This window comes from Notamacropus eugenii, chromosome 1, assembly GCF_028372415.1.
Source record: "Notamacropus eugenii isolate mMacEug1 chromosome 1, mMacEug1.pri_v2, whole genome shotgun sequence".
Lineage (NCBI taxonomy): Eukaryota > Metazoa > Chordata > Mammalia > Diprotodontia > Macropodidae > Notamacropus > Notamacropus eugenii.
The window spans coordinates 369,465,894-369,610,072 of record NC_092872.1 but is presented as its reverse complement, the minus strand read 5'-3'; the positions used below and the strand labels follow the sequence as shown (position 1 = coordinate 369,610,072).

The window sequence follows — 144,179 nt, the reverse complement described above, 5'->3', positions numbered from 1 at the left end:
CAATTCACTTCTGTCCAACATCACTGCTGAACCACTGGGGTGCTCTGTATTCCTTTCTACCAAGGACCTGGCAGAAGAAGGTGTGGGGATAAACCTCTCGAGTGTCAGCATTTGTTTGAGTGGCTAAGCCAGGGCAGGACAACATAATGCTGCCACATCAAGCTAAGCCAAAAGGAAAGAGGTAATGAGTAACCTGGATCCCCGCGATACAGGGTGAGTAACCAAGGCAACCAAAGAGGGTTAAACCATAAAGGGGGAGAAGGAGGGTGGGACAACCTCCCTGGAGCCAGCAGGGGACATTCCCAGGATGCCAGGTCACTGAGCTGAGTTTCTAAGGGGCTCAAGTCACTGCTATTCCAGCTTAAAAAAAAAAAAAACCAAAACATTCAAACAAAGGCACCTATCCACTCCTGTCCCCAGGTAGCCTGACAAACATATCCTGGGGAGTTCTGAGTTCAAAGCCTATCTCTGACCTTTACTCCCCAGGTGACCTTGAGCAAAGCCCCTCTGGGCCTCTGTAAAATGTAGGTGCTGGACAAGAGGATCTCTAAGTTCCTTTCTGGATCTAGAGCTGTGATCCCGAGTCTGTGAATTAGTGCCTAACCTTCAAGCAATGGTCACTGTCCAGGAACAACCAAGTTGTTTGGAACCTGCCTTCCACTCACCTTCCAAAGCAGAATGTCTCTGTGGGCAGTGCAGAGTAAAGCCAGTTCCACTGCTGGGGCGGACAGAAAAAGCCCCTCCCTGGTAAAGGGACTCAGCTGGGGCATTCATCCCTCAGCAGCACCCACCATTGCCAAAGACAAGGGGATCTGGGCAGAGGAAAGCATAGGCCCAAGTAGGCCAGAAAGGGCGGAAACCCTTTGAAGAAGCTGTTTAGCTTTGATTGTGCAACTCTGTTCTTATCTGGTCCCCATCCTACTGCAGCCCCTGGGATCGTTCCAAGAACAGGAGTTCACTCTTTGATTTCTCCTTCCCCAGCCTCCAGGGAAAAGCTCCAGGTAGAACGATTAGAATCAGGCCAGCAGGCTGGCCTTGTTGAGGCCTGTCGGGAAGCCCATCTCCTCAGAGCAGCAGCTCCCCATGGCCTCACCCACGTGGCAAGCCGACAGCTGGCAGCTTGTTTTATGAACATCCAAAATCCAAGAGGAACCACAAAACCACGCTGGTGTGTGTATAACCAATCGTGGAGGAGGGCAGACACTGGCAATGTCTGCCACATCTTCCTCTGATGGCCAACTGGGCTCAGCTAGAACCAGCACAGCCCCAATGCCCATCAGCTCTGCCTTAAGCCTACTTGAGGCAGATGGCCCCCTCCTCTACTCCCCAGCCATAATCACCATCTAACACCTGCAATCTTTTCAGGAAAGCTAGCAAAATGGACAAGATTTATGACACATTACTCTCCATGCACTCTACCCTCCAGCCAAACTGGTCTTGTTCCTCACACCTGAAGTCCCATCTCCTCTCTTTGTACCTTGTACAGCCTCGAGTGCTTTCCCTCCTCACCTTCACCTTAGAATCCCTTGTTGCTGTCATTTTCAGTCATGTCTGATTCTCTGTGACCCCATTTGAAATTTTCTTGGCAAAAATACTGAAGTGGTTTGCCATTTCCTTCTCCAGCTCTCTTTACAGATGAGGAAACTGAGGTACACAAGGTTAAGTGACTTGCCCAGGGTCAAAGAGCTATTAAGTGTCTGAGGCCAGATTTAAACTCACATCTTCCTGACTCTGAGCCAGGTACTCTATCCACTACCTGGACCACCTAGCTGCCCTCTTAGAATCTCTAGCTTCCCTCAAAACACAGCTCAAGAGCCATCTCCTACCTGAGGTTTTTCTAGATCTCCCAGCTGCTCCTGCCTCTCCTTATCTCAAAATAACCTTGAATGTACTTTGTACATAATTTGTATACACTCGTAGGTACACTTTGGTTCTCTAATGGAATGTGAGCTCTTTGAGGGCAGGGACTACTTCCTTTTTTTATCTTTCTGTCCTCAGGGCTGAGCACAGCTCCTAGAACATGAGAGGTGCTTAATAAATGCTTGTTTATTGATTTGATCCATAGCCCAGCTCAAGTGAGGGACAAATGAGTAGAACCTTGGAACCCTCCCAACCAGAGCCTCACAGCAGCATCTTTAGACAACTGTCCCAAATGCTCCTGGATCCCCAAAGCCAATTATTAATGAAGGGTTTAAGGGTAGAAGTGTTGGGGGAAATAATGGAGAGAGAAAATGGTGGGTAGTTTGTGAGGGTAAGTATGTATTTCAAAAGAGAAGAGGTGGTTAGAGTTACATAGATGGCTGGAATTAGTGGATACCTAGAGTGAGCAGACTGGATGGGGAGCAGGAAGGGCAAAAGGGGCAGAAGGTCCCTAGAACCTTGTTCCCCATCCAGTCAAGTTCAAAATTACATGCACTGGCCGAGAATCTACTCTGAACCTAACTGAATTACACAAGCACTGGTTTCCCTTCTAACTCTGTGAAAACCAACCAATCAGATAGCATTGAGCAGCCTCTCAAGCTATGATCCTAACTTGCCTCCTCCCTAAGGTGAGAGTCAATAGCCATTAATCATCAGGCACAGAAGGGGATAAGTCCTTACAAGAGAGTCCTTCCACTGATTGATTACCTTTTACTTTACTGTAAATAAGCAAGTGTCAGGCTGTAAGGTATAGAACAATCACTGTGGCACATCAAAGAAGGGGAAGACCTCTCCCCAAACCCACCACCAAACACATAAACACAAATACTCAAACCTGAGTACTCCACAGTTTAGTTAGGGCAACATTGAAAACCTTTTGCTTACTTTGGAGTAGGAAGGGAAAGGGATATAAAGGACAATCTAAACTCATAATAGAATCTTTTATTCTCCAGGCAGCAGGCTGCAACAAGCCCCTGGATTCTTCTTGTGGAAATTTATGATTTGTGCAAACAGAAAGCGCATATACTTTGTGGCATTATTTTTACAGTATTGGTTCTCCAAGAGTTAGTCTCATACCTCAGACATAAAAATCTATTGGAAGGTGGTTGGTGTATAGCCCATGGAGTCTTTCCCAGGCTAGACGAAGCTTTCTTACTGTTTATAGGTTCTTTCAGAGCTCTGAACAGTAAGCCCCCTTCTACCAACCACTTCAGTTGCTACTGTTCACTGGAAAGCTGACCCAATCAATGAATTCTTATAGTATTCATTCATTCAAGAGGCATAGTTTCCAACTCTTCATGACCCCATGGACCAACTGTCCATGTAGTTTTCTTGGCAAAGATACAAGAATGATTTGCCATTTCTTTCTCCAGTTTTAGGTAGGGATTAAGTGACTTGTTCAGGGTCACACAGCTAGTTAAGTGTCTGAGGTCAGATTTGATTAAGCTTTTACTATATAACTAGGTGGCTCTGTGAATAGAGCGCTGGGCCTGGAGTAAGGAAGACCTGAGCTCAGATCTGGACTCAGTTTTGGCCTCAGACTCACTGGCTGTGTGACCCTAGGCAAGTCACTTTACCTCTGTTTGCCTTAATCCATTGGAGAAGGAAACTGCAAACCACGCCAGTATCTTTGATAAGAAAATATCATGGACATCATTGGTGTGCTATGGTCCATAGGGTCACAAAAGAGTTGGACACAGCTGAATAATAATGATATGCCTAGCACCTGTTTTAGGTGCTAAGGATACAACGACAAAAAAAATCCAGCCTCTGTCCTAAAGGAGCTTATACAATAATCTACTCATATACCTCAGGGATGCCTTCTACCCTGCCCTGCCCCACCCAAAAGCTAAGGCCTCCAAATGTACACCAGTCTTAGGGAATACAGAGAGAGGGTCAAACCTAGACAACAGCTAGCTCTCAAGGTGATGATCTATTGCCTATACCAAACGATATTGATTTATTCTCTTTGCTCACATAAATATTAAAAGCTAAAAAGATTTTGCTATTAATATACAAATGTCAGTTCTAAAATGTTAGTGTGAAGAAATGGTATGCAAATTCCCTTCACCAATACAAATAAATGGCCTGTCCATGAATTAATAGATAAAGCCTAGGGAGTTGCTTCAGGCTCACAGAAGTTAACTGTCTTGCCAATATACAAGATAGGATTTGACTTAATAATTAATAGCTGAATTTTTTTAAAATTCTGAACTTAACCACAAAGAAAATGATCATTCATATACATAAATCATATCTATATATCTATATCTATATAAAACAACAGGAAGAGGGAGAAAATATACGAAACTGTGGATGTCTACTATATAGAGTTTGCTTTTCCTTTTATTATACATGATCTCAATCTTGAGAGGCCACTGTCCTGCTTATCTATGATTCTTGCAGATCTTTCTTTTGTTCTCTCCTTTCTCTCTCTCTCTCTCTCTCTCTCTCTCTCTCTCTCTCTCTCTCTCTCTCTCTTTCTCTCCCCCTATATCTGTCTCTTCCTCTAACTACTCTATTAATTTTAAAAAATTCAAACCCTTATGACAAAAATGCACAGTCAAGTAAAACAGATTCCCACATTAGCCATGTTTAAAAATGAACATCTCTTGTTATTTTTAGTCTATCACCTTTGTCAGGAGGTTGGCAACATGCTTCGTATCAGAAATTCAAATTGTAAATGATCATTACAATAAATCAAGCTCTTGAGTTTTTCATAGTTGGGTGATGTTTTTTTTTTAAATATTACTTTTGTTATTGAATAAAATATTTACCTGGTTCTGCTCATTTGACTCTGCATCAGATCAGTAACCCAGCTCATCCTCTCCCTTCTCTCTCCTTCCCTCCTTCCTTTGGGGTTTACTGTCTTGATGTACTTCCTTCCTTCCTTCCTTCCTTCCTTCCTTCCTTCCTTCCTTCCTTCCTTCCTTCCTTCCTTCCTTCCTTCCTTCCTTCCTTCCTTCCTTCTTCCTTCCTTGTCATTCCCCAAACCTTAAATCCAGTGCACTCTGAAGTCTGTAGGTTGGACAACAATAGGGCCCTACCAAGCTCCACTTAAAGGCTTGCTTAGAATGATTAGCAATAGTAACAATTTCTCTTTCCCCCACAGTTTGATTTAGTTTTTTTTTTCTTTGGTTCATTAAAAGGGCCATTCCCTGATTACTTTTTAAACAGGCCTATTCACTCAATGAGCGTTACCTTCCTCTAAGCAAGTAGGTGAAAAGCCCTAGCCTAACCCGCATTGTGCCCTGGGCCATCTCCAGTCATCCTGATGAACATCTGGTCACTGGATTCAGATGGCTCTGGAGGAGAAGTGAGGCTGGTGACCTTGCACAGCCCTCCCTCACTCAAAACCAAGTCAAGTGCAAGTCAGGTCATCATTTCTCTGATGCCATTGTTTTCTTCAAAAACAAAGGCTGAACACAAAAACAATAAATCTTCCTACATTTCCCAGAAATTTTCCCTTTCATTGTTTTTTATGGTGCGGTAATATTCTATTACATTCACATACCATAGTTTTTTAGCCATTCTGCAGCAGTTGGCATTTATGTAGAGGTTTAAAATTTGCCACATGCTTTACAAGATATTATCTCATGACAATCCCATGATATAAATGCTATTATCATCCCCTTTTTACCATGAGAAAACTGAGGCTGAGCAAGATTAAGAAAATTGCTTACATTCCGCAATTAGTACTGCTCTGCCAACACTCTATTCAGTACACCATGCTACCATATTATATGTGCGCTAAAAGCTCTTACTGCAACCAATTTCACTTCACATCAATTCTTTCCTTCAAGTGGAATTTTGTTAAATGCATACATTGCTAGAAATCACATTCCTAGTTTTCAGGAAGTTGAGAGAAACAGAATTAACACATAGCTTGCTAATGGTACATTAGCAAGTGAAAAAGTAGTTCACTGGAGCAAGGGGAAGAGGGATGTAATACACAGGCATGTGAGGGTACTTGAGGGTGCTGAGAGTACACATAGACACACACACACACACACTTCCACATTTCCTAGATCTTTTCGTGTGATGCTTTGCTTTGGTGGGTGATTTAGGGAATTAGATGACCAGAAGGAGGGAAAGAAAAGGGGATTTTGAAAGATAATTGCTTCTTGATATACCTGAATAAAAAGCCCTGGCTAGCTGCTGTGGGATAGCAGCAAGCACACTAGACTGGGAGATGAGTATTTCTTCTGGTTCCTTCTAGATTTTTCAGATCTAGACCAGGAATCTAGTCCTTCCTGTTGTGACAAGGCTACATAACAGTGAGTAAGTCATCTCTTCTCTTTAGGCCTCTCTTTCTTCCTCTTACAGTAGAGGTCATTGATCTCTAAAACTCCATGACCCTACCCCATTTTTCCCATCCTGCCTCCTGACCAAGCAGTACCCATTCAGATCCTGCCACTTATAGAGTAACTGCCCCTTGGCTAATGACTGGAGGAAAGTCCTTGTTGCACTGGCTCCTTTGTTTTACAGAATTTTTCAAAATTATATCAACAAAGTAGTATTTCAGCCATCTTCCAGTTCATAGTAATAGGGCTGTAATCCATACTGTTGTTCAGTTGTTTCAGTTGTGCCCAACTCTCCATAACTCCATTTGGAATTTTCTGGGCAAATACTTGGGAATGGTTTGCCATTTCCTTCTCCAGTTTATTTTATGGATGAGAAAACTGAAGCAAGCAGGATTAAGTGACTTGTGAAGCATCACAAAGCTAGTAAGTGTCTGAGGCCAGATTTGAACTCAAGATGATCTGCCTGACTCCAGGCACAATGCTCTAGCCACTGTACCACCTAGCTGCCCTAAAATCTATAACCCTTCTTCAAAATGGAATTTTATCTTGCTTTGGTTTATTTGATTTGAAGAAATTCCTTTGCCTTCCCCTACAGGCAGCATTCCAGATCAGGGAAGAAGCCTGCTGATTTCTTCTGGTTTACTCTCCCTTCTCCTCCTGGGGAAGGAGCTTGGCTGCTGGTGCAGTTCAGACTATAGGGCCCATGAGACAGTTATCAAGTCAGCTTCCTCTCTGACTTCAGTTTCTTTTCCCCTGTACTTCATTTATTCTCAGTGCTATTTTGATCTACTCAATGACTATGAATGGAGAACCTGCACTGGCTGCTCTTCATTAAATAATCATTGTTTCTTGATGGACTACAATACAAGAAGCTAAACTCAGAGAGCACTTAGTGATCCACCGCACAGTACCACTCCTTCAAGAATCCCTAATTCCTCTTACAAATATTTGTTTGCCTATTATTTCTACATCAGTAGAATATTTTTATTCTAGCACTGCAGAGGGAGGAAAGCAAAAATCAAGTGCTTTCTTTTCCAATCTACACATCAGTCTATTTTCTATACCAAATATGAGGGATGTCTATAAAGTAGCATTACATACTGGAATTTTATATTAATGGGACCTCAAAAATAGTCATGAGGCCCATTAAAAGTCAATAACTGAGAGGTGGGGGAGGAGTTCTAGGCCCTGGGCATTCCCAGATGGAACAGTGCCCCCAAATGCTTTGGTATGGTTACAACTCTGCAATGGGGGAAAGCCATAAATTTAGTAAAGTCCAAGAGTCTCCAGAGATTATCTGATCCAGCTCCCTGACTCCACAAAAAATCTAAATGGACACTGTGATGAAATGCTTGTTTCACCAATCCTTTTGTTTCTTATTAGTATAACTTTCTTGTCTCCATTCAAAGAATATTTATTTTTTCCACTTAACAGTATTTTATTTTTTCCAATTACGTGTAAAGATAGTTTGCAACACTCATTTTGATAAGATTTTGAGTTTGAAATTTTTCTCCTTCCTTCCTCTTCCTCTCCCCTCCTCCCTCCCTAGACAGAAAGCCATAGGTTATACTTGTACAATCATGTTAAACAGATTTCCACATTAGTCATATTGTGAAAGAAGAATCAGAACAGAAGGGGAAAAACCATGAGAAAGAAAAAACAAAAACAAAAAAAGTGAAAATAGTCTGCTTCCATCTGCATTCAGACTCCCTAGTTGTTTCTCTGGATATGGATAGCATTTTCCATCATGAGTATTTTGAAATTGTCTCGGATCATTGTATTGCTAAGAAGAGCTAAGTCTATCAGAGTTGATCATGGAACAATGTTGCCTTTGCTGTGTACCATGTTCTCCTGGTTCTGCGTTTCTGAAGTCTGCTTGCTTTATCATTTCTTATAGCACAATAGTATTCCATTAGATTCATATACCGCAAGTTGTTCAGCCATTCCCCAATTGATAGGCATCCCCTCAATTTTCAGTGAATATTTATTAATCATGAACTTTGGTCAGAGTACTATACCGGACTTTAAGGGAAGATATAAAAAGGAACAAAAGAGGATCCTTGCCCTTAGGGCCTAATGAAGAAGCTTATGAGTCCACCATAGTCAAAACTTTATCTTAAGCATATTGATTTCCTAGGGAATGTAAGGTTTGAGGATCTAATTTTGTCATGGGCAAGAGCAGGCAATAGAACATATCAGGAATGGTAGATGTGAGCAGTCAAGGAAGAACTTACCAAATAATCGAGAGATGGAAACCAGAATGAGATGGACCACTGGGGCTGACCTATGGACATGCTACAGGAGCCTCAGTTAGCAAGGATGGCCTCACTCAAAGATCAGTATTAGCATGGTTTGAAGAATTAAAGGAATACTGTACGGCTCTACGATTTCACTCCATCTCTCTCAACACTACCCCTAACTGTCTTACTTCTTCTACCTCTGAAGCAGCAGTGTTTGTAACCCTGAAGATTTGTCCATTCCTGAGTTTCCTTTATGGATTGGCAAGTTCCTGAGAACCATTATTTCATGAAGAGGCCAGGCCTTCCATGCTCAGTTCTCTCCCTGAACAGCTCCCAACTCCACACTCTTCTACTTTACCCCAACTTCTGCCCTCCTCTGTCCCTCCCATTGCTTTCCAAATTCCTTTTATATGATGTTTTCCTCATTAGAATTTTAGCTTTCCAGGGATTCAATTTTTGATTGAGCACAACTAGGAGTCACAACTTTGAAGAACATATTTAGGTTTAATAGAAGTTCTTCCTCACAGTTGAAGAAATGCAAAAAGTGAATGGGCTGCCTCAAGGTGGGGGGAGGGTCTTCCATACAGGTGTTCAAGTAAAGGCTATATATGCAACCTGTCAAGTATCACCAAGGGTTTTCCTATTCAGTTATTCATGGCCTGTGAGGCCCTTCTAATTCTGAGAGTTTGTGAGTCTAGTCTCATTGCAGATGTGGAAGGGGAAGGGAATATGCATTTATATGGTAGCCACCATGTATATGCCCGGCACTTTACAAATATTATCTCATTTGATTATCACAACCATCTGGGGAGACAAGTGCCATCATTACCCCCATTTTTCAATTGAGGAAACTGAGGCAGACACACAACTAGTGAGTGTCTGGAGCCAGATATGAACCTAGGTCTTGATTCTAAACCCAAGGCTCTATTCACTCTACCACCAAGTCGCTCATTCCCAACACCCATCCAAAGCAGAACAACCAAAAGAAGTTGAGCGGTTTACCCAACATCATACAAGTAGTTATCCTCAAGGCTGATACTGTAACTTAGGTATCCTGCCTCTTAATCCAGTATTTCCTCAACTCTCTTCCACTACAAATTCACTACAGAGGTTATTTCCAAGAAAATATTAATTACTGTTAAAAAACAAAATGTGTTATTATAACTCAAAAATTGGACAGTCTTGTAAATATTCTCCACCAATCTTCTTTTTTAGGGAGAGGGGGAGTATTGACAATAAAGTCTTTTATATTAAAAACAAAACAATTTAAGCTTCTGGAGGGTAGAATTTATATTTTTATAAATTATTTTTTAACTTATATTTTTTGGCTTATATTTCTTGTCCTAGCACTTAGCACAGTGCCCAGCACATAGTAAATGCTTAATAAATGTTCTATCCTCTCTCTATGTTGTTGTTCAGTCATTTCAGACGTGTCTGATTCTTTGTGACCCCATTTGGGGTTTTCTGGGCAGAGATACTGGAGTGGTTTGCCATTTCCTTCTCTAGCTTATTTTAAAGATGAGGAAACCGAGACAAACAGGGTTAAGTTTAAGTGACTTGTCCATGGTCACACAGTGAGTAAGTGTCTGAGGCCAGATTTGAACTCAGAAAGATGAGTCTTCCTGATTCCAAGCCTACCTATCTGTCTGTCTGTCTATCTATCTATCTATTTACCTATCTATCAGTTCTCTATCTCCTGCCATATCCTCTCAAGTTCACAAGGGGGGACCCACCCTCTCCTGAGGGCCTTTCTTGCTCAGCATCTCAGTGAAACCAAAGGCACCCTCAGGCTGTCTATTGATTATCCCTTGTAACCAGCCCATTCCCTTTCCTACTATATTTCTACAATGACATACTTCAGGATTTTTGTTCATAGTAGTGTGTTGCAGCCTGCTCATGCTCACTGTGAGACTCTCCAGTGCCTTTTTGGGTGATTCTCAATTTCAAATCTTCAGAGACTATATTGTTTCATTACTTACAACACCATCAGCAGAATACTGAGATTAAAAAGATAGGCTTGTTTTCAGGGAGGAGATCAGGGTCATTAAAATAATTTTCCTATTTTCCAAAGACCATCCAACCTGCTCTTCTCTTTCTGTTCAATTCTAGGCAAAATTCATTGTCCATTGGTTTGTCTGTCTAAGATATATTACTTTCTCATCTATTTAAATTTTTTTATGAAAATAAACTATATATCTATCAAGGGTATTCTTTTTCTTCCCAATACATACTTTTTCCAATTACATGTAAAAAATTTTAACTTTTAGCATTTGTTTCTTAAAAGTTTAAGTTCCAAATTCTCTCCCTCTCCTCCTCCCTCATTGAGAAGGCAGGCAATTTGATATAGGTTATACATGTGCAGTCATGCAAAATATATTTCCATATTAGTCATGTTGTGAAAGAAAACACAAACCAAAAAAAAGTAAAAAAAGTTTTTAAAAGTATGCTTCAATCTGCATTTAGACCCCATTAGTTCTTTCTCTGACAGTGGATAGCATTTTTTAGCATGAGTCCTTTGGAATTGTCTTGGATCGTTGTATTCCTGAGAATAGCTAAGTCATTCATAGCTGGTCATCATACAAGATTGCTGTTACTGTACACAATGTTAATGGTCTCCTGGTTCTGCTCACTTCACTCTGCATCAGCTCATGTAAGTCTTTTCAGGTTTTTCTAAAAGAATCCTGTGTTTCATTTCTTATAGCACAATAGTATTCGATCACAATGATATACCACAACTTGTTCAGCCATTCCCCAACTAATGGACAGCACTTCTTGAAGGTATTCTTGATAAGTATATTTAAAAAAAAGGCAGATTTTTCAAAAGCAATATTCTACAATATATCACATCTTTACCACCATACAACTGACAGAAAGGTAAAGAAAATACAAGGTTATTGTTTGACTACAGCAACCCTGAAGTCATGATTGATATTCCTCTCCTTCATTTCCACACTTCCTCACCACCCTTTCTTCTTCTCATATCCAATCATGTCTTGATGATTTTATCTTCATAGTATCTCTTACAGTTGTCCCCTTATCTTTACCCACATTGCTACCACCCATTTCATACCCTCATCACTTCTACCTGGACCACTACAATAGCTTCCTAATTTGACTCCTCACCTCAAGTCTTTCCCCTCTTACCTTTCTCATGGCTACAAAATTGAGATTCCTGAAGTGTGACTATGTCACAATTATGTTATTCTCCTGATTGAGAAACTTCAATGACTCTGTAGGATAAGATAAAAGCTTTTCTGTTTGCCATTTAAAGCCCTTTGTAGGCTGGTTCCTCTCTGCCTTTCTAGGTTTATTGCAAACTACTCCCCTTCATGCCTTGGTCTACTTGCTCTTCCCCATATATGATAATCCATCTCCTGAGTCTTTAAACAAGCTGTACCTTGTACCTGGAATGTTCTCCCTTCTCGCCTTCATCTCTTGGAATACCTATTTTCCTTCAAGGCACAACTCAATCCTATTACATAAAGCCCATCTCCTCAGTTACTAGTTCCCCTCTGCCTCAGCCCACCTCTGAAATCATTCTGTATTTACTTATTTGTGTACATGTTACTTCTTCCCAAAAGAATATAGGTTCCTTGAGTGCAGAGATTGTTGTCTTTATATCCCTAGCACCTAACATAGTGTCTAGTACATAGCAGACTTTTAAGGAATTTTTTAAAAGTTTTTGATTCCATTGACAAACTTAAAGGCTCTCTTTAAACAGTGTTTCACATACATATATCAAAATTATGTAAGATTCTGTGAAAGTTGGAACCATAGAGGCAATTGTGGTCAATTATTCTGATCCTTAACATCAATGGAGGCATAAAACAGGCTCTCTGTTGTCCAGAGGTGTTTGCCTCTGACATAGAGGAGATCCAGTGCAAAGTCCAAGTCGAAGAGGGATCTCCTTTAAATAATGACATCATCAAGATGTTCCTGTTTGAGCCTCAAGGGCATCAAGCCCTGGAACATTGAAGGGCTTCCAAATGAGACCCATAATCACTTAAGAGAGTTTGGCCATGAAAACCCTTGTGTATAGAGAACATCTGTTTCCCAGACAATGATACAAACTTGAACAGATAACCTATGCTTTAGATCGTCTAGTCTAAATGACTAGACATGACGGCTGATCGGTTTCTTATGGCAAAGGACTTGGGTACTGGTATAGGAGTTAACATCTAAGTTTCATCACAGTTTCAAGAAAAGAAACATTCCTTTTCCTTTGGGTGGTAGCAGCCTAACTAACTAGTTTAGATGTTTCAGGCAATTAATCAAACTGGTCTTGTGTTTACCTGTCATCCTTACACATACATACACACACACACACACACATACACATACATACACATCACCTTCTTTTCTCTTTATTTAAGCCTCAAAGTAAATTTGAGGGGAATAGGCAAAAATATTTCTCCAAAGTTGGGGAGTAGGTGGACATGAGCAGCATTTCCCCTCCAATGCTATGTAATCTCTCCCTCTCCCTCTGAGTTCTCTCAGTTTTATGTTGTGGCCTCCAACCTAGCCCAGCAGCAGTCTTTAGAGTTTACAACTATTCCACCAATCTCCTGGAATGTAAGACATTTTGTTACTAAGAACCACAGGGAACTTTCAAAACTTCATGCCAAGCTACATAACACCAAAGATAGTACTGGTCAATCATTCGCTTACATAGCTTCCTAATGTTTCCTAAATCAGTCTTTTTCAGAAGTTTCCAATCAGTTCAGAATTTCCAAACTGTGCTCTCCCAATCCAATCTAATCTAATCTAATACAATATAATTCTAATCCAACTCATTCCATCCCCAAACAGTCTAATCCAACAAGAATTAAAGGCACACTGTCCTAGGTGCTAAGAATTCAATGAGAAAAATCATCTCTGCCTTCAAGGAGTTTATATTCTAGCCTAATTTGAGAGATTTTTCATATGGTGTAGCCTACTTTAGTTTAGCTGATAAGCAGACACAAGAATCTGCCCACACATTCACACACACACATAAATATACTTATGGACAGAGTCAACATGCAATATGGTACACAGCGTGGATTTTACAAAATTGGTTAAAGAAATATGAACTTTATAAAGTAACCAGGCCTTCTTCAAATATCTTCATCTTCAGAAAGGGTCAGGGACCAAACCACCATCCAGATCTTGATAGATTATGATGCTGAAGGCTCTGATGAATAAGTTACTTAGTTGTGAGTACTGCTCAGTCTTGGTCTGGAAGAAATTGTTATTGTTATTAATAATATTAATTATAATATTATATATTATAAAATTATATAATATATTATTATATAATATATAATATATATTATATATAATATAAATATTATAAAAATATAAAAATATTAATTATATTATATATTATAATATAATATAATATAATAATATTAATAATAATACTTGACATTTATAAGTGACTAAAGTTTTGAGAAGCTTTGCATTATCACATTTGAGACTTATCAATAGGCCTATGAAATAGGTCTAACAGGTATTATTATTCCCATTGTACAGATGAAGAAACTGAGGATCAGTAGTTCTATAACTTAACCCATGGTCACCTTGCTAGTAAGCATCAGAGCGGGGCCTTGAAATGGAGTCCTAGGTTTAGGACTTCACAAATCCAAGTCTAGCTCTCTAGCTTTTACACTAAGAGGATAAAAAACAAAGGCCGTTCTTTAGCAGTTCATAATCTACTCTACTTGGACAAGGTGGGAAGGGAGGGAGATTTAGCCACATGTGCCAGGCCTAGAGGCCTGAGGGCTACCCGAGTCTTACCTTACCTATCACAGGTCTTCGGCTGGCCAAACCGGATAAATGTATGAGAGAAGAGACTTTCCAGAGTCGAACGAGGGTTAGGCTTTATTCAGGGTCTTGGTTACATGTGCAGGGGGAACTCTTCCTTAGGAGAGAGAGAGAAATCTCCCAAGGAGGCAAAGATCTTACAGTAAGAGAATGGAAGCAGAAGTGGAAGTGGGGAGAGAGGGGAGAGGGAAGAGAGAAGAGAGGAAAGAAGGAAGAGGGGCCTTCTGTCCTGTAAGGGCCCCTCAGCGCTAAGAGCGCCTTCGGGCTTTCCTGACCCTACTTAAGCTCTCCTGCCGCATAGTTTGCACCTGAATACCATGCCTGTTAGATAACAATAGGTATGCTCAGACCTGGGCCAGTCTCGAGGGCGGGGAAGCTCTCTCCCATCACGTTTCTCACGGGAAGAGGCGGAAATGCACGAGATCTCACTCCTCAATTCCCTGCTGTTTCCTGGGGGGCCTCATGAGAACTCTAAGATTTAGAAGCTCTCACCTTTACCCGCCCGAGACTGTCCACATGGAACTGAGCTTACACCCCCAACACACATGAAGTAACTAGAAAATAACAATAGCTCAGCTATATGTAGTTGTACAGAGTTTATAAGTGAATTACTAAGGAAATCACAGACATTAGTAAAAAAATATTTTTTTAATTCACAAAGCACACATACAACCTAAGGTTCAGCCAGCTCTAAACCAATGAGCTTATTCCTAAGGAAGAGATCAAAATGTGCTGGAGAAATCAAGGAAGACTTCATAGAAGAGATGAACTGGAGCTACCAATTCAGACAAGGTAGATCAAGGAGTCATCCAAGGACGTCTTCCTCCTCCTCACCTCCTCCCCTTTCTCTAATACACACACCCCTCTCTCTTCTCTCTCCTACTCTCTCTCTCTCTCTGTCTCTCTCTCTCACTGTCTCTCTCTATCTCTCTCCCTCCCTCCCCCCCCCCCCCCAACACACACCTCTCCCTTCTCTCTCTGGCTCTCTAGCCACAGAACCCAAGACAAACACAAGCCAGGAGGTCTGCCAGCTCCCATGCTAATGTGATTAGGGCCTTATCTCAAGGGGTGGGGAGGAAGAAGGATGAAGGAGCAGGACAGTATACAGCATGTGCTGATAACATATCCTAGGAGAAACTGGGGTTCTGATGGCTTCTGGGAGACTTGTCCAGGCACGGCTGGCTATGGCTGCTGCCACTCAGTGCGGTGGTGCTGAGCCCAGCCGGATGAGAAACCTGGCTTTTGGCTTCTGAACGTGCCTGTTGCTGCAGGGGGGTGGGGTAAGGAGCTATGTGGGACACAGGAAGGCCTGGGGGACTGGCCCCTTGCTATTTGTTATGGGGTGAAGAGGAAGCTATAAGTGGTCCTCTGTCCTCCATTAACAGCAGGATGGAGTCAGGCTGGAGCCAGCAGGCTGCAAAGTCAGCCTTGTTTTTTAAACACACATGGTGGGGCCAGGCCTTTTAACCCCCAAACACCCCATGGTTCCCGGAGGAGAAAAACAGTAGCCTTTGGTCTAAGAAGCTCAACAGCTGGGGTGCAGCTCAGGGCATTTCTGTTCAGTTCAGAAACAAACAGAAGATAAGAGCGTATTGTGATAAAAAAGAAACTGCACTTTTATAATGGATTATTTAAACCAGAGAGAGTCTGGGCTGGCTGTGGTGCTCTGGGCTGAGCCTCCTCTGTAATCATGACTGTAGCACGTATCTGAGAATTTTAATACTAGGAGATTATTCTGGTTTTGCAAATAATTATAAATAATCTATTTGTACTCTTTCTGTCCCATAACACTCTCAGGCTTTACCTCCTCATTCTCAAGAGGTTCCTAGACTGTAAAAAATGCAGTCAAAAGAAAGTAGGGCGAGGGAACCATGCATCACCTTCTCCCTGACATTATGTACCCAGGGCTATTGCCTAGGCTAAGTCACTGATCACCAAGGCCTTGAGCTTCTTTCAAGCACTTTTATGCAGTCAGAGCTAGACTTAGAGAAACCCTTATTAACCTCCCTGGGCCCAACAGAGAAAATGGACTTGAGCTGTGGGATTGTGATGGGATGACAGGAAATACCTAAAGAGGAAGAATAAAGTTTGGCAACAGACTTGCTTCAGGACTGAATTTGAACCCTGATCCTATGGACCCCCAGATGGTTTAGTTTTGCCCTCTTTGAATCTACTGAGATTCTGGCAGCTATGAAGGCACGACTCCTCAAGATCTCTTTCTTATTAGGCCAGGGGGCACTGACTCAGTTTCCTTTAGAATTAGGCATGTAGGAGGCTAAATGATTTGACTTCTGCAGATCCTTAATAGCATAGCACTGTGGTGCTAACCACAGTACTCTCTCTGACTTTGTACAGGCAATGTTCTTTCTCCTCCCTTGGACCTTTTGGAATCCCTAGGCCTTTTCAAGGCTCAGCTCACAGGCCACCTCCTACATGGTACATTCTCAGTCCTAACACTGAATGCATATTTTATTTAGGCCTTTCCTGATTCTCCCCAGTTGTTGAAGCTTTTCCATCTACTTTAGTTACTTTGTCTTTTCTTGATGTGTGCAATGCTGACTATTTGTACCCATCTTGCTCCATCCTCCAGTAGAATGCAAGTTTTTTGTTTTGTTGTTTATTTATACCAGACACCTAGCATAGTGAATGACATATAGTAGGTACTTAATTGCTTGTGGAATTGAATTGAAATACTACTATTTGACAGCTAGGAGCAGTTCCCTAACCAGGCCTACCCATTCCATCTGTTTCACAAACTCATGTTTTCTTCTGTACGGAAGTTGAAGAATCCATTCTGTTGAAAAGGGTACATTCTCAAACCCATAATCAAATCCAGATTTTATTTAGAGATTCCCAACTCTGAGAAAGGAAGAAAGAAAAAATGTTGGAGGAGAAAATTCAAGAGTATCCATCACATCTTAGGGAGGTTCAATTCATTCACAACCCCAAACATGAGGAAATCAGGGTTGGGATCTGATTTTCTCATTTCACAGTTGAGGAACGTCTGCAAAGTCAGCAGCAGCTACTCTCAGAGCTTCCAGTTTACCTCCAATTTCTAGATCTGGAGAGGAAGAATTATGCAAAGTCCAGGAGGGGCTGTCCAATGCTTTAACACAACATCGGGTTGAAGTGAGGCCGCCACTCCCAAGAAAAGGGCCTACAGGAAGTCAAAGAACTTATGGCTTATGTGGTGGCAGAAAGATTAGAATCCTTAGGCCTCTGGTCACAACAGACCCAAAATGAAAAAAATGATTACTAACAGACTGTGGGCCTAACCCTACACATGTTCTACATCCAAAGATTGGAAAAAATGTTGAATTAAATATGAAACAGGAAATGAAAATAAAGGGCTATTCTCACACACTCATACAAACACACGCAGATACACATTCTTCTAGTTAGCAGAGGGATGAAAGCCAGTGGTGGCAATTTTCAATTAGAAATAAGGGGCTCATGTTCATAGGTATAAAGCTAGGAGTTTTATCTTCCTACCATTTCATCAGAACAATCCCTTCCAGCATTATCATGAGGTAGCCCACTGAGTAGAGAATCATTTAAAGGGACTTGGGGGAAGGGAGTAGGGAGGAGTTTGTATTTGGCCTGGAAAAGAAAGAATTATATGGGAAGATATAATTCATTTCAAGTATTTGAAGAACAGTCATATAAAAGAAGGATTAGACTCATTTGGTTTGGCCCCAGAGAGCCAGACTAGGGAATGACAGTGTAAATCATAGGAAGATAGATTTAAGTTCAATATTAGGGAAAACTTTCTAATCATTAAAGTTATTCAAAAGTGGAGTGGGTTGCCTCAGGAGGTAAAGAGTTTCCCCTCCCTGGTGACCTTGACATGGAGGCTGGATGATTTGCCACTCGTTGGGCAGACTGTAGCCAAAAGTTCTGCTCAGGGAGGTGTACCAATTGCCCTCTGAGATCCTGTGATTTTAAATATAGGGCTACAGCAAAAAAAAAAGTCCCATTTAAAGAAACACCAATTAGAGTTACAACAGACTTTTCAAAGACAACAAAGGAAAAGCCTCAGAGGTCATTAAAAGTATAGAAAGACTTCTTTAAAATGTCCTTTTATAAAAGGGATTTTGAAGTCAGAAACTTGATCAATGAGGGAGTAGAAGGTAGTACCAGATCTCCTTCCTTAAGATATTTTTCATGGGGGAAGGGCCAGAAATGGTGACCCATCCTTTCCTCTTAACTAAAAGTTTTCAGGCTAGGGATATAATTTCTACCAGGTGATTTCAAGGCTTTGAGTAGAATAAGGTGTTATCTACTTCAGATCACGGATTTTGTACTGGAAGGGACTTCAGAAGTCACCAAGTCTAGCCCTGTCACTTTAAAAATGAAGAAACTGAGACCCCAAAAAGTTATAACATCCCCCAAATAATAAGAAACAGAGCCAAAATTTGAATCCAGGGGGCCTTACTCCAAATACAATTGTCTTTTCACTGTGCTATACTGCCATCCTCCCCATTAGGAGGATAGGGACCCATAAAATACGGAGAGGGAAGTGAGCTTGTCCCAGATTCAAGATACTTTGGAGCTATCATCATAAAGGGCAAAGATCCACGTGATACCTAATGCTGTAGAAATTGGGTTGAAACTCTTTCTCCTTCCACCTGGGCTTACTGAGAAAGACCAACAGGAAGGTCTTTATCAATGTTGTCAATTTCCTAAGGTGGTGAATGTTAGAGCTGAAAAGGTCCAGAGAAATCTAATCCAGTCTCCTCATTTTACAGATTAAGAAACTTGTACTAGTCACTTAAACTTCATAGTCTTCAAGATCATAGAGCTTTAGTGAAAAGTAGCCAAGAACAGTAGAAGGAACTACTAAGAAGGCTTAGAGTCTAGAGAAATGGGTTCAAATCCTGCCTCCTACACTTCCTAGTTATATGAGTATGACCATGATGGGCAAAGCCATTTAGTCTCTCCGAAACTTTGTTGGATTATCTGTAAAAATTGAGATAGTAATACCTATAGTTCTTGCCTCACAGTATTCTTGTGAGGATCAAATGAGTTAAAATTTGTAAGGTGCTTTATTAACATTAAAATGCTATATAAATGACAACTCTCATGATAATGGTGGTAAAAGAGTAGGAACTGTAAACCAGATATGTTGCCTCCAAGGCCAAGACTCCTTCCAGTGTACTATTCTGTAGGGCACAGTGATTGCATCTCTTTTCTGCCCCTCTCCTCCCCACAAATTAATGCATGCTAGAGAGAAGAAACACAGTAAACTGTTGTAGGTCAGGCTTGCCTCAGGTCAGTGAAATGGTTCAGGTTTGGGATTGGAATGTAATGACATGCTCAAAGATTATCTAACAGTTTAAAAGAAGAGAGAGAGAGAGAGAGAGATTTACTTAAGCAGAACATGGAAAGGGTACATCACTGATTCAGTTGAGGACAGTTTCCTTGCTTCTGTGCTGGCCATTCATGTAAGCCAGGTGAGCTTAAGGGGGAAAGGAGCTCCTAACCCTTCATGCAATGACTTCTGTATGTAGACCACTAGTAAACTATGTCAATAGCCTGTGCCTTAATCCCATAGACCAATTAAGTCTCAGGAACAATTCTAATCCTTTTTAATAAAAAAATAAGCCTAGCCAATGTGGCAGAATCTTTACCATCACCATATTCCACCCCTTAATGTCAAAGTCCTTAAAGTCTTCTAAGGCAATACTTCTTAAACTGTGGGTCTCAACCCTGAACATCCTGGTTGCAAAAAATTTGGCAACAGTAAAGGTTTTCTGAACACATAACAACCAAAAATTAATTCAGAATCAAATGAGTAATAAATCCTAGGTGATTCTGGCAGCACTTGCCTGTGTTACATCACTTGACTTCATGGCAGCTTTGGTTCTGAACACAGGACTGGTGTTTACAAAATCAAAATATCGATCAACTCTAAAAAATGTTGAAGATGCTCTACATCCTGTAGTATCAAATATTCTGCTAATACTTAATTTTTTATGTAAAAATAAACAAGCACATCCATCTCATTAGTATGCAAATTTGCTTTCATTTTTAATAAGTGGTAAAATTATATGTGTCAAAGAATGTTTTGAAATGAATTTCTTTATGATTTATTATCAGTAAATGTTTGAATTGTAAACTTATTTTATATACCTGGGGTCATGTAAAAATTTTCCAAGCAAAAAGGGGTCACAAGTGGAAAAAGTTTAAGAAGCCTTCTTCTAAAGGACCACTTATATGAGCTCAAGTTCAATGCTGAACAACCCAGACTTTAGAAATGGAGAAGCCTAGCATTGGTGACATCGGAGAAGAAAAGATAAAAAGCAGAAAGATAGTTAAAAAAAAAAGTAATGGGGCTCCCTGAAGTGACAAAATAAAGAGTAGAATGAAGACCAAAAATCCCAGATTTTGTCTCATTGCTTTGGAAGAATCAAGTTTTGTATTTTAATAATCTGGTCCAAAGGCGGACAGGGACAAATCTTTGCAGTTCACAGCTGGTCTCCTGATTTAATAACGACAATGAGCAATGATACCCCAGGAACATCATGGCCATAGTGTAGGTGATAACATTTCTGTCTGTTCCTAATCATCATAGGTCAAGATCCTCTGTTGTAGGAAGGAAGCTAAGAAGTTATTATTCCCTTGTTTCTAGGTCAATACCAAAACCTACCCAATATCACCAACCACTTAGTAATCCCAAGATTCCTCTTCCCTAGGAGCCCCATGACAGTGGGGAGTTGGGGGAAAATGAAATCTTTCTCCTTTTAGACACACCTTTGCTGAGGGATGTCATTGGTATAGGGAATTCACTTATAAAGAAAATCCATATAAGCACTTTTGGAAAACCTAAGGAAAATCTAGATTTAATGATTCAAAATGTTCTCATGGAGAGGTGGCACTTGAGTTAAGCCTCTCTTTTTTTTTAAAAAAAAAGGCACTTTATTTTTTTTTCCTAATTGCATGTAAAAACAATTTTTAACATTCAGTTTTAAAAATTTTGAGTTCTAGATTCTCTTCCTCTCTCTCTCTCTCTCCCCTCCCCCCTCCCTGATATAGTAAACAATTAGATATAGGTTATACATGTGCAATCATGCAAAACACATTTTCATATTAGTCATGTTGTAAAAGAAAACACAGATTTCTCCCCTTCAAAAACAAAACATGAAAAAAACCAAGTGAAAAATGGTATTCTTTGACCTGCATTCAGACTCCAGCAGTTTTTTTTCTGAAGCTGGATGAGCTAAGATTTTTAGAGGGCTGGAGATTCCAAAAGTTGGTAGGGAAAAGGGAGAATTCCCTTCTTCCAAAGGGCAGGGGTAGCCAGTTTTGCCTCCCCACAGTAGACAGAGAGCAAAACATCAACCAACAATTCCATCCTTTGGTCTTCCTAGCACTTCCTGGAAGAGTTTGTTGATCTATATATCTGTATCTATCAATACCACTAAGTATCGATCTGGAAACAATGTGAAGGGGCCCTATTAATCTTAGATTAAAGTAAGTCAAGGGCTATAATGGGTCTATCTATGCTGTACATGTCAGTTTCAATTCTGTAGGGGTTCCTTACTTATTCCCCACTAGAAATCCTGTTAAGAAAGTTTGAGTTTGAGTTCACAGGAACAAGAGTAGAAACTGTCTCTCCTTTTACCCTGACACAACCTTGCATCCTTACCCCACTCCACCAACCTTCATCAAATCAACTGAGGTCCATTTGGCAAATATGTCCATTTGTCCATATTCCCAATTCTGGAGAATTCTGGGCTCTTGGGGAAGATCAGATATTGTCCTTCCAAGTGCCTCTCCCAGTAGCTTGAACCAAAGAACCCCAACAAAGTCATGTGGCACAGTTTGTCAACAATTATTTATCAAGAGGTACATGCTGTGCTAAGCAACCAAGATACAAATATAAGCAGAAAGACAACCCCTGCACTCAAGGAACTTACATTTTATTTGTTTGTTTGTTTACTTTTTGCCCCAGGCAATTGGGGTTAAGGGACTTGCCCAGGGTCACACAGTTTAGGAGGAGTTTACCTTTTAATAGGGATGACAATACATAAAAGGAAAGCTAAAAAGAGTGGGGGAGGAAGTGTGGCTGGTCAAATAGTGGCAAGTTCAGAGAATTCCCTACTCAAAGGAATTAGAGGCTTTGCCAGTAAGAACAGAGGTAAAACAGGGCAACCCAAGCTCATTATTACTATTCCATATGCTTTTACACCTAGTAGCTAAAGCAATAATAAAGAATGGGAGACTTGTGCTGCCATATTACAAATTATATCATAAAGCAATATTTACAAAAATTATCAGGTAATAGATAAATCTGGAAAAATAGATCAGTGGAACAGAATAGATAAAACAGCACTGATTTAGTCTCTGCTGTCAAGGGGCTTACATTTTACTGGGAGGGAGAACCCATATATAAATACATACACACACATATATGCATACATATATGTATTTATATGCATACACATACATATATGTGTGTAGACAGGTAAATCAAAACAAAATATACACCAAATAAAAACAAAGGAATTTGAGGGTGAGGTAAAGAAAGATCTAGCAAGGTTCCTTCTGAAAGACCTCTTGAGTTGATCTGAGGAAGAAGCTAGGGATTCTAAGTGTTAGTGAAGAAGAAATCCATTACACATAGGGATAACACAGGCAAAGGAATAAAAGGGGACAGGAGATGGATTGGAATATGGAGGTCCCTCTCACTCTAAGAGTCTGTGGTTTGGATCGTTGAGAAAGAGTATGGGATTATTCTCTCTAACCTTCCTTGGTAGAAAACATGGAAGACCACTGGGTTGGCAAAATAGGATTTTCTTTTCCTATCCTGTGCCAAGGCAAAAATTGGAAGAGGTAGTATCAGTCAGTGTCAAAGGAGCCCACCTTGAGTGAAGTTAAGAAGACCTAATACACACTGGCTGAATAAAGCTAGGCAATCACTTAAATTCTCTGTGCCCCAGGTAACTTTCTAAAACTATAATTTATAGAATAGGTGCCAGTCTGTACTGGTAGAGGGAATTTCTTTCCTTGGAATTCCCTACATGAATGAAAACATAGGTTTTATTCCCCACCCCACCCCCCAAAAAAGAAAAAGACAGAAGCAGATTCTTTTTTCTGGATTAAATTTATAGACCAGGTAAACAGGGATTAAAGAACATTTCTTTCCCTGAACAGCCCCACTAAATCTCTATGCTTTAAAGAAGAATTTAATGATAATCATCAGAAAGGATTGAAATTCATCAGAATAAGCCCCCACCCAGGGCACACTCATGCTGGCCCTGGTTTCTCCCAGCCAAGTGACAACCTATATAGAGACAGAACAGATCACTAGGGATTATGCAGAAAGCAAGATTTTAAGGATGTTAGACAAAGAAGGGGTCAGAGAGAGCCGAAGTGTGCCTCCCTCCCTAAATGACAGAACTGTTTTCTGTAGTCCCAAAACAATGCCGGGAAGAAGACAGGGTTATTCATCTTGAAAGCTCAAGTTGCTAACTGCCACTTGGCCCCTAGAGGTCAAGGCCTTTCCAAACCACAATAGACCAAGCAGACCACTCACCAGTCTCTTCCTCCACCACTTCAAACAGGCTTTGCCTCACTTGATCTCCTGTTTCTTTCTCTCCTCCTTGTTGTTCTTTGTAAAATTCCCATCAAGAAACATCTCTTTATATACTCTTTATCCAAAGAGTCGCCCTTCTCAATATGAGGCATTTCATAAAGGCAGAAAAGTCATGGGTTTTTTGTCATACAGAATTAGGAGCTACCATTTCCTTTTTCTTACTCTTTACAGAGCTCTCTGGTGTACTAAAGGCAGATGACAACGACAGCAAGCAGGGAGCTGGGGTGGCTGAAGAGACTAAAAGGTAATACTCACATACACTATCCAGGGAACATTACTAAAGAGGTTTCTGGGATAGATTGAGAACCATCTTGACCAAAACAAGAAGACGAACTACTCAAACCTTTGGAGGTCCCTTCCAGGCTCTATTACTCAGTGATGCTTTCTTAGATGTGGTCTATGGGGCTTGAACAGATTGAACATTTCCTTCAAATCAGGCTTTCATCTCTTTCTTTCTGACTCTCTCCCTCCTTTTTCCCCTTTACCTCTCTCTCTCTCTCTCTCTCTCTCTCTCTCTCTCTCTCTCTCTCTCTCTCTCTCTCTCTCTCTCACACACACACACACACACACACACACACACACACACACACACACACAGAGTGTTCTGAGAATATCTTAGAATATTCTGTCTCCCTAAGAGACTTTGGTTTCTCCATGCAAGCTTTTCCCACACACAGAGGAGCTCTTCAGACCCTATCTGGGTCTTTCAGAAACTCCCAAGGGAAAGAAAATAAGACTAAAACAATCTATTTCAGGGAATGTTTTTGAGAAATAAGTTTCCTCCACCAAGAGCCTTCAACTGATTCTACCCAAGTAAGGATAGGGAAAAAACAACCCACTAGCAAAAATGTCTCCTCCCAGTCAGTTACTCTAGGGAGTTCTTACTCTAGGCAATATGCTTTGAAAATCCAAGCACTTCAGTGACAGCAGACATCACAGATAGGTAGTCAAGAAGGTTATCTCCCTTCCTTCTTTAGTGAACTAGTCTTCTGACACCAAGCCATTAGTAGGTCATATTTATATAGTGTTTTAAGGTTTAAAATGTGCTTTACATAATATAATATCTACTCCCCAACTTGGTGAAATTAGGGAGGAATAGCTCTATACTGTATGACTCCTATTGGGTGATAAAATCCATGCCTACATATGAGACATATCAGTTGGTTGTAAAGAAACTTTGAAAGAGGAGATTGAGGAAGATAGAGAACAGTGGAGGGAGGAGAGTCAGAGACAGAGACAGACAGAGACAGAGACAGAGACCGACAGAAACAGAGACAGAAAGGGGGCAGAGGGAGAGAGAGGAGAGAGACAAAGAAAGAGAAGAGGAGACAGAGAGAAAGAAAAAGACAGAGAGAAAAGGGAGAGAGAGGAAAGAGTATAAAATTTTTAATGGTGGACTGGAACCCTTTGAGTCACAGATATGTGTGGAAGCCAGTCCTTTGATCTTCAGGAATCTAAGATGAGACTGTTTTCAATTTCCTGGTCTGAGCCAAGAAATTATTTCACTTCAAGAGGAAGAATTAATTTACTCTTCTGTATTCATTGGTATGTTCTAATCTGAAGAACTTCTCTAATTTCTGTTTGCTATTTTGCTAGAATAAATAGGTGTATTCACGATTTGCTATCTGTGATATTCTTTTGTATAACTAATGTTTGGTGAGAAGAGGCTAAGCTGGCAAGTATAAACTCAAGGTTACTCTTCCATTTGAGTGATCAAGGCTTTTCTCCTTTTGGGGGAGTCGTAGAAGGGCCATGCTGACAAAGCTAGTAGTCTAGCTTAGGAAGGGACAGGCAGCCTTGAAGACCACTAGGGATCAGCAATCTCTTCTCTAGTCTCCAAAAAAGGTATCAGACTAGAATTATATCTATTTGCTCTACTTCAAATATCTATAGTCTAGGGATAACAATCTAGATTCAGAGAGGAAGCTGTTTCCATGCACATTCTCAAGGGGGAGGGTAATCTTTAGCTCATACTCCTAGGTTTAACTGCTTCCTAGTAAATGCTGGTTATACAAGAAACCATCACTATCACATTGCTTGCCCCTCAGAGGGTAGGGACATGGCAGGAAGAAGGGAGAGAAAAAAATTTAGAACTCAAAAAATTTTTTAAAATGTTAAAAGTAAATACTACATTTTTATTTAAAAAGGACAAAAAAACTATCACAAATAGCAAGTAAATCCATTTGTCCAAGCAAAACAGCAAACATAAATTGAAAAATTTCTGCAGATTAGAATATACCAAGAATACACAAGAGTAAATGAGTTTTTCCTCTGAAAGCAAGATAAAATCTCAGCTCAAACCAGGACACTGAAATCAATCTCACCCAGGGGAGGTCCATTCTCAGTGATCTCTAGAGTTGCAAATCTTGGAAGTCAAAGGACATGATCAGACTGACTGGCTTCCCATACATGTCTGCAGCTCCAAGGACTCAGCTCACCATTCAAAAGTTTGTCTCTTTATCTCAACCACCTCCTTCAAGATTGTCCCTGGAAGTATCTCTATAAATCCCTTAGAAAGATATAGTGTTGAACTCAGCATTGCCTCAGCCAATCTACAGTCACATCTCCCATAGCATAGATAACATGAGTACAGGACTGTTCTACGTTTACCTCCCTTAGTTGGGGGTGAGCATTACAGCATATTATTGTATTTGCTCCTCATATCAACCCTGTGAGGCAGATAGTATTATTATGCCCAGGTTTATAGTGGTAAGTGACTTACTAAGTCATGCTGTAGCGAGTGTCTGAGTTGGGTTTCAAACCCAGGTCTTTCCAATTCTAGGTCCAGTGCTCTAATTAATATGCCAGGCAGTCACTCATTCAAAATTCACAAATGAGTTTCAATATCAGAATAGGAACTTAAAATAATTTATCTTCTTTCCATCGTCTCCTTTTTTCATCCTCAACGTCTGCTCTTCTTTATTTGGGGGCCACAGTTTCACAAAGAGGATAAGTGATGAAGCATGATCTTCATGCCTAAGAGTATTAAAATGGGTTCTCGTGCAATTATTATTTCACTTTTACTGAATGAGGGCCAAATGTGTGCCCAAAGGCATACATACCTTGCTATAAGTTATCCTCTGTCACTTCTGTGTGTATGTGTGTGTGTAATAATTCTCTGGCCTACAATGAGCACACTTGTACAAGCATAGAATGAGGTCTTTTTAGAGCTGGCAAGGACCTACGATATCATTGACTCTAACATCCTCATTTCTTTTTACATTCTCAGGGACTGATTTAGGTTGCCTTTCAGTCTTTACTTCTGGAAAGAGTATAGCTAGTCAGGTCTAATTTTAAGGGAGGAGGAGTTCTCAGGTTGTGTTGGATCCCAAATGAAAGTCAGTAAACCCCACACCAAGGATATTTCTTGTACTTTATTTATTCTATTCTCATTCCAATTTATTAAGTGCTTACTATGTGCACTTGTTCATTTTCAGTTCTGTCTGACTCTTTGTGATATGATTTTGGGTTTTCTTGGCAAATACACTAGAGTAGTTTGCCATTTCTTTTTCCAGCTCATTTTACAAATGAGGAAACTGAGGCAAAAGGGGTTATGTGACTTGCCCAGGGTCAATTAGCTAATAAGTGTCTGAGGCTGGATTTGAACTTAGGAAGATGAGTCTTCCTGACTCCAGAACCAGTATGCTAGCCACTGTGTCATCTAGCTGCCTGTGGTAGAGACTATGCCCGAAACAAAACAAACAAAAACCACTCCCTACCCTCAATGAATGTATATTCTACTGGAAACATTGTTTTTTAGGAAAGTTGCTTCCCCTAAGAAAGCAATTGTGAGGGGGAGGCAGTCAAGATGGCAGAGTAAAAGCAGGGACTTGCCTGAGCTCTCCCCCAAACTCCTCCAACCTTTAAAAAATGACTGTAAACAAATTCTAGAGCAGTAGAACCCACAAAAAGAGTAAAACAAATTTACAGCCCAAGACAACTTGGAAGGCTAACAGGAAAGATCTGTCACACCTGAATAAGAGTGCAGCACAACACAACGCAAGCTGCACCAGCACAGCCCCAGCCCCACCCAGAACAGGCCTTTGGAGTGACTGAATCAGCAGCAGCATGCATTCAGTGGCTACTTCTAGAACCCTCAGTCCACAGGCAGTAAGGGGGTAGAACAATTGGTCTGAAGGAGATAACAGGGGTTTTTTGCTAGTAAGGGAAGGAAGGGGGCAGGACTCTTGCTTTGCCCATACACAGATCTGGATTTCAGTCCTGGGTAGCAGTCCCAGGGTAAGAACAAGCACTAGCATAGCAGAGCTTTGGGCCATGGTAAAGGGGGGACCCTCCTCACAGTTCTAGGGCAAAAAAGAGTACTTGTGGTCACTCACAGACAAAAGCACAGGCCAGAAGAGTCATAAACACCTCTCCTTGGATCATATAGACTTGGAAGAACTGAAAATTTATAGGTCCCAAGAAGTATCTCTGAAAACAGCTGCACAAAAGCCCTGAAGCTTGGAACAGTGCACCCTCCACCCTGGAAGCAGAGCATTATTTTAACAAAGAGTTAAAAGTCAAGTAATAGGCCAGGAAAATGAGCAAACAACAGAAAAAAACCTCTAACTATAGAAAATTACCATGGTGACAAGGAAGAACAAAACACACATGCAGAAGAAGACAACAAAGTCAAAGTTCCTAACTCCAAAGACTCTAAGAAAAATATGAATTGGTCTCAGGCCATAGAAGAGCTCAAAAAGGATTTTGAAAATCAAGTAAGAGAGGTAGAGGAAAAATTGAAAAGAGAAATGAGAGTAATGCAAGAAAATGATGAAAAACAAGTCAATAGCTTGGTAGAGGAGACACAAAAAAAAAATACAAAAAAAGAACACCTTAAAAAACAGATTAGGTCAAAAGGTAAAAGGTCCAAATAGCCAATGAGGAGAAGAATGCCTTAAAAAGCAGAACTGGCCAAATGGCAAAGGAGGTCCAAAAGCTCACTGAAGAAAACAATTCCTTAAAGATTAGAATAGAACAAATGGAAGCTAATGACTTTATGAAACATCAAGAAACAATAACCAAAACCAGAAGAATTAAAAAGTGGAACACAATGTGAAATACCTCATTGGAAAAACAACTGACCTGGAAAACAGATCCAGGAGAGATCATTTTAAAATTACTGGACTACCTGAAAGCCATGATCCAAAAAAAAAAAAAAAAAAAAGAGCTTAGACATCATCTTTCAAGAAGTGATCAAAGAAAACTGCCCTGATATTCTAGAACTAGAGGATAAAACAGAGATCGAAAGAATCCACTGATCATCTCCTGAAAGAGATTCCAAAATGAAAACTGCCAGGAGTATTACAGCCAAATTCCAGAGTCTCCAGGTCAAGAAGAAAATACTGCAAGCAGCCAGAAAGAAGTAATTCAAGTATCGTAGAGCCACAGTCAGGATTACACAAGATTTAGCAACTTCTACATTAAAGGATCAGATGACTTGGAATATGATATTCTGCAGGGAAAAGGAACTAGTACTATAATCAAGAATCACCTACCTAGTAAAACTGAGCATAATCTTCCAGGGGGAAAAAAAAAAATATTCAATGAGCTAGAGAACTTTCAAGCATTCTTGATGAAAAGACCAGGGCTGCATAGAAAATCTGACTTTCAAATACAAGACTCAAGAGAAGCATAAAAAGGTAAATAGGAAAGGGAAATCATAAGAGACTTAATCAAATTAAATTATTCATATTCCTACATGGGAAGATATTATTTGTAGCTCATGAGACCTTTCTTATTATTAGGGTAGTTAGAAAGAGTGTATCTACATAGAGGGCACAGGTGTGAGTTGAATAGAAAGGAATGATACCCAAAAAATAAAATTAAGAGATGAGAGAAGAATGTACTGGGAGAAAGAGAAAGGGAGAGGTAGAATTGGATAAATTATATATTATCTCATATAAAAGAGGCAAGAAAAAGGGAAAAGAATGGGAAGGTAATGGGGAGTGAGTGAACCTTCCTCTCATCAGGAATGGCTCAAAGAGGGAATAACATACACACTCAATTGATACAGAAAGTTATCTTAACCTATAGGAAAATAGGTGGGGAAGGGAATAATGGAAGGGGGGGATAGTAGAAGGGAGGGCATATTAGGGAAGAGGATAGTCAGAAGAAAAACATTTTTGAGGAGGGACAGGGTGAAAAGAGAAAGAGAGACTAGAATAAAGAGGGGAGGAGGAATAGGATGGAGGGAAATACAGTTAGCAATAGTAATTGTGAAAAAATTTTGAAGCAAGTTTCTTTGATAAAGGTCTCATTTCTTAAACATATAGAGAACTAAGTCAAATTTATAATATTAAGAACCATTCCCTAATTGATAAATGATTAAAAGATACGATCAGTTTTCAGCTGAAGTAATCAAAGCTATCTACAATCTTATAAAAAAATGCTCTAACTCACTATCGAATGGAGAAATGCAAATTAAAACAATTCTACCTCATACCTATTAGATCGGCTATTAGGACAGAAAATGTAAATAACAAATGTTGGAGGGGATGTGGAGAAAATGAAATATTAATTCACTGTTGGTGGTATTGTGAACTGACTGTAAAACAATTTGGAACTATGCCCAAAGGGCTATAAAACTATGCATACCCTTTAACATAGCAATACCATCACTAGCTTGGTATCCCAAAAGAGATAAAAAAACAAAAAGAAAAAGGGCCTACAAATACAAAAATATTTATAGCAGCTCTTTCCTGAAGGCAAAGAATTAGAAAATGAGGGGATACCCATCAATTGGGGAATGACTGAACAAGTTGTGGTATATGACTTTAAGAAATGATGAGCAGGATGCTCTCAGAAAAACCTGTAAACACTTGGACAGGCTGGTGCAAAGTGAAATCTACTGTGTATAAAGTAACAGCAATATTATAGAATAATCATCTGTGAATAACTTAGCTATTCTCAGCAATACAATGATCCAAGGCACTCTGAAGAACTTACGATGAAAAACACCATCAATCTCCAAAGAAAGAACTGATGGTATCTGAATACAGATAGAAGCATACTTTTTTTCGCTTTCTTGATTTTTCTTGAGGTTTTATTGTCTATGTTTTCTTTCAAAACATGACTATTATTGAAATTTTTTCATGACTACACTTGTATAACTTATATCGAATTGCTTCCTTCTCAATGAGGGAAAGAAGGCAGGGAGGAAGTTTTAAAAATGAATATTTAAAATTGTTTTAAATTAATATTTAAAATTGTTTTTACATGTAACTGATAGAAAGCAATTATGACACAACTGCATTTCATACCTGTACCCCTTTCTCCAACCCTGAGCTGCTGGGTCATTAGATTGGCTCTCTGGATGGGGGGTATGTTATGGAATGACTGGGTCCAGTTTCCATCTGCATCGGCCCAACAGAAAGCTGACTCTTTGGCTACCTCTTCAGAACCAGGCACTGGGCAGAGATAAAAAAGGAACTCTAAAAAAGGAATTAAGCCTCTTTGGTATTCAAAATGTGTGCTATTAATTTTATTTCCTGAATTCCCACTCTCAGCAAGAAGAGAATATCACCCTGACCTCTTGTCTTCTTCTCCTTCAAAGCTCCATAGGAAAAGAACCTTAAAGAACAGTGGTGTCTTACACAGGCATCATGGCTCATGGGTTTCTGGAGTCCATAGCCCAAAACCAGGAAGTTCTCAGAACCTTCTAGTAGCTCCAGTACCACTATGCAATTGTTTATGTTGAGGTGGCAATGGAACATGAGAGGGCAGAAATCCTAAACTTTCATTTCTGCCAGTAGGACAATGTTCCTAGCTCCTTAAGGAGCACTAAGATTTCTTTTTCCCATTCTTTTTATCTTGTACTCATAGAAATTTTGAATTTTCCTTAAGATACCTAACTCCTTGGACACATTTTTGAGAGCCTTGCTCCTCCCCTCTCACCCCTTAACACACAAGATTAGGCAGAGGAGTTAGCATATTCCTTTTTGCCACTGCCACTTCCAGATTCTCCTTCTGCTGACATCAACATCTTTCCTTCTCTGAGGTTCATTCTCTTCAACCAAGAGGCACAGTTTGAAGGAAGTTTGGATTCAGTCAAAAGGCCGCCCCTGAGAACCTAGAGGGCCACATATGGCCTCCAGACCACAGGTTCCCCACCCCTGCTCTAATCTAATCTCTCTCTAGTCTCTCTTTCCTCCCTAAATTGCCTTGACCCCATAGCTAATCAGTTCAATTGCTTGCTGGTCTTTACTCTCAACTTCATAACCCCCTTGTAATTCTGGCCATTTCGGACCTGCCAATCATGAATCACCTCCATCACTTAATTTCTTCACTCCTACTCCAATGCTACTGAAAGAAGTCAAACAATCAGGTCTACAACAACCATATATTATCTAATCAGCAGGAATTTCACTGTTGCACAATAACGGTATTCTTCCTTGATTATCTGCTCTTCTCAGTACTATTCAAACTCTGCTTTCCTCAAGCTTCCAGTGCCACACCTAGACCCTTCTCTGTCAGCAGATGTCTATACCTTTCAAGGCTTTCCACTGTGAGTTCACCTATCCCACTCCACACATCAAAACCCCTTTCTTTAGATTTTCTGCCATGGTCTCCTCCTTTACTACAGTCTCTGAGGAAGAGGTGGGCATTTTCCTAACCAAGGCAAATCTCTCCACTTGTGCCTATCTGATTCTATCCTCTTCTGGCCCTATTGATCATTTCCTCTCTTTAATATTTACTCCTTTCAGCTTCTCACACTGCCTAGAAACATGTTCAAGTCTACTCTAGTCTTTAAAAAATAAAAAAAAACCTCATTTGACCCTGCCATGCCCTAAAGCTACTTTCCTGTTGCCTTCCTCTCTTTCAATACCAACCTTGTAAAAAAGATCACCTACACTCTGCCTTCACTTCCTCATCACTCACTAACTCCTCAGTTCTTTTTAATCTGGCTTTCCACTTCCCTTCTGAGGTACCAAGGATCTTTTAATCAAATAAATCTGATAGACTTTTCTCAGATTTCATTGTCCATGTCCTCACTGCAAATAGCTTTTGAAATTATTGACCATCCTCTTTTCAATTCAGTTTAATTCAATTCAATAAACCCTTATTTACTGCCTGCTATATTTAATACACTGCATTAGGCAATGGAGACAGAAAGATAAAAGTTAAATAATAGTTCCTTCCCTCAGTAGTGTCATGGAAATCAAGGAAAGAATCTTGGCTTCCATGACATTTCTGTCACCTCATTTTCCTTTGACCTATCATCAAACTAGAGATCATCCTATACTATCCCTCCTCCATCACCCTCCCTCCCAACTTTTACAACATCTCTTCCATTGGTCTCCTTCACTTTAGCTCTCATTCAATGGCCCATAATAACCCCCAACTCAAGCCTCTGTGACTCACTATTTAGGTTTTGATAGTTTAGAATAAGTGTAAAAAGAAATTGTTCTGATCAGAAACTCTAAATGTCTTCTGCTTCTAAACTGATATTTTTATGATGGCAAATTCGGCCATCTTTTGTCTCAATTCTTATCTAACCCTAGTTGCCCCAGACAAACTGAGAACTAAGAAAGACCCAATTTAGAAAAGCCAAAGTCACCCCTGGCATCCTGGGCCATCACCAGTTCCCTTGACTTTTGTTTCTCCAGAGGACTTTTATGACTTTGGAGGAGAGGTGGATGACTTTGTGCAGTTCTGCCTCATTCCAATCCAATTCACTAACAAATCAAGACATTCCCCCTTGTTATATCATTGGTCCTCTTCAAGAATGAAGAACAAACAACAACTTACAGAGCAGCATCTTAATTCAGGCCTTCATCACCTTCCTCTTAGAATACTGATAAAGCTTAGTTAGTCTACCTTCCAGTCTCTCTCTTCTTTAATCTCTTCCACACAGTTACAAAAATAATTTTTCTAAGGTTAATTCAGTCTAAGTTTGGAGAACCTCACTACCAGGTTAGCCAAAGGGAATGAATTATTTAGCCACAGTATCTCTGAAAGACCTTTTATTAAGTAATAGAAAAGTTGCGATTTGTACCTTTGGAAGTAGTAACCACACAACTGTAGCATTCAAATAAATGCAAAGTCCTATACTTGGGTTCAAAAAATCAATTGTAAGATGGAGAAAATATGGAAATATGTATAAAATTAATGTGTTTGATAACAATATGGGAATTTTAGTAGACTGTGAGTTCAATGAGGTAGTAATATGACATAACAGTCAAAAACCTAATGCCAGAAGTGTAGGGAACAGAGGGATGAAAATTACAAACTGGTTCTATTTTGCTCTGCTGAGATCATACTATTATTTCTACTTCTGCATGCCATATTTTATTTTTAAAATAAGTTTTAATGATATCTTTTGTCTTTATGTCAGTCATTTTTGGATATAACTTTCTTCCTCCTCATTGAGTCTTCTCTTGTAACAAAGAAAAAGGGTAAAATCTTTTGAACAATAACTGTCTAACAGTATACAATATGGGCATCTCAATGTGACTCATAGGGAGGCAAAAAGAGACATCTCTAACATCTCCTTTCCCACTTTTCTCCAAGGAAGACTAATTCCTGCCAGGAGAAAAAGCAGGAGGCTAGGGCTAGAGGCTGGCAGCTCTGCTTTTTGTCAGAGAGATGGAGATACTGGGTTAAAATTCTATCCATCTGCTTCTTTAAATGTTATTAGTCTAGGGGATATAATTTTTAGGTTCAAGCTAAAACTTTGATCACTATTCACTAATGGAGGAAGGCTCCAAACTTTATATCTAAGGCTTGGCCTCCTTCCTATCAAATACCAGTTCACTTAAAAGTCAAGGCATCAACCTTCCTGATGTCATGGTCTTCTTCAAGAATGAAGGATAAAAACAATAGTTCCATAAGGAACATACACAGCAAATAGCAGAGAACTCATTTATCTAAGTCAATAGCAAAGCAGAAGTCAGAGAAAGTACACATATGAGAATATATATACACACACATATAAACACATATATATGTGTGTATACACACACACACGCGCGCATATATATATATATCTCAGATCATAGGGAGCAGAGGAGCCTTTCCCATTGAGAATAAGGTAACATCTCAATGGAGTCCCAGATCTCACCCAAAGGGGAAATTCCCCCAAATCTCTAGTTTAGCAAGCTGGGAATAAGAATGTGATAGAGAGCACCAGCTCCTCTCAGAGTCTTCCTCTCACCCCAGCAACTTGAAGAGAACTTAGAATGGGTTATTTTCTCTTTCAAAGTCAGAAGAGCCCAGAGAGTGGATCTTTCTGCTTTCCTGCTCTCACCAACTCTGTCTACTGTTAATGCAAGTATAAAGCATTGAGTAGTTATCTCCACTAATTAAGAGTCCCATACAACTGACCCTCTGAACCAGGGCTATCAGTGTATGTAAGATTACATACCTGTAGTATCCTCCTACCTCTCCATCGAGAGGAAGGAGTATTTAATCATGTTTTTTGCAATATGACTTGTTTATTACAACTATTCAGAGCTTGGCTTCTCATTCATGTTCTTTACACTTACATTACTGTAACTAAAGTGAATATTGTTCTATTGGTTCTGCTTATTTTACTGTGCATCAGTTGACAATAAATCTTCCCCCATTTTTCTGAATTCCTCATGATCACTGTTTTTTATGGCACAATAATATTCTAATACTTTCATATGCCATAATTTATTTAGGTATTCCCCAATCAATGGACAACCACTTTGTTTCCAGTTTCTTGCTACCATACAAAAGTACTTTGGTAAATATTTTATCTTATATGGGATATCTTTCTGTCTTTGACTTTGTTGGGAATATATGTGGGTCTCATATTTCAATAGAGAAATTAGAAACTGAAAGGATTCTAGAAAAGAGTACATAGAATGACAAGGACACTTGAACCCATGTCACACAAACATCAGCTAAAGAACTAGGAACATTTCGTTTATAGAAAAGAATGAATTGGGGAAGAGAGAAGAGGAAAATGGTTGTTATCTGTAAATATCTGAAGAGTTGGCATTTGGAAATAATACTGGGCTCCAGAGAAAAGAATTAATGTCAGTGAGTGCAATTGGAGGTAAATTTCAGATCAACAGGAAGAAAAACTCCTTTAACAATTACTTCTGTCCAAAAATAGAACTGGCAGCCTCGTTGAGTAGTAGGTTCTCTCCTACCAAAGAGCTTTATGCAGAGAATAGATGAAGACTTATTAGGGATGCTTAATAGAATTTCATACTTCGTGCAAGGGCTAGACAATATAACTTCTGAGGTCCCTCTCCAATCTTTGATATTAGGAAGGCAACTTTAATTTTTCTCTTGGTAGTATTTTTAAAAATGTAATATTTTATTTTCCCCAATTACACATAAAAACATTTTCAACACTCATTTTAAAAATTGAGTTCTAAATTCTCTCCCTCTCTCTCCACCCCCCCCACTGAGAAGGCAAGCAATTTGATATATGTTAAACATGTGTAATCATGCAAAACATATTTCCATACTAGTCATGCTGTAAAAGAAAACATAGACCAAAATAAAAACTCAAGAAAAATAAAGTAAAAAAAAATATGCTGCAATCTGTATTCAGATTCCATCCGTTTTTTCCTCTGGTTACGGATACATTTTTCAAGGCAAATCCTTCAGAGTTGTCTTGGATCATTGCATTGCATAGAACAGCTAAGTCATTCACAGTTGATCATCTCACAATATTGCTGTTACTGTGTACAATGCTTTCTTTGTTCTACTCATTTCACTTTGCATCAGTTGATGTAAGCCTCTCCACGTTATTCTGAGGGAATCTAGCTCATCATTTCTTATATCACAATAGTATTCCATCACAATCATATACCACAAAGTATTCAGCCATTTTCCAATTGATTTGCATTCCCTCAATTTCCAATTCTTTGCCACCAGAAAAGAGATGCTATCAATATATGGGAATAGTTCCAAATTGCTCTACATAATGGCTGAATCAGTTCACAACTCTACTCACAGTGCATTAGTGTCCCAATTTTCCCACATCCCCTCCAATATTTATTATTCTCTTTTTCTGTCCTATTAACCTATCTAACAGATATGAGTTAGTACCTCAGTATCATTTTAATTTGCACTTCTCCAATTAAGAGTGATTTAGAGCATTTTCTCATATGACTATAGATAGCTTTGATTACTTCATCTGAAACTTTATATTCTCTGATCACTTGTCAATCAGGGAATGGCCCTTATTTTTATAAATCTGACTCATTCCTCTATATATTTGACAGATGAGACCTTTATCAGAGAAACTTGCTTCAAAATGTTTTTTCACAGTTATGACTGCTAAATGTATTTCTCCCCATTCTATTCCACTTCTGTTCATTCTATGCTCTCTCTCGTTCCTCTCCGTTCCTCCTCAAAAGTGTTCTGCTTCTGATTATTGCCTCCCCCAATCCACCCTCCCTTCTCTGAACCCCTACCTCCTCTTATCCCCTTCCCTTCCTACTTTCCTGTAGGGTAAGAGATTTCTATACCCAACTTTCATTGTTTTAAAAATTATTTTTACATATTCAGAGCTACATAATCTGGGAAATCAAATTTCCACATTGGCCATGTCTAAAAATATATTTTTCTTATTGCCTTTTATATTCATCCCCTCTCTGACAAGAGGCAAGTACCATGTTTTATTTTCTTTCTTCTGGACTCTTGGATTTATGGTATATTGTTACATTGATCTGAGCCCTAAAATCTTTCAATGTTATTTTTCTCTATAATGTTGTTACCATTGTATAATTTGTTCCCCTAGTTCTGTTCACTTCATTTTGTATCAGTTCACTGAGGTTTTCCTAATTTCCTCTGAAACTGTCCTTTTGGTACTTTCTTGTGGTATGGTAATGGTATACCATGATTTTTTTAGTCACTAGTTTACAATTTTTGGTTATGATTGAAAGAGCTGCTATAAATTTGCTGTTCAGTTGCTCTTTGGTCATACCTGACTCTTCATGACCCCATTTGAGTTTTTCTTGGCAGAGATACTTGGGTGGTTTGCCATTTCCTTCATTTTACAGATGAAGAAATTGAGACAGACAGGGTTAAATGACTTGCCCATGGCCACACAGCTAGTAAGTGTCTGAGGCAGGATTTAAACTCAATGTCTTTCTGACTTCAGGCCACTGGGAAACCTAGCTGCTTTGAATAAATTTGTGCAAATAGGTCATTTTCCTCTTTCTTTGATTTCTTTTGGATACAGCACTGGTTATGGTATAACTGAGCCAAAGAGTAGGTACAATTAAGCAACTTTTATTTTCAAAGTTCTTTATCAATAGGGAATAGATTTCTATTCTCTACCTATGTCAGAATTAGTAGTTTCACTTTATAAACAGTAAAATAAAATCCCAACTTGAATGAGTTTTAAAAATTGTATTTACTAAAAACTTTTATGAATTTTATTTTATTAGTTTTAAAATTACATTTACCAACTTTTAAGAAAGCACTTTCAGATCCTTGGCTGATTTCTGGACAAAAAGCTTACAAATAAGGTTCAAAATATGAAGGCCCTTTTGGAGTTCTCAAACCTCCTAGCCTGACCCCACAAAAATTTGCACTATTTTCTCAAATCAGCTGTATCATTAGTTGAAATTCATTCAAGATTTAAAAGCTTTTTTCTTGTGAATTACTCTGACCCCACGAAAACATCAAATTTCTAATGATCTAATTTTGATTTATTAATTATTAATAGTCCTATTGACAAAACTTTCTGGCTTAGAACTGCTATTTTGGTGAATGCTTCCTATTTTTTCTTCAGTATGGTTAGGCAGGTAAAGTCCCCAAGAAAAGGACTTTGCAATCCCCTGTTAATTAAAACATTCCATCATACAAATGTCACAGGCAAAAAAAAAAAAAGGCTAGGTACAAATTAGGTAGATCACTACCTATCCCCAGACAGGGTGGCCAAATTTAACAATAAAATACTTTGGAGCATTGGGATCTACTTTTGTCATTAATCTTTTCCCTTAAAATCAGAATTTAGACCACTAGGAAAAGGATTGGGTCTATCTGTATTACCAAGATCATGACCAAAATTCACATGTAGCCACTTTGTACCTCAGTGATTGGGAGACAATGGAAACAGTGTGGGATCTGGAGTCAGAGGACCTGGTTTGGTTCTTGGTTCAGCCAGTTACTATCCCTGTAACCCTAAGTAAGTCACTTAATCTTTCTGGGTCTCAGTTTACTCATCTGTAAAACAAAAGGTTTCAACTAGATAACCTTAAGATTTCTCCAGACACTAAATATGTGATCATCAAATACTTCTCCTGCAAATTACTTTTCTTATACTCACCCACTTGTTTAATAACAACCACCAACCCCAGCAAATTTCTAGACAGCAGCACTGACCAATGAGAGCCAATGGCTCAGACTTCACTTTCTAATGCATCCAAACATGTGTTTCCAGTAATGTTGTTTGTGGTCCCTTTCCTCTCTTATCACTCCCCATGACCTTTGCTTGTTATAGATTTCCTGGCTGGAGCCAGTTGGATTTGTTTGATTTTTGTTGATGGTTATTAGGAAAAGGAAGTGCCAGAAGGGATTACCTCAAGTTTAAACCGATTTCCATTAGAGTCATCAGGCCTTTAATTACATATCTTGGGTCTGTTTGGTAGAGAAGTGGTCAAAGATGCACTTTTATCTCCCCTGGAATCTCCTTCTATGCCTTGTGGTCATTCCATTTATGCCTGAAGTTCCTGTAAACTCAAGTCAGAAGCTAATATAGTTTTTGTATGGGAACTGTGGACAAGAGGTTAAGATACGAGACTGAGGGGAAAGAAATCTGCAAATCACAAGTGGGTGTGGGGAGGGGGTAAGGAGAGGATCTTCTAGATCAGGTCAGAGAGACTGGAGGGTAGATGATGTGCCTGGCAAAAGAGAACCGGAAATTACATTTATCCCCATCCAAAAATTTTGTTTCCCATCTTTAAAAGGCCAATAACTGTTGTAAAGGAAATAGCAGTGAATTTGGAGTCAGAGGACCTGTACTTGAATCCTGGTTTTGCTACTTTCTATCTTCAAGCTCTCTGTAGCAATCTCTCTGAGTCTCTATTTCCTCATCTATAAAACAGTAAGTTGGAATCAATCATCTTTGAAGTATCTCATAACTCCAAATTCTGATCTAATAATTAGTACCATAGCAGCACCTAGCACAACGCCCTGCATCCGACAACTGCTCAAACACGCCTGAGCAATGAGAGTAATCTCAATGTCCTGCCAAACACAAGGCACAATATCTCTAAGGCACACTAAAAATAGACCCACTCATCACAAATTTCAGCCATACTGAGGAAGGAGAAATGATCAGGACTTCTTAACCACTGAGTCAGTTCCAGACAGTTAATCTATAGATGGAACAGAACTTTAAGTCAGAATATCATGAGTTCAAGTCCTGGCTTTTAGTGTACCATTATGGGCAAGTCAGTTTCCTTGCCTGTGAAATGGGAATAATAATATGTACAATTCATAGTATTTTTCATAAGGGAAAGTGACTTGGAAACTAATTTTATGACAGTTGGGGAGAGTCCACATAAAATATGTCTTACATAAATCTTACACATGTAAGTATGTGCATGTATGTCCATGTATGTGCATCATGAATCACGGAGACAGTACCCTTAAGCCTGCTGAATGGAGATAATCTAATAATCTAATCTAAGAATGGAAAGCATCTAGACCTTGTATGGTTGCCATAGTCTCATCCTCCCCTAATTTCCTCTCAGAAAAACTGTTGTTGGAGAGATAATAGAGCTTGATGACCCACTTTCAGTGGTGCTTTCTAGACAAACAACCCAACCTTCTCTTAAATCATCCAGCACTTAAAAGAATTAATTTCATAGATATGAGAAAATGAGCCTCTCCTTTGTGTAGGCACAAAATGGTTTAAATTAATTCCTGATTTTCTGACCAGGCAGTTAGTTACTTTGCAGTTGTGGCTTCCAAACTATGACAACTTTGATAGTGATCCTAAGTAGAAAGGTGGAACACCTAAGGAAACCACTTCTACTTTTACAGAAAACACAATCAGGAAGCTCCATTAAATGGGTTTTGGCATGATTTGGTTGGCAGTGAGTTTGGGAAAGAGTGAATAATTGTTTCTCAAATCTTTCTCCTAAAAAAGCATATCAGGTGCTGCCTCAAGAAGACCTGAGTTTGTTCAAAACGTCATTGTTGTTTTTCACTAGTGTCTGACTCCATGACCCCACTGGGGTTTTCTCAGCAAAGATACTGTATCTGTCTCCAGTTCATTTTACAAATGAAGAAACTGAGGCAAACAGGGTTAAGTGACTTGTCCAGGGTCATACAGTATCTGAGAACAGATTTGAACCCCCATAGATGAGTCTTCCTGACTCCATATCTGGCATGCTATCCACTGCACCACCTAGCTGCCCTTCTTGTTCAAATATATCCTCATACTAAACTTCAAAACTTGACTCCTCTACTAGGTGCAGGAGAGAGAGCACTGGATCCAAAGTCAGGAAGATCTGAGTTCAAATTCAGCCTTATACTTACTGGTTGTGTGACTCTGGGCAGAAGGAAAAGTATTTGAAGTTCACTTATTTAGTGCCTGGAGAAAACTTAAGGTTATCTAATCCAAACCTCTCATTTTACAAATGAGTAAACTGAGGACCAGATTTTTTTCCCCAGAAAGATTAGGGAATTAAATGGGAATTAAAAATGGGACCCAGGATTGTCGTGAGAATCAAATGTAATGACATTTGTAAAGCCCTTTGTAAACCTTAATGCATTATACAAATACTAGTCATTACTGCCACTAGATGTACACAGTTGCAGACGATGGGGGTTCCTAAGTTTCTCTTTGAACTTCAGTACTGAAGAAAAATGTATTAGAACAATGACTGAAGCACACAGAAATGAAAGGCCTCCTTCAGTCTCCTAGGATCTAGCAGGTCCTTCCCCTGAGGTGATCAATTTGGCCTAAACCTCAATCCCACTGCAGATATCCACAGTCCTTCCCAGGAGACACCCAAGTATTGAGGGTAGTTTTGGCTTCTTTCTAAGAGACCTGAAGCTTCAGCAAAGCAGGCCAGTCATTTTATTCCTCACTGCAATATTCTATTTGAAAAAAGAACATAGATGCAGGGACAAAGGGCCTAGATGACAAAGAAAAGCTAAGGGGAAGTCAAGCTGTGGGAAGGGGCGGGGGGGACTGAGAGAGTTGTGAGGAAACTCAACTAAAACGTTTCACCAGGACCGACATATCCCTGGCACCGCATTTCCTGAGGCCCAGACATCCCACCACGTGGTAAATTTGAGAAGAGCTGTCTGCTGAAATTGTGGTGGCCTAAAGATTACATTAATCCAATGACACATATGCCCTTTAAAACTTACATCATTCTGTGCCTACTTATGATCAAATGAGATAATGTATGCAAAAGCAATCTGAAGAGTTCGTAACTGGCATACAAATTCAAGGTATCTCATTACTGATTGACAAACCTTACTCATCTCTCAGGAAGATTTCCCTTCTTTATAAACACCTATTTGTCACCAAGGGCAACTACTTAGAAAAGGAAAGGCAAATGTTGCAGAACTCTTGAATGTACCTTTCTAAAGGAAATCGGCTCTGGCAAAAACTAGAGTTCTCTCAGGAAGATAAAATGCAAACAAACAAGGAAGTGAGGTAACAAGTGTGGGAGTGGGAGAGAGGCCATGGGAGGCTTCCCTCCCCAGATCCCCTCCAGGGAGAACTCATGGTTAGCCTGTCTCTTAGGGGCAGGTCCAAGCTGCGGGGTTGATTCTCTTCACATGTACATTCATAAAGAGGCTATCACAATTTTGTAATTCCACCATTTGGGTAGAATGCAAATAAGCTAGAGGATACCACACCCCTGTAGTTCAATAAATGTCCAGTTCCCATAGCTGTTTCTTAAGTGGTTTGCTACTCAGAAAATTGGAGTGGCCTGACCAGGTGATGTATGTGAAATTTCTAAGTTCACCCTGATGCAGTTGGGTAAACGCAAGTGACTGGTGAATGTACATGGAAAAAGCTGGGTCACGATAAGCTGCTGATACAGTGTGCCTACACTTCCGCCAGCTCTATTTAAACACTGATAGACTCTTGAGCAAACAAAAACGCTTTTGTCCTCAATGCATCCACAAACTGCCATCCTCAGTTTTTTCTGAATATGGCTAAGGCTTGGCAGGGGAAGGTAAGAATGGGATCAATGGGGAAGCAAATTCTCTTTCAGATTAGATCATCTCTGTTTTCTATATTTGGGATGGAAACAATCTCTGGAGTTCAGACATACTCTTGCCCCTGGACTAGTACAGGAAAGACATTTGGGCTGAGGATAAGGCGGATCACCCAACAAAAGAATTACCCCTATGACCACCTTAATAAGAGGCAAATGACTCTAAGCTCAGCAGTCAGGAGAGAAAGCAGGGAATCCATATAATCTGTATACATCTAATAATACAATGAAAAGTCAGATTTAAACCTATGGCAATGACAAGATTTCCAATCTGCCATGGTATTGGCTTTATAACCATATATAGTTTTGATTCAAATGAATGGACGGCTTTTTTACATTTACTATTTGAATTAAAGCAAAAAAAAATTTAAGGCTCCAAATTCCTCTCAATAAAATGATGATTATATAGTTAATGCTATAAAGATGCAGAAAAGGTATAAAAAAAAATACCCTTCTGTTTTTTTTGAAATATTTAGAAACTATATTTTGTTCATCTTCAAGGTTAGAAACAAAGATCCTCATCTCATGATGGTATACAAAGAGCATTTAATAGAGGGGGAGACGCTCAGCAATGTCATCTTGGGCATGGAACATTTCCTCATCCACAAAATTAAGGAACCGGACCAGTATTTAGAATTGGGAGGGGCCTTAAAGTATGACCCAGTCAAATTCTTTCATTTAACAGATACAGAAACTGAGACCCAGAGAAACTAAGTGATTTCCTCAAGTATGCAGATAGCACAAAGCAGAATCAGGATCAAAATCCATTATCTGACTCCAAAATTCACAGCTCTTTCCGTGACCACAGCTGGCATCTTTAAGGTTCCTACTAACTCTATAAGCCTGTAATTAAATAAATGATATTGTGAGAGTTCAATTTTAATCAGGCACAAAGAATAATACATCCTCATGTTAGCTCAGGTTTCAGCAAGCGGGGAGAGTTAGGTGAAATCCCATCTTTTAAGGATGACTCAGCAAATATTCTATCACTTAGGCATTACAGTGTTAGACTAGACATCAGAAGAACAACTCTAACATTAACTGGCTGTATGACCTTTGGCAAATCACTTTTCCTGGGTTTTAGTTTCCTTAGCTGTAAAACGGGAATAAGCGTCTCAACTGTACAAGTGATATGTCTTAGGAAGGAGATGACCCATCCTCTCAGGATGGTGGGGCACTAAGCCTGGGGGACTTGCTGCGATGTCACTAGTGAATCCACAAGGAGGCAATGTCCTATTTGGAGATTCCAGGATGCTAGAAAAATTGAGAAAAAGGAGAAACAAAGAACAAAATAAGTTTGGTATGGAAGGCTCCCAAGACTATTTATTAATAAGAAGAAACCCTGAGGAGAGAGAAGTAGTACCAGAGATAAGTGCTAGGGGGAGAAAGCAATGGGAAATGCAAAGAGAAAAGCTCAAGAGAAGCCAGAAAAGACAAATTAAAGCTACACAAAGATGGCATAGAGTATAAATGAAAATAGGATGACAGAATACAAATAATATAAGAAAACAGATGGGAATCAATTTTTGAAGATTTGAGAAAGGCAAGAAATGGGAAAGATAAGGGTTTCCTGGAGGTGGGAGTGTTGGAAAGGTTTCTTGGCTTGGCACTTTGGTTGCCGGCAGTCACCAAAGCAATGTTTGGAAGGGACTAGATTGGCTAAACTTGTGACTGTAAAAGAATTAGAAGGAACATATTAAATCTTTTTTATAATTTAAAAAAACCTTAGATTCAAGTAAAAATGTGAAAAGGCTATATAAATCCAAGATGGCAGTATCCCACCTCTCACTCCCAAATGGAAAAAACAGCCAAAAAGCATACTTTGGAGAATTTAGAGAAACAGAGTACTTTAATAGCAGTTTTATATATATATGCATATATATTTATGTGTGTATATATATATGAATATACACACACACATAGATATGCATATATGTATATACACACATATGTACTATGCCCGTGATTTCATTGGTTTATGGGAACCAATTATAACCAAGTTCCTTACAACAATGCAAATCAGCACCTGCTCTGCAATTATACTCTTAAGATAACCACCTAGGCTACTGAGAGATCAAGTCCCTGCCTAGGGTCACACAGCTAGTATGACTAAGGGGTGTGACTTGAACCATGTCTTCCTAACTCCAAGGTCAGTTCTCTATCCACCACACCATGTTGCATCTCAGTAATAATATTCTTTAAAACTTTTAATGACTTCTTTTGTTTTTATATTATCTTCATTTCTAGACATAAATATAGATATAATATAGATATGCCTCCCCCCTCCCCCTTCACTCATCCAGAATTTTCATAAAGATTAGATTTTGATCTTGGCTCTGCTATTAAAAAAAAAAAGAAAGCAAAATTAATCAAAACATCACTACATTCAGATAACATATACAATATTCCACACCATAGTCCTCATATCTCCGCAAAGAAGGGAGTGGAGGTTCAATTTCTTGTCTCTTCTCTTGGGCCAACAATAGTAATTATCACTACACAGTGTTCATTTCTATTTCCATCCTTATACGCATTGTACATATTATTTTTCTGGTTCTGTTTATCTCATTCTGCATCAATTTATGTGTTTCCACCCCTTCCCTTCTCTGAATTCTTCATCAAGGTAGCAATATTCTATTATTTTTATGTACCACAATCTATTTAGCAATTTGTTGACTGATGGATACCTACTTTGTTTCCGATTCTTTGCTACCACAAAAGGTCTGCAATAATATTCAATAAGACCTTTTACTAAATGAAAGCTGTAAGATGTTTGGAAGAAAAATAAAACCCTTAAAGGGAACTACGTAAAATTATTTTCTTCAAGAGGTTGGATCATTCATTTTTGCTGGGTTTTTCTTTTTCCTTTTTTTTTTTTGTCTTTTCAAGCAACACAGGAACTGTTAAAAAAAAAAAAAAGAAAAAGAAACATTAGAGTCTTTTTTAGCTTCTACCGCTGGTAAGTGTAATATCTTTAAATCCTTCCAAGAAGGGGAACAGGAAAAAGATTCTGAACTAAGGCAAAGCCAAGGAGTATGTGGGAATAAAAGGTGTTGGGATGGTTTCTTGGTTTCTCTCATTGGTTACCGGTAGTTACTAAAGCAGTGTTTGAAATGGACTAACTTGGATAAACTTGTGACCTTCATCTGGCCTTGAATAGCTAAAAATTGTTGAAGTTTTTTTGTTTTTGCCTTTTTTTGTTGTTTTTTTAATGGGAAGGCCACTAATAAACTACTTGTATAAATACTTCATCACCTAGTTGAAAAAAAAAATCTTAATTTGACTGCTACTGGAGTTGGCTTACAGTACATATTTTCTGCAAAACACATTTGTTTACCTTTCCCTCTAATAAACTATGCCAACCCCTACATAAAAGGCAGTAAAAGTATCCATGGTACTATTAAAATTTTGTTGTAGTTAATGAAACTTCAATGTACTCCCTTTGAATGGATCAGGTAATATTTGGAAATCACCAAGGAATGATTCAGATTGGCAATAGGGTACAAACAGAATCATTTGTCCCTAAATACAGTGTTTGTTTTCTTATAATTTAAATCTCTCCCCCTGACATATCAGATTTCACTTTAAAAAAGCCAGTATACTTGCAGGAGTCTAGTAGTGAGTCATTTGTATTAAAAACCACCATAAAACACATTAAAGTCTTTTTTTTTAAATCTACAGTTCAGGGAATTTCATTCACCACACTCTGTTGCATAAGTGCTACTGTGGAGGAAAAGTCTTTGGAATTTAGGAGAGGGTGAGGGCAGAGAGCAAAACTCCAAGAGTACCCAACTACTTCTAAGACACATAATCATGTTTAAATAAAAAATGAAGGAAAAATCCTTACTTTCCCACAGATTTGTTCTTAAATTTAGGCCAATCCTCTTTGGTATGGGGACTCCTAGCAATTAGCTGGCAACCTTTCACTGTGAATTTGAAGGATTAAAACATAAGGGAGAACAAAAGGAACAGATTTTCTACACTTCCCCCCTTAGTTATCCTTTCTTCACAAATACATTTCATTTCCTCTGGTGTCCTCCTCAACCATTCTAATCTCCTTCCTCCTCCCATACTTCCCTTAGGGGATTCTAAAAGATGACTACAGGGAATGCTACCTGAATAGGATTTGATCAGAGTCCTGTGATCCTTTTGAGAATGACTTCAGAAATTAAGTCTGCCCAGTACTTCTTACAATGAGAGGAAAATTGTACTTTATTGGGAATTTATCACTAATGTATCTATGTAAACAAAGTAACAGGTAATAAGCCACAAAATTAGCTTCCTACTGGTTTCAACTACTGCTTTTTTTCTCCTTGGAAAAGATTCAGGGAAATACTCCTAAAATAGATGTCGGCTCTTAAAGGGAGCATACATTAGAAGCAGTGCATCCCCAAAATTTTGTTCACTAAGTTAGACCACCACTTTGAGTAACAAACAAAATCTATGGTTGTCACTGAATCTGACAGATCAGCTAATCCATTCCTCTGCCTTTACCCTTAAGCCATTACAAAGGAATGAGACGCTGTCCACTTTTTAAAGGCCTCCAGAACAGATTTCACAATGTTCTCAGCCACTCACAAAATCAAGTGTCATTTTAAATTTCCTAATGAGAAACTGACACAATAGAGAGTTAAGGGTATATATCCTACACAAATTTGTTCTAATCAATGTCATCTAAAGGGGAAGTGGAGATTCAGGATGGATGCTTACCCATGAGCCCAGTTCTCTTGTTGGTGGAAAAATTGCAGCAAGGTCTGCCCATTAATAACGCAGAAGGCTAAGTGCTGGGGAAAGCATTAAAAATGAATTTTGAGAACTTGGTCAAACAAAGCTTGAGAAACCAGTAAATTAGAAAACAGAGGGTCAGGTCCCATTAATAGAAAAAGACCCCATGTGCAGACACACATCCAACTCACATGTATTCTCAAATATCATTGCAACTATTACAGAAGAAACTGCTTTCCATATAAATGTGTGCTATTATTATTACCACGTATGTAAAGAAAGAACAGAAGCATGCTATTGCTTCAACATTAGGAGCTTACCTTTACCCAAGCAGAACTATTGCAGATGGACCAATAAATCTATGATTTACTTCAGTTAGACTCCTGTTGCCTGAGGAAGACAGAGGTTAAATAACTTGCCCAGGATTATACTTCTAATGTAAGTACTCAGATCTTGCTAATTTAATTTACAGGCACTACAGATCGTGCTACTTCTATCCCATACACTTACCTACAAGTTATTTTTTAAGATCATACAGATGACCATGGGGACACAGAACCATTTCTAAACACAACTAACTCATACTAAAAAGTTAGCCAGCTTAAAAACCATCTAGGAATTAGAATTTGTAAGCATTTCCATACTGCTTAAAGTCAAAAGCATAGGATGTCAAAATTGAAAAGGGTTAAGGAATTTTTTTTAGGTCATTGATACCCATTGTTAATAGAGACATTAAATGACACAAGTAAGAAAGGGGAGGGCTGGTGAAAATGCTGGTTGCCAAAGACCCTGTAACAACTTTAATAGTAACTTCGATTAAAATATAAATACTAGAAATAGTTAGAAAAGAAAATCCCAAATTGGAAACGTACTGAAGAAAAGAGTATGAAATTTAGTCCATGGCTTCTGTGCCTGAAAATGTCCTGTTGAAACAAAGATACAGAATCAGGAAGCAATTGGCAAAATTCTTGCTAAAACCCCATTTAAGGAGTCCATTTCAGGTATTTCTGACTGCTCTGCAATTGAAAAGAATGCTTCTTCATCAAGTGTAACTCTAGCTGAGCTAGGATAATGGGCTGTCTGAATCTTTTCTACTCAGCTCAGGAAGTAACTGGCTTAAATGGGGGAAATAGATCTCTGCGGGGGGTATGAAAGCAGATCTCGAGCAAAGTGAAAATTATGAAGGTTCTAGAATGATTTTCTATATGAAGCAAAGGGTTATAAATGTATTGAGTTAATTTAGCTATACAGTTATTCTGGCAATGCTAAGTTGAGAAACACCTGTAAGGTTTGAGGACTCATTTTCATATTTCTATTGATGGTGGGTCTTTCAGACAAGTAAGGAATAATAATAGATTCTGCAGTTCTTTCTGAATGCCATCTCAAAATCTTACAGATTCACAGAACATCACCTCACCCTCTAGAAGTCTGTTATCATGTCTAGAATATCAGGGGTGGGGAACCTGCAGCCTTGAGGCCACATGTGGCCCTCTAGGTCCAAGTGTGGCCCTTTGACTGAATTCAAACTTAAGTTTGGTCACATGTGGCCCTGAGGCCACAGTTAGTTTGGATTCAGTCAAAGGGCCACACTTGTGGACCTAGAGGGCCACATGTGGCCTCAAGGTCACTGGTTTCCCCCAGTCTAGATATTACATATTAAGGCACACTGTGTATCTCACAAAGCTTGTAAAATACAATTTTTTACAATCTTTTTTATATGAGAAACAGTCATTTCTTTTTCAGGATGAAACTAGATAAGCCAGAGGAGGAAAATGCCTATTTTTCTAATAAAGCATATATCACATTCTCTCACTTCTGTAACACAACTGCTTAACTGGAAGAAAGCTCACTACACTCTGACTGTACTCAAGCTTACAATCAAGATTTTACATTTTATTAATCTGACAACTGGTTGTGTTGAAGATATAAACCCCTCACAAAAATCAGGGAATATGGTTTCTGTTTAGAAAAAAAAAATAGCCTTAAATGAAAGTTCAATAAGGAAAACATAGAAGAAATATATTCATACCTATATTTACTTCCATGAGTAAAACTGAGTATTGACACTGGAGTGCCAATGGAATCAAAATGTTTTTTAATAAGTGGTCAAAGTCTGCCTGCTCTTCTTTTTTCAAATTTTCATCAAGAACACCTTCAATGTATACACAGTTCATTCTCAAAAAAACTGAATTAGAAAGGAATTAGAAAGGCATATGGTTTGGTAGTAATTAATGCTTTCTTATGTCTTTTGGGGAGTGATTTTAGTATTGTTCATAAGCATTTCCACTCTCTTAAAAAATTTTCCTTTGTTATGTCTTTAAAATCCATCCATGAAGGCCTTTAAAATTGTGTCAATGCTTATTAATTGTCACCTTTCTGACAGATTTCCTTTGTATAGGATGTCCTAAAAGGTTTAGTGCTCCGCGTCTTTTGGGACAACTTGAACTGAGCTAAATCTAGACATGTCTTCTCATTTAATTTTCCTGAGTGCCATTTTTATGTCCTCATATAACATACCAGTACCAAAGTTCAAATGTAGTGGTTTCATTGTCAATAATGAGGATAATTATAGAAACGTTTACACATATGTTCCAATTTACATCTATTTGTTGTCTTAATTTCATAAATAAATGTTGTCAGGATGAATTGGTTTAACTGAAAAGCACTGTGGTGTAATATTGATGAGGCAAAATCAGGGCAATACTCCTAAAGTCCAAACCAGACTAAACTATAATGAGGTGTCACATGAACAATAAGAAGGCAGACTAGATATTTTCTCTGATGCCCATGACCTCTTAAATCCCTCCAAAACAGAAATTATATGCTGAAGATAAAGCAACTTCAACTATTTCCATGGTCTAGAATACCCAGAATCCAAAAGAAGGTTACAGATGCTCACTGACCCTGAGTTCATTCAGCACTCCTCCCCCACTTACCATGCTACTGGAAGTGAGGTTCCATTAGTACACCCAAGGACATGACACAGGTTTATATCAAAACCCATCTCAACATCATGGTCCTTCCTTCCTTTTTCTAGTACCATAAAAACTCTGGCTCTAGACTATGGAAGTTTCCTTGGACCTCAACAGCCAGCTTGGCCACAACCCTTCAGGAGCAAAAGCCAGAGGCTACAACCAGGAAGCAACAAAGCTATAAAGTTCTGAACTATAAAGCTTTGAACTGAACTAGGAAGAGGGGGAATGGGTAAGGGAAATGGGTTCTGCCAATACCAGGAAAAACAGGCTCTGAACTACTCTGCTAAGGATCAGAAACAGTGGAATAGGTCACCAGAACAGGATACTATGCTTATAGGGAGCTATGCAATATTCCACCAACTCTGAGTGCAGCATTCAAGTGGGGCCAGTTCTGACAACCTAAAAGTGAGCTGGGGAAGACACCTAGGCTGGTGAACAATGAATTGTCCAGTGTGGGAAGAAGCTGAGACACACTGAAATCTAATACCTAAGGAAACCATAATCAGAGGAGGGGAGGGAGTCAGAAGTGAGCAATAAGGGAAATTGTGAGGGAGGGGCCAAGAGAGAGAACTGAACAGAGACTGAACAAACACACCAAATATTCCAGGAAGAAGAAACAACATAAACAGATAAATCGACAGAAACAAAACAACCACAGAAGGAAATATAGCCTCTAGATCTAGTAAATGAGTTCAGGTATTTATGAATAAATACTACAAAATGATGGAAAATGATCCAATATTTGATGAGACAGAATCCCATGGAATTTGAGGACAACATGGAATCACAACACATTGTTCCTGAGTGGTTTAAAAGAAAAACGAGAGTTACATGAGACAATTTACAGCCTGCACAACAAAAATAATGAGCTAGAATAGAAAAACTTGAATCTGCAACGGCAAGTCTCAGGAAAGAAACAAAGGAGAGAACAACAGATCGGAAATGCGAATACACAGAAGTGAAAGTCAATCTAGTAGAAGAGAAGCAAAAAAGAAGAGCATTAAAAGAAAATATCCTCATGATGCAAGCAAAACATGTATCTTGAAGACAGGATGTGTAGAATCAACATTCCAGGTGTCACAGAAGAACATGACAAGACAAAAAAAAAAACAAAAAAAATCTTACAAACTGCCCAGAACTTCTGAACATAGAAATTGAAATTCCAGTTGAAAGAATTCAGATTTCCTTCAGAAAAAAATGCTGTAAACTCTGAGACACATAATGGTTAAATTTAACAATTCAATTCAGAAACAAATTCTGCAAGCCATCAGGAGAAAGACATTCAAATACAAAGGAAAGGACATCTGAATAATGCAAGACTATTTCTTATCTACTAGAGCTCAGGATGTAGCCCAGTTTGACCTATCTTGCAAATCTGAGCTTAACCATACAAAACAAAAAATGGACATGCAATAATAAAGAAGAGTTTGGAAGATTTTCAGAAAGGAAACCAGAACTGAAGAGATTATTTACTTCTCAAATATCCCAAAAACAGATCTCAGGAGTAAATAAATACAAACAGCAACAGCGGCAGAATGACAACAGAAAGAGCAGTAAGGGACTTCTTTCTAGATGTACATGAGGAGACAGGCATGAACGTGGAAACATGGTAGAGGTACCAGTGAAGAGGCAAACAGGGAACATTATGAACAGAACCTGATGACATATCATCTACAGGTAAATTGTTTTGTTTTATTTTTGGTGGGACTGCATTACAACATGGGAAGGTATGTGAAACTTGGGTAGGGGAGCAAGAAAATAGAAAAGAGTGATGTTTTGGGGTCAAATCAAGGGATAGTAACATGGGGAAGGTGAGCCTCTGTGGTCTCAGAAAGAGAAGGGTTTACAGGGAAGTGGGAGAGGAGGAAGACAGAAAAAATGAAAAAGGAAGAAAAGGAAGAAGACCTTACTTTGGGGGCACGAGGGAGTTCCACAGAGGATTGCTCCTATGGGTGAAGGTAGATGAGGATATTACACTGGATGAGACCTGAGGGATCTGGAACCTGAAAAACCCATTTGCCTTAGGGGGAGGGAGACTTGGAATCCCTGAGGGTAACTATCACCTAGATGAAGAAGAATACATGGACACAGGCAAATGTAGGAGAAAAAATGGCAACAAAAGAGGATATAGATCAGGGAGGGGATGCCCTACCATGGGGCTATGTCCTTTCTGATACCTGCAATAACTGGCATTGTTCTAAAAGTGAGGCACAATGGAAAAGCAGAATCCATGGGGTAAGTCCTAATAAGCAGTGGCAGAAAGTACTTAGATGACAGAGCCTAGAATGGATACCTTGGAAGCTTTGATTATGTGAAGAATAAAGAGAAAAGAGAGGAACCAGATGATTACAGCAGTCATGAATCAGAGAACGAGGGTCTAGAGTAAACAGGGAGAAAACATAGATAATGAAGAGAGTGAAAGAAATCCTTTTAGGAAAAAGTGCAAAAAATAAAATTTAAAAACTAATGAACAAGACTAGCTTAAGGGGAAGAAAGGAAGGGGGAGTTTACCTGACTACTGAGTAGGAAAAAAAGAAGAAAAATATATATATAATCAGATAAAAGCAGGAAAGAGGAATCAATATACTAAAGACAAAGGGGTAACAAACAAAAGGAGGGGACCAAGGGTGAGTGGAAGAGAGCCAGTGGGAACAGGACCACCTTAAAAAAAGATTAAAGTAAAGCAACTGAAAGAATATAATATTGGGGGTGCTTTGAAATAATACAAATAACACAACATAATACAAAATAATAATACAAATAATACAAAAATGAAAAAAATTTAGAAATAGAGAAAAATATAAACCTAACTCTTATAACTTTAAATGTAACTGTAAATTAAATTAAAAAGAATAACAGATTAGCTAAGAAAACAAAACCCTACAATCTGTTTACTAGAAACACATTAAGGGCAGCTATATGACTCAGTGGATAAAGTGCCAAGACTGGATGCAAAAGGACCTGAGTTCAAATCTGGCCTCAGATACTAGTTGTGTAACCCTAGGCAAGTCACTAAACCCTGTTTGGCCTCAGTTTCGCATCTGTAAAATACTCTGGAGAAGGAAATGGATAACCACTCAAGTATTTTTGCCAAAAAAACCCCAAATGGGAACACAAAGCTTTGGAGACAACTCAACAACAACAAAGAAACACATTTGAAAAACAAAGACACATACAAAATAAAACTGAGGAAATGGGGGAGAAAATCTCCTATGCACCGAGTGAAGCTGAAAAAAAAAACCGAATTTGCCATCATTCTATAAGACAAAGCAAAAATAAACATTCAAGAATTTTTCAAAAGGATTTACAAGGAAACTATATTATATTGAAAGGAACCATAGACAACAAACCAATATCAGAAATAAATTTTAACACTCCAAATGCCTTAGCATCTAAATTATAAAGGAAGCATCTGAACTTCAAGAAGACACAGACAGTAACACAATAATGACAATATTTCAATATCCTCTCTCAGTTTTAGATAAGTTTAACAGAAAGATAAACAAAAGGGAAAATATGAAACCAAACAAATTTCTGGAGAAACTACAGTGAAAAAACTTACAGAGTTTTCTAACGGACAGCAAAGAATATTCATATTTCTCTTTTTAAAAAACTGACTATGTACTAGGGCACAAAGATATTTGCAGTACAAACGCAAAAAGGCAGAAATAGCCAATACATCCTTTATAAACCACAATGTAATAAAAATGGAAATTTTTTCAGCGACCACAAACAAAAGACACAAACCCAACTGGAGACTTAATAATGAAATCTTAAATAATGAGTAGGTTAAAGAACAAATCATAAATAATTCTTATGTAAAACAAAATTATAATGATGAAGCAACCTACTCAAATTTCAAAGATGCTGCTGCTATAAAGCATTCTTCAGGGGGGAAAATTTCTTTCAAAATAGAAAAAAGGGAAGGTTAATGAACTGATTGTACATTTTTTAAAAGTTGGAAAAATCAACAAATGTACAAATAAGTACAAGAGAGGAGATATCAAAAATGAGAGGGGAAATAAATTAGAAACAAAAAAATTATAGTAATGATAAATAAAACTAAAGGTTCTTTGAAAAAGACTAATTGATAAATGCTTAGCTAATGTGATTAAAAAGAAGAGAACGGAAAATCAAATCAATAGGATAGCAAATGAGCAAACAGAAGTTATAGGAAAACCAGAAGAAATAAAAAGAATAATCAGAACATATTATGCACAGTTATATGCTAACAAAACTGAGAACATAAAAGAAATAGAGGAATAACTTCAAAAATATTAAACATCCAAACTTTCAAATGACTAGATCAGTTGTTATCTTTCATTCTCAAAGAAGAACAAAATAATATCACTATGCTTGAATCAAAGTACAGTGTCTCCAACTGTGGCTGATCAGACCAATATGAGCTTGGAAGGCTCTACCACAGGTCCGGCACAAATAGTCTATATGGACATTTGGAGTAGAAATGTCTCTAAATGTGTGCATTTCCCATTTCCTTTGAGCTACTGCAATTCTGCTTTGCTCACACAGCACAGTGACTTCTTTGATGTGAGCAATCATGTTGGGTAGGTCTGTGCCAGTGCTTCCCATATCTCACAGCTGATTCCAAAGTTCTCCAGAGCGACCTTCAGTGTCCTTGTATCACTTCTTCTAACCTCCATGTGAACATTTACCTTTTGTAAGTTCTCTACTTACCTCTTAAGTAAAGGTAAGTTTGGCATTCAAACAACATGGCCAGCTCATCAGGGTCGCACTCTGCAGTAAAGTTTGAATGGTTGGCTATTCAGTTGCAGAAAGGACTTCAGTGTTTGGTACTTTACCTTACCAGGTGATTTTCAGAATCTTCCTAAGATAATTCAAATGGATGGGATTCCATTTCCTAGCATGGCTCTGGTATACTGTCTAGGTCTCACAGGCATTCAACAATGAAATCAGCACAATGGCTCTGTAGACCATCAGTATGATAGGCAGTCTTATCTTATCTCTTATTTCCCCCATACTTTCCCAAACACTGAGTTAGCTCTGGTAATGCATGTGCAACCTCATCGTCTGTGTGAACATCCCTGGAAAGTACACTGACAAGATAAGTAAACTTATCCACAGTGTTCAAAATGTTTCCACTTACTGTAACCAATGGTTCCAAGCATGGATGATGTGGAGCTGGTTGGTGGAGGACCTGTGTTTCCTTAGTGTTGTTAGGTCAAAATTAGCACATGAGGCAGAGGACTGATCTATATGTTGTTGCACCTCAGCCTCAGAGGCTGCACTGAGTGCAGAATCATCTGTGAACAAAAAGTCATGCACCAATTCTCCCTCCATTCAGTCTTGGCTTGTAGCCTTTTCAAATTAAGTAACTTACCATCAGTGTGTTAGCTGATCTTGATGTCATTTTCATCCTCACTGAAGATGTCTGACAATATTGCTGAAAAAACATCAAGCAAAAAAGCATAGGAGCAATATACACCCCTGCTTCACTCCACTGGTGACTGAGAAAGCTCGAGAGCACTGTACATTACCCAGAAACTATGCAAACATGTTGTCATTAAAATGGCATATAATATTGATGAACAACTCCTCAGGGCAACCAAATTTTGTCATGATTTTCCATAAGTCCTTAAGACTGACAGAATCAAAGGCCTTGGTCAGATTGACAAACATGAACAAAATTCTGCTCCTGGTATTTCAGAAGACCAGACAGAGATCTTCCATAATCCAATCTCAGAAAGAAAATAGATCTAGTTGTAAAGGAACTACCAAAGGAAAAAAGAAACACAAAACTCCTGGACCTGATGGATTCATGAGAGAATTTTATCAACTTTTAAAGAACAGTTAATACCCACACTTTACAAATTATTCTCAAAAACAGAAAAGATACTACCAGAAGGGAGAAAATATATATATAATTAATGAAAATCACAACAAACATTTTAAACAAAATTCTATCAGATTACAGCAATTTATTCAAGAAATCATTCATTATGATCAACTAGGCTTTATGGCAGGGATATATGATGGTTCAACATCAGCAAAAAAATCATTAACTATATTAAATATAATTAATTAATTAAAATAATTAACTATATTAAAAACCAAAACATCTAAAACCACATGATCATCTCAACAGATGAAGAAAAAGACTTTGACAAAGTACAACACTCATTAATGCTAAAATCCCCTACAAAGTATAGGCATGATCGATGTGTTTTTTAATGTCACAAAAAGCATCTATCTAAAACCAAAAACAAGCATCATATGCAATGGGTATACACTATAACCTTTTCCAATAAATATGGGAGTGAAGCAAGGATGCCTATTCTCCCCACTATTATTTTATATAGTTCTGGAAATGCTAGCAATAGCAATAAGAAAAGGGGAAATAAGTAAAGGAATAAATATAAGTAAAGAGATGGAATTATTCTTATTCGTTGATAATATGATGGTTTACTTGGAAAACCCCAGGGAATCAGCAAAGATATTGACAGAATTAATAGATTCAGCAAAGTTGCAGGCCACAAAATAAATGCTCAAAAAATCAACAGCATTTCTATATAAGAATAAAAAAACATAAGAAGCAATAAAAGAAAATCCCGTTGCAAATAACTATAAAAGGCACAAAATATTTGGGAACTAACCTTTCAAAGTACACAAAAGACCTGTATAGATTAAATTAAAGAGTTCTCCTTAAAGCATTAAAAAACAATCCAAATAGCTGGAGGAATATTCAAAACTCATGGCTAGGTCATGTCAATATAATAAAAATGATAGTACTAGCAAAATTAATTTACACTTAAGACTATACCAATCAAATTACCAAGTTTTACAGAGCTTGATAAAATAATAAAGTTCATTTGGAAAAACACTTTAGAATATCAATGGAAATTATGAAAAGAAATATAGATGAAGAGGGACTAGCCCTTCCAGATCTCAAACTATATTTTAAAGCAGCAATCATCAAAGCCAATCGCTATTGGTTAAAGAATAGAGAGATCAATCAATGGAACAGAGTAGACAAGGGAGATTCAGAACAATAAAACTCAATAACCCAGAGTCTGATATCATAGAAAAATAAGTTAATTAAGAGAAAACTCCTTATTTGATAGAAACTGCTGGGAAAACTGGAAAGTAATATGGCAGAAATTAGGCTTCAACCAATATCTTATACCACACTTCACATACATTCTAAAATGGATATGTGATATTAATATTAAAGGTCATAATATAAAAAAAATTAGAGACAAATAGATTATGTATTTCTCACAGCTGAGAGATATTCCTTAAGTAAAGAATAGATAGAGGCAACTATGAAAGATAAAACAGATAAATTTGATTACTTCAAACTGAAAAGCTTCTGAGACAACATTAATGTCTCTAGTATAAGAAGGGAAGTGGTAGAAAGTGGGGAAAACTTTATATCAAATTTCTCTGATATGTGGTAGTCAAGATATTACACATACACACACACGCACACACACACAAAACTATTTCCCAAAAGATAAATGATCAAAGGATATGAACAGTTCTCAAAAGAGAAACTGCGAAGAACTCACAACCTCATTAAAAAATGCTTCAAATCAGTAATAACAGAAAGGCAAATCAAAACAACTGTTTTATCTGATACCTCAAATTGCCAAAAATGACAAAAAACAGCAACAATTTTTGTTGAAGATATTGTGAGAAGATAGGCACACTAACACATTATTGGTGGAACTGTGAAGTCGCAAACCATTTGGAATTCTGCAAAGAAAGTGTGTCCATATACTTTGAACCAGAGACTCAATTAAACTTAAACTCCAACGAAGTGGTCAATAAGAAAAAAAAATCCTCATAAGCTCCTAAATATTTATAGTAACATTTTTTTTTATATCTAAGAATTTTAAACAAAGTAGACATCCATCAATTGGGGAATGGCAAAACAAATTGTGGTATGTGAATGTAATATAACATTACTGTGCTGTTAAGAAATTATCTATATGATGGATAAAGAGAAGCATGAAAAGAGCTATACAAACTGATGCAAAGTAAAGTCAAGGTAAGAAAACAAATGTATACAACAACTTCAACACTGGAAACGGAAAGAACCATACAACAACAAAAAAAAAAATCAAAATTAAATGATCAATATGTAGAATCTATACAGAATTGTATGCAGTCGTGGGGAGGGAGGGGGGGAGTAGGGGGTAGGTGGGGGGGATAAAATCACAATTGTATGGCAGTGATTGTTAAACATTAAAAAAGAAAAAAAAGTCATATTTTACAAAAAAAAAAAAAATTTTACTTAATTCCAAAGGGGGAAAAAAAAAATTAAATGATCAAATAGGACTCAAATGAAGAGATATAAGAAGATACACCCAACCGACTACTTCATATAGGTGGGAGGTCCACAAGTACTACAGACTGTACATGTTTTTGGACTTTTTCAATGTATCAATTAGTCATGCTGATTTTTTTTCCCCCCTCTACAAAAATATTGTCATATGAGGTGGTTCTCAGGAAGGGGAGAGATACATGGAATTTGTGGTAATGGAAGAAACAGAAAATATCAATAAAAATTTATTTTTAAAAATATAATTGGGAAACATTTGATAAAATAAATTTCAAAAAACACAGCTAACGTATGGTTTAATATATAGTTTGCCACTCTAGGGATCCTTATGTATCCTTATGTATGTGTTCCCCTCCTCCTTTCTATTTGAGTTTGATGTTCAGTTATTTCAGTTGGGTCCGACCCCATTTAGGGATTTCTTGGCAAAGATACTGGAGTGGTTTGCCATTTCCTTCTCAGCTTATTTTACAGATGAGGAAACTGAGGCAAAAAGGGTTAAGTGACTTGCCTAAGGTCAAACAGTTATTGTCTGAGATCAGATTCTTCCTGACTCCACACTAGGCCCTCAATCCAACTGTACTACCTAACTGCCCCGAATCTCATACCACTGGTATACTGGACAGTGCTCTAGACTTGGAAGGCCACACAGATTTGCATTCTAATCCTGCTTCACTTAGTAGCTGTGTGACAAAAGGCAGGTTACATAACCTTTCAGAGAGCCTGTTATCTCATTCTCATATGACATGAAAGTAAAGCCTTTTACCATTTTGGTTGGCTTCCTCTAGATTCTCTCCATCTTATTGTCACACAGATCTGAACATAATACTACAGCTGTGACCTAAACAGGGTAGAGTACAAAAGAACTATCACCTCCTTATTTTCAGAAATTATAATCCAGCCCAAGATCATGTTAGCTTTTCAGGTTGTCATAAAACAGACTCATTCATTTACATTTCACTAAAATACTCAGATTTTTTTCAAACTGATATATGGTCATGTCTCCCTCATTCTTACTTATAAAGTTAATTTAACCCCAATATTTTACATTTATCCATATTAAATTTTGTCTTCTTACGTTCACCCCAATGCTCTCATCTGCCGAGAAACTTGATGCCATCATCTAGTCTATAAAGCTGTTTTGTTAACATCTGCAAACTTGATGGGCATGCCTTCAAATCCTTTTATTTAAATCAATGATAAAAATATTAAAAGTACAGACCCTTTGAGCACTCCTCTTAAGACTTCCTGCCAACCTGATGTTGAACCACTAAGGACTACTTTTGTCAGTCCAACCATTTAACCACATCTAATTTTTATTGTCCAGTTCATATTTCTCTTGATCTTTTCTACAAGAATAGCATAAGATATTTTATCAAATGCTTTGCTAAAATCTAGACCTACTAATTTAGTAACCACACTTAAAAAAAAAAAAAGGAATGTTTGACTAGACATGCTCTTTTTCCTGCTGAAGCCATACTGGCTCGTTAAAGTCACAATTTCCTTGTCTAGATGTTCAATAACCATCTCTCTTAAAAATCTATTCTAGAATTTCTCCAGGAATCAAGCTCAATAACAGTGGTCTACGGTTTGCAGACACTATTTTCTTCCTTCTACTGTATAAAAAATTCTGATATTTGCCCTTTTTTCCAGCCCTGCCTTACCTGTCTCATTCTCTGGAATCTTTCAAATATTGTAAATAGATAGAAATTTATATAACACTTAAAGGCTTGCAGAGTTCTTTATTTGATCCATACAACCCTATAAGGTAGGTGCTATTAGGATCTCCACTTCATAGAAGAAAAAACCGAGGCTGACAAAGGTTAAGAAATTTGCCTGGTGTCACACAACCATCGTCTGAGGCTGGAGATTTGAATGAATTCAGGTCTTCCTGACTTCAGGACCAATGTCCTACCCATTGCACCCCCTAGCTGCCAAGTATTTACAATGGCTCAGCAACCACATTTACCATCTTTCAGGATTGAGGAATGAGATCACTTGGCGGGGAGGGGGGAATAGGGAGTGTCCTAAGGCAATTTCTGTGTTTGGGTTCCTCTGATGGGACAATTTTTTGTATTAACTTCAAGTTATAGTGATAAAGTCATTATCATGTTCTTTATCCGCTTCCCATTTTTCCTTATTTAGACGTCTGGAGCTATTAGAAAGGTCTAGTGTTTTCTTAATGTTATTTCTTGTTATAAATGTTAATGCTTAGCTTTACTCTAATCAGTTAATGATCTAACCTAACAGAGACAGCCAATTCTAAAATGAATCCCACATCATTAAACAAGCATTCCCCTCTGCTAAGATAGGTTTATGTTTATTGGTCACCATATCTGGCACCATCCAATGCTTTTCTTAAAAGTAATCACATAATATAGGTGGGGTTGCTTCTAAATCTATAAACCTTTGATTTTGTTCATTTGAAACTGTATTTTCCATGTATTCTTTCTGACATCTTCATGCCCACCTTTACAATGAAGTCAACAAGAACTAAGCTATATGTTGCACTTTGTTTGGAGCAGGGGTTCTCAACTTGTTTTATGTCATAAGCTCCAGTCAGGTGAAACCTATGCTTTTCAGAATTGTTTTTAAATATGTAAGGATACAAAGGAAATGAACTCTATTGAAATACTTATAAAAATGTTTTTAAATATATGGATAATAGGTTAAGAACACCTCATCTGAAGAATATCAACATTTTTCACAGATTTTATCTACCTGAATCTTTTGCAACAGATGCTGGAAGATAAGCAACTTTTCTTTGTGGTGGTCCTCGTTTGTACCGATCAAACTTCCAAGTTTGCACAGGAAAGCAAGATGACCAAATGCCCTATAAAATGCTTTTTGTGGTCTTTGGATATACAATGAAACCAAGTTCCTAACTATTCACCCAAGAACCTCTGAGTCATTGTTCTACTTACCTATAATTTTGTCTGATTTTATTAAAGTGAGAATGTATGTAGGTGTAGCTCAGCTGCTCTAATAGTGTATCATCTCATTGATCATTAAAAAAAGTGGTTGAATATGAACAATTAAATTCATGTTTGTAGACAGTCTGTTGTTAGCACTCTCTGCCCTCCCCTCCTTTATTTTGGCCATTTATTAAACTCTCACTGTGGAAGCAGAAGTGACACACAGGACTAAGTACTATTTTGCATTTTGATTTGCTTCATGAGCTACCATAGGCGAATAATTCATTACCCAGTGGTCAACTTACCTGGTAATGAGTGGATTAATGTTTATAAAAAATATTTTTAAGGATATTTTAAAATGGTACATTGACAAATTATTTCAATCAATTCACCCAACTAAACTAGACTGATCCCCTGACATCTGGATCTCCAGAACCCTTGGAATCTTAGACAATTTTTTTTAGTAGGCCACATCTTCACAATCACCCAACTGAAAGGCGTGGAAAATATAAGCAGATACTTACTTATTGCTAGTTGATTACAAAAAAGTATTCAATTAAATAAGATATCCTTAAAGCCTTGCCTACCTGAGTTATCTCCCATGTTAACAGTACTAAGATTCCTTGCTAGTTGTAACAACAGATAACTTTGTTCAATGTTCTTGTTATAGATAATACTCTAAAGACTAAGTGGAATGGCCACTCCCAAGACAAGTGAGATTGTATAGATGCTTTTCTGCAGCTGACATATTGATTACATTTACTTCTTCAAACACTACGAGACATCTAAGAAAATGGTCTAGAAATTCACAAAGGAAAGCCAAGTAGAGGAAGAGCATTTACTGCCTATTTATTGCCCACACGTGGATAACTGACGTAATTCATCAATACATTACCCTTGGCAATGGCCTGGGCCCAGAATTAATTAAGTGAAAGCCAGTTCAACTATGTACTGAAATTAAATAGCATACTCCCTTTATCATGTTTGTCCTATGTTTTCAAAGGGGACCAAGACATCAGGGAAATGATGTATGACTTGTAGTTGACTTTGAGTGAGGGAGGGTTGTGCAAGGTCACCAGTCTCACTTTCTCCTCCTGAGCCATCTGGGTCCAGTGACCAAATTCATCAGGATGACTGGAGAGGCCCAGGATGCAAGGGGAGACCCTTGCCCTTTTAGGCTAAGGCCTTTTCAGGTACTCACTCAGAGTGAGGTAACATCCATTCAGCAAATAGGCCTCTTTAGGAAGTGAGTAAAGGGATGGCCCCTTTAATTAGGAAAAAATTCAAGCTGGAGGGGAAGACCCTCAAGGTTGCTATTCCAAAGAGAAACAATTATCACTGACTTTTATTCTAAGGCAGGAAGGCCCAAAACACAGCTATTAAAGTGGCCCTCAGGCAGGGACCTATAGTGGAACTGAGTTTAAGGTTTTGTGAGAGAAAGACAGGAAGGGAGATAGGGAGAGAAGGGGAAGGAAGGGGGCGGGGGGAAAGGACAGAAGGAAGGACGGAAGGACGGAAGGAAGGAAGGAACTGGGCAGTTTCTGGACATCAAAATTTACCTTCCTTTGGAGAGAAGAAAAGGGAGAGGGAGAGGATGAGGTGAGTTACCCAGCTAGATGAAACCCCATTCAGTCAGCTCCATTACTCACAGGTTGGTTGTCCTTTGTTTTTGAAAAGGACCAGGACTTCTTAAAAAGGCCTATTCACCAAATGGGCATTACTTCCCTCTAGGTGAGTACCTGAAAAGGCCTTGACCTAAAAGGGCCAAAGTCTCCCATTGCAACCTGGGCCCTCTCCAGGCATCCTGATGACTATCTGGTCAAGTGAGGTTGGTTACCTTGCACAGCCCTCCCTCACTCAAATCAAAGTCAACTGCAAGTCATGTCATCAATTCCCTGATGTCATGGTCTTCTTTGAAAAGGAAGGACAAATACAACCTATGACTAGACCGAGCTGCCTGAGTGGTGACCCAGCTAGCTGGGTAACTCAGTTCGTCCTCTCCCTCTCCCTTTCCTTCTTCTCTCCAAAGGAAGGTAAATTTTGATGGCCAGAGCTGCCCAGTAGGGTTTACTGACTAGATTTGTTTTTCTTTCTTCCTTCCTTCTTTCACAAAACCTTAAACTCCAGTTCTTTATCACTAATACTTAAAACAGTTTGGGAGTTCCAGCCAACAATAGACATTGCAACCCACCTATGTCTGTCCATCCTGTGCTATGTGGGATCCACTCAACATGCTAGAGTGCAAGGATAGCAGTGAAGCACTCTGGCCATCTACCTGTCATCCCTTGCTTTCACTAGGTTATTAGCCCATCTTTTCTTTCTGAAATACAATTTCTTGGTGACATTCTTGTTAATCTTTGGAATTCTTCATTGGTTTATATGTGGCAACTTGCTCACACCCGCCATGTGTCTATTGCCCTTTGTGTGATACTCATCTTCACTTCTTCAGAGGCAGGGGTATTCTAGGTCTTACTGTCATATAGCAATCCTGGTAAACATATTTCTACTGAAAAGTTGGGCATTTGCTCTTTTGGGAAATGGAGTCAGCAACCAAATCACATCTTTTTAACATTACTTAGTAATATTTTTTCACTGAGGCTATATGGCTGACAATCATGGAGCACCACCATCTCAGAAGAATCCAAATTGCGACTACCAAGGGCAATAGAATGGCATATGATGCAAGTAGGCCATAGCATATATATATATATATATATATATATATATATATATATATATATATATATATATATCAGCATTGACTTGTTCCAAGAAACATTATAAAAGTTATCAAGGAAATGTCACATAGTGAGAACAAGACAGAGTTTTAAGTTTTTACTAGTATCCACAAAATATGACCCAGAGAAGGTCTTTAAACCAGTAGGTACAGTCTACAGAGGACTTATGGAAAGATTCATTTAAGAATGGGAAATATGCACAAGAAGACATGGATCTACTCCACTAATAAATGCTTTGCTTAAAATTTAAATATAGTGAAAATTCACAGAATCCTATTTAAAGATCACCTCCTTAATTAATAACTTAATTTCTAAGTACTGACTAATTTCTGACAGAGGTAATCACTGCCTGTAAGACTGCAGAAAGCAATTTTAAGTTATAAAATGACATCTTTTAAGAATAGTAAGGTATACAAACGTATCACATTCTTATAGAAAACCTTGGCTTCTACTCCAAACTTCACTGTCCCCTAAGTCCTTTATGCAGTGTTCAATGCTTCAAAAGGATATATCTACTTGAATTTTAGGTGACTTGAAAAGAGTACAAGATTACCTACCAAAAAATACCACTTTTTTGTAGATGATTAGTATTTACACAAATATGCACATTTATATATAAATATATAGATGTATGTAAAAGACAAAAATAAAGATGAAGTGTACTTTTAAAGGCATGTTACTAAACATCCCCAATTAATTCAGCCTTATAGAATAACATTTAAACAAAGATAAAAGAAAATATAAAATGTATTCTTACCAAAATTTCAAGGGAATGAAATATATATATGAAATATCTCCTATTTTTACACTACTTGTTCTCCAAATTACCCAAGAAAACCTGAAAGTATATATGAGAAACTTCTATAATGGCTGGACAATAAACCAAGAAAATAGTAAACAGCAAGAGATAATCTTAAAGCTTAAACTTCCATTTTGTAAGTGTCGTCAATATCCATTTGTTTTTCTTTAAAGTCAAAGTCTTATATAAAAGTTAGTAGAGTCACAAATAGATTTAAAAATAATTTTATGTTTTACATTTTCCTATGTGGACTGTAAGAGAAATATCAGAATATTATTAGAAATATATTAAGGTAAAATGATTACTGATTAGTCATCCTGCACCAATTCCTACGGAAGGGCAAATCTGGGAAGTGAGGGTCAAGGGACAGTTCAGCTTTAAACATCTTAAACCAGAAGTAGGGTTCTACTGTACCTCTTTCTAGAATCCATTTCTGCTGCCTCCCACCCCAAACCTTGATACCCTGAACAAATAAGTGTATCACAGCATCTCTTCCGCTGCACCTGAATAGGGCTCTCCTGAAGCTGGCCAAGTCTTGACTTTGATTTTTCCCCACTCTCATAACCTTTATGTTATACTCATATAACACTATTATGTGTATATAACAATAGGCATGTAGAGTCAGATAGATACATAATGTGAGAACCAAGAATAATCCTTTCTGTTTTACTCAGGGACAGCCGCAGGTTGGAGGATGAGAAAAAAAGCAAACAAAATTTTAAGCATTAGCGTATTTATCACCTAACTCCTTAAATATATGACTTTTTTATATGTGGTGAGCTTTTAAACTCTGATATCAACAATCAATTGCCTTTAACCACATTTCCCTATTTCAATTTCTCAGAGCCTACTATCTGAATTTAATTCCCTTAAAACCTTCTCTTCCCTGACATGGTTTGGTGTTCCCCTTCCTAGCTTCCCACAAGTGATGATGGTACAGTATAGCACTTTGAAAAATAGCATGAAGCTAATTCTATGTGATAATTATGTATGATATAAAAGCCTTCAGAGGTTGTAATGAATACTAGACTGCTACTTTACTCCTGCTTTTTAAAGTCCAAAAGCACAAATTACTATCTATGAACTCACACAAATTACTGCTGATAACTCAGTTTCCTTAAGGAAAAAAAAGGGAGGCTATCTTCTCTGCAAAAAAAAAAGAAAGAAAGAAAGAAAGAAACTAAAAATTGCAAAAATGGTATCTGAATTTGTACCTAATTTAGGTGAACTGTGGTAACCATTTTAAACTCTTTCTCTTATTCCCTGGGATGGCAGATCCCATCAGGAAAAACAGTTAAGATTACTTAACTACTTAGGAGGAAAAGGATAATTGAAACTACCATCTACAAGTAAGTACTTGTAAAGACCATCCAACTGTGGGTTTATGCCAGTCTTATGGCTCACCAAATGAGTGGAAAGTAAGAATGTCAATCAATATTCTAGTTTTCTGAATATACAAGATCAAACAGTACAAGTACCTAGAGAATAAACACAAATTTAGTCTTCTACTATGTTTGAGTTTATATGATTTAGTGTTCTCTATTTTGTCCCACAATATAAATTAAACAGTACTCACTGATACATGTATATGCATATACTCATTCAAGTTATTATGACCTAAACAGATTTTTGAACATACGTATATTTAGGAACTTAATGAATAACTGACCATGACAACAACTGCTTCTTTAATCTAATGCAGAATGGCAAAAAAATGCTTAAAGGGTTGTTTATAAAATCTCCCTTCAAAATGTAACTTTTGGAAAGGAAAGTAATACTATATCTATACAATCAGTAAGCTGGTAAGAAAGTTAAATGATGGTACTATAAATCATGAATAAAACTAAATGTCATGATATTTCTGCACTCAAAAACTAACATTTGACATTTCCTGAAACATTTAGTAAAATATTAGAAACAAGGTATCTCAGTAATCATCAACTACATACCAAAAGTTTATATTCTAAATTAAACACTGGTCTACAGAAAAAAATTGCTACATAAGTAACATTTATTAATGTTCTGCTGTATTTACAGTTTTAACATAGTAAAACTCAAATGTGAATTACCACTCGGCAGAAAGCACATCAGTCTACGCTTACATTGCATCATAGTTTCTGCTAACACATTATAAAAGCAAGTAATACAACTTATTAGGGATCATCTCAAAAGTCCCAAAGTCAAAACTCTTCTTTCCCAATCCTCTAGTCTCTATTTCCAGAGATAATAAAGCAAAAATAAAATAAGAGAAATCTGTTTCATGAGAGATGCAAAGAATTATACTTACTAATTTTGTCATCTTTTGCCTTTGATAATATAACAATAGCATATATAGTGAAAATGTTTACGAAATCCCAAAAGTACTGAGTACAAAAGAAAAGGGTACTGTAAAATTTAGGTTACAGACTAATACTTGTATTACACCTTGCAAAAAAGAACACTCATTCTGACTACACCTTAAGTGAATTTTGTACTATGACTTTGTTTCCAGGTGTACACAAAACACAATTTAAGATTCATAGATTTATTTTTAACAGTGTATACGTATCATGTGCAGAAATGTAGTCTTAACAGTTTTCTGAACTTTTGAGAATATCCCTTCAAAATGGCCAGCATTATACATATCTTACACTGAAATATTTAATCCCAAATTCATTTTAAAATGGAGAATTAAATAAAGCAAGACTGCCCCCTACTGACTACAGGGACATAGCTCATGCTATTTTAAATGACTACAAACAATATATAAGGCATTATTAGTACATCACAGACTTGATTGCAATAGCTTTTTCAAACATTAACCACTAATGATTCAATGATTACAGAATTCTGCATTAACTATTAAAATTTTACACCTAAAAACAAATAAAGAGAAATGATCTTCAACAGTACTTTATTTATTTTTAAAGCAGGTGATTATTTCTTCTGTGTTTTGAGTCTTGATTCACTTCCTGCAGGTGTCCTGTTGCTTCTTGAGAGAGAATTCATAAGTGCAGGAAGACATTTGCCAGAAAACATCTGTCAGAAAAGGATATTGAATATTGAAACTATAGTTAGATTGCTATTTTGGCCAAGAGAAGGATGTAGTGCACAAAAGAATGCAGGATGTTTGTAGACATACAAAATGAACCTTAACATTGTTGTAGGATTACTATACACTGATGTCACAAGTCAATAGTTAAACATTTATTATTAAATTAGATAATTTTAAAATTTAATAAAGCCTCCAGAACTGAGATTCGTAGAAGGATATGCTTGCTTTCTCTAAGGTCTTTTCCCTAAGGTTTGTGACAGGAAGTACCGTATAGCTGACAGTGTCAAACTTAAAAGTCTAAAGAGACGACGTATGATTAAATCCAGTGCTCGGCAGCTGTGTGAGGACAGGAAAGTCATTTACTCTCTCTAAGACTCAGTTGTCTCACCTATAAAATGAGGATAATAGCTATGCTACCTACATTACAGGGTTGTTATGAAGATTAAATGAGATAGTGCATGTAAAGCAACCCTAAAATGTTAGTGCAGATATTTACTACATTATTGTTCTCATCTTTTCAATGGGCTTCAGAGAGTAACCTATTGTTACTATTATTATTACTGACTGTTCCTGTCTTCACAGTCTCATGTACAAGGGGGTCATGAAAACAGCCATTCTTTCATACCACATTTAAAGAACTTTGTGGGCAATATTTTGCATCCAACACAAAAGCAAGTGAATCTTCATCTTTGAAGGTTTTCCAACAGAGGCTTTGGGATTTGGGACTTTGAGCTGAAGTCCCTTCAACTCAGAAATTCTGTGATTCTTAATACTTTAGCATATTCCTGGAAATTATACTTTTTTTAACCTCAATATACAACTTAGGGAATACTGTGACTACTACCTTTCTGGCCCAATTCTACATAAGCATTAAATCAGTGACAAGGATTAGTTTTTGTTGAGTTTTTTCCCCTCAAGACTGCTACACTTTGTCACAAGGAATCTTGGCACAATGGGGAAAAGTCAGGAGATTTGAGAATGTGAAGACTTAAGTTTTATATAAATGGCACACCTAGCAAAACACACTCTAAAGAAATTAGTTGTCAAATGACCAAATAAAATCTAAGTGAAGTCTAAGTGGATGGGGTGGAAATTTCAAGAAAAATAAGTTTCTCCCTTCCCCTCCCCTTTTCAGTTTTTGAAACTCTGGTCTTAACTTAAATATAAGAGTGGCATGCAGCATAGTGTATGGAAAGAATTTTGCATTTGCAGTCAGAGGACCTGAGTTCAAAAGTCCAGCTCTGTCCCGTTCTACTTATATGATCTGGGGCAGATCCTTCATTCTCCCCCACAGTTTCCATCTATAAAATAAGGTTAGAAGAGATGATCTCCAAGGTGTCCCTTCCCTTTCCAGTTCTAAATGAAGCAAATCATGAAAGGTTAACTTTACTTAGGGCATGTAAGCACATCAGAAAAGGAACTGTAATGACATTTAGGAAAACAAACAAGTGCAAAAGACACACAGATAGAAAAATGGTAGGTTGATACTAAATACAGACTTTACAATGAATTTTTTATTCAGTCCTATTGCTGTTTAAAGTAAATTAATTTTATTAGTTCCCATTTCTATATACAAACTCATGAAATAAGTACTACTCTGTCACAATATTAATGTTCACCAACGTATGTGGTACAGTTCAGATAACAACATTAGCCCTTCACTCAAAGGCTCATACTACTTCAGCTTAGGTAAATTAGCTTTGCTAGATTTCTTAAAGTCAGGAGAGCCACATAGCAAACATTAAAGAAAATTGAGACAGCTTGTCAAAGGGTGACTTAACTACTATACTAATACCTTGTGTACTAAAAGTTACATGCTTAATTCTCAAGCTAACACTCAAGCAACTTATTAGCCAGGGCAATGAAGTTTCTCCTCAATGAGACAGAAGTGCTCACAATGAAATTAATAACAAGAAAGGCTGATCTTATGGAATATTAATATCATGTTGAATCTGTGGATCAGAGACAGCACTGTGGAAATGAAAGGATTTTTAAAACTTTGATATACAGGCCATAAGATGAGGTATGTGACTAGATTTCTTAATCTTCAGTAGAAAAAAAAATAATTTTTGAGGCATTGTGCAAAATGTTATATTTTCAGCAAGGCTTAAATGGAAATTTTAACTTTTCTACTTTAAAGTTACATATTCCAATCATTCAAACCTAGAACAAACTTTTTTTCTAAAAAAAAAAGGCAGAAAAGCATATATTCATGCTTAATAAAGGAAAGGGGATGAAGGTGTTTATGCCTTCATTTTAACCAGCCACAGAACAAAGCCAGGATTTTGTGTGTCAGGAGGCACTGGGCCAATTCCTAGCAGTTATTTGTCTAACCATGATATACCCTAATTCATTCTATTCAGGAATGATAAACATAAGAACTTATCTCTCTAATCTATGATGTAATTAAATGGATGGTTTTTAAAAGATTGATTGTATGTTTCATATATACAAATGGTCTCAAGTATGAAAAGTTTTGATTATATTTATTTCACAAAATTAGACAGGGATTTTTGAAATTCATGTACATACGAATTAGTAAATTAGTCCTCTGCATTAAGAAGACTTACACTTTTTAGAACAGATCCCAGAACTGCTATTTTGGACCTATTCTCACACTACACTGGCTTCACTGAAAAATGAGTTATTTTGTATAAAGGCATTTCCAGTTGAAGATTATCCCCTTTAAATTCCAGAACTTTGTTTTTCATGGAAATATTTCTAAAATGTATTCCACATTTTTCTGCCTTCTTAAGTAGAGTACACTGAACCTTATTCTAATTACTCATCATTATTAACATAAATTATTATATTATGCAACAATATCTACAGGGGCTTACTGTTCTACCTAAGTTCTTATGTCTCTTTTTTTTTTTGAACACTAGTATGGCAGAAAGAATAACGAATTTGGTTGGAGTCAAGGCCTGTGTTCAAATCCCACAACTAACGACCTCTCTAGGTCTGTTTCCTCATCTGTAAAATTAAGGGACTGGACCTGGTGGTCTCTAAAATTAACCTTCCGACTCTTAAATCTATGACTCTGGGATTTCAGTCCCCATGCCAAATTTCACCTTCCCTTTTCTTGATTTGCTATGGGCTAAAAAGCTAATAATAAGTGTTAAAATAAGAGTAAGAGTTGAATGAAGGTGTTTCCTAGGAGTACACTTCATCGTGAGCTTTATTGCAGAGTCTTTGTGACATCAGTTTTAGCAGCTCACAAGTTTTTTTAGATTACTTCTAAGTCTCAACTATGTTCCTGAAAATTGAAAGCTGCCAGATTATATATCTATAGAAAACTAGTGAATGGCTAAATCCCAGTCCTTATAAGTAGACTTCAACCTCTACAATGCTACCAATGACATCCTTGCCAGAGGATCAATCAATCAACCAGTATCCATTAAACACCTTGTTTAATGTCAATGCCAGTTGTTCCCTGACACCAGTGCACACACACCACTCTGTGCCAAGTACTACCTATTCTTTTGCTCTAGAAAAATTATTTAAAACATGTATACTTTGTCTTCTTTTCAAGAGTTAATATTTAAATCAATCATTTCTCAAACAAAGATCAGTAGTTTTAACAAAGTTAGAGCCTGCCTTCCAAATTTATTGAATTAAGTCTATTCTGTGCTACAAAGAAAATGAATATAAGTAGAAAAGCTTTCAGAAAATTTTTCACAAAAAAGCATTTGATTCAATGGAACAAAATATACTTCAAAAGGTAAGGGGAGACACCTAAGAAGGTATCTTCTTTATAAAGTTATATGATAAATGTAAACTAAGAGATAACCTTGCTCCATGATCCTTTAAGACATCAAGAATTTTAAAAGGAGACATATATTTACCAAAATTGTTTTGAATCATCAACACAAACAGAAGAGGAATCCCTATAAAGAGATTCTCTAGTTGCTCCTACTGAAGATGACATTGTGCTTATCGTAATTCAAAGCCCTTAAATACTATTGGGTATAATCATTAAGATTCCCAAATCCTTAAGGTGACTGGCCTCACAATCTAACTGAACACAAGAGAAACCAAGTGATGAAGATTTTCACAGACAGATGGCATTCTACTGGGTCAGTCCCTCAGGACAAGCACTGCTGACAGATGCTAAGATAGATCTAGAGCTCAATAGGAGATGAGGTAGGCTCACATTTTGAGAAAAACATAGTTACTTCAATGACCCCAAGTTATTCCTTGACATCAGTGAACACACCCTTTTACCAGCAATGTTCTCTTGATACACTATGTGACTACATATCATGGACACAACAATGAAAAGGTTCATAGTTGATGTAAACAGGATGAAATAATTTCCAACGATAAAGTACACTTGGTGGGGGAAATAAAATGCATCATTGAGGAAGTGGTATTATACGAAAAGCAGCTAGACTAGTCATATGTGGAAACAGTGAGAGAGAAGGAAGATACTCCAAGGGTAGCAATAATATGTACAGAATATAAATAAAGAACCAGAGGAAAACCCATAATATCGTGGCAGGTTCCTCTATATATGGGAAGGCGTGTTTGAGAATAACATAGATTAGAAGGCATAGATGAATTGTAATATACTGTAGAGAAGACCATAAAAACACTGAAAAACTCCAATGAAGCCATTTTGAACATGTATGATTTCACCCATCCCTTCAATGGGTGAAGAAAAATCAATTCTGTCGTATAACACAGCTGTTCAGGCTTCTAAGGCTTACAAATAGAATTCCAAAGGCTATTTTAGCTCTAACCATTCAAATTTTATATCTCTAAATATTGCAGGAAGCACAGAATTACATTTATCAAAGGATTATTTGGTGTGGTTGTTACTTTTGCAAAAAGAAACAACTAAATGCAATATACTATCCTCAATGGAAGTCTATCCTACAATTCTGCTAGGAATGTAGTTATTCTTAAAAAATACTCTAGACTGCTGCTGATTATAAAATTTAAACAGCAAATCTATCTTGAAGAACCTTATTTTCCAAAAACTTTCTCTATTTCAAATCATAACCATGTAGTATGATAAATTTAGATATTAAGCATCTCCACTGAAAAATCTCATCAAGAATTTCATAAAAAGTTACTAATTAACAAGAATAGAATATAGAGAAATGTCTCATCAAAGCCAGTCTTCACAGAGAAAAAGAGAATGAAGTCAATCCAAATTTCCCTATTACCTGGACACCCAACAATACACAATTTGTTGTAACTAAGCAGATGGAGAAATGTAATTATCTGGTAAGCACTGAATAAAGACTAAAGGCTTTTACTAACTAAAGAACCAAGAAAATAGAAAGAAGACTGGCTCAGCCCCATTTAAACAAACAGAATAAAACTGTTACCAAGCACCTGATCAGACAGACTTCTGAGAAGTTAGTTTTTCAGTAATGTCCTAAATTTTAAACGGTTCAAAACTAGCTTTAAAGCTAATTTTAGAAGCTACCATTATAGCTGCAGAATCTGTGGGAAAAAAAATATTCTCATGCTATTCTGGATAACAAATGGATTAAGAGGTATTTGTGTAGTTTCTAGGATGTTTTAGACCCTCATTCTCACCCTGAAGAAATAGAGTTGTAAGCCCAAAGGTAAAAAGGGTTAAAGCATCCAAAAGGCTTGAAAGAACTAAAACACTATCATGAAAAAAATAAAATAAAATACTTTTATTAGTAAGTCTGCTTCTAAGCTTTAAAGTGACAATGAACAGGAAATATTACAAAGATATTACTGATTTTACCATCTATGCCAGTGACTCACCAATATCTACTTGTGTGTCTGGAGTTTGACATTAAATTTAATTCAGGAAATACTAAATTTTTCAAGTATGTAACAAAGAGCTTAGTAAGTTTTCTCAGAGTGATTTTACAGACTATTCAGCAGTGGCTACTCATTGGTCCATGAACATTTCCTAACAATAAAATTTAAGCTTTAACTATAAAGTGAACTCTAGCTTCTTTGTATGATTTTTCATAAAAAGTGAGTCTAATAGATATTCTCTCCCATATAAGTACCTAAACATATATACTTTTGCTGTAATCATGCTTTCACTTAAAAGAAAACCATAAATTCTTAACAGTGGCTCTATGGTCTAAAAATAAATCATAAAGGCCACCCTGGTCTGGTTAGTCACAGAGAAAAAAAAGTTTTAGTTCAACAGAATCTGGGAACTACATACATATACATAAATTTATATTTATACATATGTACATAGATACATATATATACATAGAGACAAAGAGAATAAGTGGAAAGGGTGTTTAGCCTGGAATAAGGTACAGACTAAGAACTCTGCAGACTTGTTTGGGGTCCAAGAAAAATGGACAGATATTCGATTAGTTATGAGATGTGAGATTGAAGAATTCTATCTCAAAGGATTTCAGTTGGACTTTAAGTTGGACTCTATATTCTGTGTGTATATATAATAGTCTACCTATATACATTTTCTACTCTCACTACAAACAGTAAAGAAATTTTTATGGCAATACAGAAAAATGATTTGATAATGTATTACAACCATGAGGAATTACCATTAAAAGGTGAATATGAGAAAATTAATGGAAAAGGTGAAGATGAGTTAATTAGTGAGGAAATATATCCATATTCCCTAAAGTCTTAATTGCAACAAATAGGTCCAAACTCTTGGGTAGCTACCAAGGCAGAAAGCATACTGCATTCCACCAGAAAGTCTTAAAATGACAGTTCTAAGAGACAAATGCTCAAATTACTTTAGGTATTTCATTTAGATGTAGCTCAAAAAACTAAACGGAAATGTGTTATAAAGATACAAGTACTAGAAATATGACTTAGAAACAAAACTTTAATACCTTTAGTAAATAAAGAGAACTCTGGTCCTGGGGAGGGTTGAAAAAGTATCTGGCATCTTCCGAACCTTTGCATAATTGATAAATCCTCTGAGAAACAGGAGAAAACCTAAAAAAATTTTTTAAAAAAATACAAAGTTTCATCACTACTGTAAAGAACTTACGCTCACAGGAATAAAGCCCAAACATAATTTCAAAAATTACTATACAAATCCAACTTCCCCTCCAAAGACATTTTGTGATGGACACAAAGCAGAAATGCCACCCTGAAATGAGAGATAATCTGTAACCTTATCTCTGCCATAAAGAGATCAAAATAACAGAAATTTTTACTTAATATTTCCAAAGTGGTTTCCTCATATAATTTCTATTAATTAATAAACCAAAAAAGCTTGGGGCCAATTTATTTTTATATATACCCAAGAAAGAGAAATATGGATATCAATTAAGTAGCCTAAATGAGCACAGAAAGCAAAAAACAGAAGCGGCATCATTATCTGTACCTGGAAGCTCAGTTAAGACTCATAAAAATACCTTCTTACGCTTCAAAAAAACTCTGAGAGTTAACCACTAAAGAGAAGTGATAAGATATTTACAGGTTTTATGAATTACATTTGCCATTTTCTATACATTTTTCTGCTGTCATTTCTGGTCTTTCTTAACCACAGCATATTAATACTCTCCACTAGATGGCAGAATTCCTTTACCTACAAACCAGTTTTGAGCCCATTTTTCTCACCATCTTTTACAAAAAGGTGAGTGAGTGGTGAGTAACATCAACACAGGGCAGAGATTTGGGATTCTTGTTTTGTTTTGTTTTTCATAAACTCAGGCATACACATAAAACATAAAACAAAGAAATCAAAAACTTGTCAATGCCCAACTAACCCCTCAAAGGTGACTGAAAGTCTTCTTATTTGATAAAAGATCTCATGACAATTTTGGGGTGCATGTTGGTGGAAAAAAAGAAAGGGTCTGCTTTCAGGTAAGGTGGTGGCAATCTCTTTAAACCAACTGTCAAAGGTAAGCGAAGCAACAGCTATTTCTGGAAATGGTATTTGATGCTCCGACACTTTAAACTCTTAAGTAAGATCTCACTATCCTCCAATTATATTTCTACAATTCCAACATCCTTTCACTGGTAAGAATTATTTACAACCATTACACCATGGAAGACTTTTTTCACAGTAAGTTTACAATATTACTAGGCTGGTAAGAGCAAGGTATGACTCCACTAAATACAAGATCAGGTCTAGCACTGGTCAAATACAACATCACTGTCATTAAGGATGGCAAGATGCATGTCAAGTATTTTGTGAGCGAAGGCAATAGAGTGCAAGTACCGTATTTATTTTTTTAAAAACTATGGAACTCCTTGACAACTGACACAATTTTGGTTTGGTTTGTAGAAAATGATCATGCCATAGCATGATTTTTAGACTTAAAGATTCCTTTGTACTTAAATTCATTTGGTATCTTGCTTCTAAAAAAACAGGCAAAAAAAAAAAATACAGATAGGCAGCTAGTGACCCTGGGCACTTAACCATTCCTTTTCATTTTCTGGTATTGTTTTGGACATATTACTATATAACAAGCTCTCAGGAAAGTTTGGTAAAAATAATTCTGAAAATGGAGGAAAAGATGTTATTTTTTCCATTTGTACTTTACAATTACTTACCTAATATAAGGAAAACCCACCATAGCCAGTACTGACCATCAAAATAGCCAGGGAAATAAGTGGAAAACTAAAAAATGAAATTTTAAAATTATTTTCAGGTGTATTACACTGCAATAGAATTTCATACCTATAAATACAATGAAAAACAACTGAGAATTTCATATCCAAATTATATATGTAGAAGTAGTTTTCAATTTTACTAACATTTCAGATCCATGTACTATATAAATGTAACTGTTGACACCAGTATGCAATTTTGGTATTCTTTATGGAAAATATTCATGAAATGGCATGGTTTCCATTTTTATGGACTCCCCTGTATAAAACTTTCATAAAATATTTTGCTTTCAAATAATATATATATATATACCCACACTGTGAATCTGAATGTGCTAAAAATGAAAATTTCTTCCTAAGAAATACCTTTTAAGAACTCTTTCCTTCATGGATTTATCTAAGACTTAATTTATATGATGACAAATCAAATGTTTGATTCAACCACTTCAGTTTTCTACAAATTAGTCAAAAATGCTCATTTGGTAATTTTGACAACACATGGTTAACTAAATTTCCTCATTCAGTTTCCACTGGTTGTACTGATGGCATGCAGATATAACAAAGCAGTTAAGGAAAGGTAAGTTTTTACATCTTAATGAAACAATTTTGAGGTCTACTTTTATATTTTGTGCAACAAATATACAACTATACAAACAATTTTACAAAACAGGAATGTTTACAAGTGGGAACTTTTTGATACGTTTTCTACTTTTCAGAGAGATATTAATAGACCATTTGGGAATAATACTATCTACAGAAAACATTTTCACTTATGAAAGGAACTATATAATTATCAAATTCAAAATTAGGGGAATTGTAAAAAGTTTAATCTACAGTTTAAAGTCTAGAAGCTTTTTTGATCCCTAGATCCTTTGACCCTGAGGTAGTAAAAAATCCTGATGCAAATCTACTTGGTCCTACTCGCTACCATAAAAACACAGACAAATAAACAAAACATCCTGGCAGAATGAGTGGGAACAGAAACACTAGTTCTGATAACATGCTAATACTAGTTTAGTTGTCGTGACAGAAGTTATTAAATCAAGAAATAAGGACATAGTTTACATTATAAACTTAACACAATCAAATATATGTATCCAAGAATTACTAAGAGGGCCCTTTCTGGAATATCTACCAGTCTCCAGACCATAACTTAAAAATTGTCATCCTGGGAATGCTTGTATGTATATATGTATATAAAAATCTGAATCAAACAAATCAAATGCAATTGCTTTTAATTTAATTGTAGCAATGCTAGGAAAAGGTAGCAGACGAAACCAAATAGTATATTCAAAATTTGGGGGGTAAAAAATAAAGAGTAAAGAGACTAAGAAAATATTTAACTTTTTTCTATTTCTTCCCCCAATAACCTCTTATTCTTATATAACTTACCCTGACAATCAAGATCCACTTAATTAAAGATAGTCCAAACCCTGAAATGGCCCCATATCTTCCTGCAGCTGAGGTGGTCAAACAGAAAGACAGGAAAAACCCAATCCAGTTAAAGAGGAATGCCACTGAAAATCAAGAGGAAATAGAATATAAAAACATACATTAACCCAGGCACAAGATAAAACTGTTTATAAACTTTTTATTTCAACAATGTTCCCAAGGACAGAAAAAGATCTCCTTCCCCTCACAAGCCAAAAAATCCCCCAAGAAAATATCCACACTCCTCAGCCTAATCAAAAACCTTCAGTGTCCCCAAAGCTACTAAAGGAAAATGCAAACTCTTATCTGCCTACTTAAGGCTTTCCACAATATGGCACCAACCTACATTTTCAGCCTCATGTCACAACTCCTTTTCATATATTCCATATTCCAGTCAAAATGAACAGCTAATTATTCTCCAAAATCAACATGCCAAGTCCCACCTTCCTGTATTTGCACAGGCTATCTCCATCTTGTCCCCTATGCTTGAAAATAATTCTCATTATAACCTTTAGGAATTCTTTTCATTCTCTGAGACAGAGCTGAGGTACCACATGTTTAATGTGGCCTTTCCTGATTCGTCCCATTCATAAATGTTCTCTCCTTCCTCAAATATGCCTTACTCACTCTGACTGGATCTCTCCTTTGCTCTCATCACTCCCTTTCGTTTTATTATACTGATTAGTGTACAAGTCCTCTCAGTCAATCCCTCCTTTGCACTCTTCTCCAGTCCTCTCAACCTCATCCCTCAAAAAAGGGCTCCCTTAAGAGCAGTTCTACTTTTGCTTCTGTATCCCCAATGCTAATCAGCACACATTTTAAAATGTTTGTGTAACTGAAGTGAAAAAACTTTATTGCTAAATATACAGATTTGTACTTTGCTCTAGTCTAAATTCTTGGGGCTGTTTTCTTCTATTCACCTGCAAATATATCAAATAATTCGCTGAGTATTTAAAGTGTTCAAGTTCTTCATATTTCTTTCTCCTATGAAGAATATGTTTATCTTCACCAAACCTCTAGTTCTCCATGATATTTAAAGAGACTATTAGGCAACATTGTCAATAAAATCCTTCACTATTAAATATAGCAAATAAAAAAAAGGATTGTTACTCTCTCAGTGGAAGCTCCAGGGAAAAAACCTGGAATGCAGGAAGGAGAGGATGGGAGGGAGAAAAGGAGGTAAAAGGAGAGAGGGAGAGAGAAAGGTAAGCACAAGGACTCAAAAAGTCTTTTGATAAGAAGTCAACTCTGATCTTTTAGTCAAAAAAAGAACTCCTGGGGAAAACTGCTCAGGTAAAGACACAGTGTTCCTATTCTACAGGTCAGGGGGGGATGTGAACGGTAATAAAGCAGAACTGGTGTAAAACTGAAGCATCCTCAATAAAGACCTTAATTAGAGTTTTCATAAACATGCATGGGGAGAGAAGAGGAAATGAGAGAATACTAAAATATAAACATGATAATGCTTCAGACTATTTGTTTCCTCTCTCTGGGATAAACACAATAAAATGGTTCTAATCACTACATATACTTACTGAAAAAAGTTAACATGAATATCCCATCATTTCCTATCCTCAGCTGGTCAGCATCATCAAAATCATCCCTTGCTACAAAATCATCATCCTAATATAAAAAGAGAAAGGATAATGAAAATTCATACTCAGTACTTCTTATGGAAAACAAAAACAGATACAAAAATCAGTATAAATGTGAAAGATTTCTTATTTTATCTTGAATTAAGACAGAAGAAGTATAAGCAATATAAAACTAAACATTAGCACTTGACTATATACAATAAAAATAACATTTCTCATCAATGAAATGATTTAAACTTAACAAAGCATCTTCCTCACAACTATTTTGTGAGATATGTAGTTTCATCCCCCTGTTATAGATGATACAACTAAGGCTCAGAGATACTAAATGGTTTATTCATAGTCGCACAGTGAAGACTTAGAGCCAGGATTTAATTCATATATTCCTGGACACTACACCATATTACCACTTATTCTGTCTTTAAATGAAACAAATTAAGATTGAAAAAAAAAAATCTGAAAAAATATTTTAATACATCTGTACTTTGTTATATAATTAAAATGTTTTTGGTTACTCTGAACCTGACAAATATAAGTAAATGAATACTGATATACAAAGAACAGAAAAAGAATTTTACATTAAACTGCTAATCTCTATTATACATGACTTGTTTTTGAAGTGTAACATATTTGACATATTAGTTCCAAAGTTATCCTGTTGTTTTTCCCTCCATATCCACATTCTTTCTCTTTTTTAAATGCTTCTCTATCTATAGTCATATGAAAAATGCTCTAACTACTGAATAGAGAGGTGCAAATTAAAACAATTCTGAAGTACCACCTCACATGGGCTAATATGACTGAAAAAAATGACAAATGCTGGAGGAGATGTGGGAAAATAGAGACAATTAATGCACGACTGGTAGAGTTGTGAATCGATCCAACCATTCCGGAGAACAATTTGAAAACTGTGCATACCTTTTGACCCAGCAATACTACTACATGGTCTGTACCCAAAAGAGACAAAAAAAAGGAAAAAGACATTTGCAAAACTGTAACACCTCTTTTTGTGGTGGCAAAGAACTGAAAATTAAGGGGATGCCCATCCATTGGAAAATGACTGAATAAGTCATGGCATATGATTGTTTTCTTTTCTTAATATAGTATTTTTTCCCTTAATATAGTATTTTTTCCCATTAATGTTAATATAGTTTTTGACATTCATTTTTGTAAAATTATGAGTTCCAAATTTTTCTCCCTCCCTCCTTTGTCCCCAAGACAGCAAGCAATCTGATAGATTATACATATACAATCAAGTTAAACATATTTTCATATTAGTCATGTTGTAAAAGAAGAATCAGAACAAAAGGGAAAAATGAGAAAGAAAAAAATTGAAAATATTATGCATCGATCTGCATTCAGACTCCAACAGTTCTTTCTCTGGATGTGGATAGCATTTTCCATTTTGGAACCATCTTGGATCATTATATTGCTGAGAAGAGCTAAATCTATCATAATTAATCATCACACAATGTTGCTGTTACCCTATACAATGTTCTGTTCACTTCAGTCAGCATCTGTTCATGTAAGTTTTTCTAGGTTTTTCTGAAATTTACCTGCTCATCATTTCTTATAGCACAATAGTATTCCATTACATTCATATACCACAACTTGTTCAGCCATTCCCTAATTAATGGGCATCCCCTCAATTTCCAATTCTTTGCCACTACAAAAAGAGCTACTATAAATATTTTTGTGTTATGTGGGTCCTTTTCCCTTTTTTTTGCTCTCTTTGGGACACAGATCGAGTACAGCTGGATAAGACAGTATGTACAGTTTGGTTGCCCTTTGGGCATAGTTCCAAATTGCTCTCCAGAATGGCTGGATCAGTTCACAATTCCACCAACAATGTACTAGTGTTACAATTTTCTATGGTATGTGACTGTGATGGAATACTATTGTGGTATACAATACCACAAACAAGATGCTCTCAGAAAAACCTGAAAAGACTTACATGAACTGATGTAAAGTGAAATGAGCAAAACCAAGAGAACATTGTACACAGTTAACAGCAATACTGTATGATGATCAACTGTGAATGACTTAACTATTCCCCAGCAATACAATGATCCAAGACAATTCCAAAGGACTCAATTCCAAAAATGCTATCCACCTCTAGAAAAAGAACTGATGGAGTCCAAAAGCAGCCTGAAGTATACTTTTTTACTTCATTTTTCTTGGAGGTTTTTTTGGTCTGTTTTCTTTCACAAACACAACTAATAATGAAATTTTTTTTGCAGCGCTGCACATATATAATCTATATCAAACTGCTTGCCTTCTCAATGGGGAAGGAAGAGAGAGAGGGAGAGAATTTGGAGCTGAAAACTTTTTTTAAAAGTTGTAATTGGAAATGTATGTAATTGGAAAATTAAAAAAAAAAAACACTGGAAAGCAAAGGAACAAATGGAGCTTTCTTTTAAAAAACAAACAAAAAGAAAACCCTAACGCAACCTTGGGCTACATTAAGAGAAGTACAGTGTCTGCTAGGAAGGTGATAGTCCTTCCGTACTCTGCTTTTGGTCAAATCACATCACATGTACTGTTTTCAGGCCAGGGCTCCACATTTTAGGAAAGCCACTAAAAGTTGGAGAATGATTACAGAAGAGTCTGACCAGAATAATGAAGGTCTTCAAGTTCAAGCCATATAAACACCAGTTGAAGGAATTAGAGAGTTTAGCCTGTAGAGAATTCAGGAGAGAACATAATAGCTGTCTTTTAGATTTGTTCTGCTTGAACTCAAGAGCACAGATCTAGGAGTGTTAGGAGTTACAAAGGGCCAGATTTAGACTTGATGTAAGAAAAAATTTTCTAACAACTAGAACTATGCAAAATCGAACAGGTTGCCTTGACTGAATGATAACTTTGGATGATAACTTATTGGTATGCTATAAGGTGACTTTATTCAGGTATAAATGGCTTCTGAGATACTTTCCAACTGTTCATTCTGTAAAGATTTGTTTGAGCCAGTATACAGGGCCAGAATAACATCATCTTATTCCCAAATCACATCTTTCCCATTCTTTAAAATATAAACTATTTCAAAACTGAAGCTTATCTTGGTACCATTAATACCATCTCCTTCAACATATCTTTCTTACTAAGAAGAGCTTCCATTTAAGAACTCATTTGCAGAGTAAACTCAGCACTTAACTTAAAATAAAAGAACTATTTAGGAACATTAAAAACATGATGGCTAATTCTGACTTGAGACAAGGATAATCATCCAACTGCTTTATCTTTTTGGTAATTCATGAAAATTTTCAAATATAATTCTTCTACTAGTAACACTGCAATAATCTCCTAAAATGATTTCCCTAACTCATCTCTCCCTTTTCTGATACAATTCTATATATCATGTTACAATAATATTTTCATAGATTCAATCCTACCGACCTACTAAAAAACCTGCTCAGCCTAGAGAATAAAATCCATACTATTTAACCTAGCATCCAAGGCCTGACTCCCCTCTCACTCATAAATCTGGGCCTGATCTACCATTTTCAATCTTATTTTCTTTATGTTTCTGAGACAAACTTTTTATACTATTCTAAATCCATACCTTTACTTGTATCTTTCTCCCTTATACAGAATTTTCAATTAACCTCTACCTATTAAAAATATACTTTCCCAAAACTAATTTCACCTTTCATAATGCTTTCTTTTCCCTGATCAATCACATGATGATCAACTGTGAATGACTTAGCTATTCTCAGCAATAGAATGATCCAAGACAATTTCAAAAGACTCACTTCCAAAAATGCTATCCACCTTTAGAAAAAATACTGATGGAGCTGAAACAGATCAAAGAATACTTATTAGAATTTTTATTTTTCTTGTGGTTTTTTTTTTTTGGTCTGTGTTTTCTTTTACAATAAGACTAATAACGAAATATGTTTTGCACGACTGCACATTGTATAACCTATATACTATATATGTTTGCCTTCTCAATGAGGAGGGAAGACATAAATGCTATCTTTCCTACTTTTGATTCCTGTGGCATGTATGACTTAAATGTTCATTTGACAGATATGTCATACATTGTCTAACATTATAATTATTTTTGTATATATCTCCCTAACTAGATTATAAACTCTTTGGACAGCACCTTCTATTTCTCCTTTTCCTTCACAGTCCCTGGTATAAGTATTTAATCAATTTATTAAATGAATTAATATTTTGAATAAATTTTAATGTCCTGATCTATTTGATAAGGTGCTCACTCTCTGTGCATACATCATAAAAACAACTGACATTTATACAGAACTTTAAAGTTTGCAAAGTACTTTACATAATCATCTCATTTGATCCTCAAAACAACACTGGGCATGCAGAAGGTATTACAAGTATTATGTACCTCATTTTACAGATGAAAAAACATGGTTCAGAGAGGTTAAGTCACATCACTAAAAGGCAATATGAGCAGCCTTTGAAGCCAAGTGTCTCCTGATTCTATCCACTAAGGTCTACTGTCTCTCTAAACTATCTTAACATACACATACATAGTTTTGTTGCTCTTCTTCTGACCTTGGATGAGATCTGGAGGACTACAAGTATGCTCCCTTCATCTTTCAAAATTCTCCTGATATCCAACAGGCCCTCATTAAATAAAAATAATAGTGATAAATGCACATCACAGTAACACCGGGGGATTATCGAGCTTGCAGATTTCAAATAAGATATGAAATACTTCACTGGAAAGTCTCCTCACAATCAAATTTTAAAATAAAAATCGCTGAATGTGTCATCAAATTCTTATTTAAATGATGTCACCTTTCTGATCCTAGATTCCTCATGGATACAGATAGGAGCTCTGAAGATCTTTCTCTAGCATTAAAATAATGTCTATGGCCCTAAAATTTAGTAAGCTCAACTCACTGAGTTATTTATTTCAAGTAATCTTCAAAAACATCAATTTCATTAAAACATACAAAATCCATTCATGAACACTATTAATTCAAAATACAGCCAAAATGCCACTACTAGCAATAGACCACTGAAATATATCTTTAAAAACATCTATCATTATTATTATTGCATTCAACTATTATAACAGATTATAAAAGGAAACCAAGAGGCATCATAGCACAACAGATAAAAAGCCAATCTTGCAGTCAAAAAGACATGGATTCAAATCCTGCCTCTGAGACACACACTAATCTATACGCCCAGTGACAATTCATTTAACCTCCCAGGGCCATAAGCTCCAGAGATATCAACATGCATCAGCAAAGAGTTTTTCCCCCACATACAAAATTACAGATCTAGAACACACACCCTGTAGCATATACAGGCATGTTTGAGTGCTCAGAACAAGAGAATATGATACTGCAACACAGCCTTGTGTCTATTTCCTTCTGCTAGGTACAATCACCAATTCTGCTCCAATGTCTTTTATTTCCTGTACTTTACTGCTGAACTACCTTATGCTAAGTCAGCTAAATGCACCCAGAAAGTACAGAGGAAGAAGGAGAAAGGGGGTGGGGGTGAAAAAGCTAAGCCAGAGACAATGCTACCTGTTCTATGAAACTGGTAAAGGTAATGTCCTGCACCATTCAGGCTGGTGGTTCAGTTTTTCATCTTGCAGAGAGATTCTTGTCCTGAACAACCAAACCCAGCTAACATCTTTGAAGCAGAATTGCTTGAAGATGTTATCTCGGCCTTTCAACTCATTCTAGCCCACAGACTTCAGGTTAAGCAGCAGCTGGTCCTGCTCCACACAAGTACTGAACAGCTTGAGGCAAAAGCTCTCTGGCGGCTCTAGTCATCTCATTACCATTTAGTTATGTAGAATGGAGAACAAAATAATATGTTCCTCCCTGACTCAGTTCCTGCCAGAAATATAAATATCAAGAGAGAGGGTAGAAGTCACATCCTGAAAAAGCAACTTTTAAAAAATTAACATGATTGGACCTTCTTGCTTTGAAATTGTCTTTTTCCTTATAAAAGGGACAACATATTCGGACCTTTCAGATCTGACACAGACCCTGGAATGTAAAAAGTATGATACTGACTCCAACCATCAGAAAGTGCTAAGAAGCAAGTTAGAGTTGTTGCTGTTCAGCGATTTCACTCATGTCTCACTCTTCATAACCCCATTTTGGGATTTTCTTGGCTGAGATACTAGAGTGGTTTGCCATTTCCCTCTCCAGTTCATTTTACAGATGAGGAAACTGAGGCAAACAGGGTTAAGTGACTTGCCCAGGGTCACACAGCTAGTAAGTGTCTGAGGTCAGATTTGAACTCAGGAAGATGAGTTTTCCTGATTCTAGGCCCAGTGTTCTACCCACTGCACCACCTAGCTGCTCCTAGCAGATTATATAGTTTCTTGCAAAAATGAAGATAATTATTAGCCAAATTATCAACAAGGAGTAGAAAGCTAGTACCTCTCTGTCTGTCTCTCTGTCCCCCACCTTCCCAGTTGTACTGAGTTAGATATGTCTCTAAAGACCATATGAATATAAGTACTTATTAACTTTGTATTCTTTCGTTAACATAGTCATCCATTAATCCAGTAAGGTACAGATAGCCAAGAGTCTTAAAGACCTGCTTTTAGAGATGTCAGGCGTTAAACAAAATCCTTTCTCCAAAAGAACAGCCTTAACAGCTTCATGGAATTATAGAATTTGAGAGATGGCTACTAAGTCCTAATCCATACACTAAAGGAATCTCCACTGTAACTTACCCTGCTTGAAGATCTCCAAGGAAGGATCTCACTTACCTAGGCAGCCCATTCTATTTTTAGACACCTCTGATCTTTAACAAGTTTTTATTGACATCAAGCTCATATTTGTCTTTTTTGCAGCTTTCACACTTTGCAGGATCATCATTGCTCCTGGTTCTGATCACTGAGGCCAAACAGAACAAGTCTATTCCCTTTGCCACAAGACAGCCCTTCAAATACTTGAAGACAAGTGATCGCATCTGGCCATCCTCCCTCTCTCTCCCTCTCTCTCTCTCTCTTTCTCTCTCTCTCTCTCTCTTCCTCCCTGCCCCAGTCTTCTCTTTTCCAAGTTAAATATGCACAGTTCCTTCAATTGATCCCCATATGATACAGGGTCAAGGCTCTTCATTATCCTGCTTGTCTACCTCTGAATACTCTATAAGTCACCAATGTCCCTCTTAAAATGTGGTATCCAGAACTAAAATACAATACTTCAAATGACATCTAATGAAAGCAGAATACTGTAAGATTATCACCTCTCTTTTCCTGGAAATTATGCAATCTAAGCCTCCATTCTTTTCTTTTTTTTGGCTGCCACATTATAGTTGACTCGTACTGAGCTTGCAGTCCGCTAAAACTTCCAGATTTTTTTTCGACTGCTATATAACCATGCTTCCTCTTATCTTATACCTGTAAAGTTAATTTTTTTTGGTACCCAAAAACAAGACTTTAGCAATCCTTCTTGAATTTCTCTTTCTCAGCCCAATGCTCTAACTCATCAAAATTCTTTTGGATTCTGACTCTGTTATGCACTGCTTGGTATCATCTGAAAATTTATCCAATAAAATATAAATTTTATTTAATAATAAAAATGTTAAACAGCATAGGGCTAAACATGGATTCCTAGAGTACTCCATTGGAAACATCCTACCCAGTGACACTGAACTTTTAACAACCATTTGGGTACAGGTCTGATTCCAATGAGTTCTGATTCTGTCTGACTGTATTATTGTCTAATCCATATTCTTCCATCTTCTTCCATACGCACAGCATGCAATATTTTATCAAAAACTTTACTAAAAATCTAGATTAACCCATAGCCACTGTATTCCCCTTATCTACTAGTTCAGGAATCCCACTGAAGAAGGAAATTAGTTCTGGCAAGAGTTGTTTTCAAGGAAACCAGGCTCACTACTTGTTATCACCACTTCCTTGTCTAGATGTTCCCCAACCACCCTTTTACTAAACTGTTCTGGAATTTTCCTGGGAATTAAAGTCAAACACACTGGAATATAGTCTGTTCTCTTCCTCTTTTTGAACATCATGACATCTATTTTTGCAGTACCACTTTCATTTTTCTGTGATCTTTCAAATATATACTGGTTCGGCAATCAATCTGCTAATTCTTTCAGGACCTGAGAATGTAGTTTATCTGAACTAGGTAACTGGAATACATCATGGTTGGCTAGACTCTCTCCTTATTTGGGGTCATCAATTCCTTGTTGGTCACTTTTGCTGCATAATCTTCAGTATAAAATCTGTTCCCCTTGGCAGGAAAAAAAAATAGACTAGAACAGCTCTGCAGTAAGAAGGAAGGAAGAAGGAAGAGAAGGGGAAGATGACAATGATGATTCTTAGTTGTCTGGCTTCGGCTCATTCTGAGACTGAGGACCTCTGACACTATTTTTACTGTGCCATATTTTCATATTCATTATGTCACCTGTTCTATTTACTGTACATTTCACTTTTTCTAGACATTGCATTCTTCTGTAAATTTTATTTTAAATTTAGATTGGTTGGTAAGTAGTTCTGTGTACTAATATCAGTCTCTTCAGACATCCCATTATTCCTCTGTTGAAAGCATTCCCCTTTGTATCTTCCAAATTTCACCACTAAGCATTTCCCACATCCTGGGCTTACTGCTCCTGAATAATTTTACTACTTCAGATTCTATATTTCTTCTGTATCCTTTGAAATCTGATTACTCAAAATCTAGAGTAGGCATCAGAATATGATCAGATTTTCTTTCCTTCTCTATCAAAAACTAGAGAGGATGGACTAATCATATCCTCCAAAGATACTCATCATTTCTAGCCCAGCTGCCATTTCTTCCCTTTTGGTGAAAGTTTAATTCAAAAGAGAAGTTCCCAAGGTTGGTTTCTCCATCTGTTCTTTACTTCATTATTAATAACAAGAGATGAAAGTGCATTCTTTTTAAAAGTACATCATTCTTTTAAAATCACTAGTTTTTCAGTAATCACTGTCCTCATATCCAATAAATAACTAAACAAATGTTAAGTCCTATACAACAATCATTAATTATGTCATGTCCAATACTCACTCTCCCAGGAACCAAGGGGATGGTAGCTTCAGCCTTGGTCCTTTCTGCTTCATCATAAGTAGGCAATGTAGTAGCCACATTGTAAGAAGGGGGCTTAGGAAATCCAGATTCATCTTTGTAGTCAAAATATGCTGTAGAGAAAGGTTAAAAAAAAAAAATCACATACAGAAAAGGAGCTTAAGGTAGATTATTTATTGCTTTTGCCATGCATTTTCTCAATAGGTATGATTTTTAAATGACTTCTTTGTCAATTACCAAAAATAAATTTTGAATCTAAGACTATCTTTGCTGCCATGTTTTTAGGTAAACTCCTTCCACTGTCATTTGTATATTTTCAAAATTTTCTTAAAGAGAAACATTTAACAAGCTAACCTGATGCATAAAAGAAACATCACATACAAAAGAAAAGATTTTTTTAGAAGATTATGGTTTCTCTTCTATTACAATTAAGAAATAACTGATTTTTTAAAATTAAAAGTAAAATTCGTTATCATAGTAAGGTTGTTAGCTGTAGGCATACACATCATCATTATTATTACGAGAAGTCATTACTGGATAAAAGATTTAGAGATAGAAAAGACTTCTGAAGTCATCTAATCCAACTCCCTCATTTTACAGATAATGAAATTGAGGCACTTGAGAGATCAAGGGGTTTATCCAATGTCACACAGGCAGTAAGTGATCTTCAGACTCCAAATCCAACATCATTTCCATTGTGCCATACAGCTATTTTATGAAATTAGTACTATCACCATCACAATAGATAAGGAAACAGACTAATATCACTTAAGAATCAAAAGACCTAGACTCAAATCTCTTTTATTAATACTTGTAAGGACCTCATAAAAAACAAAGAAACTCTATAGGCTTCAGTTTTATTATCTGAAAAAGAAGTATCTAGAATAAATGACCTCTGAGGTCTCTTCAGGGTCCAAATCTATGAACCTATCACATTCTGACATGTCTGACATGGTTAATACATTGGCAAAATTGCTGATAATAGGCTCAGAATCCAGGCATAATATCAATTATCTTTCTTTTCTCTCTTTAAAAGGAGAAACTTCATGACCAATGCCCCCTATTGTCAAAAGCTCAAAGAAAAAACATCTATTTAAAAAATCTTAATCTCTCCCTACATTCATGCTTTCTTAATTAAATTCCTACAATATCCTGTAGCGAATGAAAATGTCCTACAATTCATAAAGATTAAATTTTCCTACTTTTTAATTTTCTCATGCTTTATTGAAATTAGAAAAGCTATACAGTTTCAAGACACATACAGCTTATAAAGCTCTTACATTATTGTACTGACATTTTTAAAACTATCTCTATGTTTTTCTATAAGCTATTCTTTTCTACCTGAAGATACAATCCATAAAAGAGAATATTTTTAAAACAAACTTATAATTTGTTTATAAATTAATCTAAAATTATTCTACTTCTACAGATAGTGCTAAGAACATGTTTAAAATGTACAACAATTTAAAATGTCTAAAAAAGCTATGCCAAGTTCAATGAAATTTATCTACAGATTTTCTCTACAAAAAGCCATAATATTACCTAAAATAAAAGGCCAAATCGATAATCAAATACTGTTTGATGTCTTAATGATGAACTAAGATTCTCTGAGATCTAAAAAAGAAAGAAGTTATAAAAATAAAGAGCCTTTATGAAAAATCTGCTTCCAATTCCAAAAGACATGGAACGCATTTGGAATCCATTTAACACACCTAAACAAAATGATTCATATTACCTTAAATTCTATTGTACATTTAAACCAACAATATTTATCAAGTATATCTGGCACTGCAACAAGCCAACATCTCAAAGTCCATATGCTAGAGCCCAAAGAACACAAAAAGTAGAATAGTATTGAGATATTGAGAAGGGCAAAAAGCCCTTCATACCTCAAAAATGATTGAGGGCATGACTGCATCATAGCAGAAGTCACTAACTTACATTCATAACAAAGACCCTAAGTTATCAAGAAAAGGATAAAATACACTCACTGCATTTTGGAAATATTTCCTGTCAAAATAGTTAAAATTTTAAAATGAGTTGGTACTGAAAGGAGTAAATTTTAATCCATTCAGAAAACTCAGTTGTCCAGAACAATTTATCCTCTAAAGATTACAGATAGTCAAGATAAAGATTTTTACTCTCTAAATTAAGAATCCAGTTGTTCATTAACCAACCGAAAATTTTACCCCTATTGCTTGAAGTTATAAACCAAAAAGAAAAAAAAAAAAGCATGGTCCTCTGGTTCCTTTTCAGAGAGCCTCAATTTTGCTTTGCTTCTTTTAAATAAATAGAAATTTAATTAGGCTAGCAAAAAAAGCACTATTCAAACATTTTTCCTGTCCCCTAATTCCAGGTAAGTCATTACTCTCATTCCAAAATTAAGGCAGCTAGTAAATTCCCCAGTTACTAAAGTAGTTAGCTACCACAGCAGAAAAGGCAGCAGAAATAAAAGTGAAGAAGTGGAAATCTGGATTAGTACCTGGCCATCTACTTACAGAGTGGGCAATAATAACTTCAAGGAAAACACTCCACATAACCTACACAATCCCAATGTGAAGTAAAAGGTGGGGTAGAAGGTACTTGTCTAGCCAAGTGTACACCTGATTACAAGTTAAGCCTATTTGGGGAAGGATCTACTAAGTATCTACACTAAGGCTCTAGCCTAGGCCCCTACCAACACATTTCCTTTACCTATTCCCCTCATGTATATGCTTAACTAAAAGAAGTGTTTAAATAAGGGAAGGTGAGAGGTTGAATACAGTATAAGTTAAACTGGATATTGTTTTGATTCCTTTTGTTCCTTTTTAAAGTCTCATAAGAAACAAACAGTGAGTTGTATTTTTGCTCCCAAATTTTTAATTAAGATTTTATTAGCATAAAAGTATCATTAATAAGCCTAAATGCTACAGACATTAAAAATGGGTACCATTTCATAAATGAATCATAAATAACAAGAGTAATCAAACTATGAAAACAAAAAATTTATTTTTTCAATTAACAAAAATCTGTACTTTCCCCTTACAACTCTTCCCTCCTCTCTTAAAAAAGAAAAAAAAACCCTCATAACTATATGACTATATATATATATATATATATATATATATATATATATATATATATATATATATATATATAGTCAAACAAAACAAATACTTGCACTGGTCATGTCGAAAGCAAACTATGTCTCATTTTGCACTGAGTGCATCACTCCTCTAACAGAAGGCAGGTAGAATATTTTATATTTTATAATAATTTCTTTGGAATTAGCCATTCAGAGCTGTTAAGTCTTTAAAAAGTGACCTGAATTTATAGTATTACTATTATTCTATGAACTGTTCTTCTGGTTCTGCTCACTTCATTCTGCGTCACTCATGCAATTCTTGCCAGGTCTCTCTGAAATCATCTACGTCATCATTTCTTAAAGCACAATAGTCTATCGTTGATATACTATAACTTGCTCCAGCCATTCCCCAATTGATGGACACTCCCTGAGTTTCTAGTTCTTTGCCACTGCAAAAAAAGCTGCTATAAATGTTTTTGTACATATCCTCTCCAACTATTTAAAATAAAAAATTCTGTGCCTAAGAAAAAAACAAAGTCTATTCCTAATGAACGATTTCCTGGAGGTGATATATATGCAAGGAAAGCATTTTAACTAACTAGGGCAGAGGAGTCCAATTTGCAATTCCCTAAAACTCCTGCCAGAACCAAACCAGATTAAAATGTAAATGGGATATGTTTAATGAAATAAATAAAAACACAACAAAGACAATGTTAATTTGTAGTTTTCTAAGTCAATATGCAGTCTGTAGGAAGTCTCTGTATTTGAGTTTGACACCACTATCCTAGGACAGAGAACCAAAGGAAGAAGATATCATGGTCAAACATTTCAAGATTTCTAAAGAACCAATAATAGTCAACTGGGGATTTCTCCTCCAGGTATATATTGAACTAGATGATCAACTGGTTGCTTCTAATTTTGAAATTCTATGTGTAACTCTAATCCTGTGAAAATATTTCTCTAAACTAAACTGCAATAAGGTTATCTAATGGAAAAGTGCACCCCTTGGGTCATAAACAAAACAAAAACTAGGCTAGTTTAAAAAAAAAAAGGTAACAAGGCAATCATTTGTGAAGATATATTAAAAAAGAAAATTCCCTGGGGAGTGAAAAAAGTGAGGCAGTTCAGCCTCAGTTACCTGCACTCTCTGCAGAGATGCTGCTGTAGGGAGGAGGAGCATCACTAACAACTCGCTCAGGTTCTCCAGATTCTTCCTCGTTCTGCAACTGAAAACAAATTTTATTTTAATAAATGTGATAATTCAAAGTTCTCTGATGTAGTGACAGTGCTGTATACAGAGTCTGTGCTTAAATGAATAGTTCATTCTCACTGGAGAGCCTAATTAAGGAAAATAAGACAATACGCAAACCATTGTGCTTGGATATTTTCCAACTCAAGTTCACCACACCAACTGTTCATATTTAAAATAGTCTATGTTTTAATAATTCCCAAATAGTTTAGGCATTCTGCTAAGATCTGACAAATGGAATAACCTATGAAACTCCATAGTAAGCAACTGGCAATGAGAGTAAGTTTTTCAAAATACTTGATCTTTTTTTTTTGTCCAGATCTATGCTTTCACTAGGAAATTCTGGTGAGGATATCCCTTCTACTAATGTAAATCTTTCACTTGTTTTTCAATGAACAATTCTGATAAGAGGTTAGGTGACTTGCCCATAGCAAACAGAGGCAGCTAGGTAGACTAGTAGATACAGCAGTAGGCCTGGAGTCAGAAACACCTGAGCTCAAATCCAGCCTCAGACTTTTATTAGATATGTGAACCTGAGCAAATCATATAACCTCTCTTTCCTCCAGTTTCCTCATCTCTAAAATGAGGTATGATAGCACATACTTCCTTATGAGACAACAGCACCCATATCTTGTGAGGATCTAATGAGATAATAACTGTAAAGCACCTTGCACCTGGTAATAAGCCAGGCATATGCTTACTACTTGGCACATAGTAAGCACTATAGAAATGTTATTGTTAGTATGATCATTAACGGAATCCAAGGTGTTCGTGATCTGGGGTCCAACCAAGGTCAGATCTCTACTCAATATATCACACTGCCTCTCCAACTTTTTAGTACACATCTCAAACATGTACTATAGATGGATGGGAGTAGTAACCATCTTAGAATAAGAAAAAAGTTTTGTTTTTCCAATGTAGTTAACAGGCCATCCATTCAGTTTTCCTTTTTTCCAACAGTACTGATTCATGAACTGGCTGGTATTAAGAATGTAATCTGAGACCATGGAATATGTTTAACTCTATGTAAAAGTGAAATGATTTTTGAGGATCAAAGCTTTAATCCCAACTTTTACTGACATTTTGGGGGACTCAAACCTGTGATTTAAATGGAAGTAGAGTGTTCCACTATGAATTAACTTCCTTTATGAACAAAGCTCAGCCACTGCTGTGCAAACTTAAATAACTATCCAGAGTATTACAAGGTTAAGTGATTTGTCCAGGGTCATATGCCAGTACATGTCAGAGATGAGACTTGAACTCCTGACTCAGAAGCAAGACCTCCCTATCACTACACCAACATGCTTGATGCAAGTAAGCTGGTTCTCCAGTCTTAAGAAGAGACATATATTTTTACATTCTACCTTGAAATGTTACAGAAAAACAATACCACCTAAAGCTTAAATATAGCAAGAAAAACCAAACCTACATGTTAAAAGGCAACTACCTCAATCTTCCATTTCCTATTCACTCTATGTGATCATTTAAAACAAGATGCAAATATGTAAGTGCTAACTAGTGTTACCAAATTTCAAATTTCAAATTCTTGCACACAAACCTAATTTTCATAATAAGTCAAACCATATAATTACTATTTACATTTTAATGAATGAAGCATTAATTGTTTGCTCTGTGCAAAGCACTGAGGACACAGACAGAAAAAGTAATAAGGTCCCTGCTCTTCAGGAGCTCACATTCTAAGGGGAGAGACAACACATGTGGAAGGTTTCTGCAGCAGATGAGATGATGAAATGGAAAAGTCCCAAGATCCTTAGGATAGTGGCAAAGCACATGGTAATGCTTGTACTTTAATGTCATTTCCATTATAAAATTATATTCCTTTCTGAAGCTGAACCATTTGATTGTGCCAAGGACTTTGGTAGCAAGAATCTTCTTTCTGGGTTGGCAGTAGCTCAGGCTATAGCCTGAGTTAGGCTACATAACCACAGGAGTAGCTATTCAGGATCATAGCTAAGGATTCAGCTCGAGGCTTGCCTGTCCTCTGGCAGAGGGTTGGCAGTTGATGGAGAAAGCTGCCTACTTTTCCACAAGAGCTGCTTCCCTGGATAATGGTGGTAAGGGCTGGGATGTAAGCAGGATCAGTTGCTGGGGTAGTATTGCCAGGGATCCCATAACTAACATTAAACCTTAAGTCAAGATATACCTAAATTATTTAATTTTAGCCAATAATCAATTTTATAAAACAATTAAAATATCTATATGTAAAATAATAACTCCATAGAATACAAAGACTCAAACCTTCATAGGAAAATGCAACTAGTTACCTTAATGAAACTGCAGTGAGAACATGTGAGTGTCCACAATTCTGGCAAACATTTCAAGCTCTGGAGGGAATAAGTCCCAGGAAGGCAAAGAGGATATTCTAGAGTTCCACATACCTTTCCTTTCTCATTCTTGTAAAATCCTTCAAGGGGAAAGATCCCATCCTAAATTCTACTTTTTGCAATAAGACTACAGAACAATTTTTTTTTAAGTTTTTGGTAACATGGGCATACTGAATTTGAATACTTCAAAAGAGATGTAATTTTATCCACTTGGGTACCACCTCTCCCTGTCTTAGAAGAGGTCATTTTTGAGGTCCCTTCCAGTTCTAAATCCTAGAATATTGTCAAATTTTTGAAATTAAGTTCTAAGTTGCTTCTAAATTTCATTATTTACATCTAATGAAAATGGTGCAAGTAGCAGCACAATACTAAAAACTACATATGTCCATAGAATAAGGAGATTTTACACTCAACACCACTCACTATAGGAGACAGAAATTTCCTTTAAAACAAAAAAATAGATTATCTCACAACTGAAAAATGGAGAGATTTCTAAGAAGACATATTCTCACCTCTTCAGAAAATTCCATGTCTTCTTTCTGAAAAAATAACAGAATGTTCATTTCCATGGAAATTAGACCAATCTCCCTAAAGTGAGATTAGTGTCTCCATTTCATCCAAATTCAACAAATATTTACTAAATGTAGTATGTACAAGGTACAACACTAAGGATGGGAGGATAAAGATAAATGTGACCACAGATTCTGTCTCAAAATGTTGTCTCCAAAGAGGGTGGTGTGAAGTGAGAAAGTGGAAGAATGACACAGGAGAATGTAGGATTAAGTGCAAAGGTAAAAAGTTCTATAAGAAATAAATTTAGGAAAATAAAACTATCCTTTTAAGGTATTCAAGTTTCACATAGTATAGGATTATCAAATCAAATACCACAAGCACAACTCAAAAACTTAATACGTAAAACCTACTACTTTGGGACTGTAACATATATTCAGCAATATATATATCTGGAAAAATGTTTCCTAATGAAGTATTTCTCTTTATAGAGTACAAATGTAGTTCCTTGATAGTAGAGAAAAAGAAATCATCATTAAAAAGTTTGTACATCTTTTTTCCATCTTATATTTCTTCTGGTTTCATCCTTAAATATCTTGTCTCAGGATTACAGTTATTTTAACAAACTTCTTTAAAAATGTTTTTTCTCTCTACTGCTTCCCCATTTATTAAGAAATACTATGTATATATAATTGTTGAACTATCTATATTCACAAGATTTTACAAACAATTTTTGGCTATCAATTCCCTATCTATAGGTCATGAGATGACAGCTTTAAAGAAAGAGCCCAACCTTCACACTTTACAGATAATGAATCTAAGGCCCTGGGAAATCAAGTGCCTACAATATACAGTACATGTTCTCACACAGAATTTGAACCATGTCTTCTTGATTCCAAGTCCAGGATTCTAATCATACATCCCATTACACTTCTACTCACCTCTGAGTAAGAATGATGAAATAAGTTTTTGTAAAATATGCCCTTCCAGAGTACTATTTCAATATTAAGTCCCATCCCATTCAGTCTGGTCTCAGAGAAGCATTACTCCATGTTTGTTAGTTTACCTTGCTTGTTATTCATACTTGGTAAATATGAGAATAGACAACTGAGGTCCTGAGTTTAATTGCTTGTTTCTTTTTTAAACTTTGTGTTGTTCAGATTCAGCATGTCAAGGAACAGAGCCCTTATTAACCTGCATAAGATTTTGTCTCTCGTGAATTACTGGGCAATTCTCTACTGATATTCTTCCTATATTGTAGCTATTCTCTATGGTATCTAGCTTGGTAGAGATGCATAGATACCATGAAAATAATATCTGTTCCTTTAAAGTCTTCAACTTCTCGCCCAAGACTTAATAATTTTTATGAATGTTTTCTAGGTTACTACTGTCTCTAAAATTACTTTTAAAATTACCTTTCCACTTATTTTACTAAAGAATTTTTTTACCATAATAGAAATTATATTATTAATTTTAGAAATTGAAAACCAGTTATTTCAATAAGGTACCTATTAAAAGTAATACTTTATTCACGCCACTATTTCTAAGAACATAAAATTGAGAATCAGAAGAAACCTTGGCTATCAAGTCCAACCTTCTTGTTTTACAGATGAGAAAACCGAGGCCCACAAAGATTTAGTCACACAGATAGAAAAGTTTTCCTGATTTCAAATCCAGGGCTCTATCCACCAAACCACATTGCTTCTCTAGTCAACTATGAATGACAAAAGTTTTTTGCATTAATTACATATAAGTAGGCCAAAAATAGCACATTATCATCCTTTTATGTAAAAAAAAAAGGGGGGGGGATTATGATAAAATTTTTCCCTAAGTGTTCAACTTGAATACATGCTTATTTTCCCACATACACTTCATTTCCTAAAAACCACAGTCTTATCAGTGAATTTCTCCAAAAAGCAGAAGATATAGCAAAGTCATTTTTAATTTTTTTTAAAGTAGGCATCGAAACCCTATTCTGCAACACTGAAGATTAAGGCAGTTGATTCTTAATGTAGCTTACGTATCTTAGCAATGAGTTTAAATTAACTGAAACTAACCTCATTACTTGCTGAAACATCATTAAAAAAACTTGTGGGCTAAGTTACTGGGCAACACATGAAATGTAACATTTTGCAGCAGTAAAGGAAAAAATGACTAAAGCTCTACTCACAATTGCAGGAGCTCCACCCACTTCACTGTTTCTTCCACTAGTTCTCAATGATAACCCAAAGAGGCATTTTGTGCACAAGGAGGAAGAGGCCTTTTCAAAGCAACTAAAACAAAGCATCTTTTAAAAATTTCCCCTTGGAACTCTTTTACGCCTTAGAGAGACAAAGTGGTGCTGTGGGAAAAGTATTAAATGTGAAATCAAATTACCTCAGTTAAAATTCATTTTTCACTACTTTACTACCTATTTAACACTGGCCAACTCAATTAATCCCTTTGGGTCTCAGACCCTTCTATCTATAAAATGAGGAGTTGTACTTGATTTATAAGGTTCCTTTCAGATCTAAATCTATCTCATATCATCCTCCACAAAAGTCCCATTCCATAGTCTCATCATGGTATAGAGCTTAACCTTCCAAAGGTTCTCAAAAGTAATACTGATTGGGCCCAGAATTCTATCAAAGGAAGGGAGTGAACAGGATTCCAACTTGGAAAATGCAATATGTTCAATGACTCTAAACTGCTCCCTGAAACAAAACCTCATCTTTTTAACATCAGCATCCTTGCAATGATGCTATATAACTGTAAGTTATGGAACACAACAGTTTCCAAAGATTCAAAACTGCAAGTGATCCAAATGGGCAATGAAGAAATATGTGGTGGACACAGACTGCAGCATATTAACAAATGATTTGGTGTGAAAGATTTAGTTAACCAAGAAATGTGAAACTGAAAAAGGAAGATTAGCCACATTTCAAAAGTGAGCAATAACCAAGCCTGTGTGCCACACTAGTTAATGTTAAAAGACATAAAGGCAGACTTTCAGCATATTAGGTAGATCCTTTATATGAAGGAATTACAAGACGACATGGACAAGAGTTGCAAAGAATAAGAAATCGTGTATGAGGTGCAATACACACCACTGGAGAGAATACTCATTCTAGGGGATCAGTCCCACTTTAGTACTGTATACTTAAAGGACAAAACAGTTAGTTACCCTGGTAATTAACAGTGAATAAATTTCTTTAAAAGGATGATTGAAAAATGGAACAAACTACCAAAAGGAAGGATTATCCTTCAAGAATGGATTCTATCAAGGAAAAAAATTAGCCATGAGCACAGCTGACTAAAGCAAACTTAACACTCTTTCTAATAACTACAATTTTGATCTCATTAGGATTCCTAGAAAGTCAGAACTTCCAAATGTAATTAAGCTGTTGGCCTTAAAGTTATTAAATGTAGTAGAAGATCTTACATTAAATATCCTCAAAGTCAACAGAACCTGCTCATCTGAACCAAAAAAATATTTATAGCTTTCCTCACAATAACACACAATTTTTTAAGAAACAAAAATTAAAATTACAGTTCAAAGAAAACAATTTGAAAGAAAGGAAAAAAACAAAAAAGGGCTAAAAAAGAGTCTTACTATTATAAAGTTAACAATCCAAAGTTATTTTCTATATTTATTTTAGTACATGGAAATATTAATTATATTTACAACTCTTAAGCTAATTTCCACTAAGTGCAAATGAAACAAAATTTTCCTTGCATGTACAGAACAAAGATGTTCTGAATTCATCACCAAAATCTAAGTGTTCACTAACGAAAAAAATGAGGGTTCATGTGGTAGGAAGAATGAATCATCATTTTTCACACAGACTAACACTGCCATGATTATTGTAGGCCAATAATTTCCACCTGGCATTTGATATACCTTTTTTCCCTTTTAACTTTCTTTAGGGAGAAGGAAAGATTGGGTTTTTAAAAGACAAGGGTTAAGAAAAATTCTTTAAAAGAACAATTTTTTTAGATTATATTATACATTTTCAGTTCCAATGTAAAGTATACACTGAAATATGTAAATAAGAAAAAAAATCCAACAGATTGTAAATTTTCTGCAAACTTTTTATTTACTATAGCAAGTTGTAAAGAGTTCATAGTCTTTGTTTTATAACAAAGTGTTTTATAAGTGTTATAAAGCTCTTATAAATCTTTCCTGTGTATTGCTGCTATCATTATATAAAATGGAAATTTATAAATAAAATTAAACCTGAATGAAAATGTAAACAACAAAATTCACCCAGTCTTGCTAACACCTATCTCTAAATATGTCATATTCCACAAAGACTTAAATGTTCAAGAGTTACTTTCTAGTTTACAAAACTGTAAGGGCAAAAGAGTTCTTTTTTCTTTTTAAAAAAAGTTATACTGCACACAGGACAGTGTGTTCCCTTAAGAAGAATATCTGTGAGGTGGGGGAAAAACCTAGTATGACCTCTAATTTAATGAAAAGCAGGGTAGCGTAATGGAAAGAGCACTGGATTTGGAAGTCAGAGAAGACCTGAGAGTGAGCTCATTAGTTGTGTGACCCTGGGCAAGTCCTTAAATTCTGTAGGCCTCAATTACCTCATCTGTAAAATAAAGGTGTTGGATTTAATAATCCCCAAATATCTCTTCTAGGTCTAAATTTATGATCCTATGAGCTTCATATACCAGACAACATGTTAGGTGCTAAGAATATAATGACAAAAATGAAACAGCTCTTACCCCAGGAAGCTTCCATTCTAAGGGGGGGGGGGTAGGGAGGGGAAGATGACATTTACATAAATATGAATATTCAGAATAAATGTAAGGTAAAGGAGTTTTGCGTTTGTTTTGGGGGGATTCATACTAGCAACTGGAGAAAATAAAAAAAAGCTTCACATTGGTAGGACTTGAGCAAAGTTTTAAAAGTAAAAATTCTAAAAAGAAGAGATGAGGAAGGTATGCATTACAGGGATACACTGGCAGCCAAACTTCGTCATATATGAGGAACAATAAGGAGGTGAGTCTGGCTCAAGTGCACAGAAGGTACAAGCAGTAATATGTAATGAGTTAAAAAGATAGGCTGAGGGCAGATTATGAAAGCCCTTAAATGCCAAACAGAGGAATTTATTGAATAATTGGAGTAACAGAGTCAGACCCACAATTCAGATAAATGACTTTAAAGCATTTTATGTAGGATGGAGAGGGGAAAGACTTGAGAGAGGAAGAACAAAGGAGGTTACTGCAGCAGTACAGGTAAGCGGTATGGTTCAGTGAAAAGAGCATCTCCTGGATTCATAGTTCACCTACATGACTCTGGACAAGTCACTTAACTCCTACGGGTCTCAGTTTCCTAATAGGTAAAATGAGAAGTGTGGATGAGATAGCTTCTTGAAGTCCCATTTTTCTCTGAATCTGAGACCATTCAATCACCACCTGCTAGAGGAGACCCTTCACAATCCACTCAGCTGCTACTTACTTCCTCAAAGATGACCTCTTCATCTACTTTGTACATATCTTGGATACACTGACTTAAATATGTGTTGTTCCTCCCATTTGAACGTAAACTCCTTAAGAGCAAAGACTGGTTTTTTTCCTTTGTATACCAGCACAGTATATGGCACATGGTAAAACAGTAATAAACTCTTCTTGACTGATTGTGATTCTGAGACCCAGGCAAGGGATAATAATTTCTTCATGGGAACATAACTAGGATATGTCTGAGGCAGCAACTGAATCCTGATTTTCCTGCCTCTAAAAATTAAGAGAGAACACACAAGTTAAATTCTTGACATATAAGGAGGCTTTAAGAATGAAATTATTTGCTTCACTGATTTAATTTACCTTCAGATAAAATGTTTTCACAAATCTTTCAGCAACTTAATAAATGGCTTTTTAATTCTATGAATTTTGCTACAAAATAAATAACACAATGCCTACTGTGTAGGTGTTTAAATTTTTAAAATTAATAAAATTATTAAATGTTTTTGAACATTTCACATGCAAACTATTTCATACAAATGTTAAAAGTAGAATATCCTAAGGAACATCTCCTTTAACTAGAATTGTAATAACAATAAATATATAAGTAACAAAACAATATAATTAACAAGAAGTGTAATAAAATAAAAAATTATCTAAATTAAAATAACCTCAAAAGAAATTTATAACATGCATTTCTAATTCTTTGATGATATCAAAACATTAAGATAAATTACATATTCAGCCAAAGTAAAATTTTAAAATAAATACAGAATTTTAAAGTATTCCAAAAACTAATGCCAATGTCACCTATTGACATCCTCAGGGAAGGATTAGGAAAAGAATACCCAATCAAAATATGTACTCTTAAGTTACTCTTACTCCTACAAGTAAAGTGTTTCTGGATATGGAAAAAGAATCACTCAGATTTTGAGACCCTCCAAGAACAAGCCCAAAGAATGCTATAATGAACTACAGATTTTTTTCCATACTAGTTCCCTCCAAGCTATTGCTTACAGCATCAAGGACAAAGCAAAGGACCTAGGGTAATAGCTATAAGCACATTTTCCTGGAATACCTCCATAATTATCTTAGCATACAGAAAATGTTTCATTTAAATCCTCCTTTCTAACCTTTTCCTTCTCTTTTACACCTCATTTTCCAATCCAATCCAACCATTATTAAACACTTAATACACTCAAGGCACTGACACTAGTGTACTAGGCTCTGAGGACTACAAAACAGATAGAAGGGATAGGACCCAGACTTAAAATTTCATTAGTGTTAGTAACTCCTAGGTGAGGAAACCCCTGCTATCAACGTAGGTCTTAGAAAGAGCTGCCTAGAGCCCTGAGAAATTCAGTGATTTGTCCAGAATTACACAGCTAGTATTTATATAGATGAACCCAAATCTTCCTTTATTTTAAGTACAACTTCCATTCAATACACTCCATTGTCTCGGTTTTTTGCCAAAGACAAAAACAAAATACTCTCTGCACTCAAGGATTTACATTTTAAGTTTACAGTCCAGCTTACAAATAAGATGTATATACAGGACAATTTCAAGGGACAGAGATCACTAAGATTTAGCAGGATCAAGAAAGAATTCCTGTATAGGGCTGTCATATGAGCTAAGAGTTCTGAATGAAGTTAGAATCTAAGCAGTTTTAGTGAAAAGGGCAGTCCAGGCTTGGGTGGCAGCAGTAGCCTCCAGAGCAATTGGGGGGTGTTGAATAAAAATAAAGTGGCAGGGGAAGCATAAGGAAAGATAAGAAATTCTGGAAAAACAATTCATACATGTTTCATCTGCTGTGTAACAGATTAAAGTCTTAGTGATTACATTATTTTCCAAATAAACACACAAAATGCATGTTTATAACCAATCCATGGTCAAGTTCGTGGACAGTTCTTAACAAGCAAGTGTTGGTAGGTGTGTTGCACATTGTCGGGAAGTCCAGCATGCATAGGCAGGAATGTGTACGTGTAATGACTTCTCTACAATACAATATTATATGGTTACGTGACACTATTGTATCATCAAAATTTCAATGAAAGAAAAAACCCACAAATTTACAATAAATTATTAAATTTGTATCTTTTTTAAAAATATATTATATATATTTTTGAAATGATGTAAATTTTAAAAAGTTACAAGATTTCAAGGGAGGGCACTGAATAATTTTTTTTTAAAGGAGACAGTAGGCCAAATAAGTTTGGGAACCTCTGCATCTACGCAAAGGTAGATAGAGGTGGAAGACAGAATGCCAATTTCAAGGAAAAACAAGAATACCAGCTTGGGTGGAGTTAAATTGTGAAAATCTTTATACAACAAGCTAAAGAGTGTATTGTTTATTTCAGTCAAAAGGACTGAAGGTTCATAAGTGGTGGTTTCTCAAACAGCTTTGAAAAAAATCTAAATCATAGAATTTTCCAGGAATAACTAAATAATTTTATTGCCAGATAAAAAGGTAGTCAGGACTAATTTTAAATATGTGTAAGTAAATAAAATATGTGCATATATAAATTATATATATATACAAACATACATATGTAATTGATGAGGTTTATTAGAATACAATTACCATATATAGATTTTCATGTTATATATTTACAGAAGGCAAAGTGTTAGTTAAGACTTTAAAAAATCTTTAAACATTAACATTAAAATATATACATCATCAAAATGCTTTTAACCACTCTAACAATTAGAGATGATAACATAATGGCCAATCACTTCCTTTTTTTTCTTTCACTTAGTTGTCCATTTTGGCTAGAATTCTATCAATATTACTCCAACTCATGAACTCAATTCTCAAAATGCTATTAGTTATGTTAATTCATTCACCTAATTAAACAGGGCTAATAAAAACATATCTCACATAGCTAATGCTTACCTACATATTAGTATAACCAAGTGGAAATGATTTTAAGCATACTTTAACTACACCATTTAGATTCCACGTCAGCTGTACAAGAACAAAATTTTACTGCAGTCTCTTACTCCTGACGCACAAGATTGAATAAGATTGCAGATCACCCTTTCTGAATCATATGTCTGTGTTCTGTTACCATAGTACTGGGTGAGTTTTCTAAAAATAAAATCTCAGGAAGACAAGTACAGGGCCAAGAATGTTTAAAAATCAATATGGATATGAAATTGCAATCCTTCCTTCTACAAAAATGAAACTAGAGAAACTGAAAAATAATTTCCAATTTATTGCTTCTAACTACTAATAAATGTTTCTGTTTATGAGATTTATTATGTATTTCTTTGAAACTAAATTACTTTTTTTTACAAGACTCTAAACAAGACTCAGAACCATAATATTCTTATATCACCACTCTTCCCAAAAAGCACCACTTTCATGCTTTCAAAATAAGTTTTATAAAACACACACTACAAAGACCTTTTCCATTATTTTGTTTATTTTAAATATAAGGAAACAAAGACCCATACAGATTAACTAACTTGTGAACTGAATTCAAATTTTAACCTAGTCATTTTCTGGGTAATGTTGGACAAGACACTTAATTCAGTCTCAGTTATAAAATGAAAACGATTATTTTCCTCACAGACCTATTGTGAGGATCAAATGAGAGAGTGTATATTATTTTATAAACCATAAAATGTTACATAAATGTCAGATAGCTATTACTATCAGAACCATAAAATTTCAGACCTAAAAGGGACATTATAGGTCATCTAGCCAATCTATACCTCATGCAGGAATCCTTAGCTTGTCATCTGGAAAATGTTAGTTCTCTAGAAATTTTGAGATACTTAATCTTGATATTTTCCTCATTGAAATTTCCAAAGCCAATTCAAATGCAAACAACCCTCAGAATAGTAAGTCATCAAGCTTCCTTCCAAAACACCTGTTCCAAGAAGGCATTCGTTAGAACTAAATATGTTTCCCCAAATGCAGAACTTTGGGAGGGAAGGGTCCCAAGGAGAAGAAAGGCGAATAACAGCTATTATTTATATGGGTGCCTACTATGTTTGAGGCATTGTCCTGAGCACTTCAAAATATTATCTCGTGATCCTCACAGCTCTGGGAGGTGTTATTATTATTCCCATTTTACAGTTAAGGAAACAGATGCAGCCAGAGGTTAAGTGATTTTTTACATAAGATCACACAGCTACTAAGTTTTCTGGGAAGATAAAACAGTGCTAGAAGGGTCCTGTGAACATAGAATGTCAGCTCTGAAGGAACCTTACTTAGAACACAATTTCAATGCAATTTAGTAAAAGAAAAAAATTCAGAACTCAAAACACTGAATAAAACATATAGCAAAAACTTCAATAAAATTGCTAAGAATTTTATTTACTGAATTTCATATATTCCCCAAAGATTTCTATCTAGATTATAAATGTAGTCCCAAAATTAGTCCCAAAACGCATCCAAACATTAATATATAAAATTAAGTTGGCAGGGATAGACTGGACATGTGACTGGCTTCATTAATTAGATACCTCCTCATGGAAACCCATTAAGGTCAGCATCTTCTCCGCAATTCAGTCTTAGAGAGCTGCATATAGCACTAGGAGGTTAAGTAATTTACCCAGGATCACACAGCCAGTATGTCATAAACAGGACTTGAATCCCTGGTTTCAAAACTAGCTCTTGATCCACTAATCCACAATAGTCTCAAGTTTTTTTCTAACATATCTTAATATTCTTCTTGATTAAATATATTGGTTGAGTTTCTTTTAACTACTGACTGTTAATATTATACCAAAAAACAGAGCAAGGCCAAAAAAAAATGTGTCATATTGACTGGTGGACTGATAAATATTGCACAAGGGGAAGGGACTGTTTTAACCAACTGGTGAATATTTTACTAAAAATGTCCTTGATCCTAATCAGCACTTTTAGTTAACATTTGAAACTTTTAACTAGCTATACTGCTTAGAAAAATAAGGCAACCCTAAACGTAACAGCAACAGACATTGGGTGATATCTGACTGCCTTTAGATGAGGTCAAAGGTACAGTCAAAAAGAGCTGATAGATCCAATGATATTGTAAATGTGGGTACTCTTCCAATGGACTGGTTAATTCCTCCAAGAAACTATGTGATTACCCCTTCTAATGGACTGGGTGGGAACTCCTCCAATCTTAAATCACATCTACACAGCTTCCCATCCTATGAAAATCTTATCCCTAAATCTTCTAGGAAGGAATCCAACTAATGTTCTGGTGACCTTTTCCATATCTCTTGACATTATGTTGAAACCATTCCTTCCCTCATCTCCACTTCCTAATCAATAAGCATTTATTAAAAACATTTACAATATGCCAGTCAAAAGTGCAAAATATTGGGAAGACAAAGAAAAAGCAAAAAAAAGCAAAACCTCTCCTTGAGGAGAAACAGCATGTATTAGCCACAGAGTGGATGGAAGGTAGTAACCTTAGAGAAAAAGACACTAGCAGCTGAGAAAAGGTTTCATGAATTTCAAAAGGTGGCATTTGAACTTAGTCTTGAAAGAAGTCAAGGCTTCTACGAGGCAGAGATGAGGAGGGAAAGCAATTCAAGCACAAGAGCAGCTAGTACAAAGGTATAGAAAAAGGAAATGGAATATTGGGTGAGGAATGAGCAGGACAAACATGGGATCTATGACTTTCTTTTTTTTTTTTAATATTTTGAGAACTGTATTTCAATATAAGTGGTTTCTTGAAACCCCATACATTTTTACTTTATACATTCAAAAACATTATTCTGAGAAAGGGGTCCATAGGTTTAACCAGATTGTCAAAGGGGTACATAATGCAAAAAAGGCAAAAAAATCATAGTAGAGCAAGATTCTACAGTAATATGTAGAAAGTTATTTACACTCTGGCTTGCCAGGTCAAAAAAAGGCTTTAGAAAAATTAGTTTGGCAGTTGTGTAGAGCAGAGGTGTTAAAATCTCAGCCCACTAAACTCCCAAGTGTTGTAGAACAAGATCTAAATATAATTGGCACACCTATCAGACTGCTTAACATGACAGAAAAATAAAATAAGTTTTAGAAGGGATATGGAAAAAATAGGTACACTACTAAAACTGGTTTTGGAGTTGTTAACTGGTGCAGCCATTCTGGTGAACAATTTGGAACTATATCCAAAGTGCTATAAAACTGTGATTGACCAAGCAATAATACTACTAGGTCTATATCCCAAAGAGATCAAAGAAAAGGGAAAAGGACCTATACAAAAATATTTGTAGCAATTCTTTTTTTGGTAGCAAAGAATTGGAAATTGAAAGGATGCCCAGCAACTGGGGAAATGGTTGAACAAACTGTGGTATATGATTCTGATGGAATACTATTGTACTATAAGAAATGACTAGCAGGATGTTTTCAGAAAAACCTGGGAAGATTTATATGAACTGATGCAAAGTGAAGTGAATAGAAAACACTGTGCACAATAACAGCAATATTGGAATTGAGAAAGACTTTACTACTCTGATCAAGACAATGATATAAGATAATTCCAAAGGACTGATGATGAAAAATGCTATCTACCTCCAGAGAGAGAACTGATAAAGTACAAGTGCAGATTGAAGCATGCTTTTTTTCACTATGTTTCTTGCTTTTCACTTTTTTTTTGCAACATGGCTAATATGGAGCTATGTTTTGCATGTAATATTTACATCATGTTGTTTATCTTCTCAATGGGAAGGGGAGGAAGAGAATTTGGAACTCAAAAAAAGTTTTTAAATAAATATTAAGAATAAATAATTCTGCTTGATTGAGAAATGTTTAACAAAATAAACTAAAATACAACACAACACAGATAATATTAATTTGTGGTTTTCTAAGCCAATATGCTGCCCATAGAGATCATTTCTTTCTATATGAGTTTGATACCACCAGAGTAAAGGACAGATTGCAGCAGGGAGAAACCTGAGGCTGGGAGATCAATTATAAGCCTATTAAAATAATCCAGGTGAAAGGTAATGCAGGAGTGAAGAAGAGTAGTGACTGTATGAGAAAAGAGAAAATGTATCCCAGGGATGTTATGGAGAAAAAAATGACAAGATTTAGCCATTGACTGAATATGTAAGGTAAGTGACAGTGTGTTGAAGATGATATTGAGGTTGCAAACTTAAGGAACCAGGAAGATCTAACTTTTAAAAATTAATAGGAAGTACATGGTAGGGGCTCAATTTATCGATTAATCTATTCCTACTCCCTAACTCTCACTACTTAACTAGACCAAAATCTTCTTTTCTTCGTTTTGGTTTCTTAAATGCTGTCTCTTCTGAACAATTCTTCATGAATAATATGCTGCAACCTATTTATCTCCTCCATCGTCCTTTGGTGATCCATATTTTAATTCTTCAGAGACTACAATATCCCATGATTTATACCAGTGCTGACTCATTACCAAAAAAATACTGTGGTTTAAAAATGAGCCTTTTAAAAAGAGAAATATGGGATCATTAAAAACACCATGAATTTCCCAAATTTAATCCAGTCTTTTCTCTTTCCTTATATCCAATGTGGGAATCCATTTACTGTCCATATGTAATATTTGGCTGAAGTTACATGTACTAATGGACCAGCTCTATGAGTTGTTCATCCAAATGCACATGATCATCTGGACAACTGGCACGCTTCACCCACTTGGAATTTTCCTGTACGAATAATTAGGTTATATTCTTTAGAAAGATTATGTATGTCACTTAGGAGGACCTTTAATGTTCCTGGGCTTGAAGCAAGCAACACAATGTCATTCTACCATATACCTCACCAGATCTACAGGGAATTCTGTTTTTATTTGGATTCTACCCTGATTCAATCCTCCACAGCAGAAGCAATTACCTTTGTTAAGGTAATCCCAGTTTTATGTCTCACTCGATACTAATAATCATCACATTTTCAAATACAGTTACCTATTGTTGCATCTTTCAAGGAACTGCATATTAAAATCTTTTACGAATTTAAGCTGAGTACAAATATAGTAATATATGCTATTTTTCTACTAAGCTAAATACAAGGGTTGAAAAGTTAAAAAAAATATAAAAACCCTGATAGACTACAATTCACTAAATTTCTTGTCTACTGGAAAAAACTGCTTTAAAGTGAACTAAAGTACCACTAAGGATTTAATCTGTTAACAATTCGAAAGAATAGCTATCAAAATGACTACCATCTACTTCCCAAAGAATGTGGGGTCATTATAGTTTTGTTCAAGGATAAAATAACAATAATCAATTAAGGAAAGTGAAACCAATACTTTAAAGAACTAAACATAAAAATATAATAGGAAGCTATATATAAGTTCAGGACCTCTTTTTTTTTTAAAGAATAACAAAGCAATTTTCAAGGCAATTTTAATTTTTTCCCCTAATTAAATAAGACAAGTAAGGAAAACAAAGAATTCAGAAATGCAAAATTACCTTTGAGGATTACCCTTATTTTTTTTCTCCAGACAATTCTATGCATACTACTTCAGTTTAGAGCATGATTTTTAATGATGAGCCTAAAGTTCTGGTTTTGAATCCTACATCAACCAGCTGATTTGCCTGACACCTTGGCTACAACTAAGATCTTTATCAATCAGTTCTCCTCTAAACATAGAAAACTAAAGTAAGGAAGGGACAATAAAACTACACAAAATCATCACTAACCGTGAAAAAAACTCAGTAAGTGGCTTAGTAACTTCGTAAGTAGGGTTATTTTCTTATACAAAGGAGTTAAAACACTATTGCTTGCAGATACACAAAACTCAAAACTCAACAGAAAGCTAATTACTTTCAAGAGAAATGATTTGACTACAGGGATTCACCATGTGGTAAAAATGGCTTAAAATCTAACATCCAATTAGGAAATAATTCTCACTACAATCAACTTTTCTACTGCAAAGATTTGCCCAGCTTTTGTCTTTTATTTTCAAAGTTGATGCATCCCCCTAGGCCAAAATAGGCTCTTAATATACCAAGCAAGTGAACGTTTTTGATTCAAACAAAAATTAAAAACCTACTATGTGCAAGACACTATATTTTTATAGAACATTCAGGAAAATAGTATGGCATAAAACTTAAAATATAATTACTAATAAAATATGCAAATATCCATCTACTATATCAAATTTGTAATATTCTGTCCTGTAACATCTCCTATGTCTACCTGGTGCAATAACCTAACCACCATACTGGTAGTATTATGAGAAAGGTGAATGTTTTCTTTCCTTGGTTCACATATGCTCATTAACAAGCCAGAGAGAAACACCATAAAAGTTATTAAATAAATGCACAAACTACTACATGATCTGCACCCCATCCTAATCACACCACACTAATCCCATTCTGAGAAGGTGAATACATTCTTTCCCTAGTTCACACATGAATTCATTTATAAGCCAGAAAGACTTGCCAAAAAAAATTAATATTTGTTGAACTGTTTAACTCAACAGTTTATTGCAAACTTGATTTCTTTTTGCCAAATCTGCAAATACCTACAAAGACATTATTATAAGTGAATAATATGAGAATATGTTAAACTCAACAAATATTTATTAAGTAATGGAAATGTATGAGACACTGTGCTAAGATTCTAAAATACCTCAAAAATACTTCAATTTCCTATTTCTATCAAGAGTAACACCTTGGCATTATGATCAACTCTCACTCTTCTTCACCCCATAAATCCACAGTTGTCGAACTTTGTCATTTTTAATCTCCACAACTTCTCTAACATACATCCCCCTTTTCTCTTTACTTACTTACAATTCAGGCCCTCATCTCCTGCTAGCTAGACTACTGTGCAACTACTATCCGCTCTATCCTTTACAAATCTGTCAAACTGATTTGTTCTCAAACTCCAAAGGTTTCCTACTGTCTCTAGAATAAAATGAAAGCTCCTCTACTTGGTATTTAAAACGTTTCATAAACTGCCCCCAATCAATCCCATTATTCCCCTCCACAGACTGTACTGTACTGTATAGTCCAGCCTTCTTGCTGTTCCTCGAACAAGACACTTGTTTACATCTAGGTGCCCTAGCCTGTGTCCAATTCCTGGAAAGGGTTCCCCTCCTAGTTATGTTTCCTTCAAAACTCAGTTCAAGTGCCACCTTGCACATGACTTCATGAATTTTGTGCAAGACAACATTCATGAAAATCAAGAACACTTCTAGTAAGCTTGTATCTCCCTGTTTTATGCTTCAATTAAAAATTATAATCTGAGGATCAGTAAACAAGCTTTTCTCTGTTGATACATATTGAAGAAATCCTGAGATTCTCCAATATAAAATTTTAAGTCCCTGTTTTCCAGGAGTTTTCAATCTGATAGAGACGATAAGATATACACAAAAAAATATGACACAAGGCATATGGCAGAGGAGTGATGTAGACAAAGTACTAGACAGATGAGAAAGGGAACTTGGAGCAAGGGGGAAAAGGAGAGGGTTCATGGGAACCCTTGGCTCCTAACTGGTCCCTGAAAGATAACGATTTTACATAAGCAGAGATGTAGAACGATTATGTTCCAGGCAGGTCAAGGTCAAGGAACAGACAGTAGTCCAGTGTGACAAGAGCAAGACATGAGGTAGATATGCCTGAAAAAGATAGGCTGGAGTCAGATTCTGAAGGGACTTAAATGTCAACCTAAGCTGATCTATCCAACTGCAGGCAACTTTTTGAGAAGAGCACTCGTTAGACCAATCTGGTTAGACCAGAGTTATGGTTAGATTTATTCTTTAGAAAGAATCTTTTGGAACGCACATGAAGAATGGGTTGGAAAAAGAAAAGACAAGATGTGGGGAAAGAGTTAAGATATTATTACAATAATTTAAGCAAGAGGTAATGAGGGCCTCAGCTAGGATTGCAGCAGCTGAAGGTGAAAAAAGAGGTGACTGCAAGATAAACTACCAAAGCAGAAGCAACAATACTTGGAAACAGGTTTCAAGAACAGTTATCAACAGAAATAGAGAAATTAGGATATTGGAAAGTAGAGGGAGAAAAGAGGATTTAAGTGTTGGATGAGGTTCCAGGAGATCAACAAGAGAGAAACGTAAGACACCAGACTGAAGCTCAAGGTTGACATCTGGCTCAAAAAGCTGTCAACTTCTTTAGGAGGTTGTAAGCCAAACCTAAAAAACTAAAAATTATGCAGTCTATTTTTAATGTATAATAATAAATGCTAATCTTACATTTATAGTGTTCCAAGGTTCACAAAATGCTTTACATATTTTTCTTTTGACTCTCTTTTGAATCTTGTGAGACAAGTAGATAATATCAAGTCATTTTAAATATCTTAAGTTCCCAAGCAATATATATATATATATATATATATATATATATATATACACACACACACACACACACACACACACATAGGTATAATATGTATACTTGTATATGCACACAGATATAGCTAATATCTGATTTGATATGCCAAATATTCCCATTTTACAGAGGAGAAAATTGAGGTTCACATAAGTTAAGCGACTGGTCCGTAATTACACATAAGGGAAAGGAGCCAAGAGCTCCAGAGGAACAACAGCACCAGCTCCTGTTACTCCTAGTGCAACCACCAAAAAACTTTCCAAGGAAGCCAGCTCTTGTGGAGATGCAACCTGGTAACTACCTCAGCAAATTCTTCGGCTCCTGCCTCCTTAACCACCGTAAGTTCTGAAGACCAAGAAAATAAAGTTCTGACCATCAAAGTCTTTGGCACTACTAAAAGGTTCAACACCAGGAAAGATATGATTTACTAATAAAAATTAGAGTCACGAAGATGCACTATCAACTGCCTTGCCTAAGGAACCCATTCTCCCCTCCAGAGATTTTGTCTCCCACTATTAGGCAACAAGCTCCAGGAAGGCAGGGATAAGTCTTAGTTTTCTCTGTTAGCATTGCAAAAAATGCTTTTTTCATCCATTCTTTTATGGTCAGAGGTGAATCCAGAGCTCTACCTAGTTCTACTGGATTATCATATCACATAATTTACACTGGATCCAAATCCAAGGAACTCAATTCAAAGCTCTTTACAAATGTTAAGTCTTCAGATAGGTACAGATGACACAGTTTATCAAAACCATATTGTAAGTAAGGAAAGCATAAATGACTTTGGCCAAATCACTAAGGAAAGGTAGGAAGTAGAATCAGCAAAAGAAATCAGGTATCTCAGCTCTAGTACCAAACTTGTAAAATTTTTTGCAAGTGGCATGATACAGTGATTGCATTTTTCCTAACAAATTATTTTTAAATAATGTGGATATCCTGTTTTCAGTACATATTAATAGTTTTGAATGAATGCACCCTAAAGTATTCTATTCAGTTCTATTCACCCTAAAATTAAATATTGTACCCAAATTTGTGAATTCTAAAATCAACCATTCATTCAATAAACATTTACTAAGCACCTATTACGAGTCAGAAACTGGGGATACAAAAGAAAATTTGAAATAATCTAGGTTGTCAAGGTGCTTACAGCTAGATGCTAAATTTATGGTGGTCTTTTCCTCAGTTCTTAAAGATCTGAAGAGGCAAAATACTATTCAATACATTAATAGACACATTCAACTCTCTTTTCTACTATTTAATTAGAGGAAAAGATAAATTTAACCAATTACATCAAATTTTAAGGCCCATTTCCAACAGATGCAAATGACATGCTAATATCTAAAACTGACCTAATCCTGACATATCACTTTTGTGTGTTGAAATAATGCACTCAGTTGTATGCAGTACAATATGCCTGGAGTTTTTCTAAATGCTAACATGCCAACAGCCATCAAGAAGATGGCTAACTAAAAGAAAACGTGTGGCTTTTTTTACATCCATAATTAACATTTAAAGAATCAATAAAAACAAATGCTTGGGAAATTTGAAATTAATGAACATCCTGGTAACAGTTTTATGACATAGGTCATTATTTACTTCCTATTAATGGAGACACCCAGGCACAGAAAGCAAGAATGACTTGTCCAAGGTCATATAAAAAGTCTATTACAGGCTCCTCATTAGGCTTTAGGTCTCTTAATCCAGTCTAGTGATTTATACAGTAAGCTGTACTGCCACAATTCAAAATTATCTGTGACAATCTACCCAAATTCCTAAATAAAGTCCCCTTAACAGCCTGAGAAATGAGATGGAGGAAATGACAATATACAGATGGTTAAAAAAAAAAATGAGTTATGTAAGGTTTAAAGTTCCCATTTTAACCTTTTCGTGGTTTTCATTTATTCTGTGGAACACAGGACATCCAGCACAGAGATGTTCTATCGAAGCCTTGGCATTATTATTCAAATTATTACTAAAGGTTCTTTAACATGACTAGACTGGCATTAGGGGTTATCATTAAGCATCGACAGCTAGAATTCGGCTGTTTTCCGACAATTACGATAGATTTGGGGCCATATTATTGAACACTCTTAGGCCTCTCTAGGTTTCCGGAAAAATGGGGTTCAGTGGCGACAACAACCAAAAAAGTCTTCTTTATTTACCGCTGGTAAATAAAGATCCAACCCTCAACGGTTCATTTCCGCCCATGTTTGTTATGAGAAAGTTGTATCTTCTTCCATCATCCTTTTCAAGCGCTTAAAATGCAAACCTTCCGTGTCCACGTCGCCATTTCTGAGGACACAGGCAACAAAAGACGGCCTTAAAGAAACCTCCAGGCCATCCTCCGTGGGTCGGTCTTGTTTTTAATTGTCTTAAAGCGAAAGGAGAGCGGGATGGCAAAAACAGAGCCAGCTTGGAGGCCTGAGCAATCCCACCTCACACAGCAGGGAGCCTGGGCGCAGGCACTCGCCGCTGCTTTCCAGTGCCTTTCTACCCCTTCCCCCCATCTTTTAACACTGACAATCTGACAGCAGGGAAAACCGAAAAGAAAAAAAGGGGGGGTGCAAACGGGGGAAGGCAGTTCTTTTCCATCTCGCAGGCCCCCCCCCAGAGAGACCAAGGGACCTGCCGGCCCCTGGGGGAGGTCGCGTCGGGGGGTGGGGATCCCCGGGCAGGTCGCACGCAGGGCCGACTGCGGCGGGCGGGGGAGGGGGCGTCGCGTCTTTCGGGGGTGGGAGCGCCAGGGCTAGGCCCGGTTCGGTCCAGGGCGCCCCGCGCGAGGCCTACAGAGCCTCGGGGTCGCGTTCTAGGCCCTGTGGGAGAGGAGAGCGGGGCCCGAGGGGCGGCAGGGTGGGGCGGGGCTGCGGGCTGGGCCGTTGCTCACCTGCTGGTATCTGCTGCCGCTGCTGGGCTCGGCCGCCGCCGCCATGGCGCAGCCGGGAGGGTGGAGAGGCCGCTGCGGGGACGGTGGCGGGGCTGCTCTCCGGGAGGCCCGGGAGGGTGGGGAGGTCTGAGGAGGGGGCAGCGGGAAGGGCGAGGATCGATGGGTGGTCCCTTCGGGAAGCACTGGGAGGCCGCGGCTTCCTTCAGGTTTTCTGCGGGCTGCCCTGCCTGGGCCTGACAGCGCAGCTGTCCAAGCACAGCCGCGATCTCTCCGAGAGGAGGCGGAGACCGAGACGAGACGACGAAGCCGCTGCGCCGCGCCGCGCTCCCCTCCCCCTCCCGCCACTTCCCCTCCCCTTCCCTCCCCTCCAGGCCCGGCTCTCCGGGTGCGGGCGCGGGCGCGAGCCCTCCTCCTCGCTGCCCCCGCCTTCTCCCCCTCTCCTCCCGCTCCCCTCCCCTCTCCTCCTCTTCCCTCTGCCCCCTGCCTCCTCCCTCTCCCTGCTTCCCCAATCTCTGCCCCCTCCTCCCGCTCCCCTCTCCTCCTCCTCCCTCTGCCCCCCGCCTCCTCCCTCTCCCTGCTTCCCCAATCTCTGCCCCCTCCTCCCGCTCCCCTCTCCTCCTCCTCCCTCTGCCTCCCCCCCCTTCTCTCTCCCCTTTCCCCAGTCTCTGCTCCCCCTCCTCTCCCCTCCCCTCCTCCTCTTTCCACCCTCCCTCAGCAGGGGTGGAGGGTAATTCTCAGTCTGTTACTCTCCCCCCCTTCCCTAGTCTCAGGCCCTGCATCTTTGATTTCCTGCCTTCCTCCTACCTTCATAATTAGAGGGAAGACCCTCCCCCCCCACCCGCATCATCTCCGCCCCTGAGGCTGGAAGGGGTTCCTGTCCCTGCATGGGTGACAGAGGAAAGGAAGGCAGATCTAGTTACGTTCTCCAGGAGATCTCCCAGATCCCCCTTTCTTGGCCATCACAAATGCTGTCTATTATCACTAACTCATTCCTAAAATATGTATTTTTTCCTTGGTGCCAGATCATCTCTCCTCTGACCTTGGAGAGACTGTTCTGTTATAGCAGAGGGGGTTTTTGTTTGTTTTATATTCCTTCTCATTTTATGTGTCTATGAGCTGGGTGCTTTGTAGACTTACAAGAGAATTGTAAAATACAGCTCCTGCCTGCCAGGAGCTTAGAAACTGGTTAGGACACAAGGTCTCCAAGTACTAAGACCCCACCCCCATACATTCATCTGTATGCATGTGGCTGTATACATGCGTCTGTGCGTTCACATGTGTGGACATACGTAGAGGTGTGTATGTGCATCCATCCATACTCTTGTGTATACATTACACAGGGTTGGATGCAAAGGGACTTTTTAGGGAGCAGCTTTGTGAAGAAGGATGCCTCTAGGCTTGAATACCCGCTCTGCCATTCACTAACATGACTCAGCAAATTACAAGCTTTCTGAACCTAAATTTCTTTGTAAAGTAAGAATTCTTACACAACCTGGCTCACGTACCTCTGTAAAATATAGTTCTAAAATGTGAGCCATTATTATGGTATTTTCTTTAGCAGACCAGTCATTTCATCCACCCTACCTACTGTTTGCTGAAACTTCAGGTCAGAGACCAGGGCCTGGGGAACTTACTCTTTTCTGCTCTAGAACTCTGTCCTAGGGTTGTAAAGTTCTATGTACTGGTCCTACAGCTATACTTTCCAGCCCAAGAGACTTCAAAATCCACCCTACTGCATGTCCCATACCCTCCCCCACCTTCCAGTTCAGAAACTGATCATAATCAAATCAATACTGCCTTCACTACTGGATGATTGACTCTACTTACCATCCCTGACTTCTCAAACCAAAACACACTACCCTACCCACTACATTTTGTCATGTACACATTTTGTCATTAGAGTGGAAACTCCTTGAGGTCAAGGACCACTTCAGTTTTCTGTTTGTATTACCACACAGCCCAGTGCTTGACCCATGAGTGCCAAATAAATGCTTTTCACTGATTCAGCGGTATAAGGAGTCACCAAGTGAGGCATTCCCTTTACCAATACTGATTATCTCTTGCTTTGTAGGTTTAGAAAATTGTCTGGGGCACGGAGACGTCAAGCGACTCACCCAAGGAGGGAGGGAGGGGGATTTAAACCCAAATCTTCTTTAGTCCAAAAGGAACTCCCCATCCATCAATCACTGTATATCATCAAATACCCAGTGTAAGTGGTCCATTGTGCCCTATAGTGGAAAGACCATCAAATTTGGAATCAGAAGCCTGAGCTTGAACCCCCCTCAAGTTACTTAACCTCTATGGGTCTCTGTTTACCCCTCTGTCAAATGAGGGGATTAGATTAGTTGTTTTCTAGAGTTTCTTCATGTCTAAATCCTATGATCCTAGAAAGTACAATAGGAATTCAAAGGAGTGGTTGATCACTGGAGGACTCAGGATAAATTTTATAATTTGGAGGCAGAGAGGAACTAAAAGTAGGCAAGGTAGGCATAAAGTAGATCAATCAGTCAGTAAACATTTATTAAGTGTCTACTATGTGCCAAGCACTGAGCTAAACACTGGGCATACAGAAAGAGGCAAAAGACAATCCCTGACCTCAAGGAGCTAATAATCCAATGAGGGAAACATTATTTTTATTGTTGGTTTTTTTTGTCCTTCCTTCTTGAAGAAGACCATGACCTCAGGGAGGTGATGCTATGACATGACATGTAAACAAATGCGACAAAGCAAGCTATATACAGGATAAATAGAAAACAATTAACAGAGGGAAGGCATTAGACTTAATAAGGGTTAGGGAAGACTCACTGTAGAAAGTAGGATTTTAGTTGGCTCTTAAAAGAAGCCAGGGAGGTCAATAGAGCAGAGGAGAGAGCGTTCCAGGCGTGAGGGATAGCCAGAGAGAAGGCTCAGAGCAGATAGATGGAGTACCTTGTTTGTGGAACAGCCAAGAGGCCAATTTCACTAGATCTACGAGTACATGTAGAGGAATATAAGAAGGCTGGAAAGGTAGGAGGGGGCTAGGTTATGAAGGTCTTTGAATGCCAAACAGAGCATTTTTTTGAATTTGATCCTAGAGGCAATAGGGGGCCACTGGAGTTTATCGAGTAGCAGGATTGGACCTGTACTTTAGGAAAGTCACTTTAGTGGCTGAATGGAGGATGAATTGGAGCAAAAAGAGACTTGAGGCAGGCAGACTCACCTGCTTTTGCAATAATCCAGGCATGAGGTTATAAGAACAAGTACAAGAGTAGTAGCAGTGCCAGTGGAGAGAAAGAAGCTTATCTGAAAGATGTTGCAAAGGTGAAATCAACAGGCCTGGTAACAGTTTGGATATGGGGAGTGACAGGGGTGGGGTTGAGAGACAGCAAGGAATCCAGGATGACTCCTCAGTAGTGAGCCTGAGGGATTGGGAAGATATATTACCCTCCGCAGTAATAGGGAAATTAAGAAAGGTAATTTATAGGGAAAGATTATTTTTGTAAAAAGTAATGTGCATGTGTAGCAGGAAGAGTATGCCTCTCAATTTCTTTGTTTATTTTGAGAGGTTGATGTTGTATTTCAGTCCTTGTTAGTAAGTCTAAATAAGTATCCTTTTGTAAAAGCTAATTGATGTTAATTAGTTAAGAGATATTGGGGACATGTCACCTGGTTAAATGATAGTGGGGGAAGCAAAATGTATGGAGGTCATGGGCAATAATATCATAAAATGAGCAGTAATATTATAAAATATTATAAAATTCTAACCCCTCAGGCTTAATCCCCCACTGGGGACGGAATTGTAGCACTAATACAATATGTACAGTGCCTACAGCAGCCATGAATATGCAGGCACAATTCTGAATTGCAAAATACAACAGATTCTCCACATGGAAGACAGAACCAAAACATTTATTCAGACACCAGAAAGCCAAATCCCAACACCAGAAAGCCAAATCCATCATAGTAACAAAAATCTATACACAATAACAATGCAGAGGACAACACCAACCCCAAGCCTTCCCCCTGCTAGGCTACCTACAAATCAGCTCCCTTAAACAAATCACAAACAAGTTCTCTCACTCACACTAGCCAGCTGCCTATTTTCCTGCCTCCTTGTGAGCTCTGATTACCCTCTGACTAACTTCCTCTCAGCTGTGCTCTAGCTCCACCCCTTTCTGTTTTATATGACTTAGGCAATGGGAAAGATCTTCCCATTTAAATTACCATTACATGTATCCTCAAGATATTTCTTATCCATTACATAAGTCAGTGGGGCAACTGATAACAACACAACTTTAACAGTGATAACAGAAAATAAGCATGTAAAACAATATCTTAGTCAACTGGTGTCAACAGAACATTACAACAATATAACAGAGATCACACAAAATAAGCATATAAAACAATATCATAAGGTGGGGCTTGAGCACAAGCACCCCATCATTTCTCCCTTGAACAAATGGGACCCAAAATCTTGGAGTAAGGGGCGAAGGTCTCTTCTTCCATAGCTACTTCTTGCTGAAATTGGACATAGAGCTGTCCCTGCCCCAAGAGGTCCCATTCGAGGGGTCAGTTCCTCAGCTGGCATCCAGAGCTTGGTTGATGCCAGGTCCAGGGGGTGACATCCAGTTTACTAAATTAGGCATCTGCAGGTGGAGGGTACTAAGCCTGCAGAAAACAAATCTCACAAACATGGTGAACAGATAAAAAACCAAAAAGAAACAAGGAGACAATAACCAGAAGCAAGATAGATATAGGGTCAGCCATGCCTCTGGAGTCCATGAACCCACTACCATAGTCTCTTTCACTATTCTTTACTCTTTTCTAATTTGTAGTTTTGGGGTCATCATTCTGGCTAGAGGTATACTTTTTTAATCTAAGCTGGAACCTGGCCAATTTCCTATTCTCCTCACAGATATGACAAACTTGGATACAATATTTTAGGAGGATCTGTAGGGGCAGTTCTTATTTCCCTGCTCAGTCTAACATCAAGCCCCTTTTCTGGATATATTTTGTATAGTTCGTTAGTTGGAATGCCACCTATTCTTCCAAAAATCTACCCCTACTCTCAATAGAACAGTAAACAATTCTTTTCTTGTCAGTCCATTCTAACTCTGAATCCACTAGCTATTTACTCTTCTCTCTTCAGGAAATTTATCTTTGTCACTGATTCTCACCATCCAAGATACCAATGTTCTCCCATCCTTTGGGTGAACTCTCTCAAAATATCTGTGACTTCCTACTGAGTAAAATCCTCAAACACCTCCCCAAGCACTGCATGGTCTCCGTGGTTCTCCTGCTTCCCTGGTATTGGACGAACTTCAGCCTCACCATTTAACTTTGTTTTATTCTCCTCCCACGCATCCTACTGTCAGATGCCTGGGCCCCAAATCAAGCCCAGCTGGTGCAAGGGTAGCATGCACCTCCCTCTTACTACTTTTTTGCTTCTTTTTTGTGAGCCAAACTAACAAAGGCTTTTTCTTCTACCACCTGAAACTTTCTAGCTTGCTCTTCTAAAAGATAGTTTTGAGTGTTGCAGGATAAAAAGCTTCTCATGCAAATTAGCCAAATCTTTTCCATCTGAGCTTTCTCTTCCAGCATCTTGTCTCTGCTTTTACACATAAGGTGATAATTTGTTAGCAAAACCCAGCCTCTCCTACAAGAGTGGGAACTCAAAATATCATGTAATGGTAATTTAAATGGGAAGATCTTTTCTATTCATTAATAGGCCCATGTGACTTGTCAGGTCACATGGAAGCCCGAGTCACATGAGTCTAAGTCACATGAAACAGGAAGGGTGGAATAAGAAGAGGTGGAACTAGAACAGAGCTGAAAGGAAGTTAGTGAGAGAATAGTCAGAGCTCAGAAGGAGGCAGGCAAGCAGGCAGCTGGCTAGTGTGAGTGAGAGAAATTGTTTGCGATTTTGCTTAAGGGAAGACTAGCAGGGGGAAGCCTTGGGGATGGTGTTGTCCTCTGCATTGTTATTATGTATAGATTTTTGTTACTATGATGAATTTGGCTTTCTGGTGTCTGAATAAATGTTTTGGTTCTGTCTTTCATGTGGAGAATCTGTTGTATTTTGCAATTCAGAATTGTGCCTGCATATTCATGGCTGCCCTAGGCTCTGAATATCACATTGGCACTACACCAACCTGCTGATCAAGTATGAGTTAAGAGAGTTATCTCAGGGCCTGTGCTTCATGTATCAAAGATTTCCTTGTTAAAGTATGAAAATATTAGAAATGGGCTTTAACCAACTATATTCCACAGTAGGTCACATCTTTATAGTCATTTTATTAACTTAAAGGTATAGTGAATATAGGATGATAACTGTGCTTGTTGTTGGTTGCCCATGCAAAAGCACTTGATTCAGTAAAGCAAAATGTTGCCTTAAAAACTCTCTTCTAGCAATGTGACTCCCATGTACATACAAAAATAATCTTATTCAGTAACTCTTTGGCTCTTATTATCAAGAGAAGCATAAAATTGGAGATATGTTTGCCATATACGTTGGCAGTCAGTGACATTGTTTGCCAAGTGGAAGAAGGATTCCTTATGGACTCGGAGAAGTCCTCCAAATTCTTTTATGTGTGGATACTATTATACTGATTGTATTAATCCTGACGTCATTGCAGAGCCTCCCAAATGAGAGGCATAATTACTCAAAAGAGTTCTTCCTAACTATCTACACAGTAAAAACTGAGTATATAAATAATGCCTATAATCTACCCTATAACATTCAGTTAGATGCACAAACCCTATACCTGTCCAAATGAAAAATCAACTGACCCCAGAACTGAGTAATAGTGACTCTTTGGAAATTGCATAGCACTTACAATGAGCCAAAATTCTCTCTGAAACAAGGACCTATATTTTTGACACTAATATTAACACAATTAATGGAATAAACTATAAGTCAAAAAATACCCTAGTGTTTCACAGACAACACACAGGAGCCACTGGAGTTTTCAGTTTCCAGCCTCTAACAGGTTCACTCCTGATCTGATCAGACAGGCAGACAGCTTCAGAGAGGTTAATAGGCAATCTTACTCTAGTCTAGTCTTCTCGGAAGGGTTGCTGATAATGGAAGCACTAACTCCTAGAGCATTCCCTAATCATTCTTCTTGAAGGGGACAGTGAGAAGGGGGGACAACTACCTTTACATCTTAATGAGATCAATTGAGACCAGCATAGCTTGGGAACTCACCTAAATCCCCCCAAGCCTCAGTGGGGGCCAGTTGAGGCAGGTACATGCATTCCTCTATGCATTACCCATGGTTTTCCCCTATATGGGTTCCCCATAGTTTTCCCACTCACTGACTAGTGCCTACCTGCTTTGTAGGGCAACAGACAAAGAAGGCATCTTGCCAACATTAAGCTCACAGGTTAACTTTAACAATATCATCATTCTGTGCAAGCGTAATTAACATTGCATCATGTCACCCCTTATCTCACGGCGCAGCCTCAGTTGGATTATCTCTCACTATGATTCTGGGAACTACTATCTGGAATCCTTGGGGTTATTCTGGGAGTTATTATCTAACACCTGGATACTAGACATTCCCATTGCCATGGCTTCTGAGAAACTGAACTCTAAAAGGATAACAAAATCCTCCATATATATATATATATATATATATATATATATATATATATATATATATATATATATATATATATATATATATATATATATATATATATATATATATATAGTCCTGAAGAACAAAGTTTCAGATCACCCAGAGATTAGTGGAGTAACTCGCAGTAAATTGTAACACATTTTGAATGAAAAACTGGGCAGGAGTAGAAACTTACAAATGTTAGCAAAAAAAGACTAGAAAAAGACTGTCCCAGTTATGTAGTAAGAGAAGAATAACCAGGGAATGGGATGGACATCCCATTGGGAGTCAACCACTATGAAGAGATCCAGAAGAAGTCCCACCTTACCCCCAGCAGGTTGTATGGGTACAGTTGTATGGGTAGAGCTGTTAAGATAAGATGTGGACAAGGATGAAAAGGTATGAGCTCTAAAAGGGGAGTATCCACATTAATGAGATCAGAAACCTGAATACCTTAAATTCTTGAAAATTTTTATTTTTTTTTGTTTGTTCTAGTGGGGTTTTTTGTGGTTGTTGTTCTTTTATTCTTGTCCAACTTGTGATTTTATCAGTTTGGATAGCTCTGTGGTGTGGAAACTCCCTTCACTAATGCAGATCAGGAAATTCCTATGTAATTTGTAGTTTTCCTTTTTTTTTAGTTTTTATGAACTTGACACAAAATAAAATGAGCATTTCTATATAAAATAAAAAAGGATTTCATATTAAACCACTAAGCTACTATATACAATTTGTTTTTAAGTATATATAATAAATATATAATACTTGTATATATATTTATTATATATTTTGGTACTTTGTGATCTTAGTGTATGAAAGTAGGTCCAGCAAAGAATGATAAAAAGAACAATGTTTCTGGTTTAAGAAATGAAAAGTCACAATCTCATTGGTTAATCAGAACCTTAATGCCTATATATCATACTTTCTCCCAGAAGAGTATTTTGTGAATTGTATCGCACACCAAAAAATATACTTGGTTATATCTTAACAGCAAACAGTTGGACAAATGAGGGGTAATTGCACAATCTGTTGTGTGTGTGCATGCTATCAACTACTTACAGCAAAGGCCCAAATCAACAAAGTTAAGAAGAAAGGATAAAAATGGAAAAATCCTTCATAAACTGAAATTGACTCAAATTGACCTAATCAAACAGGGCATTGATGTTAAAAAAAAATAGGGCATGGAAAAAAAGCAAAGATACTGACTTTTATCATCACTATTTCCTACATAAACAAATATGTAGGAAACAGTACACCTGTTTATACTTTAACAGGTATAAAGCAACTGCCACAAGGTAGGGGCCAAAAGAACCTCAAAGCTGCCTTAGTCAGCCTACACTTGATCTCCATGCTATGGGGAAATGTCAGCCAAAGACAACACCAGTTTAGAATACAAAATAATTTGTAAAGTGCTACAGAGAAGGAAGAATATGAATGATATAACTTCATTAAATGCCAAAAGCAGTGGAGACAAAAATAAGTGTATAGAAACCTTGGCATAAGACCCAAGTAGGCCACATTATCCTAGGAGCATTCACAGATGAAATTGGCAGCAGAAGAAATAGGCATAAAATGTAAACATTTGTCACCATTTCTAGAATAATCTATTTTCATTATTAGCGACAGAGGAACCATCTCATTTGAACTCTAACACCTCAGTCCACAAAGTATAAAATGAAGACATAAAAATGGCACTTAAAATGAATTTAGAAAGATTGGACCAGATCTAGTAAATACCATGGAAATCTATGCTGGAAGCAATATGATTTTGAAAGCTTTAGGAGATCATTTTACAAGATATCTCAGGGAAGGAAAGACAACAAAAGAATGGGGGGAATCCACAGATACTATTAACAAAAATTATTATAGGTTTAGAGGCTGATGGGATCTCAGAGGTCATCTAAACCATTCTCCTTCTCCCATTTTACATATATGGAAACTGAGATTCAAAGAGGTTATGACTTACTTAAGGTCAAAGGTAGCAAATAGAAATTTCAGAATTCTCACTCAGGTCTTCTGACTCTAAATCCATCATTCTTTGTACTATGCCACACTGACTTCAGTACAGTATCAGTAACTATTACTTTTTCATTTTTATTAAATCTTCGTGGGGACATCAATAACTAATACTTTTTCATTTTTAATAACTCTATGCTTCTACCAGATAGACATGCTACAAGATAGTAAGAAGTTCTCATAAATTATGTAGAAAATGAAATGATCACAGTGCTAGACTTGGAATCAGAAAGATGTGAGTTTAAAGCCTGCCTCAGACACTCACTAACTCTGTGACCCTGAGAAGTCATCTCTATATGATTAGTTTCCTTATCTGTAAAATGGGGGTAAAAATACTACCTACCTCACAAAAAAAGAAATAACATGTAAAGTGCTTTGAAGGCCTTAAAGCAATTTTAAATGCTAGCTATTATTATTAGATGGGATCACTATGTAAGGCTTCATGGAGGAGGTTAAGTTTTGTTAAGTATTTTGAAGGAAAGATGTTTGAGTGAAATGGTTTACCCAAAGTCATGCAGGGAGTAAGTGGCAAAGCCAGAAGGAGGACAGATCCTCTCAATCCAAATCTCACAATCTTTCTACTACATGATGCTACAGAGGGATGTCTTGATGGGAAGGAGGAGTGATTGCATCCCAAGCTAAGAGAAAGTCCTTGAAAAGGTAAGAGCAAACAGATTATATTACTAGTCCTGAAACAGAATGTCTGACTCAAGGGACAAGGAAAAGTGAATAACTAGATAGAGAGAGTTAGAGGAGGTAAGAGGCAATTTGTTAAAACCCTTAAAGTAAGTGGCTAAAAGATTTTTTATAAAGAGCACCCAGTGAGGGAATCAAAGGTATGGAGGCAGGAATAGAACCCAAAAGATATTTCTTTGTATTTTATATAATTTCACATATATAACCTAGATCAAATTGCTTTTCATAGGGAGGGAAGGAGAAATTTTGGAACTCAAAATTTTTATTTAAAATGAATGTTGAAAGTTGTCTATATATAATTGGAAAAAAATAAAATACTATTAAAATATATTTCTTTCATTTACATCTTTGATCCTAGAACATAGCTGATTTGTTCTAATAATATTGAGTACAGAACAATGCACAGGATGCTGGGAGTTCCTGCACCAGGGTTCCATAGGGGCCCAACTCCCAGGATCTTACTACCTCGGACACAGGCATGACCAAGATAATAACAAATAATTATGATAGCAATAAAATAGCTGACATTTATATAACACTTCTGGGAACAGTTCAGAAAGTATCAAGGGCTAAGTACTTTGGGAAAGGAGGAATATTTGTGTATCTGAGGCTACAGGGGAGTGCAGCTGCCTGCAATTCCCTGGGTCTATTAAGGAGAAAATGATGCTGGTCATAGGTGGTTAGAAACTGGCCTGAATATGCTAAGGAAAGAGTGGAGACAGAGAGCATTGAGAACTCATCTCAGAGGAACTACAAGCTGAGTAAGGTGACAGGTGTCCCAGCGTCCCTCCACCTCCCCACAATGATTATATTGGCATAGGAAGAGCAATGATAAGGCCACTAATCAAATTTGGTCCCATAATTTATCTGATTTGTGCATTTTCTGAACTTTTCCCAGGCTGTTTTGGGAAAGAGGTTCCCCGGGATAGGGGGATTTACAGCATAACCTTAAGGTGAGCATAACAGGGTTTTGTTTGCACATGCCTAGATCACCTAACATGGAGGCACTTACGTGGGAGGCATCAAAGATCTACTCCATGAATGGCTAGCCTTTTTCCATTGGCTACATAGCCAGAATGGGCTGCATCTTTTCAAATAACCAGACTAGTCCAGTGTCTCTCTCTTCTTGACTTCATTCAGAAGGGCTAAAAGTCCTGTTCACATACAACACAGGCACCATGAGCTGAGTTAGGTAAAAGAAGTACTACCTTTCTTCTCCCTTCCCCTTTTTAGGCAAGGTAACCCTAGAAAATGGCCTTGAGGTTTTGGTCTGATCTAAACAGATCAAAACTGACCTTGGTCCTTTTTAATTCTAGGTGCAGGTAGTAGAATACCCAGACCCAGATTCTAAACATGGAAACAATGGAGGTGGATTCAAGGTGAAAAGTCCAGCACCGAAGCCTTGAGAAGCCAGGGTCACCAGGACTCAGCCCAGTGCAGGGCTTTGGACTTGGAATTTGGTGGAATTATACTACACAGGAACTGAACTAAACTGTGAACTTAATCCCTGACCCCTTCCCAGAGAGTAAGATAGTGAAAGAGGGGATGATGCCTTCTACAAATTGGGGAGGATGTTTATATGTTTGTTGCTGTATCTTTGAAGTAGGTATTCCTTTGTGAAAGCTAATTTGACTGCTAGTGCTTAAATAGATCTGGCTTGCAGGGGTCCCTTAAAATTGGAGGAATATCATCAATGGTGGCTGGAGTCAATGGCAAAGAGACCAGGCCCTCCCAGACCCCAGGAGGACATTGGAGCACCCCAGGGAAGAAGTGAAATGTAGCTGTTACAACTACCCTACTCATCAGGCAGCTAGATGTTGCAACATACCTTGAGTCAGGAAGACCTGAATTCAAATGTGACCTCAGATACTTACTAGTTGTGTGACCCTGGACAAGTCACTTAGCTCTGCTTGCCCCAGTTTCCTCTTACAAAATGAGCTGGAGAATGAAATGGCAAGCCATTCCAGGATCTTTGCCAAAAATAACCCCAAATGAGGTCATAAAGAATTGGACATGACTGAAATGACTAGACAACAGCAAAACCGAAACGTCACTGTTACACTACAAATGCCAATTTCATGAAGAGATATGCCAAAGTCAGCCTCCCAATTGTCAACAAAGAATATGCTTTGAATTAAAATCCTTTTAAGCAGTTCAATCTAATAAAAGAAGTTTACTTGAGTCTTCTTGTACAAAATGACTAATATGAAAATGTTTCACATGATTGCACATGTATAACCTATATCTGATTGCTTACCCTCTCACAAAGGGAGGGCGAGGGGAAGAGGGATAGGATTTGGAACTCAAAATGTTAAAAAATCAAATGTTAAAAACTGTTTTAACATGTAATTATGGAAAAATAAAATATATTAAAGATATATAAGAAAAGAAAAACTGAGTTCTAGTCAAGACAGTGAACAAGTTCTTTATGTGATCTTAGGCAAGGAAGTATTTCCTCACATTAAGCCTCAGTTCTCTCACCTGAAAAATGAAACAGGCTACATGATCTGAGGACCCTGTTAGCTCTAAGAATTCATGATGTTGACACTTGTGGAAAAAACTCCACATATTCTATGATGCTGGATTTACACAGTCATCTGATACTAACCTTCCTTTTGAGCCAGTACATATATTGCTCTGAGGGTTGGCTGTAGTTAGAGATGCAGAGAGCAGACACATAATGGCGCCACATTAACAAACCTACTTGGGAATCCATCCCCATGATCCCTAGCATCATGAATAGTGTGTTCTAATCTGCTGAGCTAATTAGATACAGGCATTTTTAAAAGCATTTAAGAGTTGGAACCAGGCTTACCAGCCTCAGGGGCCCTTGCAACAATTGTGTATTAGAAGACATTGGGTGAATGGAGTGTTCTTTCCATGTCCTCTCTTTCTTATGGAAGGTAATTTCCTCCCTGTGTTTAGGGACTATCATGAGAAGCTGGGACACACAGGGGAGATATTATAGGCAGATATTGTATTGTGCATAGTCTGGCAAGGGAAAAACAATGCACGTTAATTATCAGACACAGGAGAAACATAACTGAAGTGGGGGGGGTGTCTCTGATGGAAGAAATTCATGTTGCTCTTTGGTAAAACCTATAGCAACTGTTTGTAGATGGAAGTATAGAGTTCAGCCTTATAGATCTTTGCGGAAACATGGCCATGTGATAGATATCGGACCTAAGGTCTCTGTTTAGAGTTTTTGTGCTTGTATAAGCAAATGGTATACGAAGGAATCTTTACTGCTAATTGATATTCAGTTCAGTAGACATTTAATGTTGGGAGGCAGTAAGTACAGTAAGAAAGAGTTCTAGATTTGGAGTCAGAAACCTCCTAACTCCATTACTTACTCCTTGTGGAACCTTAAACAAGGAGAAGAGGAGGTAAAAGGAAAAAAGCATTTATTAAGCCCTCATGATATGCCAGACACTGTGTTAACTGCTTTATCTCATTTGATCCTTACGATAACCCTGGGAGGTAAGCAGCTTTTATCATCACCATTTTACAGATGAGGAAATGAGACAGACAGGATAAGTGACTTATCCAGGGTCACACAGACAGTGTCGAAAGCACTCTATCCACTGTACCATCTAGAGGCCTATTGTTTAACCTCTCTGGAGTGTGGCTTCCTAGGTTTCCTCTGTTTTGTTTTTAAAGCCCTTCACAACCTGTCCCAGCCTATCCTTCCAGCATCATTTATTATACATTATTCTTCTTCTTGAACTCCAGCCAAACTAGGCATTCCTTTGTTCCTCACCCACTATCCTCCATCTCACATCTCTGGGCCTCTTCAATGACCCTCCCTCTTGTTTGTAATGCACTCCTCTCAGCCTCATAGAATTCCTCACTTCCTGCCAGATGTGACTCAAGCACTGCTTTCTCTGTGAAACTGCTCTTATGTTCATGTGAGCACCCTCCCAAGTTCCTTCTATTTAACTGTCGTCATTTCCTAAGCTATAACCTCTTGGCCAAAATGCACCTGAGCCCTGAACTAGTGCCATCTTTGGGGCCTGTTTCCTGAGACATGCTTAGAGATGCCACTGATTCTTAATGATGTCCTTTGCTATCTCAATGATTAAACCCCATGGAAGGATCTAAGACAGATCTGTTTTTATATCACATTTTGTCCTGCAGTAAATAGTGTTATAGTGAGATATCATGTCACGTCACACTCAAAAAGTCACATCTCCAGAACCATGGTGGTAGAATTGCCAGACTGGCTACAAAATCTCAAATTCGGATTTTAAATATATTATCCCATCCACCTGGGAATTCATGGGTAAAAGCCAATAGAACCATTCCCTTCAACTTTCAGAATATTGAATGTTGCCATGGTTCCCACATCAGTAATTCATAAACATAAAGCAAAAATCAGATGAGGATTATAGCATCATTGTATAGCTGGCACTGTCACATTATTTCCTGAGGAGTGGTTGATACAGCACTAGACTTGGAGTCTTAAAGGCCAGCGTTCAAGTCATGCGTCAGGCTCAGTTTCCTCATCTGCAAAACTGTAGAGTTAAATTGGATGGCCTCTAAGGTCCCCTCCAGTTCTCATTCTATGATCCTATGATCACCCTACAATGTCTATTACATCAACCTTAGATAATTACTTCAAGAAATATCTCTTCCTCCTTACAAAATGTTTGACTGTGGAAAGGGAAGGTTCAGTATCTGAGTGGAAGAGGGTTAAGTGGTTAAGTGAAAATGACTATGGTATAAAATAATGCAATAATAAAATTTTTTGGAATATGAATATAGTGAAATATTATTGTATCATAGGAAACAACAAAAGGGACAGTTCTAAAGAAACCTGGGAAGACTTGTAGTACTGATGCAGAGTAAAGTGAACAGAACCAGAACATATATGTGTGTGTATCTGTATATGTCATATATGCATACATATATACATATATAGTAACAAGGAAGGAAGAAAGGAAGGAAGGAAGGGAGGGAGGAAAGAAGGAAAGATTTCATTAAGTACCTATTCTGTGCCAGGCACTATGCTAAATGCTTTACCACAACCCTAAGAGGTAGATGCTAGTATTGTACTCATTTTACAATGGGGAAACTGAGGCAGATAAAGGTTAAGTGATTTTTCCAATGTCATACCATTAGGTGGAATCTGAGACCAGATATGAACATAGGTCTTTCTGATTCTAGGCACAACAGAGAAAAACAGAGGCAGAAAACTTAGAAGGAAGCACAGAAAAGCAGGGTAGCTTTGAAAATGATGAGTAATATTTATTACATTTTTTAAAAAAGTAAACAGTATGAAATGAAAATTTATGTTTTTATTTTGAATCCTCTTTTTATGTTGTGCTGTGTACATGGAAATGTTCTTTTATGTGTGTTTTTTGTATTTAAGTACAAAATGAATAAAAACATTTTTTTAAAAGAAAGAAAATGGGGCACCTAGGGGGTACAATGGATAGAACATAGGCCAGGAGTCAAGAAGACTCATCTTCCTGAGTTCAAATCTGGCCTCAGACACTTATTAACTATGTGACTCTGAAGCAAATCACTTGATCCTGTTTGCCTCAGTTTCCTCATCTGTAAAATGAGCTGGAGAAAGAAATGACAAACCACTCCAGTATCTTTGCCAAGAAAACTCCATATGGGGTCATCATGAGTCAGACATGATTGAACAATGACAACAACAAAAGAAAAACAACTTTGAAAGATAAGAACTTTATTCAGCGCAATGATCAAAGACTCTACAGGATCAGTAATGAAACCTACTACCCACCTCTTGACAGGGAGAGACACAATAGACTCAAAGTCTGCGGAGTGAGACATACATTTTTGGACATGGAAAATGTGTGCATATGCTTTGTTCGACTATGTTCATTAGTCTCAAAGCTATTTTTTTTTAATTTAAGAGAAAGAAGGGAACTTGGCAATAACGTTTTCCAGGAAAAGAAAAGAAAAAGAAAGGGGAGGCATTGAAGCATCTTAAAAATACATACAAAAGAACAGAAAAAGTTCAGAAAGTAGTGTAGACAAACAAGACAATTTTGAAAGTAACTTAATGTTGAATTTATTGTATACTGAGGGAATCCGGGGGATTGAGGCTGCAAGTAGTTATTCGGAGGAATTGAGTGAACCACACTGACTCCATCTTGTGACTCACTTCTGGAGCTAACTCCAATTTCCCCTTTTCCAATAACTCCTTTTCTATCCAATTATGTGTCTGGTCCAAATTCTGTCTTGTGAGGAAATTTTATTCAACTGTGAGAATTGGGAGAAAACCTTATTATATTGTTTGAATCTAGCCCGGAGTGTCTGAGAAGCTGGACCCCCCTACTCCCTGCTGCTTAGAGACCCTTAACTAAGGACCTAAGGTATGCTGACCAGAAACCCAGTCAGATCCAAAGATTGAAGCAGAGTTTTCTCACAATTGTACATCTTAAGCAATTCATATATTTTATCTGAAAGCTGGCCCCATACTGATCAATCAATTATTGTTTCATGTTCCTGTGATTGTTTACAGACACTTTGGGGAGGGGACACCTCATTTTCTGATTTCAGACAATTGTACCTGTTCACTCCCTCCTCCCAATTTGAAAAGTCTCTAATCTTTCCTCCAATTATAAATCAGATTACCTAACGTTGTATTGTTTCTGTTTAATTAATTGGCCTTACTTGATTAATTGTTTTTAATGTATAAAAGTTTGTCTCCTGCTGTGTTCAGAGTCTAGGCCTAAGATGAGGATAGCTGGTCCCAATTTGTTGGCCAATTGACATGCATTCCTTAGTAAGTCGAAATGCTCAGAAGATAGAATCTTTGTTTCCTCAGTCATTTCTTGCACCCACTACAATATTTTTTTGAAAAAGCAAACTGTACCTAATAGAGAGTCACAGTTTCACACATAATTCTTCTCTCTTTTGGTTTTCTTTCTTAGTTAAATTTAGAATTAAAAAAAAAAAGGGGAAAGTTCAAAGTCCAAATGAGGCAATACAGAATGGAGGGACAATTGAATAAAAATGACTATGGTGTTAAAAAATGAAAGGACAATAATAAAACTTTTTTAAAGCTTGTGAACCTATGACTGTTCCAATAGACTCTATACTATGCACAGAAAACTTAACTTTGAAAATTTTCCCTTTTGGCTAGACATTAATCCAGGCTAACCACAATACAGAGTGTAGTCTTTCACAGTCAATTTGTAGCGTGGGGCCATGTCCTCCTCCCACAAGTAGACAGATTTCCTCCTTAGAAGCAGGTAGAAATGCCTCCTGTCAACAGAGAGCAGATAATTTCCATTTGAATTTTTAAAAATATTCCCATAAGGTGGAGAAAATTTCCATTTGGACTTTAAAAAGTGTTCTCATGTTTTCAACAAGGAACAGGGGTGGCGAGGCCAGGAATTCCAATGTCTTCCATTCAACACAAGGGGGAAAGAGACAGTTTCTGTAGATATAATGCCAGTGACTCAGGTTTTCTAAAGAGGCCCAGAGAGTATGCTAGGTCTAGGATTTATTAGAGGTATCTCCCTGTGTACAGCGGTGATGAGATTAAATCTCTAAGTATAGCCACCAGCATTGTAACTAGCAGCCAGGACTAGGCCCTTGAAAGCTAAAATTAGACATTGAAGATTAGGAATGAGGTTGAATCCAGCTGAAAGAAGACCAAGGAAAGACTTAATTTGGTATGTAGTAGAAGGTTATTTTTCACTATGAAGAAACCTCACACCTGTTATTCACCGGACTCTACCCAAATTCAAGAAGAAAGCAAGATTGTCTTGATTTTCCTTGCAGATATTGGACAAACTCTCTCCAGTTTTAGTGCCTGATAGCTAGGTCTTCCTTTTCTTCCCTGTCCTGAATCTAGAACCAAAGAATTTTAGAGTTGGAAAGGAAATCTAGTCCAGTTCATACCCAAAAAAGAATCCTCCCTGTAACACCTTCAATAGTCTGACTGTGCTCCAATGAGGGAGAACCCACCATCTCTTAAAGTGGACCATTCCAATTTTGCAGAGCTCTCATTGTTCAGATATTTCTCTTTATGACAAGCCTAAATTTGTCTTTTTTGCAATTACTACCTATTCTTACTATTTTTCCTTCTGGAAAATAAATGTAAGCTCATTGCAAGTAGGAATTGTTTTATTCTTTGTACTTGTGTCCTCAGTACCTAATACAGTGCCTGGGCGCATAGAAGATACTTCATAAACTATTGATTGTTTGGGGCAAGCAGAATGAGTGTGATCTCTCTTCCACATAATAATAACAGATGATGCTTATGTAGCACCTACCAAGTGCATACTGTGCTAAATGCTTTAAAATGTTTCCTCATTTGATTCTCACAACAACCATACAAAGATAGGTACTATTATTATGCCCCCCCATTTAACAGATGAGGAAACTGAGGCAATAGAGGTTAGGTGACTTGCCCAAGATAACATAGCTAGTAAGTGTCTGAGACCAAATTTGAACTCAGGTCTTCCTGACTCCAAGCCCAGCACTCTAACCACTCTACTACCTAGCTTAAAGATATCTATCATATTCTTTCCTGCATCTTTGCTTCTCTAAGCTAAACATTCTCAGTTCTGTTAATTGATCCCCATATGACATGAGCATGATCTATTTTACCAGCCTAGCCACCTTCCTCTGAATGCTCTTTATGAAATTCTTAAAATTTGAATGGATGAATGAGTGAATGAATGAAGGGGGAAAGCATTTTTTTTAAAACATTAGCTATGTGACAAGCACTATGCTTAGCACTGAGGATGCAAAGAAAAGTGACAGCCCCTTCCATCTCTAAAGGAACTCATATTCTAATTAGAGGAGACAACACATTTAGGAAAGCTTAGCTTCAAAGCAGATGGAAAGACCTGGTGGTCCTTAATGTGCAAAGGCAGATGAGATAGCAATATCCAGTGGCCCATTATCTTGTTGGAAAGATTAAAGTTGGTAACTCCCTGTTCATCTCTGTTCATGGTATGAGATGCCATGTTCCCAAACCATAACTGTTGAGAAAGGAATAGTGGACCTAATTGACAGAATGGAGAGAGGGCTCTGGGTATACTCCTGAGGTAGTGAGAATGGGCAACAACATCCAAATATGGGGGAGTGTCTAGAGTCCAGTGGGAACTAGGCAATGGGGGCTAGATTGGGGAAGGAGAAGGGATCTATGTGTACTGCACCTGCTGGGTCCTAGAGTTTCTCATTGTAATCTGGGTAGGAGGACATGATCTGTGATGGGGAAGGGGAAGCTCTGCTGGCATCCAGAACTGAATATAGTACTCTAAATATGCTCTGACCCAATCCCAAAGGACTCATGATGGAAAAATGCTACCTGCCTTCAGAGAAAGAACTGATGGAGTTTGAATGCAGACCAAAACATATTATTTTTCACTTTCTTTTTGTTGTTGTTCAAGTTTTCTTCCACAAAATGTCTAGTATGAAAATATGTTCTACATGACTGCAGATGTATAACCAGTATCAAATTGCTTACTATCTCAGGAAGGGAGAATGTGAGGGAGAGGAGAGAATTTAGAACTCAATTTTTAAAAGTATGATGAAAATTGCTCTTACATGTAATTGGAGAAAAAATAAAATATAATTTTTTTAAAATGTGGTCTTATTAGGGAAGAGTACTGAGAGATTTTCATCTTATTCCTTGACACAAAGCCTCTCTTGATGCAGTCAAAGATTACATGAAGTTTATTAACTGCTGTCTTCCACTACTGATTCTTGTTCAGTTTGTAATACACTAAACTCCCTGGATCTTTTTCAGACAAATGGTTACCTAGATACAACTTCCCCGCTTCATTCTTCTGAAATTGATTTTTGTTAACCCGAGCATAAGACTTATTGGATTTGACCCAATATTCTAGCCTGTTAAGTCTTTTGTGGAATTGAACTCTGTTATCCAAGGTACTAGCTATCTTTCTCAGCTTTATGGCATCTACAAATTTGCAAAGCATGCCACCATCTATATATTTTTGTCCAAGTCACTGACAAAAGTATTATATAGTAGAGGGACTAATACAGATCTGTGGAATACTCCAATAAAAGCCTTTTCCCCAGTTGCTATAAAGTTTTTAATGAATTCTTTGAGTTGAGGCATTCAACAGTTTCTGAATCTACATATCTGGCCTGTTGTCTAACCAACACCACCATATTCTCTATCAGAATAGCAAGAGAGGCTTTATGCAATGCTTTGCTAAAATCTAGGTAAATTCAATAGTTCCATCTTACTTTGGATGTTCATTCTTATCATGTCATCTAATACCCTAAAAATTTGAATGGTTCTCCATTACTTCAAGTCCAAATGCTTTTCTTTTACAATCAATCTCCTCCACAATTAGTCCTCCATCTACCTCCTTGGGGTCATCTCTAGTCATCCTGATGAATATCTGGTCCCTGGACCCAGATGGCATATGAGGAGAAAGTGAGGCTGGAGACCTTGCACAACCCTCCCTCACTCAAAACAAAGTCAAGTGCAAATCATGTCATCATTTCTCTGATGTCATAGTCTTCTTCAAAAATAAAGGATGGAGGGGCGGAGCCAAGATGGTGGAGTAGAAACACACAAATACGCTAGCTCCAAACCCACAGCCCATGAAATATCTGTAGTAAAGAGCCACCAATAAATTCGGGAGCAGGAGAACCCACATAATAGTGGAGCGGATAAGATTTCTGTTCCAGAGGGATCTGCAAACCTCTTGCAAAAGGTCCGTCGCACTGCAGACACGAAGCCCAGCCCAGCCCTGCACCAGCCCCGGCAACGAGAGGAACAGATCCGAGCGGACTTCAGGGACAGGATCTCCAGCAGCCGCGTGGGTCCCTCCACCCACAGGTGACGGGGGTCGGTGAGAAGGTCTCTTTGGTGGGTCGAGAGGGGAGTAGGGTGCCCCCATACTCAGGCCCCCTCGGAAGGCAACAGAGGAGGCGGGAGCAGACCTGGGCTCCCCAGGCAGGAGCCCGGATCCATTGTTGAAGGTCTCCGCGTAAACCCCCTGAGGGAACTGAGCCTGTGAGGCGGCCCTGCCCCGACCTGAGCACCTGAACTTAATCTCACACTGAATAGCAGCCCTGCCCCTGCCCAAAGCACTGAGGCTGGGAAGCAGCATTTGATTCTCAGACCCCAAGCGCGGGCTGGGAGGATCCGGAGGCAAGGTGGGTGTGAGAAGAATATTCAGAGCTCAAGTCACTGGCAGGGAAAATGCCCAGAAAAGGGAAAAAAAACCAAGACTATTGAGGGTTACTTTCTTGGTGAGCAGGTTTCTCCTCCCCTCCCTTCTGATGAGGAAGAGAGGTGCTCACCATCAGGGGAAGACACGGAAGTCAGTGCTTCTACATCCCAGCCCACTCAATGGGATCAGTTCTGGGAAAAGGTCTTAAAGAGCCCAAACAATTTTCAAAATCATGATAGACAGGTGGAGGAAAAACTGGGAAGAGTAATAAAAGACTTGCAAGCAAAGTATGAACAACAAATCAGCACCCTGCTAAAGGAGACCCAAAAAAATGCGGAAGAAAATAACACCCTGAAAAATAGGCTAACTCAATTGGCAAAGGAGGTTCAAGAAGCCAATGAGGAGAAGAATGCTTTCAAAAGCAGAATTAGCCAAATGGAAAAGGAGATTCAAAAGCTCACTGAAGAAAATAGTTCTTTCAAAATTAGAATGGAACAGATGGAGGCTAATGACTTTATGAGAAACCAAGAAATCACAAAACAAAACCAAAAGAATGAAAAAATGGAAGATAATGTGAAATATCTCATTGGAAAAACAACTGACCTGGAAAATAGATCCAGGAGAGACAATTTAAAAATTATGGGCCTACCTGAAAGCCATGATCAAAAAAAGAGCCTAGACATCATCTTTCATGAAATTATCAAGGAAAACTGCCCTGAGATTCTAGAACCAGAAGGCAAAATAAATATTGAAAGAATCCACCGATCACCACCTGAAAAAGATCCAAAAAGAGAAACTCCTAGGAATATTGTGGCCAAATTCCAGAATTCCCCGGTCAAGGAGAAAATATTGCAAGCAGCTAGAAAGAAACAATTCAAGTACTGTGGAAATACAATCAGGATAACACAAGATCTAGCAGCTTCTACATTAAGGGATCAAAGGGCATGGAATAGGATATTCCAGAAGTCAAAGGAACTAGGACTAAAACCAAGAATCACCTACCCAGCAAAACTGAGTATAATACTTCAGGGGAAAAATTGGTCTTTCAATGAAATAGAGGACTTTCAAGCATTCTTGGTGAAAAGACCAGAGCTGAAAAGAAAATTTGACTTTGAAACACAAGAATGAAGAGAAGCATGAAAAGGTAAACAGCAAAGAGAAGTCATAAGGGACTTATAAAAGTTGAACTGTTTACATTCCTACATGGAAAGACAATATTAGTAACTCTTGAAACTATTCAGTATCTGGGTACTTGGTGGGATTACACACACACACATGCACACACGCACACATACATAGAGACAGAGTGTGCAGAGTGAATTGATTAGGATGGGATCATATCTTAAAAAAAAAAAATGAAATCAAGCAGTGAGAGAGAAATATATGGGAGGAGAAAGGGAGAAATGGAATGGGGCAAATTATCTCTCATAAAAGAGGCAAGCAAAAGATTTTTTTTTAGTTTGGGGAAAAAGAGAGGAGGTGAGAGAAAAACATGAAGCTTACTCTCATCACATTCCACTAAAGGAAGGAATAAAATGCACACTCATTTTGGTATGAAAACCTATCTTACAATACAGGAAGGTGGGGGACAAGGGGATAAACGGGTGGGGGGGACGATGGAAGGGAGGGCATGGGGAGGAAGGTACAATTTGAGGTCGACACTCACAGGGAGGTACAGGATCAAAAGAGAGAATAGAAGTAATTGGAAGCAGGATAGGATGGAGGGAAATATAGTTAGTCTTATATAAGACGACTATTATGGAAGTCATTTGCAAAACTACACAGATTTGGCCGATATTGAATTGCTTGCCTTCCAAAGGGAGGGGGTGGGGAGGGAGGGAGGAAAAGAAGTTGCAACTCAAAGTTTTAGGAATAACTGTCAAGTACTGTTCTTGCCGCTAGGAAATAAGAAATACAGATAAAGGGGTATAGAATGTTATTTGGCCCAACAGGACAGAGGAGAGGATGGAGACAAGGGCAGAGAGGAATGATGGAGAAGAGAGCGGAGTGGAGATGGGGGCAATTAGAATGCTCGGTGTTTTGGGGTGGGGGGAGGGGACAAGGGGGGAGAAAATTTGGAGCCCAAAATTCTGTGAAAATGAATGTTAAAAGTGAAATTAAAAAAAAATAAAATAAAAAATAAAGGATGAACACAACCTGTGAGTAGACTGAGCTGCCTGTGTGGGGACCCAGCTAGCTGAGTAACCCAGCTCATGCTCTCCCTTCTGTCTCCCCCTCCCCTTCCTTTGGGGTTTACTGGCTAGATGTCCTTCCCTCCCTCCCTCCCTCCTTCTTCCTTCCTTCCTTCCTTCCTTTCACTGTTCTGTAAGTCTTATTTAGAAGAATCATAAGAGCATAAATTGAGAAACAAAAGGGACCTTAACGGGACCTTATATAGTCCAACCACCTCACTTTGCACATGAGGTTCAGGGAGGTTCAGGTTTGCCCATGGTCATACAAGTATTAAGTGGAAGAACCAGAATTTGAATCCAGCTCTTTTGACTTCAAATCCAACATTCTTTCCACTGAACCAATCAAAAAACAATTAAAAACAGAAGCAAATATGATTCTTAACAACAATTTCTATTCCTTTACTGGATCATTTTGAAAGGAAGGAAAAATGATTCCATACTTTCAAGTTTGAACTGAAAAGGGAGAGGGAGAGTGGAGAAAAGGGGGAGGTATGTAATTAAAAGTAATGAGATGAAATAACTTGACTAAGTTCCAAAGGTAGTTAAATTGTAGCTGCTGATGTGAACAAATCTCATATTGTAAGTTGTACCATTCCTTCCTACTCCTCCTGACCTCTCAGTACCATCTAATTACAGCTCTGAGGGAAATGGAGAATTAAGGCAGGGTACAAATTGCTATTTGAGGCATGAAGACCAATGAGTAAATTCTGCAACCTGACTCCTGCTTATATGTAAGAAATATCTATCTCTATGTACAGAAGAGCTATGTACCTATCAGTCATTGCATATAAATTGGCCAGAGTTGCCTGACAAGCCCTTTATTGGGATAAGGAGGTCACCTTGCCCTTCATTAAACTGTAGCAGACAGCCCCTTCCTAAAGCAACATGCAATACTCTGGGAGGTCCTCAAGAATCTCCTTATTCTCCTGTTCCCTCCTGTACATGGCAAGCCAGGAACTGGAAAGTGTAATAAAAACTATGCAGTTACTTTTCTATAATAACATTTATATAGTGTGTTAAAGTTTGCAACAAGCTTTACACATATTATCTCAATTTATCCTCAAAATAACCCTAGGAGATGGGTGCTATTATTATCTCCATTTTACAGATGAGGAGACTGTGCACCTAGGGTCACACAGCTAGTGAGTGTCTGAGGCAGGCAGGTCAAGCCAAGTCAAACCAACAAACACTCTTTTAATTAGGCCACTTAGCTACTTCAACTTTTCTATGAGTTCCAAAGCCCTGCCCAGGGACCTTGGCAGAAGGTAAGTGGGTAGGCCTACTGTATGAGAACAATACTAGATTTGTGAAATAGTAGTAGTTATTAGGCATTATATTAAAATGCCTTCCATTTAAATGTAGAGCTCTTTTTAATTTTTCAAAGTCATTTCACCTATATTATCTCATTTGATACTTATAACAACTCAGAGAGGTTGATAGGGCAGGCATAACAAATCTAACAAATGAGGAGGCTGAAACATAGAAAAATAAAATGTCATCCTTTGACCCAGAGACACCATTGTTAAGCATATACCCCAAGAAATACATTCATATCAAACTTGAATAGAAATGGGACCACTAAACTATACATAAGGATTCTTGTAGACCACACATTGCCTTAGGAAACCACATATGAATAGTGTTTATATTTTACCATATTTTCGTTTATTTTGTTAAACATTTCCCAATTACATTTTAATCTGGTTCAGGTAGCACTCAGGAGTGTTGTAACAGGCCCACATGCCATCCACAAGAGGGTATTAGACACATCTCCGCCAAAGTATTTACAGAATCATTTTTATCATAGCAAAGGACTTTTTCTCCAGCAAAACTGATGACCATTGATTGGCATATAATTAAACAAATTGTGGTACATGAATGTAATGGATATAAAGCATTCAGAGAAGCATAGGAAGACTGGTATGAACTAATGCAAAGCCAGGAAAACATAAAAAAGAACAGTACTTATTAAACACTTAAGCAATGTGCTAAGTTCCAGGGAGGGATACAAATAGAAAAGTAAGATAATTCCTGCCTTCTCCAATGGGGAAGATATAACAGTGGTAGCCAAAGAAGGGAGTCTTGGTGAGGAAAGTCACTGGGATGATGAGGAGAACAATAGGACAGTCATGAAAAGAAGAAAAAAAGAAAGGAAGGAAGGAAGGAAAGAAGAAAGAGAGAAAGAAAGAAAGAAAGAAAGAAAGAAAGAAAGAAAGAAAAGGAGGGAGGGAGGGAGGAAGGAAGGAAGGAAGAGAGGGAGGGAGGAAGGAAGGAAGGAAGAAAGAAAGGAAGGAAGAAAGGAGCCAAAACTAAATGCTACGTGATTATAATGGCTAAGCTTGACCCTGAAGAATAGATGAGAAAATACATCTATTCCTTCATTGAAGAGACAGAATACTATGAGTGTGTGGAACATTGTATATATTGTCAAACTTAATTGAATTGTTGGTTAGTTTTTCTGAACTGCCTTTTTTCCTTTTTTCTATTTTTTGTTATTTGCTGAGGAAGGCAGGGGGAAGGTATGTATTCAGAAAAGAACGTGATACAAAAACAAAAGGTAATGATAAAAGTTTAAAAAAAAATTTTTTTAAAGAAAAGTTAAGTAAAACTACACTAAAGGTACACAACTAATTCAAGAGAAGATAAAGACTAGAATAGAACTAGACCATCCTACATCAGTGCCTTGTTCCAAGATAATAAATTCTAAAAGCATATTAATATTCACCCATCATGATTTCTCTTCCTGATGATTGATATAGAGAGAGACAAAAATTGTTCTAGGATGTACAGAGCTCCTCTAGGGAATCTCTCCTCATGAGCAATTGTCCTAAAGCATAGGTTCCTAAACTGCGGTACATGAAGGGGGTCTGTGGATAGATTTCAGAGGGCCCATGAACTTCGAAATTTAAATATTTTGACAGCTGTATTTCTAACATGGGCAGCTAGATGACAGTGGCTAGAGCCCTGAGTTTGGAATTAGGAAGACATCTTCATGAGTTCAAATCCATTCTTAGACACTTATTAGCTGTGGGCCCCTAGGAGACTCACTTAATCCTACTTGCCTCAGTTTCCTCATCTGTAGAACTATCTATAGAAGAAAATTGTAAGCCACTCCAATCTCTTTGCCAAGAAAACTCCAAATGGTGTCATAAAAAGTTGGACAGTACTGAATAACAACAAAAATTTCCAATATAATTGGTTTCCTATATAATCTTATTTATAACACTAAAAAGGTGCAGAATCTCTGTCTTAAAGAGTCTAGGTCAATCCTAGCTCATTCACAGTCATCAGGGCTCAGGGATGACTTCAGTCTTTTCTAGGGGAATGGGCTACAGGTTGTCACATCAGGGTGGGTAGCTAAGGATCTAGACTAAACCTCTTCACAACTTAGTGTATACAGAAAAGGGGAGCGATAACAGGGGAAGTTCTTAGAGTACAGCGTATCAAGAACAAGGAATCTTAGGTAATGAAATTCTAAAAGTCAAAATGATAAGAGAAGAAGCTAGGAAGTCTCTAGGTTTTAATTGACAGAATTGGGAGCTTCAGTTGAGGATGTAGTATGGAGGGCAAGGAGTCAAGGGGAGTAGAGCATTGGGAGAGAACACAAAATTGGATGTACTAAGTTTTATTTCAGATCTCTAAGCCAATGATTTACAGAAAATTGGAGGTCTCCAAATATACTTATCAACAGTGTTCCTTCCTGTTTCTTCCTCAGAGGAAATGAACATATGTGTGGGGAGAATTAAATAATGTAGCCAGTTAAATAAAGAATCAGTCACCTGGTCCGTCTGCCAATTATTAATCTGGTAACTCCTATGCAAATTATTTTTGAGAATAATCTTTATACTCTCATATCTCAAAAATATAAAGAATTGAATCAGATTTATAAGAATACAAACCATTCCCCAATCCGTAAACAGTCAAAAGATATGAACAGTTTTCAGATGAAGAAATCAAAACTATAGTCATATGAAAAATACTCTAACTCACTATTGATTAGAAAAATATGAATCAAAACAACTCTGAGCGACCACCTCATATCTGTCAGATTGGCTAATATGACTAAAAAGGGAGATGATAAATGTTGGAGGGGATGTGAGAAAACTGGGACACTAATGTACTGTTGGTGGAGTTGTGAACTTATCTAACTATTCTGTAGCGCAATTTGGAATTATATTCAAAGGGCTATAAAACTGTGTTTATCCTTTGATCCAGAAATACCACTACCAGGTCTATATCTCAAAGAGATTAAAAAGGCAGGGAGATTGGGAAAAGAACATATTTGTACAAAAATATTTGCAGCAACTCTTTTTCTGGTGCAAAGAATTGGAAATTGAAGGGATCCTCATCAGTTGCGAAATAGATGAACAAGTTTGTGGTATATGATTGTAATGGAAAGCTATTTTGTTATAAGAAATGATGAGCAGGAGGATTTCAGAAAAACGTGGCAAGAATTACATAAATTGATAAAAAGTGAAGTGAACAGAACCAGGAGAACATTTGTACACAGAAATAGCAATATTGTATCATGATCAATTATGAATGACTTAACTATTGATCCAAGACAATTCCAAAAGACTCATGATGAAAAATGCTATCCACATCCAGAGA

At 37.3% G+C, this 144,179-nt stretch overlaps 1 protein-coding gene across 1 annotated transcript; it reads right to left on the bottom strand.

Annotated features, from left to right (window-relative positions):
• Positions 1–67,516: 67,516 nt before the first annotated feature.
• NDFIP1 (Nedd4 family interacting protein 1) lies at positions 67,517–116,346 on the bottom strand. The gene is made up of 8 exons (XM_072630624.1): positions 115,923–116,346; positions 93,353–93,440; positions 89,133–89,263; positions 80,071–80,158; positions 78,497–78,621; positions 77,048–77,114; positions 75,373–75,478; positions 67,517–68,541 (listed from the first exon to the last, which is right to left on the bottom strand). Exons 1-7 carry the CDS (start codon positions 115,965–115,967, stop codon positions 75,375–75,377), a joined length of 648 nt encoding a protein of 215 aa, XP_072486725.1. The 5' UTR covers positions 115,968–116,346; the 3' UTR covers positions 67,517–68,541; positions 75,373–75,374.
• Between the last annotated feature and the right edge of the window lie 27,833 nt (positions 116,347–144,179).

Bases quoted from the DNA above. Each gene is read 5' to 3' on its own strand.
- NDFIP1 (XM_072630624.1), bottom strand. From the start codon at position 115,967: ATGGCGGCGGCGGCCGAGCCCAGCAGCGGCAGCAGATACCAGCAG. The intron at 80,159-89,132 runs GTGAGTATTGGA...TTTTTATATTAG, and splicing joins TCCCCTTGGTTCCTGGGAGA to GATGATGATTTTGTAGCAAG. The intron at 77,115-78,496 runs GTAAGTTATATA...TTCATTTTTTAG, and splicing joins AGTGGATCTTGATTGTCAGG to TTTTCCACTTATTTCCCTGG.